General features: G+C 43.5%; 2 protein-coding genes across 2 annotated transcripts; one reads left to right on the top strand and one right to left on the bottom strand.

Annotated features, from left to right (window-relative positions):
• Positions 1 to 42836: 42836 nt before the first annotated feature.
• On the top strand, positions 42837 to 104430 carry B4galt6 (beta-1,4-galactosyltransferase 6). The gene is made up of 9 exons (XM_021150701.3): positions 42837 to 43105; positions 60500 to 60616; positions 68391 to 68504; positions 82403 to 82527; positions 88024 to 88140; positions 96417 to 96604; positions 99537 to 99659; positions 99838 to 99939; positions 100403 to 104430. Exons 1-9 carry the CDS (start codon positions 42991 to 42993, stop codon positions 100548 to 100550), a joined length of 1149 nt encoding a protein of 382 aa, XP_021006360.1. The 5' UTR covers positions 42837 to 42990; the 3' UTR covers positions 100551 to 104430.
• Positions 104431 to 113735: 9305 nt separating this feature from the next.
• Ttr (transthyretin) lies at positions 113736 to 122099 on the bottom strand. Its single transcript, XM_021150550.2, has 4 exons — positions 121952 to 122099; positions 120882 to 121012; positions 117516 to 117651; positions 113736 to 113990 (listed from the first exon to the last, which is right to left on the bottom strand). Exons 1-4 carry the CDS (start codon positions 122018 to 122020, stop codon positions 113883 to 113885), a joined length of 444 nt encoding a protein of 147 aa, XP_021006209.1. The 5' UTR covers positions 122021 to 122099; the 3' UTR covers positions 113736 to 113882.
• Between the last annotated feature and the right edge of the window lie 22080 nt (positions 122100 to 144179).

Raw genomic sequence — 144179 nt, 5'->3', positions numbered from 1 at the left:
TTTCTGAGCTTGAGGCCAGCCTGGTCTACAGAGTGAGTTCCAGGACAGCCAGGGCTATACAGAAAAACCCAGTCTTGAAAAACCAAAATAAATAAAAATTTTTAAAAGTTAGAATGCATGGGCTGGAGAGATGTCTGAGCTATTAAGAGCAAGTGCTGTGGGCTGGAGAGATGGCTCCACAGTTAAGAGGACTGACTGCTTTTCCAGAGATCTCCAGTTCAATTCCCAGCAACCACATGGTGGCTCACAACTACCTATAATGGGATCCGGTGCCCTCTTCTGGTGTGTCTGAAAATAGCTACAGTGTACTTACATAAACTTAACAACAACAACAACAACAACAACAGAGCAAGTGCTGCTCCTCAGAGGGCCTGAGTTCAGTTCTCAGTAGCCAGGTCTGGTGGCTCACATTCACCTGTAACTCTTTCTAGCTTTAGCAGGAAACTGGTGTAAGGACATTATCTTCACCTGCATATTCATCCATGCCCATATACACTTAAATAAAGATAACAAAAGGAAATCTTTAAAGTTAGACTATAAAGCAACGACTTTAAGACTTTTTTTTTTTTTTTTTTTTTTTTGGTTTTTCGAGAGAGGGTTTCTCTGTGTAGCCCTGGCTATCCTGGAACTCACTCTGTAGACCAGGCTGGCCTCGAACTCAGAAATCCGCCTGCCTCTGCCTCCGGAGTGCTGGGATTAAAGGCGTGCGCCACCACACCGGGCTGACTTTAAGACTTTTGCATTGCATTTATTTAGCGTTTGTGCGTGTGCATGTATCACGGTGTGTAGGTGGAGGTCAGAGGGTAACTTGCAGGAGTCAGTTCCCTCCTTCCATCATGTGGGTTCCAGGGATCCAACTTAGGTCAGAAAGCTTGTGGCCAAGTCCCTTTACCCACTGAGCCGTCTTGCCATGCCGGGTGATGAGTTTCAGCATGGCACTTTCTTTTTTTTTTTTTTTAAGATTTATTTATTTATTATATGTAAGTACACTGTAGCTGTCCTCAGACACTCCAGAAGAGGGCGCCAGATCTCGTTACAGATGGTTGTGAGCCACCATGTGGTTGCTGGGATTTGAACTCTGGACCTCTGGAAGAGCAGTCGGGTGCTCTTACCCACTGAGCCATCTCACCAGCCCAGCATGGCACTTTCTTATTAGAAATGTGTTGTACCTTGTTCTTGATGTAACCCCCAAATTACTGATTCTAGAGAGACTTCAGTGTTGTGTACAGACAGTTTGCCTCTGTGTTCTCCCCCCAATCCTCCCCCACCCCCGCCATAAGCTCCCATCCTCCCTCAGCCCAGGCAAGCACAATACTCAGACAGCTGGTTTCTGTGCTGTGTCCCCTGCAGCAAGCCCATCGTTCCCTCCCCCTCCCCTAGCGTTAGAATGGCACTACCCCCCTTAATGAGAACATTCTGAGGAGACAGCATGAGACATCCTCCCCACCTTTGTGTCTCCAAAAAGCCAACACTCCTGATAAGCAGCAGAATTCTCCAGGTGCCTGTCCTTGAGACCTTAGAGAAATAACAAGCTCAAGGGAAATCAGAGGTCAGGTCACAGATAGTTACAACTGGCCTTAAAGTTAGTCCCTGATCAGACCCATTAACCCCCCTCCCACTTCAGTACCGCTCCACCAAGTGAGTACAGCCCTCTACTCCCCTTTTCTGTGAACATTCATGGGATTCCTAACTATACCCAGTGTTTTCTGGACTCAGGGTCGTTTGCCAGCATTATACTCCATGAGTGTGAGGCAGGTGATCTGAGTTTAAACTTGAAACAATAAAAAGACTCTTTTGCTAGTTGCAGCGGACTTCACAGTTCTTGGGCTCATCTGGGTTTCTAGTGGACTCAGGACACAACAGTCTCCCTCCCTACTGCCCTTCCTGACCCCCCCCCCCCCCCCCGCGGGCTCGCACCCTTCTCCCAGAATCCCTCTCTGCTCTCCTGTTCTCTTCCTTTTTACCCTTTCTTAACATCTCTTTGTCTCTGTCAGCATTCTGTCTAAACTCCACCCCACAGTTATTTAACATCTCTTTGTCTCTGTCAGCATTCTGTCTAAACTCCACCCCACAGTTATTTGGCAGCAGCCAGGTAGGCCTGGCCCACTATAAAGGGGGCTGCTATATGATTTTGAATGTGTCTTGATTTGATTCCCTACTTGAGGAAAAATGTTAACCTGTATTCTCAAGGTAAAGTGATGTTCAGTTGTACTTTACATAGTCTTTGCATTTTGTTTATCCTTCTCCTATATTATAAACAGGTGGACAAATAAAACAGATGGATTTATGGATATTTTAATATATACATGTCACAAAATTATTGAATCAAGTTAATTAAAATATCAACAAACAACCCGCCTTCTTATTATTTTGTGATGGAAAAAATACCCTCTATCTCCTTAGTAATTTTCAGTATATAACACATAACTATAGTTATCATACTGTCTTAGTCAGGGTTTCTATTCCTGCACAAACATCATGACCAAGAAGCAAGTTGGAGAGGAAAGGGTTTATTCAGCTTACACTTCCATACTGCTGTTCATCACCAAAGGAAGTCAGGACTGGAACTCAAGCAGGTCAGAAAGCAGGAGCTGATGCAGAGGCCACGGAGGGATGTTCTTTACTGGCTTGCCTCCCCTGCCTTGCTCAGCCTGCTCTCTTATAGAACCAAGACTACCAGCCCAGAGATGGTTCCACCCACAAGGGGCCTTTCCCCCTTGATCACTAATTGAGAAAATGCCTTACAGTTGGATCTCATGGAGGCATTTCCTCAACTGAAGCTCCTTTTTCTGTGATAATTCCAGCTGTGTCAAGTTGACACAAAATTAGCCAGTACACATACTATTAGTAGAACTCCAGAATTCCTAAGTTAAGCTTTGTGCACTTGACCCCTGTTAGGTCCAAAGTGGGCCCTCAACTCAGCCAAGCTGGTGACAATGTCCTAAGCAGGACTCTGACCAGATAAACTGGAGGATTGTTCTTAGCCCATAGTTCCTCAGAATCTTGTAAGGTGGGTTTTTGTTTTTCAGGAAAGCCACTATGTTACCCTCCCCTACAGCATGGCCACTACCTGGTTTCTGAACAGCCTGCTACAGATCAAAGCCCCCATGCTAAATCTTAGGCTGTTCTCACCCAAACCACTCCTCCTGCTGCTACACTACCTGTTTCCCTAAAACTTACTTCTCCTATCATGAACAGCTGTTCTCTGCCCCTACTCCATCCCCGATCCAGAGACAGCCTGGCAGTGTCTGATAGAGACAAACTTTTCTTTCTACCCAGGAGTAGTCACTGGACCCTCACTTACAACCGTATTCCAAACCCTTGTCACCACCGTGCTCTCACAATGTAGAGCTCCTGGTCATTGTCATTCCAAAATGCTTTAGTTTTTTGTGTTTGAGGTAGCATCGATATTAGCAGCAGTGAACTCTGTGGAGTTCATGTGATACCAAGGGGAACCCGAAACAGTTACAGAGGCCCAAGTGGCCAGAGAAAAATCATACAAGAGTTCTTCAAGTGTCAGGAGGGGGCAGATTCCAATTGTCCTGGGTGTGACAGGAAATGGAAATAGGGTTCAACAGCTGGGGAAGTTCCAGCACACAGAGGGCTGAATGGTCAGCATTACCATTGCCAGCTGTAAGGGGCGTTATTCCCTTTGTGGAGTGGCTGCTCCCACAGATCCGAGTATCTCAGGAGTTATAAAATGGGGAGTCACATATTTAGCAGGATGTTGGCAGAGCTAATATTAAGTGAGACACCCACACAAACTGACATTCATGTGCCAGACATTTTTCAAACCTAAATAACCTCCTAAACAAATAACCTGCTAAACGTTTATTTACAGATTTTAAACCTTTTCATAATATATATGTGCATATATATACATATTATGTATACATATATCATATATATGTATATATGATGTATGTATATGTACACACACACACACTCCAAAGCATCAGAAGACATCATAGTGTCATTTGGCTTCATGTTTTTTTCATAGCTCAAACTTAAGCACTACCTAAACTGTTTCCTTCTAGGCTTGAGTGTTAAGTGCACCATCTTGGTTGCACTATGAATGAGAGTAGAGGTGGGAAACATTGGGCATAAGCAGAATAACTGTGGCAAGGAGCTGTCTAGATCCTGATATAAACTGGAGACTTTCACACTGCTTAGGTAGTAAGATTTTACCTTCAGGGACTGGAGAGATGTCTCAGTGGTTAAGAGCACTGACTGCTCTTCTGAAGGTCCTGAGTTCAAATCCCAGCAACCACACGGTGGCTCACAACCATCTGTAATGAGATCTGATACTACTTCTGGGGTGTCTGAAGACAGCTACAGTGTACTTACATATAATAAATAAGTAAATCTTAACAAAAAAAAAAAAAAGGTTTTACCTTCGGGCAGAGATGGAAGAGCCTAGGATTTTTCTTGCTTCCTGGCTGACTAAGTAGGTGATAATGAACTCTGGCAAAGAAACAGTTTCAGGGGTCCAATGGTGAGCTCATTTTAGACACTCCGAGTTTGATGCACCCAGGAGCAATCCCATGGAAAGAATCAGCCAGCCTGCAGCCTGGCCAGCCAAAGGTTAAGGTCTGGTTACCTGCACACAGGTGAATACAAAGACAAGACAAGACAAGGACTCTGAGCCATGGTCTTGTCGAGGTACAGCATCCAGGAAGCACAAGAAAGCAGCCTGGAGAGCACAAATGATGTTCTCATAGACTTGCCAAGGAATTTATAGCCAAGGAACTCAGAATATGCCTTTAACTTGATTAATAGTGAAGCATCTGAATGCTAGGAATTTAGCATCAATTAAAATAATATTAAATCAACTTATAGAAGACTCAAAAGTTATGGATGTTGGTATTGACTTAAGAGTTTTTATTGTGAGTCGATAAAAATTATTTTAACCAATTTTGTACTATTTTTGCCAACCTTGACAACATTATTAAAATTTTCATTGTTTTGGAATTGTCAATAATATGTCATAATTGCTTAACCAGGAAAACCTAAAGCATCTTTTTTTTTTTCCTTCTAAAAGTAGCAGTTAGCCTTGATTTATTTTCACAATTATTTCTATTCTCGGATGGTTTCAGAAAAACATGTGTCACACTCTGATTTTTTTCTTTAATGTTAGCATAGTATGCCTTTTTTTAAACATTTATTTATTTTATATATGTGAGTACACTGTTGCTATCTTCAGACACACCAGAAAATCCCATTACAGATGGTTGTGAGCCACCATGAGGTTGCTGGGAACTGAAATCAGGACCTCTGGAAGAGCAGTCAGTGCTCTTAACCACTGAGCCATCTCTCCAGCTCCCTGATTTTAAAAAAAGAGATTGGTTGGAAGTAAATTCAGAAAATGCTAACCATGAATGGGCAATGGTGGAAATGTGATAGCCATGTCGTTAAATTCTAGTACTTACATTTCAAGAAGTTACCTAGTTAACCCTCACCCCCTTCATTACTCACCTGTGGCCTACACACAGAACCTGAGAGCCCAAAGTCCTTTGTAATCCACAGCACGTCAGGGTTTATAGCCGGTCATCACTACTGCTTAGTCATTCAACGGGTGGACCAACTCTTAAGTATGGATGAATAATCACTTCCCAACATTGTATTTTTTTTTTTTTTACCACAGTTGAGTAACAAAGAAATATGGGTGTTTCATTCCTGACTGAAGAACGTCTGGGTTCTGTTTAAACATGTTTAAACAGGTGACTGGAACAGCCCCACTGCGGGCCTTTGGGGGTGGGGGCAGGGGTCGGGCAACTGGGTGCTGGCCGGTGGATGAGCTTCTTCCGGGAAGCTGTAGAGGACAGAGCACCACCCGGCTCAGCCTGGCAAGAGGAGATAGCCTTCAGTACCACAAGCACTCTCAACACAGGCTCTGTACTCCCCCTGCCCCCTACTTGGTTTTTCAAGACAGGGTTTCTCTGCAAAGCTCTGGTTGTCCAGAAACTCTGTAGACCAGGCTGGCCTCAAACTTGGAAGTCTGCCTGCCTCTGCCTCCAGAGTGCTGCGATTTAAAGGAGAGTGCCAACACTCCCAGCCAGGCACTGTGCTTTTAAATATTTTCTGCATAATGATTTATTTATTTATTTATTTATTTATTTATTTATTTGAGATGGGGTACCACATTCCAAAGTTAGAGTTGTAGTCTCCAGAATCAATTAATAGTGCTTGGTTTGACCAATTATCTACATGTCCTTTCATGTCATGTATGCATATGTTATGTGTAATTATATAAAACAAACTATAGGACATATATGCCTTCAGCACTGTGTGTTTTCTTGTGACTAAAGCCATAGTGCTCCTCCTGATAGCGCTCAGGCAGAAACATAAGCTTCTCCCCCTGGCTGAGTTCCTGTGTGGGGAACTGCTCAGATGTGCCAGAAAGTCCAGCCTTTCCCACTATCCCCTGTGTGACTCAAGCAGGGATGTGCATACACACTCACATATGCATGCACACACGCACATACATTCTTATTAGTTCACACAATCTTATTCAGGTAACTGGTCCAATTTAAAATTTCTTCCCTCATTTTCTTGGATTGATTTGATATTGGGGAAGGTTTTCAAAGAACCTGTAGAACCAAGGGACTGGACAGTCCGTGTGAACGTGGACAATCATCTTAGGTCTCACTGCTTCCTGCCCTGGATCCTGTCTTCTGAAGTATTGCTGACAGGTCAAACTGAATGTGACAACACAGTGAAATCCATTTGTGCTTACTCACTACCCATCTCATGCCTCAGATGGTCACTGCTCATCTTGGTACCTCTCTGCTCCTTCCAATGACACACATCAAGCTCGGGACACATGGATATTCTGCTCCCCCTAAACTTCCCCAAACAGCACCACCAACCAGTGTTAAAATAGTTGGGCCTATGGGACACATTCTCCATCTTTAATTAGAGCTTTAAAAAATATAGGGCCTAGTTCATTGGTCAAAGCTATGCTTAGCAGGTACACCACACACACAAAGAGTAGAGAATAATTTCTCTCAGCAATGCACAATGAAATCAACAGAACAAAATATATCTTGGTGATACTATGCTCAATATCCACAAAGAGCCCTTTTTGTTATCCAAAGCCCAATGTCTGTACTTTACTTCAGGTATCATTGGCTATAAGAGCCCATGAGGAGGCTGCTGAGATGGATGGAGGAGGCTGCTGAGATGGAGGAGGAGGCTGGAGAGATGGATGGAGGAGGCTGGTGAGATGGTGGAGGAGGCTGGAGAGATGGATGGAGGAGGCTGGTGAGATGGATGAAGGAGGCTTGTGAGATAGATGGAGGAAGCTGGTGAGATGGATGGAGGAGGCTGATGAGAGAGGAGAAATAGGATGCAGGGTCACAACCACTGTCCTCTTAAATGACTTCTGCCTTTCCAGGCATCCCATCACCATGGAGTCAGGGTTGGACCTTGGTGGTCTTAAAGAACTGGCTCAGACACCATCTTCTCAGACATTTGCAGATAGTTGTGCAAAGTATGGTAGGCAGCTGACTGCCACTGGTATTTATAGCATCTGAACACCTAGCAGCTTCTAAGCTTTGCCGTTAATATTTTCTTTTAAAAATGGAGTATAACCCACTATTTAAATAGCACTTGCATTGCATCAGGTGTTAGAAGTAACCTGGAGAGGTCTTAAAGTTTACAGAAACCTGCACACAGAAGAGGTGCAAATACAAGGCTGTGCTGGATGGCTTTGTGTTAACTTGACACAAGCTAAAGTCATCTGAGAGTAGGGAACCTCAGTTAAGAAAATGCTTCCGTAAGATTAGGCTGTACTCAGGGCTGTGAGGCATTTTCTCAATGGCTTCAGTATCAGCTCCTGCCTCCAGGTTACTGCCTTGTTTGAGTTCCTGTCCTGACTTCCTTCTATTATTAAAGAGTGATGTGAAAGTGTAAGCTGAACAAACCCTTTCCTCTCCAACTTGCTCTTTGGTCATGGTGTTTCATCACAGCAATAGAAACCCTGACTAAGACATGTGCTACATAAGGGACGAGGTGTAGATTTTGGAGTCTGTAGGGAACCTGGAGTCAGTTCTGGGAGGTCCCAGGGGTGACTTTGGTTCCTTGAAAGATGGCTCATCTGCCCCACTGACTGTACAGTGTCCTTTGAGTCACCCTTACTCTGGGAAGACTCCTGCTGTCCCCTTGCTCCCTTCCCTTCACCTGCATCCATTCCTTTCACTTGTTGCTTACAAAGGCTTCAGCTTTTGATGCAGTGAGGGGCCCTCATCTTAGAGGAATGTATTCTTGCTGCACATGCTGGCATCCTGCTTCTCTTCCTCCACCTGGGACTCTGGCCAGGCTTTGCTGGGAAGACTGTATATGTCTCAGAGCGGCATTGTACATCTGTCTCCTAGTTTTACTAAAAATACTTTGTGGACTTTAATTCACTTTCCTTTCTGCTTTTCTTTGATTTCCATAGTAGCAGGGAAACACCCCAACTTAGTCATGCTGGTCCCAGAAGTCCTAACTATTGATTTCTAACATTTTAGCTACTGGCACTAAAACGAATAATCTGCTATGCAGTCTAACAGTTGTTAGTTCTGGGAATTTGGGGGAGACATATGACTGGGGACACAGCTCAGTGTTTGTCCTCTCTAGAGTCACAGAACTTATGGAATGAATATATATATATATATATATATATATATATATATGCATATATATTCATTTCATATATACATACACTATATATACATATATACACACATATACATATATATGTACACACACACACACACACACATAGTCTTAGGGTTTTACTGCTGTGAGCAAACACCATGACCAAGGCAACTCTTTTTTTTTTTTTTTTTTTTTTTTTTTGGTATTTTGAGACAGGGTTTCTCTATGTAGCCCTGGCTGTCCTGGAACTCACTCTGTAGACCAGGTTGGCCTTGAACTCAGAAACCCTCCTGCCTCTGCCTCCCAAGTGCTGGGATTAAAGGCATGCTCCACCACTGCCCAGCAAGGCAACTCTTATAAGGACATTTAATTGGGGCTGCCTTACAGGTTCAGAGGTTCAGTCCATTATCATCAAGGCAGAAACATGGCAGTGTCCAGGCACGCATGGTGCAGGAGGAGTTGAGAATTTTATATCTTTATCTGAAGGCCACTAGGGGAAGACTGGCTTTCACGTGGTTAAGAGGAGGATCTCATTGCCCACCTCCACAGTGACACACTTCCTCCAACAAGGCCACACCTACTCCAATAAGGCCACATCTCCTAATAATGCCACTATTTGGGCCAAGCATATCAAACCACCACATATATTTATATATATACATACATACACATATACACACACACATATATATGTGTATACACACACACACATGTATACATATGGGTTTTATTGAAATGAAATGACTTGCAAGCTGCAATCGAGCTAAGCAACAACAGCTGGCTGTGAATGGAATGTCTAAGAATCCAGTAGCTGCTCAGTCCCACAAGGCTGGATGTCTCAGCTGGTCTTCTGTCCATGCTGGAATCCCAAAGGACTAGGCTCCAGTGCCAGGGAAGTGATGAATATGCTGGTAAGGTGAGGGAAAGCAGGCCAAGAACAGCAGCTTCCTTCTTCTATGCCTTATATAGGCTTCCAGTAGAAGGTGTGGCCCAGCTTAAAGGTATATTGTCCTACTGTCACGAGATACAGATTAAAGATGTGTTTTTCCTAGTTCAAATGATCGAGATTAAAGGTGTCTTTGTCTACCTCAAAGATCCAGCTTCAAAGCACATCTTTCTACTTCACATTAAGCAAAAATATCTCACAGGTGTGCCCTCCATTTCTGGATTGTAGTTAAGTTGACAATCAAAGATAGCTAATGCATGGGGTACCAGGGTATTTTTCTGTTGCTGAGATGAAACACCATAACCAAGGCAACACATAGAAGGAAGGGTTATTTGGGCTTATTGTTCCAGAGGCTCAGCATCTGTCATGACATGGCAAGCAGCAGGCATGGAAGCAGATGGAGAAAGCTGAGAGCTGGAATCCTTTCCAGGAAACAGACGATAGAGATATTGAACAGGAAGTGGGGCAAGACTATAAGTACTCAAATCCTGCCCCCGGTAATATACCTTCTCCAGCAAAAGCGCTCTTCCTAAGCCTCCCCAAACCACACCAACAACTCGGGACCAAGTGCTCAAATGTCTGAGCCTATGGGGAACGCCCACTGACATCAGCACAGCCACCATGTCTTCCAAAAATAAAGGTGACTTGTCATTGCCTGGTTAATTTTCTGTAAACACACAATTCTTTTCCATTCTTATTGCTTGTCTAAAACTTTTCAGAAAGTATTTAATATTGTTGGTGATAATTTGTTTCATTTTCTTTAACCTGTGAGAAGAGCATCCCATCCTAAGAAATGTGTTCTATGTTTGATGACACTTCCATTTATGAAAGTGAATGCCCTGGCATTCACCAGAAAGTCCACTGTTATGTACTAAATGTCTTATTAGCTTTAGATCTGACATCATTTATGTTCTAATTACAATTTGTTTATTACTTAACTAATTCACCTAATGTGTATGTGTGTGGTCATGCATGTGCCAGGGTCCATGTGTGAAAGTTAAAAAATGGTTTGCCGGAGAGAGTTCTTTTCTTCCGTTTTATGGGGCTTAGAGATGACACTCAGGTCATCAGGCTTCGTTGGTGGCAGACACCTTTATCTTCTGAGCCATCTTGAGGCCCCTGACCTATTCATTTTAAAACCAATGACAGCGAATACCTGGGCTCTATTCTGGCTCTTGCCCCTCCCTGACCCGTGTCAGATTACCCATCCCAGCCCTGGATCCTCACAGAGATTTATGTGTGAGATAAAAATCTGTCTGCCATCCTTCAAATGATAAAGAATTCACCTCTAATTTGAAGTGTCAAGGTAGGTAGTCCACCTGAGTGGACCTAGACGCTCACTTGAGTGAACAGAGGGGATTCAGAAAGCAGAAAACTAACCATCTTGTCCTTGGCTCACACATGAGGACAACCACAGGAGCACATGGGATCACCCAGCGGAGCAATTCTCATGAAAACAGGGATCCGTCCTAAAGCTGCAGAGAGACAGAGAGACAGCAGGCCTGGACTGTGCCAGCATAATACTGGGTTTCTAAAAAGCCCCCCTCTCCTTTCCTTACTGCCTCAGTCCTCTGTGTGTGTGAGTGTGTGTGTGTGTGTGTGTGTGAGAGAGAGAGAGATAGAGAGAGAGAGAGAGAGTGGGGTGCTTAGCGCAGGACCTTGTGCACACCAGGCAAACATGCAGCCAGGAGCTACAGCTTCAATATATCTTCTCCTTGGTTCCTAATACCTTGCTTCGCAAGGCAGGCTATTCCCCTGTAGTCCTGAATGCCGAATCACTCACTGACTTTACACACACAATTTGTTACTTAGCAACTTCTGCCAAGCCTGAGACCCTCTCACCAAGCTTTCTTGCTATTCTTGGCAAAATGATAGAAAATAGATGAAGAGAGACTTTTACTTCTAAAGAGATAGCAGACTTACAGTTCTTTCAATGATAGGTTTTAGGGACTTAGGAGTTAGAGCGGATACTTACTTAAATGTTTTAGTTTGAGAAGTACTCACTCACTACTATAATACTGGTCTGGAAATAACTCATGAGGTCACCTGACCACCAGCCCCTTACCTTCCACGTAAGATGACTATTTTAGGCAAGTGTGTGAGCTCATGGCTTCTGTTTCTGTTAAAGTAACAACAAAGACTGTAATCTTGGTTTTTGGCTGCTTTATTGGGTTCTTATGTTTACCACCTTTCTCCATCCCAATCCCTTTCAAGGCCCCAACACTAGGTAGGCGAGAATGGTGAGAGAGGAAAGGGGCATTGCATCTCTTTAGATTACTTCCTGCTGATTAGGGGTAAGTCCAATCTTCCTGGTCAGGATAGTTCTCCAACCAGGGGCCAGAGAATGCACGAAAGCAACAGAAGTAGCAAAGCAGCAAATGCCACAGCAGGGGCCAGCAGCAGCCGGGGTGGGGGTGGGAGGGGGGTAGGCGGGCCGGGGTGGGGGTGGGAGGGGGGTAGGCGGGCCGGGGTGGGGGTGGGAGGGGGGTAGGCGGGCCAGCAGCAGCAGCAGCAGCAGCAGCAGCAGCAGCAGCGGGGTGTGTGTGTGTGTCTGTGTGTGTGTGGCGGCAGTAGCGGGGATGGGAGGGTGGGGTAGGGGGGTGGGGGGGTGGGTGAAGCAGCAGCAGCCACAGCCTCTCTGAACTCTGCCATTTCTAAATCCTTTCACAAATCTCCCAGGATTCCAAACATAAACTATCTTCAGCTGGCAGAATCACACCCCTGCCAGAGCATGAGACAAATCAGTTAGCTGCTGTGGACAGTCTGAAGCAGCCGCACATCCCATACCAGGGATTAAAATGAAAACGTATTCTCAAAACATAACTGGGTTTTAAAATAAACCAAAATTCTCACTACAAACGACCATTAAGGAAACACTTCTTGTGGTCAGGAGAATAGAGTCTCTAGTCTGGGAAAGCAGGCTCACCTTAAGGCCTGCCAAAGAGGTAGGCAGACTCGGTTTTCTTTTCATGAGATACTACACTATACTTCCCAGCGATCACACCCTCCCCTGGTAGTCCCCAGCAGCCACCATGAGGTTTCAGGTTTGGCTGGGTCTTCCCATCTTTCTGAGGCTGCTGGTCCCTACCCACTTATCTTCTGTCTAGGAAGCAGAGAGCTTAGCTACAAGCTCCTTCCATGAGATCTTTCTATCCTCAGAGAGCTAGAAGAGATGTCCACTTGTGCCACATGGGCCCTGATTCACTTTAGAGACCCCTACCATTCTGTCTGTCTTTGCTGGGGTCTGAGCTCTCCTGGGGGCACCCATATGATGCTCTCTGTCTGTCTGTCTGTCCACGGCATTAATAACTCTTCCAATCAGCCCCTTGGTTCTCAGCAATCCCATCTCTGTGTCCTCCTGAGCCATCTGACCCACCCAAACATAACAGTCCTCTGACCTCCACACACAGGCCTTGATACATGTACCAAAACATGTGCATGCACACATAGACAAGATAAAAATAAATAAATAAACTTCAATTGTATTGGGACAAAAGAGAAAATGAAGAAAGCTGAGTGCTAGGGGTATTTTGCTACGCAACACAATGGTATTGTGTTATTTGGGGGCAACTGTTCAAGTATTTTGGAGGCCAGTAAAGTCTGTCTTAGTCAGGGTTTCTATGGCTGTGATGGATCACCATGACCAAAGAGCAAGGTAGGGAAAGAAGGGTTCATTTGGCTTACACTTCTGTGTTGTTCTTCATCACTGAAGTATGCCAGGACAGGATCTCAAACAGGACAGAAACCTGAAGGCAGGAGCTGATGTAGAGAGGCCACAGAGGGGTGCTGCTTACTGGCTTGCTTGCCCTGGCTTGCTCAGCCTGCTTTCTTATAGAAACATGAACCAGCAGTCCAGGGATGGCCCCACCCACCATAGGCTGTGCCCTTTCCCATTGATCACTGGGAAAATAAAATACCAGCCTCATAGTGGTGGCGCACGCCATTAATCCCAGCACTTGGGAGGCAGAGGCAGGCAGATTTCTGAGTTCAAGGCCAACCTAGTCTGCAGAGTGAGTTCCAGGACAGCCAGGGCTACAGAGAACCCTGTCTCAAAAACAAACAAAACAAAACAACAACAACACCTCAAAAAACAAAACAAAAGCCAAAAAGAAAAAAAAAGAAAAGACCTCATAATTGGATCTCATGGAGGCATTTTCTCAACTGAGGCTCCCTTCTCTCTGATGACTCTAGCTTGTGTCAAGTGGATGCAAAACCAGCCAATACAAAGCCCAACGTAATTCTGCTCACAGGTTCTAATAGAGTCAAATGTTCATATTCGTACTAATTCGTTCACCTTGCTGCAGAGTAATAAAGATTGTTGAGGTGTAGGAGACCCTGCAGAGCTACAGCCTGGTGTCATATCTATGCTCAGTCCATGGCTCCTGTGGAGTTGTACCTGGTAAACCCCTCTGCACCGTCCACCACCCACGGGTGCACAATTGAGGCAGGTTAGTCATCTCAACCCTGGAGCCTGGGAGCCTGAGAGCCCGGGTTTACAGCTTTTCCCTACTTCCTCTCCCTTTATATAGATAACCTCTTGCTGACCCTGTTCACTGAAGGGAGCTCCTGGGGCAGAACAGGCCCAGGGCTACTCATTACCTGACTGTGAGGAAATTCCAGGGTTTAAGCAAGGTGACTGAGGTAAATGAGAGGTTGAGTATCTCATGACTGTGTTTAAAAACAGTTCTGGACATAAAACATTCTTTTGGGCATGCTCGGCCTGCACGGCTGTTACCAGTCCAGAGGCAGGTTTGTACGTTCTTTTGATTTTATTACTCGGTATGAACCCTGTCTTGGATTCCTAGATGTCTGGAAATGACCTTGGGTTTTTCAATTCTCCTCAATCCTTTTCCTTCAGCCTTATAAATGGCTGGTAGGTTGAGGTGTGATCAGCGAAAATGTCATTCTCTCACTGAGTCTCTGTCTCTGCGTTCTTCTAATTCTCATATTGTGAGTTAGGAGTTGAAACTGGAGCCAGAAGACCCTCACTGGGGTCTTAGGCTTACTCACGTACTAAGAGCATCAGCTTTTTCATTAACAAAATGGAGTAACTCTGCTTTTATTAGTTACTGTGGTGATCAAATACTGTAATGAAAGTGGCAGCCAAGGGTTGCCTCAGGTTCCCCCTAGGAGCCTGCAATTCCCCAGAATGAGACAACTTTTAAAAAGGAAGAAGTTTGCCTGGGAAATGAAATACATTCCAGACACAGGCAACTTAAAGATGGCCAGAGCTCATAACCCTGAGTGAGCTCACAAGCACTAGAACTAATTAGTGGGAGGAAAAACAAACAAGCTTAAAAGTGTGTATGTGTGTGCTCGAACATGCGTGTGCACATGTGCATGCACGGACTTGAGAGTGTACATTCATGTATGCACATTCATATGTTAATGTATGGAGTATGTGTATGTGGTTTTGGAGGGGAGGGTATAGACCAGATGTGCTTGTCAGATATCTGCTTTGATTATTCTTCACCTTATTTTTTAGCCCGGTTTTAAGGTTTATTTACTGTACTTTATTTGTGTGAGTGTTTTACCCACATGTATGTATGCAATGCTACATGTGTGCTTAGTGCCTGAGGAAGTCAGAAGAGCGCACTGGACTTCCCAGAACTGGAGTTATCACGGTTACTTCTTATCTTTTGTGACAGGGTCTTTCACTGAATCTAGAGTCCAGGGATTCAGCTAGGTAAGCTGGTGAGCAACCCCCAGGGGAGCCACTGGTCTCTACTCCTCTGGCACTGATAGGCTAGGCACATCTGTCTTTTATGTGGGTTCTGGGGATCAGGTCTTTGAGCTTGCAAGGTAAGCAGTTTATTGAGTCATGTCTCCAATCCTCAAAGCCACATTTGGATACAAGAGATATTAGTATAGATTTCTGTTACATAATGCATGGAAAATCACACATTAAGTACTATTAATTGTTCATCTGGAAATCAAAGTTGGCTGGGTGTCCTGTGACCTTCCCTATGACAGCTGGCAATCTTCCTCAGCTGATGTTCTGAAGTACCCTGCTTTGCAGCTACTGATACAGCCCCTGAACATCAAACCAGAGAAAGGAACTGGTGACCTCTATGGGCTCTTCCTATAAGAGTGAAAGTCACTGCTTCAACCTCCCGTCTAAGCTTGACATTCTACTCTTAGCTTTCTATATACTATATATGCACAGTATATGTATATACAAACACTGACAGTATAGATACTTCAGTGGTATCTATGATGGCTGTTCTTAACTGTCAAGGTGACTACATCTGGAATGAACTACAATCCAGAAATGGAGGGCAAACCTGTCACACACACACACACACACACACACACACACACACACACACACTCATGGGTTTTTTGCTTTGTTTGAAGTGGGTGAATCCACTTCTAGTCCTGACCTTTGAGGAAAGAAGACACACATCTTTGATCTGGATCTCTAGGGAGGAGAGAAGCATCTTTAATCCAGGCCACACCTTCTGCCAGAAGCCTATATAAGGGCATGGAAAGGGAAGCTTTTGTTCTTTGCCTGCTCACCCTTGCTTTGCTAGCAAGTCCAGCTCTTCACTGGTGTTAGAACCCACTTTCTGTGCCCTTCCCAGCCTTGAGCAGACTGAACAGACCATGAGTGCTTGACACCATGGGCTTAATGACCTAGTGGAGTCATCTGCCTTGGTTACATCTGCAACATCCTACAGGAACTTAGAATAATACAGCAACATGGTCCAGCTGAAACAGAGGATGGTTCTGTAGGATGCTCTATATAAATGCAGTGCTTAAAATTAAACTTGGAACCTTGACCGGAACCTTGTCTTGGTTCCATCCTTCTCTCTTGCACACCCCCCCTCCCCGTCTCTTTTTCATTTCCAGTCCCCCTTTCAGGTAAACCCAGTTTGTCCGTGGCTGCAGGACAGCTACACTGTCTTCCGAATTCTATCCTCTGCTGAAGACCAACTCAGACGTCTAGCCTTGTGGAGGACTGAGCAACTGGATTCTTGGGACTTCTGTTCATAGGCAGTCATTATTGGCTTAGTTGGTCCATCATCTGTAAATCTTCTAATAAATAAATAAGTAAATAAATAAATAAATAATAACATATAAATAAATAATATATGGGGATTTATTATATATAATTACATCATTGTACTATCTACTATTATACTATTATATGAATATAACATATATGGCATATCATTTTACTATCTACTATTGTGGGGATTATACACACACACACACACACACACACACACGTGGGGATTTATTAGACTGACAAGCTATGGTTCAACTAAGCCAATAATGGCTGCCTATAAATGGAAGGTCCAAGAATGTGTGTGTATGTGTGTGTGTGTATGTGTGTGTGTGTGTATGAGAGATTCATTCTATAAGCTCTTCTATCCTAAGGAACCCTGACTAATACAGTATACATCATTTATACTTTACTGGGGGTGGGGTGGGGTGGGGGTCACATCCTGCCTTGGTATCACTGACTACATGCTTTCCTGTTTCCTAGGCATACGCCATTCTACTGTATTCGTAGTGACAGCCAGGCTCAGCCTGGTATGTTATTTGGGTGTCTGCTCCCTGTTTAGAGGAAGAGAAATGTCAGGAAGAACCTGAGGACAACAGCAACTTCCACACTGTAGTGAGAGGTGGCCGATCTTCTGAGGACAGCAAAGCAGCTCAGGTCCGCTCTGGGAATTCTTCTGCTCAGTGCTGCCTGATGGAACTTACTACTGTTAATTCCATCAGGACAGACAAAGACCACTACCACAATTCTGGCGTCTAACTTGAAGCCAGGATGATGGACACTGGCCAGGTCCATACCCAGGATTCTCAGAGAATGGCCATGAATTATGTTCATCTGGTTCTTCCAAAGGCAAACCCCACAAGACCACGTACTTCCACACCTTCATCCAATCAGAGGCAAACATACTTTCTGATGTACTTCCTGCCTTCACACCTCCCACCTGCGTGTGATCAAGCACAGCCTGTGTAGTTGGGGCAGCCAAGGCTGTTTTCAGAAGGAAGAACCTGTGGCTTGTTCTCTTCCATGAACAACAGCCTCAGTGCTGCAGGAAGCTCTGTCCTTGGGTAAGTGGGGCTCACAGGTTAGAAATGTCTTTGTAACATAGGTCTCTTACACACAATAGTTTAAACGTATAACATAACTTTATCCCTAACATTCTCCCCTTGAGTGGTATTCCAAGTCAAATACTTGACTCTGGTGAGTACCTGTTCATATTAGGATCTTAATGGCTTCCAGAATGGGAATTTATGCATCTAGTTAAGGCATCAATCATTCTAGTGCTAATAGTAATTAGCAGAAACAGGGGGACCAAAAGCCCTGTGGTGGTGACACCAGAATTAGGTGTCTAGGAGGAGCCCAAAAATGAGAATGGGAGCCAGTCATTTATTTCATCCCCCCCTTTTTTTGCATTTTTAAAATGAAATACAGCCAAATTATTTCTAATGATTCCCAAGTGGTGTGCACTGACTCAACAATGTTCTCTTAATAACATAATAACCTTGCTTTACATAGAACAAGATGAGTGTCCTATCCGATTGTAGAACTGTTTCAGCTAAGGAATCTACTGTTGATAGTTCTAGGTCTATTTGGTTTGAACAGGTATTTTTCTGATAGTGAGAGAATCTGGAGGCTGTTATGAGTCCTAGTATGCCAGTAGGCACTAGAAGAGCCATTTTGTTCCTTTGACAGGGAATTTCCTGGGTTTAGCATTCCAGTCTTTTGTTGAACATTCAGGATGACATACTCTTTTTTTGTAACTACTTCTTGCTGAAATTAGGATGCTGTTGTCAGGGCCCGAGAAGGCTGGATTGCCAGTCAAAGGACAGGAAGAGATTCAGGCAATGGGGCACTCATCGGAAGCATCTGGTTGATTGACCCAGCTGAAGAGACAGGGAGTGTAAGACTCCTCGGAGCCTTAGCTTACTGGGGAACCCATGAGTGAACCACATGGAGCAGGGATTGATGCAAATAGCAAGAGGAATTTATTGTTCCAGTGTACTGGGGTTGTCCAAGACCCAAAGAAGAGGCAGTGACCCCTGGCACCTGGTTGGCGAGTTTTTATATTGTTTCCAGGGGCAGAATAGAGCATCAGCAACTAGGCACACTATAATTGGCAGAACAGTGCACCCTTTAAACTGGTCTTTAGGGAATGAGGTGATAAGGACTTCCCTTGTCTGAAGATGGGCAACAGTCTGTCCTGTTGGTTCCCACCCTGTGGTCTGAGGAATGTCAATTAGCCTCTCCCTTCTGGAAGGTCAAGTGTTCCATGACCTTCCCCAAGTTCCTGAGCTGACCTTTTCAGGAGCAATATGGACTGGTTCACACCAGCTTTCAACAAGCCCAGACATTTGAAGAGTTTCTTGTCCACAGCTGATTTCTAGAAAGGGTCTGTCAGCTGAGTAGAAATCTCCTGGAATAGATATAGACTAGGGGGCAGGAATGAAAGTGAAGAAACTTAAAGGAAAATCTTACATTTTGAACTTCCTTCTTAGGAATAAGCATTGGTGAAGGAGGCCAGGCTGTTGATTAACAAGAGTACTCCCAGAGTCCATTGAATGGTGACTGGTGACAGGTAGATTCAAGTGTGACTACCAAATTCTTTAGTTTGCAAAAAGAGATAGAAGCTTTACAAACATTAGCATTGCCATGGTTTATAATTGGTACTGAAATCCATGTTGTAGAAAAAGCAGCTAACAGGTAGTCTGTGAACGGCTGGAGTACACTTATACCTTTGAATATTAGCAAAAGTTTTAATTTCAGTTTAAAAGCATGAACACTCTTTCCTCTGTCTGGAGGGCTGGATATACTGATTTTTTTTTTCTCCCAATGATGTTTTTAACCCAATGAAAAGCTCTTTTAAGTCTATATTTAGAAGAGAACCAAAAGGAAATTTAAAATCTTTTGAACCATAAGAGTAGTCAGTGCTTTAACACTTTATCAGATCAATGTTAAAACTCTGAACTTTAAAAGGTTATAGGGTTTTTAATTTAATTATTTATTTATTTTTCGAGACAGGGTTTCTCTGTATAGTCCTGGCTGTCCTGGAACTCACTTTGTAGACCAGACTGGCCTGGAACTCAGAAATCTGCCTGCCTCTGCCTCCCGAGTGCTGGGATTAAAGGCCTGTGCCACCACGCCCGGCTTGGAGGAAAGCAATCTGAAGTGTGAGCGCCAGCAAGAAAGACGCCACAACAGGATCCTGCTGAACACGTTTATTGGGAGAGCTTGATTGCAGAGGCGAAAAGACCCCAGCCCCAGAACTGGCGCTGCTTATATAGGCCTAGGAGAGGCATGTCTATACCCCATTGGTTATGCTTTCAGTACCTCATTTGCATGCCTCGGGCCAGGCAGTGACAAAAAACTCTACTGCACATAATGGTGTATGTGGCTTCCCACACTGAAGCATTTTTTCTTATCCTAAATTGTGTTCTTATACCTTTATAGTTTGTATTTATATACCTTAAATCACCTTTTTTTTTTAGCTTTCATATCCTCAAATGTTTACAGCATGCATTCATACACCTTAAGTGTGTTTTTTTAGACCTTTATAATTTATATAAACCTTAAACTTTTTTCTATTTAATCACTTGTCACAAGGCACAAATGGTTAATCATTGAAAACAGTCATTGCAAAGTGAGTGTCTTTAGGTGTGGGATGTGGAACAGAGGAAGGGTGGATGGGGGTGGGAAGATAAAATATTGAGTGTAAAAAAATTAATTAATTAAAAAAAAAGAAGTTACACCTGAACCATGTTTATCTTTTAATACGAAGCCTGCTAGCAAGGCAAACCTGTCTGCTTGTCTCAGCAGGAGATCTAGAAAGGAAGGCCTGATGTTTACATATGAAACCAATTTACAGGGTTCGGGAAGACACTATGAAAAAGCACCCAGTAGTCTGGGCAAAACCACATCCTCCAGGGATGTCAGCTTAAAAGGCAGAGTAGGCCAGGCAGTGGTAGTGCACGCCTTTAATCCCAGCATTTGGGAGACAGAGGCAGGCAGATTTCTGAGTTCAAGGCCAGCCTGGTCAACAGAGTGAGTTCCAGGACAGTCAGGGATACACAGAGAAACCCTGTCTCGAAAAATCAAAACAACAAACAAACAAACAAACAAACAAAAAAACAAAAAACCAAAACAAACAAAAGGCAGAGTAGATAGCTCTGACCAAAGCCTTGTTCCGGTGTGTGTGTGTGTGTATGTGTGTGTGTGTGTGTGTGTGTGTAGGCAAAAAGATCAGCATCTACATGACTAGCATCTACATGGGCCTTTGCCATGGTCCACTTCCAAGAGGCTACATACCAGGAGAGAGGACTGCTCACATCAGAGGGAGTAGGAAAAAACAAGCAGGAAATCTTGGATCTGACGAAGCTGGCAACTGTGAGTATTATTCATTGCCCAGAACAACAGAAGGGAAGAGACTCAGTGTCCCAGGTCAATAACCAGGCAGATCAAGTGGCTCAAGAAGTGGCTATGCAGGAGCCTATCCTGGTTATGGGCCTGCAAGAGACACCTGCTGGGAAATGGGACTGGACTAAGAGATGGCTTCACTTAAAATATATAGAAGAAGAAAGGTAGTCGGGCATGGTGGCATACACCTTTAATCCCAGCACTCGGGAGGCAAAGGCAGGCAGATTTCTGAGTTCGAGACCAGCCTGGTCTACAGAGTGAGTTCCAGGACAGTCAGGACTATACAGAGAAACCCTGTCTCAAAAAAACCAAAAACCCCTACCAACTATTACCAAGAGAAGGTAGGACAATGGTTCACACAAGAAGAAAGAACTATACTCCCCAGAAAGCAGGCAAAAGACTTACTAGGCCAAATGCACAGATGGACTCACTTAGGGGATAAAACACTTGTCCAAATAACTAAGGGACCTAAAGTATATGTAATAGACCTCAGGTTCTGGTCCAGAGAGATAGTAGAACAGTGTAAGGAATGCCAGCAAGTAAATGCTTATGCAGCCAAGAGTAAACAGGGCAAAAGACCTAGGGGAGAACAGCCTGGGGATTATTGGTAAGTCGATTTAACAGAAGTTAAACCTGGAATATATGGTTACAAATACCTTCTAGTGTTTGTAGATGTTTTCCTTGGATGGGTTGAGACATTCTTCACCAAGCAGGAAACAGCTGCTGTGGTAGCTAAGAAGATAATAGAAGAAAAATTTCCAGAGGTAATTGGATTGAACAATGGTCCTGCTTTTGTCTCTTAAGGTACCCCAGAATTTCCACACAAGTACCAAGTTGGAGAATGGGTATATGTTAAGAGACATTGTGCTCAACACTTGGAAGCAAAGTGGAGAGTGCTATTCCTGGTGTTGTTGACCACCCCGGCCTCCATTAAAGTGGACAGAGTAACTGCCTGGGTTCACATCAGATCAGCACCTGTGCCTGACGCCAACTAGATGGCAGTCAGACACCCAAGCAACCCCCTTCTGCCAGGCCAGGGAAACCACGAGGCAGCCATGGTATATCTTCTGGCACTGAGCCTCAGCAGCCCCCACAACCCTACCAGGGTGACTTGGCAGGTGCTCTCAGCCACTGGTGATGTTTGGTCCATTACCTGAGTTGTATCTGATGGCTGGACCCTGTCTTTGATCTCTGTGATTTGGTGGTGGGCCTTGACTCCTGGGGTGTCACTGCCCTGGAGACACAGAGGAAGGGATTGCCTAAATGTGGGGGACAAGGGACTTGTAAATCTAGACCCCAACCCAGAATTGACTTTGGAGGGTGGGGCTTAGGGTGTGGACACCCAAAGTTGAAAAGTGTCCTGTGAGAAACCTCCAAGATGGAAGACACCAACAGGAGGCCCAGCTTCCTATAGAGTGAGAAGTCATCTACCCCTACATAAGACAGGTAAGCAGAGAATTCAGGTTAAAGTCACTGATGTTGTATTTGGAATGTTATTTTTTCTTCTTTTAGTTGAACGTTTGAACCATTTGTAAAAAAAAAAAAAAAAACCTCTTAAACGAATATACTTTCAAGGTTTTACATGTGTCTTAAGGTTTCTATTGCTGTAAAGAGACACCATGACCAAGGCAACTCTTATAAAGGATAGCATTTAACTAGGGCTAGCTTATTGGTTCTGAAGTTCAGTCCATTATCAATGGCCAGGGTAAGAGAAGGGTTAGCCAAACAAGAGAGAGAGAACAGAGTCAGGGCTGGTTTGAGTCTTAGTTTAACTCCACTTTTTTTGTTTGTTTGTTTGTTTTGTTTGTTTGGACCCTGGGTTTCTCTGTGTAGCCCTGGTTGTATTGGAACTCACTTTGTAGACCAGGCTGGCCTTGAACTCAGAAATCCACCTGCCTCTGCCTCCCAAGTGCTGGCATTAAAGGCATGTGCCACCACTGCCCAGCTAACTCCTCCTCTTGATTAACTACCCTCATATCCATCTTGTTAGGACCCCTAATTGTTTTTCTGCTATTGTCACTGTCACTGATAGTGGTAAGATCCCAGTAACAACCAGTTAACACAGACAAGCCTATAAAGAGTCCAAGATTGGCCTCTAGAATCACCAAAAGAAAGGGGGAATGTTGTAACCCTTGAATTACTGATACCAGAGAGACTTCAGTGTTGTACAGTTTGCCTCTGTGTCTCCGCCAGAGGCTCTCATACTCCCTCCCCACAACCCCTTGGCAAGCAGGACATGCAGACAGCTGGTTTCTGTGCTGTGTCCTCCTGCAGTAGCCTGGGGGCTCCCTCCCTCTCCCTTAGCAGGAGACACTCTGTGTCTCCAAAAACCAACACCCAACACTCCTCCAGATAACTCTCCAAGTGCCTGTCCTTGAGACCTTAGAGAAATAACAAGTTAGAGGGAGACCATGGAAAAAGTAAAAGGTAAACAGAGGTCAGGTCACAGACAGTTAGGACTGGCCATGAAATTGAACAGATGCCCATTAACCCCCACCTTCCTCTTCAGTACTATTCCATCCTCTACTCCCTTTTTCTGTAAATATCCACACCATTCCTATACTGTATATAAACCCAGTGTTTTCTGGATGCAGGGTCGCTTGCCAGCACTCACTGGTGGGCGAACTGAGTTCGAACTTGAAAATAAAAGGCTCATTTATGAGTTTCAGCAGACTTTGCAATTCTTGGGCTTGGCTGGGTTTCCTGTGAACTTAGGGCACAACAATTGTTTAGCTACATTATAAGACAGGAATATCCTAGTTTCTGATGGTTAGTGTTTGGTGTTCATATCTGTGGCGCTTAGTCTTTTTAAAAATTTATTTAATAAGAGACATTGTGCTGAACACTTGGAAGCAAAGTGGAGAGGTAGAATTTCAAAACTTTCTTTTAAAAAAAGTTTAAAAATCTCTCAATTGTGAAATCCTGTTGTTGAATTTTATAAAATGTCAGCAGTATAATGCGGTGGGAGGGAGCACTTCAGTGGCAGGCCAAGTTGTCCCCCTGAACAACCAAGACATCTGACAGGCCTAATATAAAGGTTTATTGGAAGGACCCGGAGAAGGGAGTAGAGGCAGAGAAAGGAGGGGAACAGAGAGGAAGACAGAAAGAGAGAGAGAGGATGAGGCAGGGAACGTGTGTGTGTGTGTGTGTGTGTGTGTGTGTGTGTGTGTGTGTAATGGAAGGGGAAGGGGAGGGTGGGAGAGAGGGAGGGAGAGGGAAAGGGAGGGGAGAGAGAGAGAGAGAGAGAGAGAGAGAGAGAGAGAGAGAGAGAGAGAGAGAGAGAGGAGAGAGAGGACCAAGCCTAGAGGAATGGCTAACACCTACAGTATCAAAAAATAATTTAAGAACTTTTTCCACTTCAAGAGGGAAGAAATGGTACAACCACAATCTGGAGAAAGCAACACAAACTCCAGCAGCAGCAACAACTCAATGTTCAATATTCAGGATTCACTCACCATCCTCTGGGCTCCTCTGTGGGTCAGCGCTCAGCTCTCAGCTCTGCTCCTGGCAGCACATACAACCTGTTGTCTAGACTCCAGCCAATGACTCCAGTCATTTCACTGAGGCTGTTGTTTCTGGTGGCTAGCACTCGGCACCAGCGTCTCCAGAACAGCAGGGATCCCTTTCCATTCCCAGGCTCTCCTTCAGACCTCAAGAGGCAAATTAGCCAGGCGGTGATGGCCTGGTGGCGCGCGCCTTTAATCCCAGCACTTAGGAGGGAGAGGCAGGCAGATTTCTGAGTTCGAGGCCAGCCTGGTCTACAGAGTGAGTTCCAGGACAGCCAGAGCTACACAGAGAAACCCTGTCTCAAAGAACCAAAACCAAAAAACAAACAAACAAACAAACAAGACCTCAAGGCCTGCCACACTGCCAAGCCTCAGCTGCTCTCCAGGACTCCTTAATGCTATTAAAAAACAACAAACCCCAGGTGACTCTGACATTACAAAGTTCGGCTCTCAGCATGAGATACATGCTACATATGAACATACAGAGTAGCTTTAATACCTTATTTTAAAAGCACTGCGATGGAATGGATAAAGCCCTGTGGTTGGTACTACATGTAAAATTCAGGAAGCAGCTTATTTTAGGTTATTGTAACTTTATTTATTTTTTTAAAAGATGTATTTACTTATTTTATGTATATGAGTACAATTATAGCTGTCTTCAGACACACCAGAAGAGGATGTCAGATCCCATTACAGATGGTTCTGAGCCACCATGTGATTGCTGGGAATTGAACTCAGAACCTCTGGAAGAGCAGTCAGTGCTCTTAACTGCTGAGCCATCTGTCCAGCCCCTATTGTAACTTTATTTACAGTTTTTGTTTTTGAGACAGGATCTCACTGTGTAGCCCTGACCGGCTTGGAACCTGCTATGTAGCTCAGGCTGACTTCAAACTCGAGATTCTACCTGAATGTGCCACCACAGCTGGCTAACATACAATTTTTATACAGGATATGAATTTGGGGGGAAAATGGATGAGAATTAAAATAGTGTAAATAATAGAGTGGCTTTCTTGTTAATAAATAAAAAGTAAAGTACAGGGGCTTGTATATAGGAAATAATGTTCTCATATACATTATAGGTTAATTATACATGAAACTGTATATTGAGGCTACCAGTATGACAAACTCAATAGCATTCCACTTCTTGCTTTGTGGCATTCTTTTTTTTTTGATTTTTAATATTTTTATTACATATTTTCCTCAATGCTATCCCAAAAGTCCCCCATAGCGCCCCCCACTTCCCTACCCACCCATTCCCATTCTTTTGGCCCTGGCATCCCCCTATATTGGGGCATATAAAGTTTGCAAGTCCAATGGGCCTCTCTTTCCAGTGATGGCCGACTAGGCCATCTTTTGATACATATGCAGCTAGAGACAAGAGCTCCGGGGTTCTGTTTAGTACATCATGTTGTTCCAACAATAGGGTTGCAGATCCCTTTAGCTCCTTGGGTACTTTCTCTAGCTTCTCCATTGGGAGCCCTGTGATACATCCAATAGCTGACTGTGAACATCCACTCCTGTGTTTGCTAGGCCCCGGCATCGTCTCACAAGAGACAGCTATATTTGGGTCCTTTCAGCAAAATCTTGCTAGTGTATGCAATGGTGTCAGCGTTTAGAAGCTGATTATGGGATGGATCCCTGGATACGGCAGTCTCTAAATGGTCCATCCTTTCATCACAGCTACGAACTTTGTCTCTGTAACTCCTTCCCTGGGTGTTTTGTTCCCAATTCTAAGAAGGTGCACAGTGTCCACACTTTGGTCTTCATTCTTCTTGAGTTTCATGCGTTTAGCAAATTGTATCTTATATCTTGGGTATCCTAAGTTTTGGGCTAATATCCACTTATCAGTGAATACATATTGTGTGAGTTCTTTTGTGATTGTGTTACTTCACTCAAGATGATGCCCTCCAGGTCCATCCATTTGGCTAGGAATTTCATAAATTCATTCTTTTTAATAGCTGAGTAGTACTCCATTGTGTAAATGTACCATAATTTCTGTATCCATTCCTCTGTTGAGGGACATCTGGGTTCTTTCCAGCTTCTGGCTATTATAAATAGGGCTGCTATGAACATAGTGGAGCATGTGTCCTTTTTACCGGTTGGGACATCTTCTGGATATATGCCCAGGAGAGGTATTGCTGGAACCTCCGGTAGTACTATGTCCAATTTTCTGAGGAACCGCCAGACTGATTTCCAGAGTGGTTGTACAAGCTTGCAATCCCACCAACAATGGAGGAGTGTTCCTCTTTCTCCACATCCTCGCCAGCATCTGCTGTCACCTGAATTTTTGATCTTAGCCATTCTGACTGGTGTGAGGTGGAATCTCAGGGTTGTTTTGATTTGCATTTCCCTGATGATTAAGGATGTTGAACATTTTTTCAGGTGTTTCTCTGCCATTCGGTATTCCTCAGGTGAGAATTCTTTGTTCAATTCTGAGCCCCATTTTTTAATGGGGTTATTTGACTTTCTGGAGTCCACCTTCTTGAGTTCTTTATATATATTGGATATTAGTCCCTTATCTGATTTAGGATAGGTAAAGATCCTTTCCCAATTTGTTGGTGGTTTTTTTGTCTTATTGATGGTGTCTTTAGCCTTGCAGAAGCTTTGTAGTTTCATGAGGTCCCACTTGTCAATTCTCGATCTTACAGCACAAGCCATTACTGTTCTATTCAGGAATTTTTCCCCTGTGCCCATATCTTCAAGGCTTTTCCCCACTTTCTCCTCTATAAGTTTCAGTGTCTCTGGTTTTATGTGAAGTTCCTTGATCCACTTAGACTTGACCTTAGTACAAGGAGATAGGAATGGATCGATTCGCATTCTTCTACATGTTAACAACCAGTTGTGCCAGCACCATTTGTTGAAAATGCTGTCTTTCTTCCACTGGATGTTTTTAGCTCCCTTGTTGAAGATCAAGTGACCGTAGCTGGGTCTTCAATTCTATTCCATTGGTCTATTTGTCTGTCACTATACCAGTACCATGCAGTTTTTATCACAATTGCTCTGTAGTAGAGCTTTAGGTCCGGCATGGTGATTCCACCAGAGGTTCTTTTATCCTTGAGAAGAGTTTTTGCTATCCTAGGTTTTTTGTTATTCCAGAGCTTTGTGGCATTCTTAATCTAGAACTGGAAAGGAACCAAATTTTAAAAAGAAATCAAATTTGGAGCATAGCATAAAATAGAACAGTGAATATTAATATGAGTACAATAAGAAGAATTGTGGAGAAAGACATGGAAGTGGCCTTTAAAACGGATACTGTAATAGGAAAGCTAAAGGGAGATGAGCAGCCAATGGGAGTCACACACTTGCTGAAATCCAGCGGTAAATAAGAAACGACCTCTATCACAGCCTGGCTCTAAGTTGTTAGAAGTGGTTAAAGCAGAATGTCTCAGATTTTAGTGTAATTAATTTTTGTAAAACAGCAGTTTAAACTTTTTAATTAAATCTTTTAAAGATGTTTGATTTAAAAAATTAACATTTGAGTAAGCTTTAAATGCAGAGCAGCGGGAATAAGTAAAGGACTCTGTTTTTTGTAAAAGAAGTGGAATTATTCCTATCCCCCTCTAGTTCACAAATGCACGAGACTCAGACTATGGTTTATTTGTTTGGTTTTGGCAATTACTGGGGGGTAACCCCAAAGCTACTTTTCTAACTGCTGGACTGGCTACTTCCCCAGCTGTGGACTCCAAATACTTGCTGTTTGAATCTTTCTGGGTTATTTCTGCTCCAGCAGTCTGGTGTCCTGGGTGGGCATTTCATGTGGGCACATGCTGCTGGTCCATCGTGTTTAATGGAGATCTCCTGTTCTCCCAATCTTCTCCTCTGCTCTCTTCTTTTCATCTGTCCTATCTCCATCTTTCTTGTCCCTACCTTAGACCCTAGCTAGCCCAGTAACTCAAACTCCACCTCTCTCTATTCTCCCCAGTAATTCATTGTAGCCATTTTTATTTAACCAATAGTTTTAAAGTTGGGAGCAAGATTTACACAATAAAGGCTGGTGTACATGGGAACTTGCTTGTCTGGCGAAACCAAATTTTGAGGTACAGAATTTAGTATTTGAATACATAGCAGCATCAGACCATCCCTCCACAGTTTTTAAGTTATTATAAAAATGCAATTAAAAATTATTAATTTTATTTAATTTACTTATTTTTTTTGAGACATTGTGACACTTCATCACTCAGACCAACTTGGAACTCAGTACGTGGAAGTAAAAGAATAGAGAGCTAACATGGAGACATGACACAAGAAAACAGATGCATATTTCATATTGCTGAAGAAGAAAGAAAAATGAACTTAATGGGAAAAGTTTTAAGTTCAAAAATATAATTGAGCTAAAAAGAGAACAAAGACCTCTATGTAGTATAGATTTTGCTGGTTCTTTTATTCTTATCAAATCTTGACTGACCAAGTTTTATTTTATTGCTATTTCTTCTTTGCTATTCTCTACATTTTATCCGTAATAGTGTATTGATTATGCTCACATTTTAAAGCACATAGCTAATTTGTTTATGTGCGTGTAGTGCAAGCACACATGTCAGAGTCTAATGATAAAGTCCAAGCTAGCCTGGAAGATGTGATTATCTTACTTCTGCTTCTGAATACTGGAAATTTAGGTATATACAACCATAGCCAGCTTTTAAATTGCTACACGAGCAGATGAAGAAATGCTTTCTATGGAGGACTTCTTTTTTTTTTTAAGATTTATTTATTATTATACATAAGTACACTGGAACTGACTTCAGACACACTAGAAGAGGGCATCAAATCTCATTACAGGTGGTTGTAAGCCACCATGTGGTTGCTGGGATTTGAACTCAGGACCTTTGGAAGAACAGTCAGTTCTCTTACCCACTGAGCCATTTTGCCAGCCCTCTATGGAGGACTTATCTGTAGATAAATACCAAGTCTTCAGGAGGGATGAGACCACAGGATCTGTTAGAGTCAGATATCCATGAAGAACATTACTGGTGATGCATTATTTTGGTAAAAACTCTTAAAAGATGGTTAGGAAAGGATTATAACTTTGTGTAAAACAAACAAACAAACAAATAACCCCCTCAAACTAAACCAGACAAACACAAAACAAGGCTAGCTTCCTGTCAGGATGCGTGGCTTTCAGGGTAGAGTATCTGTGATTGTAGATTGTGTGTTGTATAAGCTCTTCAATCACACAGTCTACACAGCAAACATACTGTGGCATCCTAACCATAAGGTGGATCTAGGAACACACACATGCATTTGTTCCCTCTGTGAACTGTACTGAATTTTAAAACTCTAACGTTGAAGGTGAAGGTATTATGTCATGAAATTTAATAAAGCTTAATATTTACTGAGGATTTACTATGCTCTAAGTACATTGCCTGGATATACTTTATAAAGTATTTCCAAGATCTGGATATATCCTTTCTGAATATACTTTATAAAAATCCCCAAACATAATTCTCACCTGATATGGAATGAATGTATCATTTAACTCTCAAATAACTAGATCAGCAAGCTGATAAAGCTGTTAGAAGAGTTTTTTTGTTTGTTTGGTTTTTGGTTTTTGGAGACAGGGTTTCTCTGTATAGCCCTGGCTGTCCTGGAACTCACTTTGTAGACCAGACTGGCCTAGAACTCAGAAATCTGCCTACCTCTGCCTCCTGAGTGCTGGGATTAAAGGCGTGCGCCACCACTGCCCGGCTTAAGTTTTTTTTAAAAGTGATTTATTTATTATTATATCTAAGTACACTGTAGCTGTCTTCATACACACCAGAAGAGGACGTCAGATCTCATTACGGATGGTTGTGAGCCACCATGTGGTTGCTGGGCTTTAAACTCAGGACCTTCTGAAGAGCAGTCAGTGCTCTTAACCGCTGAACCATCTCTCCAGCCCCTAGAAGAGTATTTTGAAGAAACAAATATGTGGGGGTTTAAGAAGAGTGTTAGAATAGATTGTACTTGGTAACCATAAGACAATATAACTCTGAGCACATCTTTTCAATCCTACTGAAATTAGGTTTATTGGTCTACCTGCAAGTTAATATGTAATTCCACTAAGTCTAAGCTCTTAGTTCCTGTGTGAGTCATACAAAAAGCTCTGTACAAAAGTCAAAGGAATTGTGCCCTGATCGTTTAGTGATACATGAGTGAGCGGAGTTAAATAATGACCCTGTGTGTCACCAAAGGCACACACCCTTGCCTTAGATCCAGACTTTCCATATCTTTTAAGGAACTTACACTGGTGTTCTCTAGAGGAATATATCCTGTGGAATATATCATTATAAAGGGATTTTCTAGATTGGTTTATGCAGTCTAAGATTAAATAGTGCCAAACAAACAAAACCCAAGAGCTGCTTAATCCAAGCTGGAAGCCTCAAAAAGTCAGCGTTTTAGTTCTTTTTTAAAGACAAAATAGCACAACCAGGGCAACTTATAAAAATTGTGAAATTGTGGCAGGATGGCATGATGCTGCTTGTATTCTAATTAATGCTAATTTGGGCCCCCCACCCCCCAGACTGGTTGCCCCAAAGAGAGTCTGTATGTAAGACACTGAGTGACCCTGCCCCAGTTAATTGTGATTGGTAAATAAAGATGCTAACAGTCACTATTTGAGCAGAAAAGACATAGTCGGGGTTGAGGTTTCTCTGGCTTGGTGAGAGAAGACCAAGGAGAGGAGGGAAGGAGAGGAAAAAGAGCCACCATGTAAAAAAGGAAGAACATGCAGGAGGGAGAATGGGAACCATCATAGTAAATAGTAAGTGATAGCCCAGGACTATCGATAGGGAAATAGATTCTTTTAGCATGGAGCATAGGCAACTGTCTAGCAATTGTGCTGCGTAAGGCTATTTAAAAATATAAAGACTGTGTGTGTGTTTCTTCAGGGAACTCAATAACCTAAGGCAGGGTTGAAATCCCATGACTGGGTATTTAATATTTATTACTACAGAAAATATTTATTGGGGCTCACAGCTCCAGAGAGTTAAGAGTCTATGATCATATGGCATCACAGAAGTCAGGCAGGCATGGAGCTATGGCGTGAACTTTTGAAATCTCAAATCCCATCCCCCCCCCCCCCCCGCCCCCCAGCGACACACCTCCTCCAGCAAGGCCACACCTAATCCTTGCCAACCACTTCCACCAACTGGGAACAAGTACTCAAATATATGAGTCTATGGGGGCCTGTTATGATTTAAACCACCACAGGCGGGAGTAAGAACACAGCCCCAGATGCACATTGAGGGCCTGGGCTCCCTGAAGAGTGTCTGGTGTGAGTTAAAAGGCCGAAATCTATGGATGATGTAACAGCAATAGCCTCACTGCTGTATGAAAACTGAGCTCAATGATCTGCTAGATCCTTCTCCTTCAGTGCTCTCAGGACTATTGGATGGTGCTTTTGGGAGGGTAGTCGACAGAGCTGTTTTTATTTCACAAATGTAAACTGGAAAGTACATTCAGCAGTTTAGCCTTTTTAGCCAGCTTCCTTCTTACTGCACGAATGATACGTGTTTGATCCCTTTTTCTACGGCAATGGAGAAAGACTGGCAGAACAATTATCCCAACTTTATTTATTTATTTATTTATTTATTTATTTATTTATTGGTTTTTCGAGACAGGGTTTCTCTGTGTAGCCCTGGCTGTCCTGAAACTCACTCTGTAGACCTGGCTGGCCTCAAACTCAAAAATCTGCCTGCCTCTGATTCCCAAGTGCTGGGATTAAAGGCGTGCGCTGCCACTGCCTGGCCCCAGCCTTATTTTAATGACCTACTTAAGAGCCTTAATAGTCTCTCTCTACATCATAGCATAGTTTAAGAATTAAGGTATGGTGGTGCTTGTCTTAATCCAGATCCTTAGGAGGCAGAGCCAGGAGGCTCTCTGTGAATTCTCACTAGATCCTGTCTTAAAAAACTGAGCCTGAGCCGGGCAGTGGTGGTGCATGCCTTTAATCCCAGCACTTGGGAGGCAGTGGCAGGTGGATTTTTGAGTTCGAGGCCAGCCTGGTCTACAGAGTGAGTTCCAGGACAGCCAGGGCTATACAGAGAAACTCTGTCTCAAAACAAAAGCAAAAACAAAATAAAAAAAACAAAAAACAAAACAAAACAAAAAAACCTGAGCTTGGTGTGGTGGTGAATGCCTTTAATCTCAGCACTAGAGAGGCAGAGGCAGGCAGATCTCTATGAGTTCAAGGCCAGCCAGGGCTACACAGAGGAGTCACCCTGTCTAAGACCAAAACCAACCAAAACCAAAAAGCATTGTGGTTCTTGATAAAGGCTCCTAGAAGATCTTCAAGCTATTTTACTAGCAGGGGTCAGGAAGCTGGGCATAGTGGATCTAGCTTGTAAGCAGGCAAGAGGGTGGCTGTAATTTGGAGGCTAGCTTGGGCTATATAATTCATTTACCCAGACCTGCTTGGGTTGGGCTATATAGTAAGGCCCTGTCAAACCAAACCAAACCAAACCAAACAACACCCAAACAATCTTGGAATTTACAGGTCTGTTTCTTAGTCACTATGTGACACATGTTGCTAAAATTATCCTCATATGTGCTTTGCTGGATTAAAATGTATTTGTTGTTTTTGCTTTTGATTTTATAGTTACACATGTTATTTTGACATTTAATATTGGTCAAGTGACATTTTAGTAAGACAAGGTTTTGTGGTGTATTTGTGTGTGTATGTGTGTGTGAGCGTGTGCTTGCATGTGTGCATATATGCTAAGTGTGTATACATCTATACTACAGTGTTGAGGACTGAACCCAGGGTCTTGTGTGTGTGTGTCAGGTGACCCTCTGCTACTGAGCTGTATACCTTTCCTTAGTAGCATTTTATCACATATAGGAAAAATGTTTATCAAAGTAAGTTATTTGAGGATTGTTTCTGTCAAGAAGACAAGGTAGGCTACTAGTTAAAAATTGGCTTTTTCTTCAAGTATCCATGTGAATAGAAACCCTGCTGATGCTTTTCATTCTGGTCTTTTGATGACAACTGGCGTGCGTTTGTGTAATTACTTACCTTAAAATGCTAGGGTGGCCCTGAAGGTTTTAGAGTTGTTCAGCAGTTTAAGGACTTGTGCAATGGTGAGGCCTGAAGTCTGCATCTCCAGAAGGCATTCGAATGCTGCATAGGGATGTCTGCCAGATGGAATACCAAGCTCAGAAGGCAAGTCGGTGTGGGGGTGGGACATGGTCTCCGGAGCAAGCTGGTTGGCAAGACTAGCCTTCCCCACAGTCCTGTGCTCTACTGGGAGACTCTGCTCAGTGAATAAGGTAAGAAAGTGATGGTGGATTTTTCTTTCTTTCTTTTTTTTTTTTCTGGTTTTTCGAGACAGGGTTTCTCTGTGTAGCCCTGGCTGTCCTGGAACTCACCCTATAGACCAGGCTGGCCTCGAACTCAGAAATCCACCTGCCTCTGCCTCCCAAGTGCTGGGATTAAAGGCGTGCACGGCTTGGATTTTTTTTTCTTTTCTCCCTTTTGCTTTTTTATTTGTTTATGATAAATATTCCCCTACCTTCTCTCTGAGACAGCAGTGCTAGCCTTAGCCAAGCCAAGAATAGAGTCATCTGACCAACCAACCCATTCTTCATTAAAATTGCCTGTGACCTTGCCAGCCTTGGTCCCATTCATCTGGACGGACATGTGGTCCTAGTCCCCAGTGATGCTTTTGCTTTCAGAGCATTTTCACAGCACATACATGAACGCTCGGCTGTCGGTCTGCTTGTCAGCCACGCCTTCTCCTTCCATTATTTTTTATGAGCCTGGTTGCTCTGCCTTTTTGTACATCTGTGTACCCACTTGCATGTCTGATGCCCACGGAGGCCAGAAGGGGGTGTTGCATCTCTGGAGCCACAGTTGTGAGATGCCATGTGGGTGCTGGGAGTCGAACCCAGGTCCTTTGGATGAGCAGGCAGTGCTCTTTATAAATGAATCTAGCCTGAGGATGATTCGTGATGTCTCCATACATGCCTTAATATCAAGCTCTATTCTCTAAACATGTGCATCCACACACCCGAACAAGCATCCACATACATATGTACAAGCCACACACAAGAAAATAGGAAAAATTATTGTATTTTCGACTTGCTATATCACATTACCTAGTAATTTGCCTAGTGTAGCAGGATGCTTGCACATCTGGCCAAGGCTGCCTGGCCATGGTTACCTGGTGTTATTCTTACTTTGCAGGTAAAAGGTCTTTGCTTCTTTCTGTCTTGGAGGTACCTGTCACATATCTACTGTTCTTGCCTTTTACAGTAACTTATTACCGTTTCCAGTAACATTGTCCTTTCTGTGACTGTGCACTGAGGATTTTAGTTTACCGGAACCCCAGTGTTTTAGGATTCTCCTTTAGCTGCAGAAGCACAGAAGTCCTGCATCTGGTGTAACTGAATCCCATTTCTCACTTAGTGTTAGTACGCTTAGCATGACTGTCACTCAGGCACCCAGACCAGTTCCATGCACAAGATCTGCACAAGATCAGTTCAGCCCCAGAGAGAACTAGCTGGAGAAAAAAGGCTTTTATTAGCGATATGGACCCTCCCATACCCCAATACATACACAGTAAGACACACCTAAGGAAGCCCTGCAGAGCAGAAGGAGACTTGGGAGACAGAGTCCAGTTTCTCTTTAAGGGCTGGAGTTTTATGGGTCTTTGCAGGATCTTCTTCTAATTGAGGGTTCATCAGCTAAACAAAGATGGGTAGGCTCACCACCTTGGGGTAAATATGTCCTGATCTGACCCTGAACATGCTGGAGAGGCCCACCATCAGAGTGCCGACTGGCAGGAGAAAAGGCCCACCTGGCCTTTGATTTCGCTGCCAGGCTGTTGTGTCAGGTCAGGAGGGTGAGGGAAGAGTCAGATGTTTGACATCTTTATTGCCTGTTTGTAATTCCAGTTAAGGGTCTGTATAAATCATAGTCCCTTGTACCTTCAGTTCTCATGCTTCAGTGGATGACCCCACACTCAAATATACCTGGGAAGTACTAATGGGACTTAGTAGGATATAGCCATGCAACCTGTTGGGCAGGATTTGGATGGAGATGGAGGAGAATGGGGTTAGATATGAGCATGTTTTCTTGTATATGTGTACAAAATTCTCAAGGGTAAAGAAAATTAACAAAAATTATAAATACATTAAAGCTCCAGAAGTATTTTCCTTTAAAGTCACTAAAAGAATGGCCTGGCAAAATCCCATGAGCTTTGTGACAATGGTAAATATAGTAATAAACGGATTTTAAAAATGGCCTTTAAAAAATCCCACATTAACAGTTACTCTGTATTACAATTGTACTTCTTGGCTTGTCTTCATAGCTGCATATATATATATATTCATAACACACACATACACACACACAGAGGAATGTGTATTCGTGTGCTCGTGTGTGTGTGTGTGTGTGTGAACATTGTTTTTTGGTTGGGTTTTTTTCAGAGGCAGAGTTTCTCTCTGTAGCTCTGGCTGCCCTGGAACTTGATGGCCTTAAACAGAGGCCTGCCTACCTCTGCCTCTGGAGTACTGAGATCAAAGGTGTGTGCCACCACTGTCTGGCTTTAACATCCTTCTTGCAGTAAAACATCGATTTCATAATACATTACCTTTCTTCCTTTCTTCCTTTCTTCCTTTCTTCCTTTCTTCCTTTCTTCCTTTCTTCCTTTCTTCCTTCCTTCCTTCCTTCCTTCCTTCCTTCCTTCCTTCCTTCCTTTCTTTCTTTCTTTCTTTCTTTCTTTCTTTCTTTCTTTCTTTCTTTCTTTCTTTCTTTCTCTCTCTCTCTTTTTTGGTTTTTTCAAGACAGGGTTTCTCTGTGCAGCCCTGGCTGTCCTGGAACTCACTTTGTAGACCAGGCTGGCCTTGAACTCAGAAATCTGCCTGCCTCTGCCTCCCGAGTGCTGGGATTAAAGGCGTGTGACACCACCGCCTGGCTAGTACATTACCTTTCATCTAAACCCGTGGGTCTCGACCCTTCACAGGGTTTGTCTAAGACCATCACCATCAGAAAACATAGATATTTACATTACAATTCATAACAGTAGCCAAATCACAGTTATGAAGTAGCAATGAAAATAATGTTATGGCTGAGATCACTAGCACATGGTGACAAGAATCTCTCAGTACAGGGCATCCCTAAGCAAATTGAGAGGCTTGTCAGAAACAAATGTCCTAAATGACAGAGAAGAGGCATATCTGTTTCCATGTGATAGGGGTCCAATAGGGTGACAGAAGCAGTCTGGCACATTGGTATGGCTTCTGTAGTAATAGTGGACAAAGAAGGCAACTCGGGTGTGACACTTCCCCAGGAGATGAGGAAAGAAAGAGAAAACTGCTGCAAAGGTGGGAGAGGCTTTTGGGAAAGGAGAGGGTTTCAACAGAGGCAGGGGAGTGTCTTTAGTAGAGAGAGATGCTCCTCTGTTCTTTTGCTCTCAGCTCCTTCCTGGAGCTTCCCCACCTCTCTTAGGAGCTGCAGTCTCCAGCTTCCTTAAGCCCTTCTTGGCCTCCGCAACCCTGTCCCTTCTGTCTCTCAGCTTTCTCCTGAAAGTCTCAAAGCTTCCATAGCCCTCCTGGGCCTTTGACCCTTTCCTTGTCTCCTCCCTATGAAGCTACCTGCTCTCTCTCTTCACCCTCCAAGACCTTTCTTCTCCTCATCTTCTCCTAGGAGCAGATGGCTGAGTTCCACAGCTTCCACTGGAGTCTGGCTTTTCCCTATATAATGCAGGCATTTTGGGCTCTCTCTCTCTCTACCTCTCTTCTTCTTCCCTTCTCTCTCTGTGCACATGTCCTTTCTCTCTTTCTTCCCATCCCCTTCTTCCTCATGGTGACTTCCCTGACCTTGGTCTTTTAGGTCATTGAACTCTCTGGAGAGCAGGTTCCCAATAAATCTACCTTTAATATATCCTAATCTGGCTTGAATTGGCTCATTTTACTGGCAGAGAAATAACCTACAGCCAGGAGCTGTTGGTCACTTCTCTGAAGCAGGAGAGAGAGAGAGAGAGAGAGAGAGAGAGAGAGAGAGAGAGAGAGAGAGAGAGAGAGAAAGAAAGACTGTCTGCCAGGCAGAGTCAAGGCAGGTCGGTCAGGGTCAGTCTGTAGTCTTCCTGGCTTGCTAAGGCATAGGGAACCATAAGAGGAGGTGTGCTTGAGGCTCAAGGCAAGGGCTAAAGACTATTGATCTTGATGGAAGGAACAAGAACATTTTTGGGTCTTGTGTACATTTCAGCAAAATTGTTTCTGTAAGTTCGTGGCTTTGCTTCCTACAGTGCTCTAGTATAAGAAGGCTATGAGAAAGCCGGGTGTGGTGGCACACACCTCTAATCCCAGCACTTGGGAGGCAGAGGCAGTCAGATTTCTGAGTTCAAGGCCAGCCTGGTCTACAAAGTGAGTTCCAGGACAGCCAGGGCTGCACAGAGAAACCCTGGCTCGAAAAAACAAAACAAACAAACAAAAAAAAAAATAAAAAAATAAAAAATAAAAAGAAGGCTGTGAGAAATACACTTGGGGCTGGTGTGGTAATGACCTGCAGCCCTCCCATGTCTGCCTCTTGCATCCTTGCATCTTTTCCCATCTTTCCTAAAATCATCCTCACTCCCCCTCAGAAGACTGTTTGACTCTGTACCAGCCTTACCGGTACAATTTTATTGCTTATTATATATACAGCTTGAATTGAACTCTTGTTTAGGAAAATACATTTTTAAATAGCAACCATATGCTTTGGCTCCATTGTGGCAAGTGTGGTTAGTCACTTACATATGTGTCAGCACTGGTGACTCCAGTCAGTCTTTCTGGGTTGCACAAGCCCCATGTATCTAGAGCCTCAAAGGAGCAAAGGCAGCCTTTTCTATTCAACCTGAGCGTCTAAGACTACCCCTTCCTACAAAGGACAAGGGACTTGGCTTTCTACCTGATAAGGCGGCACTTTGATCCTTCTATCTTCATTCTTCAGCTGGGTGTGTCAGTGAATGTAATCTCTAAAGGGTGGAGGCTGGAGGATCAGAATTCAGGGTCATTTTCAGTTACCCCTTGAGCTTGAGGTTAGCCTGGGCTATCCGAGATCATGTTCAAAGTCAAACCTAAAACTGAAAAATGAAAACAAAAATCCCTGGGTCACTCCTCATGTCTGTCTGCTCAGTGTCCAGTCCCTGAGTGTTCTGAATGACTCGCCATTTCCTCTGGGCAAGCTTCTTACTCCAGTCAGCCTCGGATTTGCTGGCCCTGGGCTGGGGCCAGTTGGTGACTATCAGGTGGTTCAGATTCTCTGTGAGGCAATCTGCTGAATGAATGTAGCATAAGTCAATCTGAGAAGAAGAATGGATCAAGCTACCACACTTTACTATTTTTTTCAGTTTAGATTATGAGCTAGGTGGAAGTTTTCTAACCCCGACAAGGGGCCTGGACTTCATGCACTAGCCTTCCTTCCCAGCATCAAGTCTATGTGTTTCTTTTAGAACAGAATCCTGACACAGACCCTATGACAAAACTGCTAAAGAATGCTGGAGTCACAGATCATCTCTATCAACTTCAACAAAGACAATAAATGCACACTAGCTAGAAAGCTTTACCCTGACGAGTGAAGGAGCCCACGTGAAGATGGTGCTGGTGGGGCAAACAGGAAGGGCATGAGGTCTACTTGGCTGATAACATCTGGCTGAGCGCCCAGCTCTGTGCCTCATTCATGCTTGACCTGAGGCCAGTTGTTTTTGTTCACCTGCCTAGCTCCTGTTTCCTTATTCCCAAATGTCCTATAATGCTCGCCAACGGGGTGTTGTGAAATGACACACAAGTGGTCTGAATCCTTAAAAATCCAGCAGGATGTTCCAACAATATGAAAGTATGGCCTCGTGGAAGGTGAAAGACAGAAGCTTGTGAAGATCAGCACAAAAATTGGGTCAAATGTTGAACTAGGGATTTTCTATAAATTTTTGTTAGACATTATTTCATAAATACTATATATGAACATTAAGGTATGGCTTTAATATGATCAAATTTGCATGTTAATATGACATTTATTTTAAAATTTCTTCAATATAACCTAAATACTGAAGAAATCGATATCCTTTTTACTCAGCAGAATTCTGACCATATTTATAAGGGAAAATTTTAAGAGAAGGTTCTGCACTACAACATATGTATAAAGAATTTTATGTCTTATGCAGTGTCCAACTTTCATATGATTTACATTTAATTATATAAAAATTTTGTGAAATATTCAGTTGTTTAAGCACAATTTATTAATTAACCCAATAATATTCCTGAGTCTCAGATAAAAGCATCTATTAAGAAAGGTATAATATGATATATTAATATGCTTATCAAGTTAAATTTGATTTTCTGTGTAGGGTATATGCATGTGTGTCCATTGGTGGGAATGTGCAGGTGTGAGCACTTGTGTGTGTAGGTAAAGTGTCTTTCTGTCTACCTCTTGGCTTTATTTTTTATTTATTTATTTATTTTTTGGTTTTTTGAGACAGGGTTTCTCTGTGTAGCCCTGGCTGTCCTGGCACTCACTTTGTAGACCAGGCTGGCCTCGAACTCAGAAATCCGCCTGCCTCTGCCTCCCGAGTGCTGGGATTAAAGGCGTGTGCCACCACGCCCGGCTTTTTTGGCTTTATTTTTTGAGGCAGGGTCTCTCTTTCTGAACTTCAAGCTCCCTGATTCAGCTAGTCTAGCTGTCCAGTAAGGTCTGCCTGTCCTCACTCTCCCAGAAGTAAGATTATAGATTAGTCTCACCATGTACAACTTTTTACCTGGGTCTGGGGATCAGAACTCAGGTCCTCATGTTTGACTAAACACTTCAACAATTTCAACCATAGCCTTAGCCCCATAATTACCTATTTAACGACTGATTACAATATGGAGGATTAAAGCCTTAGCAACAATAAAAATGGGATGCTATCTTTATGTTTGAAGAGATAAGATCTTGTTAGGTTAGTTTGTTGGGACAGATATTTGCTACGTAGCACAGCTGGTCTCAAACCTGCCGCATTTCCTGTCTCAGCCTTCAACATATTGGTATCACAGTTGTGTCCCACCACGCCTGGCCAAAGAGAGACTCTGTATGTTGTTTTAGTTCTCTCTCCCTCTTCTATCACATAAAATAATTTTTACCAAGCTCATAAACTTGGATACTTGTTCATTCTTACTTAGCATACATCACTTAAAATGTCTTTTATCTCCAGAAACAATTTCTCCATCTTTCTACATTCTTCACATTCTCTCCTTCCCCTTTCTCTCCCCCTCCCCACCTCCTCTTCGGCTTTTTGAGACAGGGTTTCTCTGTGTAGCCCTGGCTGTCCTGAAACTCATTCTGTAGACCAGGCTGGGCTCAAACTCAGGGAACCACCTGCCTCTGCTTCCTGAGTGCTGAGATCAAAAGCATGTGTCACTACATCTGGCTAAAAGAAAAAAAAAAAAAGGAGTAAATTAAATAAGGATTCCACTAATGCTCACTCACCATGTACCAGGCTCTCCCATGTTCTTTTAAAGGCATCAACTCATTTAATACTCATTTAATAAAGTCATCACATACACTTGTGCAGGTGGAGGGCAGAGGCTGGCATTGAACGGTGCCCCACTCCACCCTGGTGTTTGAGATGTGGAGTTGGGAAGTCTCTCACTGAAGTCACAGCTCACTAATTGCCTACTCCATGGCTGGCCAGGGAGCTCCTGGAATCCACCTGTGCCTGACCTGCCCAGTGATGGGGTTAAAGCAAACAGTGCTAAGAGTGCACACAACTGTTGTTGGAGTTTTTAAGATCAGAGACTGGACCCTGACTGCCTAAGCCCCTGTCCTCAACAGGACATTTATTCAATGTAGCCACATTAGGAGAAGAAACAAAGAGATCCAGTGACCCCATCCTACCCCAAATTTAGCTTCAGAGTTCTGACATGAGGTTTAGTTTTTAATGCAGGGCAAGAGATACACCTAATTAAACAGTTCTGGTCAGACTTGTGGTCCCTTCCATCATTGACCTAGTTCCTTCTCCAGCATGATACTATGGAGAAATTCCATTTTTTTTGAAGACCGTTATTTTTAATAGTTTGACGGCTAAAGGAAGGAACACATGCCTCTTTGGAATCTATCTTTAGCCCTGCTAGGATGGTTTATGCAGTCATGATCAGCTAAAAGGAAACACCTGCACACAATATGCTGGGAACATGTGCTGTAGGTAAGGAAGGAGCCGGGTAATGTAGCTAGCAGCAAGAAGCATTTGAACAAAGAGTAGCCTTGCGCCTAGAAGATGCATCAATTTAGTGATCAGCTCCGGGTTAGCTAGGGATTGGGACTGCGGTGCTCATGGGCCTATTGGTTGTATTCACCTTCATTGAGAAGGCTGGTCAAGGCATAATGGATACACTTAGGCCCACATTACAACTGACAGTCCATAAATCCAGGAGGGAAACGTGTCTCTTTCGTCCCCCTCCAAAAGGTCCTTGTTTCCAACGAACATCATCCCTGGTACAGAGCGCTTCCCATGCTGAGGACGCGGTCCTTGCTTAGTGCCAGGTCCACCAGGGATGGTGACCGGGAGGGCGGGGCGAGGTGGGGGATGCTGGCGCGGAGTACCAGGACCAATCAGGACCCGCGGCGCTCCAGGGGCTAGGGCTCTTGGTTCCTCTTCTCCGGGCGCAGCGCCGCCTGGCGAGTTGTGGACCGGCGGGCGGAGCCTGCAGGGGTCTCGGGGCACACAGGGCTGTCGGGATTGTCCTCGTGGGTGTGCGCGGTCCGAGATCGCCTTGCGTCTGTCATCTCTTTCCTTCGCCCTCCGGGCCCCGGCCGTGCGCATCCGCCGGGTAGTCCGGGGTCTGTGCGGGGGCGCCGCCGCCTCTCCCTCAGGCTCCGCGGCGGGAATGCGGCTGCTGTGGCCGGCTGGGCAGCGGGCGGCGGCAGCAAGCGGAACCCGGGCGCACTCGCCGCTGGCCGGAACGCCGCCCTGGCCTGCGCTCCGCTCCCGAGGCCGCCGTTGCGCTCCGGGGCCCGGCGCGGAATGAGGTGCAGGCCGCGCGACGGCGAGCGCCCCGCTCCGCGGCCCCCAGGTTCCCCGCGACCGCCCGTGCCTCGAGTGCCCCGGTGCCCACTTTAGAGCCCCGCACTAGCAGCGTTCTCCGAGGCACAGGCCCGCAGAGCGCACGCGACCCGGACCGGGTCCCGATCGCGGGGACTCGCCTCTTGGACGCCGCCCCGAGTGCGGGGACCCCGGCACGCTGCAGCGCGCGGGCCGCACTCCGCATCGCCGAACTCCGCCAGCCTGGCCCGTGGCTTTGGCCTCCACGGAGCCCGGTCTCCCGGCCTCCCTTCACGTTTCTCCGCATCCTTCCAACACCCTTCCCGCTGCTCCACCGCCTCCCATTCATTGCATCCGTTTCTCCTTCCCGGCTCGGTTCTTCTCCCCACAGCCTCCCCGGCCGGACCCCGCCACCTTCTTGGGGTTCTCTGTACATTCATGGAAGTTTAGGGCCTGGACCGTGGCCCGGAGTCTGGCCTGAGAGCGCAGCCCGCGCTGCTGGCAGGGCAGAGGAAGATGTCTGCGCTCAAGCGGATGATGCGGGTCTCCAATCGCTCTCTGATTGCCTTCATCTTCTTCTTCTCCCTCTCCACGTCCTGTCTCTACTTCATCTATGTGGCTCCAGGCATCGGTAAGCACCCAGACACACCCTCACCTCCTATGGTCAGAAGGAAGGTAACTGGGGTGTTGAGGGGTTTGGAAGTTGAACCAAAGCATCTGATTTGATTTATTTATTTTAAAACTGTTGAAGAAACTGCTTGGGCATGCTAGCTTGGTTAAAACCGTTTAGATGAACTTAAAAGGTCGCACTCAGGGGATGTAGGGAAATGAGGGCCTGGTGGCTGGGGAGTGGGGGTGGGGTAGAGTGCCTCTTGTCGCTTTCTTGAGCATTCATGACTACCTTATCTATTGGGGTAGTGTTGAATTGTAGTTTTACCTAGTCACCTTTATTTTCGTATAAAATGGCAGGTCGTGATAATATGAGGTAACAGTAGCAACTGCGAGGAAGGTCAAGAGCATGCATGCTGGTATTGCAGGTCAACAGACATTTGCAGCGTACTTGAGACATTGTAGCTGTTGAACCCCAGCTCTGTTAATCAGCTTGAGACTTCTTGTTAAAGTCAGTCTACCTAAGCTATGAAGATGCCTGCTCAGACAAATACTGATTAAAACAATACACAGGGCAATTTGTGGGTTTAAAGTTTTAACTTTCTGTGAGTGACTGTTGACTTTTGGTTCCAAATAGACTTTTGATCTTGGCTTCTTGATTGAAATATTCTAATTCATTATTTCTCCTGCTGCTGGCCTTGTGAATGAAAATTTCTATGGATTTATATGGCTATTAGAAAACTTCCTATTCACTAAGTTTGGCTGAGTCTTCTTGTCATTGGGTATTTATTTAATGCTGGGTGACTTGGTAACAGTGCATACTTTGTCATTTCATAGTAGACATTCAGTTGTCTTCTTTTGACTCAGTGTTTCTGACAGGAAAAACACCTGCAGAATTTTGAGGTGAAATTCTTGTTCTTGCAGAGGGCTGTGTGTGATGTGGTGTGGTGTGTGATTGTGTGTGTATGGTATGTGGTGTGTGTGTATATGGTGTGTGGTGTGTTAGACAATGGCAATGAATTACAGAAGTCTCTCTCTCTCTCTTCGAGACAGGATTTCTCTGTCCTGGAACTCACTTTGTAGACCAGGCTCGCCTCGAACTCAGAAATCCTCCTGCCTCTGCCTCCCAAGTGCTGGGATTAAAGGTGTGCGCCACCACGCCTGGCTCAAAAACCCATTCTCTTGAAACTTTTGATACTTATGACAGCAGCTCACATTTTAGCCTGAATTATGAATTGGGCAAAATTTTCATAGAGATGGTACATGGACTATATAAAAATGGTTTTTATTGGCCCTAACTTAGATGTTTTGAATCTCTATTATTAGGAAATCTTTATTAATTCTGCCACACCAGCTAGTTTGTAGATGTCAGATGTATTTTAATATCTTATTTATCATTTAGAAGGTTGGCTATTGCTTAGGACATTTAGGAAAAGGTTTTAAACAATTTTTTTTCTTTCTTGCTATTTTAGACATCATAAATGTCATTAAATTCTATAGAAACTTCTTACCTTTTCATGTATGTAACGCTTTAAAAGTTGGACTTCTTTGGAGAATATTATTTTACCAGATATTTAACTGTGAGAGATTCTGCATAAGACTATTTTAAGTATTTTTATAGGGTTTGTGCGTGTGTGCACAGGTGTGAGTGTGTGTGTGTGTGAAGGTCAGAGTACAGCTGTGGTCATCTCTCCTTCCACCACGTGGGTTCTGGAGATGAAGTGCATGTGGCCAGGCATGGCAACATGCAGCCTTCCCTACCTGTGTAGCGGTCCTGCTAGTCCCTGATAAGATTTCTCTTTTTAGGCTAGATCACTTTGTGTAGCCCTGGCTAGCCTGGAACTCTCTATGCAGATGAGAGTACTGAGATTAAAGGCATGTGCCACTACTGCCTGGCGGGAAGATGTTTTCTAATTCAGAGTTTCACTAGGAAATTTACAGTTTGTGATTGGTTACAAGGGCGGTCTTTTTTTTTTTTTTTTAAATTTTTGGTATGTCAGGTCACTTTCTTAAATAAGGTCAGATACCAACCACAGTCTGTCAGCTGTTCTGAAGTGAAAATGATGTGGAAACTATGGTCAGTTGAGTTCCCAGTGTCTCAACCAATTACATGAGTGCTTTTCCTTGAAGTCACAGGTGTGGCGTGTTCTCCCAGAGCCTCAGTGCTCCTTTACAGTTCTCCATTGGATAAACGGGTACTTCTCTCAATGCTCAATATTCTCACATGAGTTATATCCTGGAGCAAAATTTCCTCTTGACTGGATTATACTACATTGAAGTTCTTTTTATTGTTTTTTTTTTTTTAAACTTCTTTCTTATTTTATGTGTCTGGGTATTTGTCTGCATGTGTGTCAGTGCACCGTATGCATGCAGAAGCCGAAAGGGATTGTTGGGTGTCATGAAGCAGAAGTTATTGGTGGTTATTAGGTGTCACGTGGGTGCTGGGAATTGAACCCAGTGTTCTGGAATAGCAAACAGTGCTCTTAACCGATGAGCCATCTCTCTAGCCAGCCAACCTTCTCCCCGCCCCCCCCCTCCAGAGTTTCTCTGTGTAGTTCTGGCTGTCCTGAAACCCACTCTGTAGACCAGGGTGGCTTGAGACTCAGACATCCACCTGCTTCTGTCTCCTGAGTGCTGGGGATTCCTTTCACTGATTTAAGAAAAGTGTTCAGATTTACTCCATTAAGTCCTTATGAGCCACATCACATGAGCTTGTTTGCTAGGTGCTATGGTATTGACTCTTCCTTGGGCTTTTCCCCTGTGTCCGTCACCTACTATCTCTCTCTTTTCTGAGCTGACGGGTCACACACTGTAGACTGCCAATCTGGTTAATTTTCTTTTTTCTTCTTGGTGCTGCTCTGTATTCTCTCGGCTCTTTGGGTCCCAGTCTATAGAGTGTTCAATAGAACTCAAACCTAATTATTTTAAGAATAAATTGAAGCATTTTCCCTGATATTTAGTGCGGGAAACACAAGAGAACATCTTTCAGTTAGGAACTTTAGTACTGAGGGGAACTGGGCTGTAGATAGTCTCTTGGAGCCGTCTGTCTATACATCCGTCCGTCTGCACAGGAAGTGTGGGAATGCTTTTCCCAGCCCCTGTCCGGGTCAGGCAGCTTGTTCTGTGCCTGCCCTTGTGCACGGCTGCCAAGGTGAGTGCAATTTCCATCCAAAGCCTTGAGCTGGCTGTGTTGAGAATAGACTTCATTTATTAAGAATTTCCAGTATAACTTCCCATGCAACACAGTCATATCCTGTCATATCAGAGGATCAATTGATTTGCCTGGAGCACCCAAGAGAAGCTGGACCATGAGGTCTAGAAGACTTCAAAGATGATAATAACACAGGCATCTGTGGAGGTTAGCCCCATGAAGGAGCTCTATTGTGCACAATAGAAATCATGTGTGTGTGTGTGTGTGTTTGCTAGGAAGGGTAGCACATGACTGGTGTATATTGAGCACTGAAAAAACTTCTAGAAAACGTCAGTCCTCTGGTTCTATATGGCTACTCCTTAGGGTGTGGAGAGAAAGATTGCAAAAGGACTTTAGAGCACCGAATGCAGCCCAGTGCAATTCCCGAGGTTACTAATGTTCACAGTAGAGTGAGCAGGTCTGGCCCACACAGTTTTATCTAAATGATGATAAGAATGAAATCTCTGTGCCTGCCTCCAGTAGGACAGCGCTGAGGGAGAGTGCATAACTTCCTCGGGAGTGGGTAGTTCTCTGTCCTTTTGACTCCAGAGTTCCTGACCTTTTCCTGGAGAGGATTTCTTGCTTGGACTTTGGGGGAGGAATCTGGTTTTTGGCATTTCGTCTGAACTCCTGTGGGCCTCTTGGTTACTTGGGCCTCCAGGGGATTTATTTGGGGCCTGCTGGAAATGGTGGAATAGATGTTCTGGTGTCTGTTGGAGGCAGCTCAGGTGTTTACTCAGAAGTCTAGCCTGGGGTCTGACTCTAGTTCTCTCCTCTTGCCTTGCAACTTTTTATTTGAGCCCTTTAGCCTCCAAGCCTTTTGAGCTGACTTTAGCCTGTTTTGTTTTGCAAAGGCCCTTTGTTTTCCCCTCTTGAGTTCCTGGTTCTCTGGGGCCTTTTCCTGCGGTTCTTCTGATTGGGTATTGGTCACATTTCGCCTCTGGGCCTCTCTTGCTGTCCTGTGTGTGCTATTTTTGTTCTGTGAGTAGCAAGACTCAGCAGGAGCTTTGCAAAGAGAAATGAGACAGCCCTTTGTTTTGGAGTAATCCTAGCATGAAGGATGGGAAATGTAGGGCAGAGACGGGGAGGCCAGGTAAGAAGCTACCGAAGTGGTTCCAGCACTGGAGATTAGATTCAGGTTAGACCTGAGCACTAGAGCAGTGTGGGGAACAAAGGGGAATGTTCTTTACGATGCTCAGATTCTAACTTAGACCCCAGGTGACCAGTCACAGATGGTGTCCAGGTGCTGGGTGGGGTTGAAGGAGCAGTTTTGGTTTTAGGATTCAGGAATTGGTTGTGCCTGGAATATCCAGGAAGCAGTTCTCAGTGGCTAGGTAGGTTAAGGTCTTGGAGCCCAAGGGACAGAGTAAGACAAAGTCCACCTACCCCAGGATTCCCCTACTGTGCTTTAAATCGGGCTTGTAAGCCCACTTGGTTGTCTCTCCATCTTGGAATGAGAGAGCCCTGCATGTTGGACTTCTGCAGAATAAAACGCTCCTTGCTTTTGCATACTATTTGAGTCTGGAGCATCAGTCTTCGGGCAACAACAGACCCTTACACATCATATAGGAGAGTTATATTTGGCTGTCTTTGGCATTACAGCTGAGCAGTAATCTCCAGTGTGCAAGTGTTTGTGACTCATCATATTGGTGACACTAAGCAGGGTCTCCTAGCGAGGGCACAAGGTTGCCCAGAAGGCCAACATCGCATTTGCAATCCTTCTCAGATCTCTCTGGGGATCATCTGCCATCTCTTCAGTCCCCGCCTTTAGACAGGAATCAGTGAAAGGTCTCAGATTTGGGCCCAAGTTGGGAACACTGGCAGATTGTCCTTTTGGGTAAGATTTATTAAAAGAGTTATTATCACCCCAAACTTACAGCAGCATGGCAGCGGCCTTGAGAGTTTGGGTGGGGAGACAAGAGTGAGGATCCCTCTTAATCACTCAAAGGAAGGGAGTGGTTTCATGTAGGCATTCGGTCCGACTGTGGAAGGAGAAGGATAAGGGCTGTCAGCCAGTAAGAAATGTCCAACTATAAGATGTGGGGGGAGAGAGGAGGAGGGACACATTTAGGTGAGGAGTACTCATTATGGAGGGGGAAAGTACCCTCATGTAGCCTTCTGAATAATGGGACAGGTCATTGTCTCTGAATGGGTACTTGGGGTGTCTGTTAAGGGGCCAGAGATTCACCCATCTGCTCTTGGTAGGAGGCTTGGTTTTCCTTTACCAGGCTGCTGTAAGGCTGTGTGGCCAGAAAGGCCGTCTGGCTTAGACTCTTAACAGTCTGTAACTGTCCCTTGATCATGACAAGCAGTCCCTCGAAAGGACTGCCTGCATCAGTGGGATGCACTCATGAGTGAGTAGTGTTTGTAACTCTGCCCTTAGTGTCAGACAGTTGATGTAAACCCTAGGACCTGGTGGGAAGCTAGCTTAATTTATTGATTCACCACAGCCCGGTGCTGTTCTCCACCTTGTTTGGTGGTGAGTGTACAGGTGATGTGTGCCGCCTACAGCCCGGCTTTTCATTTCTGCCTTGAGTGTTATTGAACATAAAAACAGCCGTGTCTGAAAGAGAAATCCTAGCCTGGGTTGGTAAGTGTCTCTGTGTGATAGATATTTCAACATTATTCAGAGGCGTGAAGAGAATGCTTTTAACTTGTGTAAATAGGGTAACTAATTGTTGAAACTACCCAAGTCATATTGAATGTAGTTTCTTGTTTTGTTTTGTTTTGATTTGTTTTGTGTTTTCTTCAAGACAAGGCAAAGTCTCTAGTTCAGGCTGGCTAGCATTATCTATGCAACTAAGGATGACTTTGAACTTCTGCCCTCTCCCACCTCCTGAGTGCTACGACTGCCTGCCGCACTTAGCCTTCCTCTGTAGTGTTGTTGAGGACTTTGCTTGGCAGGCAAACACTGTCAACTGAGCTACATCTCTACCCTAAGGTATGCTGTTTTAATAACCCCCCTTTTTACACCTTATTTTGGAAGAAGCTTAGCTCTTCTTGTTTTAAAAACATTCATCCCGTGTAAATGACTCCATGGCTTTTCAAGTCCTTGGAACTCGAGAGCGTGGTGTGAGTGACTGCTGCTGTCCTCCTCACAGTCTCCATGTTTTCTTCAAGGGTGTGGCGCTGAGAGAGCCTGGAGCATAGGTGCAGTGGAGTCCTTGATGCCACAATTAATTGTTCAGCAAAAAGTATCAGGGTCGAAATCCCAAAAAGTAGCCTACAGGCAAATCTGATAAAATGAAGACACTCAATAGAGACTTTGTTGTTTTTTTTTTTTTTTTTTTCTGGTGAGCCTAGACTGGATCAAGTTGACTGTCAGTGTTGACTAGGGCAATCACAAATTTAATCACAAATTACTAGGCATAGCTTCATCAACATATTGCTGTATCACAGCCAAAAGTCTAAGGGCTGACAGTCTTTGTGCTAACTCCTATTTCAACCAAGCAAGGTATCTGTACCAGCTCAAAACAAACGCTGCCAAACTCTGCTATCACCGAAAAAGCAGATATGCCACTGGAGTCTAGCCGTAAAACGACTGATCAAACTGGCCAAGCCACGGAGAGATAGAACACACTGAGCTCCCATGGAGGAAGCTGGTGTTTTCCAAAGCATGTGCATGGGCCTTGTGGAAGCCTGGAGGGTCTGCTTCCTTCCCGGGATCCGCTTCATCTTCACATCCAATCTGTATCGCTCACACAGAGTGCTTTTTGTTACTGTTCTGGCAGATGGGTTTTAAACTGTTAGGTCATTGTGTGTACTGGGAACAGGAGGCTCTGCAGACCCTCCGCCATGGCCTTACTCGCTGGCTATCTTTGATACTATTAAAAGTGGCTTTCAAGTGTGAATGTGTTTAAGCCTTATTGAATGAGCTTTTTTTTTTTTTTCAGGAATATTTTTTAGATATACTTTTTTTTTTTCTTTCATACCCTTTTCTTCTTTTTTGCCTTTTTAAAAAAAGATTTATTTATTTTTATTATATGTAAGTACACTGTAGCTGTCTTCAGACACCCCAGAATAGGGAGTCAGATCTCATTATGGATGGTTGTGAGCCACCATGTGGTTGCTGGGATTTGAACTTCGGACCTTCGGAAGAGCAGTTGTGTGCTCTTAACCACTGAGCCATCTCTCCAGCCCCTTTTTTGCCTTTCTTGAGGCAGGATCTTACTCCATAGCCTTGGCTTTTCTGGAACTCACTCCGTATAGATCAAGTCAGCCTTGAACTTGAACAGATCCGCTTGCCTCTATAGCCGCAATGCCCGGCCTTCCTTTTTTTTTTTTTAGCTTGCGTTTGTTGCACGAGATAATGGGCCCCTTTGTAGTAGTTGCATGTATTACATAAACATATTATGTACTTTGATCATATAACCTTCCCGGAGTCCTTTCCACTCACAGGTCGTCTGTCAGTAGAGCTGCTCATTGCAGCTCTCATTCATCTTATTCAGTACTCAGGTCATCCTGCAATGTGGTGGTGGTGGTGGTGAATTAGGTACTGGCTAAGTTTATTTTTGTTTTGTACAGTCGAAAATGACCTTGAACTTCTGATCCTCCTGCCTCTATCTAGCTCCTGAGTGCTGGGATTATGAATGTTCAAGTTGGTTTAAGCCACATTGCCGGTTGAACTCCAGGTTTGGCAGGTGCTACACTGAGTGAGCTCCAGTTCCTACCCTCTGGGTTTTCTGAATTGATCACCTGATTCCATTTGATCTGTTGCAGAATGAATCCTAGGGTTTGGAAATGAAACTAGCTCTTTTGTTTGTTTGAGACAGGGTTTCTCTGTGTAGCCCTGGCTGTCCTGGAACTCACTCTGTAGACCAGGCTGGCCTCGAACTCAGAAATCTGCCTGCGTCTGCCTCCCAAGTGCTGGGATCAAAGGCTTGCGCCACCACTGCCTGGCAAAACTAGCTTGTTTTAAGATAGAAGTGGTTAACCATTCGTGGTGAATAATGTCTTCCATCCAGAGAACTTGATAGTGAATTAAAAGATTGTGTCACATGTTCACTTATAGGTTGGCAGTGGCTAGGTCGTAAGTTGATCCTAAGTACGTTATCTATCATTTTTACTTATAAGAAGGCTGCTCACAACCATTGGTAAGTCAAGCTCACCTCTGAACTCCCAAGAACACCAGCCAACATGTTGTAGTACACATACATGCAGGCAAAACACACACACACACACACACACACACACACACACACACACTAAATTAAAAGAAAATATAAAATGTCTTTACCTTTTTTGGAGGTGTGGTGAGAGGTTGAGGCAGGTCTTACTATGTTGCCCTGGCTGTCTTGGAATTCATTCTGTAGACAAAGTTGACCTCCTATTCAGAGATCTGCCTGCCTCTGCTTCTCTAGTGCTGGGATTAAAGGTGCTTACCACCAGTGCCAGCTACAATAGTCTATTGAGTGATTGCCTAGAGTTTGTTACCTTGGTTGAAATATTCCATCCTGTTGGTCCCCAGCCCCTAACCCCCAGATAAGGATTCTCTGTGTAGACCTGGCTGGCTAAGAACTCAGAGAGCTGCCTGCCTCTGTCTCAGGAGTTCTGGGATTAAAGGCATTTGCTGCTACCACCCAGTCTGTTGTTTTTTATATTTGATAATGTGACTATAACTTGGAATAAAACCACTTGTTGAATAAAATAATGTTCCATAGATTGTCTTTGATAATCGAGGAGCTGGTGCACGCCTTGGTTCTAACTTCCCAGCATGCTGAGCCCGGAGGATTGCCCGAGGCTGGGAGTTTGAGGCCAGCCTGTACAATAAAGGACAGCATCTCTTAAAATAGAGGAAGAAGGAAAGAAAAAAGACAGAGGAAAGTGGAATTCTCAGTCTAGTGTAACATCCAGTTTGACTCACAGGAAGGAGGAGGAATCCTATGGTTTTCGCTTGAGTCAATGCGCTGAAGAGACAGAACTGAAAGCGGCCTTGCTTTTTGGTCAGAGATATCCTGTCTGTTGGAAGTTGCTAAAATTCATTTTTGTCCCATATCCTCTTCCCTGTGTCTGGCTTGAGAGTTCCTCTCTTCTCGTGAATAAGTTGAAATTCTGAAGTGTTAATCATTAGAACAGAGTTTGGAGATAGAAAACATAGCTTATACCATGTCTGTTTTGTACAGTTCTTAAGTGGGTAGAGATTTGGTTCCCATTCGTCTTGTGGATGTGGAAAACACTGTAATGCGTTCCAGGCATGTTTAGTTTCGGCTTTGCCTTTTAGTCAGCCACAGCCTTGGGTTTCCTGATTAGATTTTGCCTTCCTTTCTCTAGCCCTTCACTTCCTCCTGGTTTCATTTTGAATTAGCTCTGTTAGAGTCCCTGGGATACTTGGAAGAAGCTATGCAAATATTCTAGGTGACTAGTGCTATAAATTAGCAAGTGCAGGACATACCGTCCTTGGTTAGAGTTTTCACACTGATAGGTTGGTTTCAAGTATATTCTTGAAATATGTTGCCTTTAACCAAGGCTGAAGCCACAACTGGCCGTTTGTCTTTCTTTGAGATTTTGATTCCTTCCTTCCTTTCTTCCTTCCTCCCTTCCTCCCTCCCTCCCTTCCTCTCTCCCTCCCTTCCTCCCTCTCTCCCTCCCTTCCTCCTTTCCTTGCCCTTCCTCCCTTTCTTCCATTCTTTCAGATTTATCTTTAAACTAAATGAAGCTTAATTACTTCATTAATTTTGAGGCAGGGCCACTCTATAGATCATCATGGCCTTGAACTACTCAGAGATCCGCCAGCCTCTACTTCTCCAGTGCTGGGATTAAAGGGGTGTGCCACTATACCCTAAATTTTATTTTATTTTTAATTATGTATATGTGTCTGTCTGTGTATGGATATGTGCACGTGAGTGAGGGTACCCTTGGAGAAAAGGGGTGTCCATCAGATCTGGAGCTGTAGGCAGTTGTGAGCCATCCAACATGGAGATGACCTTGAACTTCTGATCCTCCTGCATCTATCTCTGGGCGTAGGCTCTGGTTTTATTCAGTACTGGGTATGAGACCTTTGTGCATGCTAGGCAAGTGAACCTCACAGTGAACCCCAGAGCCCAGGATCTTGGTTCTGAATCTACACGGCCCCTTAGTCTTCTGAAGTGCTTGGTAAATAGTAAACAGTGTGTATCTGCTGGGTAAATTTATCTCCGCTCGACTAGTTTTAATATATTAAGGCTGTTGGAAAAGTCAGTTTTGTTTAAAAATGAAAGCTATGACCAGTCTTAGCACACATGCTCTCTGAGCATAGAGCTGCTGCTGGCAGCATAGAAGCGATAGACACATTTGAAGGCACTCCTGTTAATTTTTAATTGTCTACATCAGCAAAGCATGAGCTGTTGAATGGTGTTGTTGATGTCGTGTTCTGCCTGTTACCAGTGTGTCTTATCAGTTGATGAAGTGGAACTCTGAACACAGGGTTCTTTCTCTCTTCATGAGTCAGTCCATGACTAACTTGGAAGATGGAGTTGAATCTACGGGTTAATGATTTTCACAGTAGATTACCTTGCTGCCACATCTGAATTTCTTCTTTGTGCAATAGCACTCTATAATACTTTGGCCCAATGGGAACTGTTTATCAGCTGGCATAGTACCACCATTTATTTTTGTTTTTAATCCTTTCCCGTAAGCAATGGTTTTCAACCTTCCTAATGCTGCAACCCTTGATGCAGTTCCTCATGTTGTAGTGACCCTCAACCATAAAATTATTTTTGTTGCTGCTACTTAACTGTAATTTTGCTACTGTTATGAATTGTAACATAAATATCTGTGTTTTCTGATGATGGTCTTAGGCTACCGCTGTGTAAAAAGATCTTTTGATCCTCGGAGCGGTAACAATCCACAGGTTGAGGCCCACTGCAAAACACAAATCCTGTTTCATGCTTGATCTGGCCTAATCCTGCTGTTACCATGATTGTTATAAATGTAGTTTTGTTTGTGAACATGAATAAGTAAGTTCCAGAGGTTTGTTGGTTATGGCACTGAATGTGGAAAGAAGATAAGTTTATGGTCCCTGAAACATATTTAGATTATTGTAATTTGTAGAAACTCTGAGGTACCTGGCTCAGGAGGTAATAATGTCAGATAAGTGGTGTGGTGTCTTCTGAGATATTGTCTCCTTGGGTGTTCTTAGGTGGTGTGGGAGGCAGCTTCTCTCCTGCCATTTTGTGCCCCTTCTGGCTTCTGGAGTTAATTGCAGTCTGTCTGTGGTGATGCTTTCTGCATGATTGTTTTCATTTAATTATGTGTGTGTGTGTGTGTGTGTGTGTGTGTGTGTGTGTGTGTGAGAGAGAGAGAGAGAGAGAGAAAGAGAGAGAGAGAGAGAGAGAGAGAGAGAGAGAGAGAGAGAGAGAGAATTGGAGAGGAAGAGGGAGAGGGAGAGAGAATATGAATACAAGAGTCTGAGTACATGGCTTGTGTGTAAGAGATGGAGAATGTGAATGCATGTATGTGTGTGAGAGTATATGTATGTGAGTGTCTGAGTGAATGGTATGCATGTGAGTGTGTGTGTGTGTGTGTGTGAGAGAGAGAGAGAGAGAGAGAGAGAGAGAGAGATAATGACAATGGGAGTGTCTGAGTGCACTGTGTGCGTGTGAGGTCAGAGAATAGTCTTTCTCCCCTACTCTGTAAGTTTTGGGGACCAAACTCATGTTGTCAGGCTTAGAGACACCCCAGAACGTTTTGTCTTGAATATTTCTCTTTTCCCCTGCTTGGCCCCCTATGTCTCTGCTGCCTTGCTTCTAAAGAGCAGACAGATCCTCAAGCCCTTCATATCTGTTCTTGAATAACAGTTTTCAAATCTACTTGTAAGGTACCTCTGGGTTTCCTTGCTTCTGTTTTTCTTGCTGATCTCATAGCAAACTTCCCTCTCCTGGCAGTGGTGGCGCACGACTTTAATCCTAGCACTTGGGAGGCAGAGGCAGGCGGATTTCTGTGTTCGAGGCCAGCCTGGTCTACAGAGTGAGTTCCAGGACAGCCAGGGCTACACAGAGAAACCCTGTCTTGAAAAAACAAAACCAAAAAAACCCAAAAATCTTCCCCTTCAGCTACTACATCAGTTTCCTAGGTCAACATACCTTCCAACAAGCATGGATACGTCCTAATACTAGGAATTAACTCTTCCCAAGGCTTGAAGCCTGAAACGAAGGCCTTGGCTCCATACTTCCTCCTGAGGGTGTGGGTGTTTGCTGGCTTCCTGGGCTGGTACAACATGAGTGTCTTCTGCCTCTGTGTTCACGTGCCTTCTGTGTGTACACCCACAACACATACCCTCTCCCTTTATCTGCTAGATGGTCCAGAATTGTCTCTTGAGATCCTTGACCCTGCTTTGCTGAATGCTGGGTGCTCCTCCTTACTGGTGTTGATGCTTGCTTAGCCCCACCCCAGTCTCCTCACTTCTTTTGGCACAGGGAGCTGTCCAGCTCATCTTTCTTTTCAACTTGGGGCTCTGGGAGAGGCACTGTTAGGAGGTGTGGTCTTTCTTGTTGGAGTAGGTGTGGCCTTGTTGGAGGAATTGTGTCACTGTGGGGGTGGGCTTTGAGACCCTCCTCCTAGCTGCCTGAAAGTCAGTCTTCTGACTGCCTTCAGGTCAGGATGTAAAACTTTTGGCTCCTTCTCTAGCACCATGTCTTCCTAGACACTGCCATGCCTCCCTCCCACCATGATGATAATGGACTGGCCTCTGAAACTGTAAACCAGCCCCAGTTAAATGTTGTCCTTTATAAGAGTTGCCTTGGTCAGTGTCTCTTTTCAACAATGAAAACCCTAAGACACTACTAAACCCTCCTGTGAATCTTTTGTGTTCCCTTCTGCCCCGAGCATGCCCGGATGCTCTGCTTCTAAGGATTCTTCTCCTCTTGCTGGCTGCCCACTTTCCTTTCATGAAAGGTACCGTCCACCGAACCACAGACTATTTGACTTTCTTTTCCGAAAGGCACCACCCTCTCAATGGTTTCAAGGGTCCGCCTCCTAGCATTGTCAGGAGGCATGGAGGTAACTGCTCCATCACTTGCAATAAGGATGTAGTTATCCCAGTGCCCTGCCTCAATTTTTAAAATTTTTTTTTATTAGGTATTTTCCTCATTTACATTTCCAGTGCTATCCCAAAAGTCTCCCCTACCCTCCCCCCCACTCCCCTACCCACCCACTCCCACTTTTTGGCCCTGGCTTTTGGTACTGGGGCGTATAAAGTTTGCAAGTCCAATGGGCCTCTCTTTCCAGTGATGGCCGACTAGGCCATCTTTTGAGACATATGCAGCTAGAGTCAAGAGCTCCGGGGTACTGGTTAGTTCAGAATGTTGTTCCACCTATAGGGTTGCAGATCCCTTTAGCTCCTTGGGTACTTTCTCTAGCTCCTCCATTGGGGGCCCTGTGATCCATCCAATAGCTGACTGTGAGCATCCACTTCTGTGTTTGCTAGGCCCCGGCATAGTCTCACAAGAGACAGCTATATCTGGGTCCTTTCAGCAAAATCTTGCTAGTGTATGCAATGGTGTCAGCGTTTGGAAGCTGATTATGGGATGGAACTCTGGATATGGCAGTCTCTAGATGGTCCATCCTTTCGTCTCAGCTCCAAACTTTTGTCTCTGTAACTCCTTCCATGGGTGTTTTGTTCCCAATTCTAAGAAGGGGCAAAGTGTCCACACTTTGGTCTTCGTTCTTCTTGAGTTTCATGCGTTTAGCAAATTGTATCTTACCTCAATTTTTAAATCTACAAATAGGAATAATGTTAGTACCCACAGAGTTGCTTGGGAGGATTAAGATGACATACATAAGGCACATCAAGGGGGACGCCTGGTAAAGCATGTGTCGTATGTTGTATGTTGGATATTTTCTTCTAAATTACCTTTTTATTTTATTGTACTTTGGTTTTTGATTTAAGACTTTTCTTTCAGCAGAGATGATGTCAGATCCACTGGAGCTGGAGTGACAGGCCATTGTGAGCATTTTGATGGCGATGGGGACCGAACCCTAGGGCTCTACAAGAACAGCAAACGCTCTTAACTACTGAGCCATCTTTTTAACTTTTAGGCTGTCATAACACTTTCTCTGCAGCATTTGCAGTGTTTAACCTAGCTGACTTCTATTTAGTCTGTAGATTCTTCTGAGATTAAATTTGGGGCCTCCCAGGTGTCATCTGCATAGTGAGCTTATCACCTCTTATACCCATTCTAGATCACTTTCTGGTAATTTACCAGTCTAGTTCCAGCGTGCGCTGGTATTGGCATGTCTTCTAGTTGTATTTCCTCTTAGCTGCAATCCTACTATTATACCTGTTGCTAGGTGCTTTAGTATCAGGTGAACAGTTGCTTCCAAAGGGACCTGGTGGGCAGGCAACCTGGCACCTGATAATAAAGCAAGGTGTGTCTCAGCAGTTAGGAACTGGTATCAGTGCTGGAGATCTCCCTGCCTGGTGGCACTTCTATGTCTCTGCACATGGCAGCTCTCCCCATCAATGTTCAACACTTGCAGTGAGCAGAGTTAGATATGGGAAGGGTGGTCAACACAGGTTATTTTTACGAATCTCTCTTTTCTTATAGTAGAGAAGGAGGCAGGTTTGTGAGGCTCCTGTCGTGAGCCCTGGTAGAGTGCCTAGTGCTTTAAACTATTGCCCTTTGAAGTTTTTTCTTTTCTTTTCCCAAGATTTTTTTTCTTCCTTCTGAGAGGATAACTGGAAAACAAGTTGGATTTATGTCTCATTATGTAGAGGAAAGTAGAAAATGAGCTAATTAAAGAATACGCAGCATGGTTTTAATTAAACAGTGTGTTTTTTAGTATATTTCTGAGTTGTCTCAAGACACAGGACAAAGCTGAGAAAGACTTCCTTATTTATTTTCTGAATTATAGTTTCTCACAAGTTGGAATGAAACTTTTAGACAAGGATTTTGTTTTTCTTTAGGTCTTACTGGAGAGAGATTGCATTTCATCTTAGTGATAATTCGCCAGGATTTAGCTGACTATGGGTCAGTGTGCCTGTCAATGTGGCTGTATGATGTTGGGGACTTTGTCCTGATGGTTGGCTAGTGTGACTTGTTGATACACTCTGTGTCCCTGTTGGCTGCTCATTGTTTAAGTATATCTTTATTTCCAAATGGGTTCCCATCTTTAGGGACCCACCCTCCAAGGACCATTTACCTAAGGAATGTAATGTCTTAGCTATAAATGATTTAGAATAAACTAATAGATTTCTTCCCACTGTTGAGGTTGGCTCCCGGCTCTTCCTCATGCCTGTTTCTCCATCCATGCAGTGAAGAGAAAATGCATTTCCTTTGGTTAAAAAAAATTCATCTACGTCATGATGATAATTTTTTTTATAAACAGTTTTGTTAACTGCAACTGGAAATATGTGGGTTTTAAAGATTATGTTTAACGCCCCTTCACTCTTGGCATCTTAGCATCCATACAGGTACAGAAATGGGGTGTAATCACGTGGTCTTTCTAACTGTACATAATAAATGCAAGTTTAAACAAGTTAAGTCTGATTATAAGACTCTTTCTAGAAAGGGCAAGGATGTCCCTTTGCATTTGTCTTAGTGTGTGTATGTGTGCACATGTCAGTGTGTGTGTGGAGGCCAGAGGACAGCTTGAAGGAGTCAGTTTTCCCCACTCTGTGGGTGTATTTTCCCTCTGAGCCATCTTCTATCCGAGACAAACACTAAGATGTGTGACTGAGGTAATGTTCTTGTGAAGCCCAGACTCCTGTTTATCTCCTTCTTATGCACTGAATGTGAAAGAGAAAAGTTATGAAGCGCTGGGATTGAACCTGGGGCTTCCTGTATGCTGTGATAGTTCTCTTTCCAGTGGCATGTCCCAGCCTGGGCCTTCATCCTGTGGGAGTGTCATTCCTCTGTACAGTGACAGCTTTTTATGAGTAGACAGTCTTGCTGGTGCTTACCTCTGCTGGAGGAGTGAACCTCCTGTCTGAAAGGAGTCTTGAAGGTTTGGCCTTGTGATGAAGCTAGTTAGCTAGGGGCTTTAGGGGGCATCTAGTGTGATGCTACCTCCTTAAAAAGACTGAGTCAAGGTGTTCTGAAATCTGTCCGTTTACTGATTTCCTCAGCAAATAGAAATTAAGGGCCTGCTTTTGAAACACCACAAAGAATTAAAGAAATCAACCTTAAACTGTATACTGATGGGTGATTTTTTTTCATACTTTACGTTTGAAAGGAATTATATAGTACCTTAACTAACTCATAGAAATGATTCAAGAGCTTTCAATTCTAGGTCATTACTCCTTTCAGACACACTGAGGCTTTGTGGGGCTCTGGGACAGTGACCCCTTCCTGGAGTTATGGTGATCTGTAGACCCCACCCTGGAGTTATGGTGATCTGTGGTGTATTAACTGTCAGATAAGAGATTCTTACCTTTGTGGATTTTTTTTGTTTGTTTTAGGGAATTAATATAGAATTTTTAAAAGTGAATTTTGAAATACAGGACTGTGACCTTATGATAAATAAATTTTTTGCAATGACTAGTTTATACATTTTGTAGAAGTTAAGGAATTTTATTATAGTTTACATATTTAGTCTTTATTCTGTTAACTAGATGGACATTACCTAGTGTAAAAAATTCTGATCTGGAGTTTCTTTCTTTCTTTCTTTCTTTCTTTCTTTCTTTCTTTCTTTCTTTCTTTCTTTCTTTCTTTCTTTCTTTTTTTATTAAAGATTTATTTATTTATTATATGTAAGTACACTGTAGCTGTCTTCAGACACACCAGAAGAGGGCATCAGATCTTGTAACAGGTGGTTGTGAGCCATCATGTGGTTGCTGGGATTTGAACTCAGGACCTCCGGAAGAGCAGTCAGTGCTCCTAACCACTGAGCCACCTCTCCAGCCCCTGATCTGGGGTTTCTATCTTGTGAAGTTTCCTTAAAGGAGGATATCTTTTGTCCCCCCACCCCCACTGAACCACGGTGGCCCAGTGGAGTGCTAGCAGCCACTTTGAGCTACAGTTAGCTAAGAGGTGATGTGGTGGGCAGATGGGGAGAGGAGAAAAGCACCGCGCAGGGGCTGTGCTTGGGACCCTCCACATTTATTGGAATTTTTAACATTGCCACATAACTGTTTTAATTTTTATTTAAAACTTTATATTTATTCCTTTGTGTGCACACATGTGTATGTGTGTGCACTCGAGTGCTACAGTGCATTTGTGGAGGTTAGAGGACAACTTTTGGGAATCACCAGGAATCAAACTCAGGTCAAACTGTGTGTGACCCTTTTTCTCTGTTGTCTTTCTTTTCTAGCCAACACGTACCTCTTTATGGTACAAGCTAGAGGTATAATGCTGAGAGAGAATGTGAAAACAATTGGACACATGATCAGGCTCTATACCAATAAAAACACTACGCTCAACGGAACAGGTAAGACTGTGTCCTTTTTTGTTTACCATGTGAGTTGCAGATCAGTAAACAAACCTTTAAATTTCTAGCTCTTTTACCTGCATAAAACTCGCCGTTAAAGAGGGTTTACTCTTCCTCCTCCTAAGTGCACTACGAGATGATTAGCATCCCCTACTAAGTGTACTGCTAAGTGGGCATCTTCTAAGGGTGCCTGTTGTTAGATAGGCATCCTGTGAGCAGTGTGTGGCCAGGTTGGGTCATTACTCAGTGTAGGGCTAGAACACTGTTTTCCTTGCTGTTCTTTGTATCTCGAGGTTGATGTCCCCTCCTAAGTGTTCTGCTAGATTAATAGGCCTGCCATTTAGCTTTGGATGTACTTCTTAGTAATTTTATGACGTCTTTAAAGAAAGCAAAGGATACATTTTTATGATATGGGACATTACTGACTGTTCTTTCCTGTGTTAACTGAGAGTGGGCTCTCCATTAGACTCACACAAGGCTAATATCAAGTTGACTCAACTAGGGATTTCCTAACGGGAGGCACTTGGTGTCAGTGGCTTTATTTCCCTGTTATGGAAATAAAGTGTCTCCCAGTATATTATGGGATGCCACATTGATAAGATCAGAGATTGTCCCTTGCAGCACTCGTTAGATCTTTGTTTTTAAATAGTTAAACGTATGAAAGCTCTTCGTGCCATGATAAACACATTAAGTTCTCATCAACTCTGTTGCCTTTCTCCCCACTAGGAAGCCTCTACCCCCAGCCATAGTGCTATTTCAGTGTATGGTAGATGGGTGGTTGTAGGATGATGCGCGTATGTGTAGAGAATTCATACTGCTCGTTTGTCTGATTTATTTATGATTTCCCCAAATCTAAGAAAGCTTTCTTTCCTTTACTCTGCAGACATTAGTCTTGCTTAGAGAGACTGTCTCAAGGGAATTGGCCCTATGGTAGTACCGCGCAGTCTCAGTCACTGATGGAGATATTCGTATGCTAGCCCATTAAGCTAGAGTGTAAAGTATTTGTCTGTGTGAGCGAGCACTAAGAACCCCCCTCTGGGATATGAATAGGTTTTATGTGTGGGTGCTGAGCTTGGCTGGAGCAGTGGTAACTTCAGCAAGCAGACGTTCCTCACAGCACCCTGCAAAAACACAAGGAAATCTTCTCCGAAATGAGCCATAGTTTTAATAGAGATGAAACAACTGGCGTGTACTCTGTCAAAGAGTTTTTTACTTTGGTGAGCCTCTTAGACCCTTCCGTAGGATTCCCTTGCTGATGGGAAACACACGAGGTGCTCCTTTCAGAGTGAAGTCTTGTAAACTGGTGGCCGGTGGCGGTAAGCTGGTGGCCGGTGGCTGTTGTGGAGGGTCCTGAGCACAAGCCCCAGCGCGGTGCTTTTCTCCTCTCCCCATCTGCCCACCACATCACCTCTTAGCTAACTGTAGCTCAAAGTGGCTGCTAGCACTCCACTGGGCCACTGTGGTTCAGTGGGGGTTGGGGGACAAATGATATCCTCCTTTAAGGAAACTTCACAAAAGTCCCAGTCTGTTCCTTCCCCACCTCACTGGCCAGGCCGATCTGATTACATGGCAGCAGGGTGCTGGGAATAAACGTTTGAGATATGCTCACTCAGGTTCTGAGTGAAGCTGGGGCTCTTGTCACTCAAGAAGACAGAAAAGTCGTAGAGTCTATTGGAAGCCCTGAGACTCTTGACGAGCTCATTTAGGCAGTGTTTATTGAGCAATTTTAGTATATGCCATGCATGAGTAGATATGGGAGATGCAGTGTTAGGGGAAAAAAAGGAGGAACCTCCAGGCTTCTGGGAGAGAGACATGATTGCTAAATTGCATCTAATTATTTCTGCAGACACTTAGATATAATTCATCAAAACAACAACAACAACAACAAAACAACAAAAAAAGAAGCCAGTAAAATATATAAAGTTGTAAGCACCCCAGGAGAACTGATTGATATATTTATAATTTAACACAAGAAGGCAAATTGATTGTCGTAATTATGAGTATATTTGGTCCCAGAAGGTTCTCAATGCTGTCTGGTATTCATCACCATCAAGTGCAAACAGACACAGAATACTTTTGTGTAGAAATTTGAAGTCCTCAGTATGGAACGATGCCTTTCTGAGTGGCCTGTGGAGTTGAGAAAAGGAGGTGTTGTTATTGACAGTGGGTGTAACAGGTGACCAGGGCTTTGCGGGGCAGTGATGATGGGTTTCTTGGAATGAACTTTGTGCACATCCTTAGTTAATGGATGGTTAGAGTGAGGCCATCGGGCCTGTCAGCAGACCAGAGGTCTAAGGAGTTCCCACTGCACCTTCTAGGGTTCCCTCGTGCAGACGGGAAGCTATTGAGGGGGGTGTCCTTCGGTCCCTTTCTTTTCTCTGTTCTTTCCATTTGAGGGTGGTGTTGGGACCTGCCTAGCCCTTTTCTGTTGGAGGCTTCCATTTCTCTGGGTGTGGTTCTGGGAGGGAGTAGGCAGGTAGGCTTCCTGGAGCTCATTTTGTTACCATCCATTCATTAGATGAAATAATGTCTGCCTTTCACAGAAGCTGCGGTGAGGCCCAAGTGTGTCTGTCGCTCGCACGTAGCTGTTGGAAACTGCAGGGCTTTGAAAGTGGTGTTGTCACCGTGGATCCTGCACGCTTGCCACCTTCGCAGGAATAATGATTGTGTGGGGTTTTCAGTGTTGTTTCCATGAGCTGAAAGCAGGCTGTTTTGTCAGCCCCGAGGTGTTTATTCGCGGTGTGTTCCTTGGATGCCTTAGGTGCCCTGTTCTGGAAGTTTAAGACAGTTTGATTTCAGTTGTGGTTCCAGTGGCGGGTATGCTGAAGTGGCCCACATGAGGGGCCTGGGCCGTGTGGAAGCATTTCTGTGAGTCTCTTAGTGTGGTGCTCTTTATGGCCATTTATTTAGCTGACACTCGATGGTCAAGTGATTAGTCAGCATTGCATGCATGCCTTTTAGGCACTTAAAAAATTATTGTTGGGTTTTATTAAAGCTAGTGGAAGTGATGACTGTGTCCTTTTATGAAATACGTAATCAGTCATCCCTAGGTTGTCCACTTGGGCCTTCTTTTTCTCCTCAGATCCCCACTAGGGAGTGATGGTTAAATTTGTTTTATAGAAATAACCAGAGAACTTGAAATTTGAGGGAGTTAGATGTGAGTCTGTAGAATCATAGAATGTGGAAGAGGAGAGGCCGAGGTATTAGTGACACCAGTTTATCAAGTATGCAGAATAAGAAAATACACACAGCACTAAGGAGTTACTTGGTGGGGCTGGAGGGCTGTCATGGTGGTTATTGAGAGCAGAGGACTCTACTTCAGTTCTCAGCACCTATGTCGGATAGCTCACAACCTCTGCTAACTCAAGCTCCAGGGGCTCTAATAGTCTCTCTGGCTGCAGATATGCACATGAGCTGTACAGTCTATCTCTCTGTCTCTCTGTCTCTTTGTCTCTGTCTCTGTTTCTCTCTGTCTCTCTCTGTCTCTCTGTCTCTGTCTCTCTGTCTCTGTCTCTCTGTCTCTCTCTCTCTCTCACACACACACACCAGTTTTATAAAGGAGAAATTGCAGTGATCTAGGCATTGTGGCTGTGCCTGTCATCCCAGTATTTGGGAAACTGGGGCAGGAATGTTAGTACAACTCTAAGGCTAGCCTGGGCTACAAAATGAATTGAGTTCCAGGCCACCCTGAGCTAGAATAAGATCTTACCACAAACCACCAAATAATCTAAAACCAGACAAAAATAGCACTTGAGAGCTGTACAAGAACCTAGTAGTTTTTTAGTCTTAGCATTATTTCAAAAAAGAGTTTGGGGAGCACACAAAGGCACTAGACCCAGGACAGCCTTGATCTTCATTTCCATCTGCTGTGCATGGACAGTGTGCAGTCGGTGTCTAAGAAAAGTAGATGAGGTTAAGAACGGTCATTGGAACGGTCATTGACATAGAGCTGGGCTGTCTGTTCTCCCTGCTTTTTGCACAGGGAAGCAGTGAGATGTGCATATGACACACACACACACACACACACACACACACACACACACACACACACAGACAGACAGACAGAGAGAGCCCATATCAAAACGCAAGCTATGTAAAATGCTTTCTTCAGTTTTCCCTTGGTGTAATCCTTTCTTATTTTAAGGTAGAGGAGGGTTATGATAAGAAGTAGGTTCTGTGGCTCGCCCACTCCTTCAGTTCTAATACTCAGAACAACCTAGAACCTCATAATTTATTCTGTACTTATGTTGACGTCTCTTCCGCCCTCCCTGCCCGCCTGGCTGAGCCCAGTGTTTCGGCACGCTGCGCATGCGCTGCGCATGACCTGAGTAGGGGCTGCCTGCCCAGCTTACTCTCCTGCTATCCCTGCAGTGGAAGAAGTGCGTTTCTAGGTCTCTTTGCTCTCACAGCCTCCACACTAGAGTAAGGATAGGGCTTAGAATCAAATCCACACAGTTCAGAATATAAATAGTGGTTTCTGTGTTCCTAGAGCCAAGTGTTTTAGTGGCATTGCTTGTCCACCCCCCACCACACCCCCCACTCCCCACCTCCTCCCATCTCCCATGCTTTTACTTAGCATTTCTGCTGTATGTCTGTCTTTGGGGTTTCCCTGGGTTATTTAGACAGACTGTGAGCCATGCTTATGAACGGTTCCAGGTGCCCCTGTGGTATTTTCTGTCCTCTATTGTTACTTTTGAGAACGAGGAAGACATTCTGATGGCAGTTATTGTATTTGGACTATTTATTCAATTCTCCCCCTTTCTGAAGCTTTGGAACCCTCTCCCTTCCTTTGCACCCTTCTCCTTTTAATCCGGTTTTGTGCTGTCAGAATTTACAGAGACCCCTCATGCTGTCTTTCTTCTCTTCCGGGTTGACCGAAGCCTTGGCTGTGGGCCCTCTGTCCTTTGCTTCTGTTAGGTACCCTCTGGTACTGATTTCTTGGCTCATTTGTCGTCTTCTTACATTTCTGGTTCTCAATTATTTTTGTTTTCTTTTATTTTTAGTGTTGTTGTTGTCACTTGGTTGTTCTTGAGTCGGTGACTCTCTTTGTAACTCTGGCTGTCCGGGAATTCACTGTATAAACCAGGCTGGCCTTGAGCGCCGAGATGTGCCTGCCTCTGCCCTTTGAGCCCTGCGATTAAAGGCGTGCACCACCACTGCCCCGCTATTTTTCAAAACTATGTATTTGAAATAAGAATCCCTTTCCTGTCAAATGACAAAGGAAGCTTTAGTTATATTTTAATAAGCAGGAAAGTTTATTTTTTGGTTAAATAATTATAAGTAATTATAAGCAACTAAGGTATTAATTTAAGAATTTGACAAAGATCTGCTGACACCTACAGAAGTAGTAATAATCAAGTATTTTTAGTGGAGAGGGAAAATCTTTTTATTATTATTATTTTTTGAGACAGGGTTTCTCTGAATGGTCCTGGCTGTCCAGGAACTTGCTCTGTAGACCAGATTGGCCTCGAGCTTAGAGATCCAACTGCCTCCAGAGTGCTGGGTTTAAATGCATGTGCAGTAAGAATCTTTTTTAAAAAAATAGCTATTTTTATTTTTGAATTATGAGTCTGTGTATGTCTCCGTGTGGACAGATGTGCATGTGAGGGAGATGCCCGAGGAAGGCGAGAGAAAAGGAGGAAAGGAGCTGGAGTTACAGGTGGTTTTGAGTTCCTCTGTGTGGACGCTAGAAACAGAACTGCGGTCCTCTTAGCTCATGTTTAGAACACCAATTCCTCCCACTGGCAGAGCAGACTTCCCTATGAAAGGAGAAAGGGTTTTAAAAATCCCTGCATTTGATATATCCAGATATGTTTTTATAAAGCTCCTTGAAGGAGCTCTGCCCCTGGGGACATTAAATGCAGACTGTTCTGTCTTCCCTGGCCCCATTGGCTTAGAGCAGTTCCCTGCCAGCTGCTTTCCAGGGCTCCTGAGAGCAACATGGGAAAACTCTAATAAGGGCTTCCGGTAACCTGGTGAGATAAACCGCAGTGTTCGCCGATCTGTCCATCATGTTCCGGTTTCCTGGCAGTTCAGCTAACGCCTCATTGACAGACTTCCATGGTGGCCTTTGGGACTGAACCTTTTTCGTTGGGCTTCTGTCTCTTCTTTGGGTTTGGACCCAGAGCTTTGCCTATCTCATTGACTTGTTAGGCGGAGCCTTGGCAGTACCTTTTCCTGGAAGTGGAGTATAGCTCTGCTCAGAAATGTCTACCTGGTTCTCAGGCTGCAGCCCCACCAACTTCATTGATGGTGACAATTTCCGGTCTAGGGTGGCACTTAATCTGCAATGGCTCTTCTCACACATGTTATAACCACCACAGTACTGCTTTCCCATGAGTCACAGGGTGTAGCTTTTACTGAGACTGCAGGAGTATGTTCCATTTTCTGTGTCCGTGGTTAGATGTAGCAGGCACAGCAGTTGTTTCTGTCTCTTACCTCTATTTACTACTCTAGGCCAGCTTTCTCCACACAGTAGGAAATGGGCACATCCTGTTCCTCAGATTTGCATTTTGCATCTGTGCCCTAGAGAGTAAACTAAATTTCCATCCTGGATTTCATGTTCAAAATCCCATGTTTGTTACTGTCTCATCTTAGGTTTCTACTCTGTCACTCACAACTTGATCTACTGAATAATTTCACAAGATTACTCGTGTGTCTCTCTGTGTGTGTGTTTGTGTGTATGTATGTATATGTGTGTGTGTGTGTGTGTGTGAGAGAGAGAGAGAGAGAGAGAGAGAGAGAGAGAGAGAGAGAGAAAGCGCACCTGCTATGCATATGTGTACACCCTTACTCTTTTGTGTACATTTGGAGGCCACAGGCTGACATTGGATATCTTCCTCTATGCCTTCCACCTTCAGTTTCTGAGACAGGCTCTGTCACTGAACCCGGTTGTTTCAGCTAGACCAGCCCTCTGGAACCTTACGATCCCAGCGCCAGTTCTGTAGACGTTTACATGGTTGTTTGGGATCTGAACTCAGGTTCTCATGTGTGCTCAGCAAGCATTTTATCCACGGGGCCATCTCTCCAGTCCTCTTAGTAATTTCATCTTACTGAAATCCGAAAATGCCAGCAGCAGGCACCAGGATGAGAAACTAACTGTTGCGCTCTGAAGGCGAGCATTTGCTAGCACTCTAGACCTTTGCTCTGAGTGTGGACGAACCTGATGACCCTAAGGAGAATGGGCCTAATGTAACACTTCCAGGCTCCTCAGGGGCTGCAGCCTGGAGGTTAGCTCAGTGATAGAGCACTTGCCTAGCAAGTGCAAGGCTCTGGGTTCGGTCCTCAGCTCTGGGAAAAAAAAAAAAAAGAATGTGACTGACGTAAAGGCTGTGTCCCAGAAGTAAGTTCAATGGATAAATCTGGGATTTCCCTGAGTGAGGTGGCAAGGAATCAGTCCCTGTACCCTTCTGCTCTGTGCTCAAGCAGCAGTGTGCGGATGCTGTGGCGTTTGGAAGGTTGAAGGGGTCCTTGTTGCTTCAGGTTGGGCCCAGCCATTGGGGTAATGGAGCAGTGGCGTCTGGCTGCAAAAGGTGTTTTTGTGTTGTGTCTGTGTGTAAGGGGCCTGTAGTTTCCTATCCTCTCTCGGGAAGTCCTGCAGAGTGTCTGGCCTAGCTGTGGTATGCTTTATTCATATTCTTTCCAGGTCTTTGCTTGTAAATAACTGCTGCTGTGCATACTGTAGCCCACTCTGTACTGTGACATACTTCACACTAGAGGCAAAGAAAATGGCAGTATTGAGTTGTAAATTTCTCCTTCTCTCTCTTTTCCCAAGATTATCCTGAAGGCAATAATACAAGTGACTATCTTGTTCAAACAACAACGTATCTTCCGCAAAACTTCACGTATTTACCACACCTCCCCTGTCCAGAGAAGCTGCCTTACATGCGTAAGTGTGACCGCGTTTCTTACAGCTGAACTGTTCTGTCGTCATTATAAAAGATTGCAAATGACGTGGTGTGCATCTTATCAGATGGTTTATTATTGTGGGTGCTAACATTCTTAATATACTGAATGGCCTTCCTTTTTTTAATTTTAAGTTTTGGAAGGGCAGTGAGCACTGTTTTTGAAGCTGGATGATTGAGAAACTAAAAAGTACAAAAGAAAAAGGAAGATAATGAGAAACACTGGTGTTTCTCCCATTCAGATCTGAAAAGGAATACCTTGACTTAACCCTTAAATTCTCTTAAAACAGATTTCAAAAGAATAACTAATGTGTTTTCTTTCTGGGTTTATTAGAACATTGTAAATAAATAAATAAAGTCTCTCTTCCTCTCCCAAATGTTAGTTCCTTATCCCTCCTTCAGAAATGACCTAGTTTATGTTTGATGTGTGTACATATAGATTTTTTTTTTATAAACTTGGTTTTGCATAGATAAATGGAGAGAGCAAATGCATAGTTTCAAAAGCTTCAGGAATATTCCTACCCAAGAAACTATCTCCAATTGACAATCACCTACAAAGGAAAAATCAGTTTTCTCCAGTGGAGTGTCAGAAGGTACACAAACCACTCTTAAGGGCAGGTCCCATGTCCGGCACTAATGGCCAACACAAAACTGAACTTAATAGTATTTTTGGATATTTTTTATTTTCATTTTATTTTATAATGATTTGTCTGGGCTTTTTCTTCTTTTTTAATCTTATAGTTTTTTCTTTTCAATATTATGGTTTTTGATTTTGTGAGTTTTTTTTTTTTAGTGGAATTTTTATATGCAAATGTGTGTGTTTTGTTCTGGGTGTTAGTATTTTATTTTTATTTATTTATTATTTTATTTATTTATTTTTATTTTGGTTTTTAAATTAGATTCCTATTTGTTTGATGAGAGAGGGTGTGGATTTGGGTGAGTGGGGAGGGTCTGAGTGGAGATGGGGAGGGTAACCATGACCAGAATATAGTCTGTGAAGAAAAATCTATTTTCAATTAAAAAATGAGATAAAGAAGCCCCACTCCCAATTAGATGGTTGTAGAAATGACTGGTCACCCTGTGATCTGGGTTTTTTAGCTGGTGTTTTGAGAGTTATTCATGGTCTCTGAACTACTGTGGAAAATGTCTTTGCGTTCATTTTCCAGTTCTCACCTGATGGGCAGCTAGGTGGTTTCCACTCTAACTGAAAAAAGAGAAACAAATCCTCTTATCTTCCTTATCTAAAGAGCAGGATACCCCGGCCCTTCCTGTTCCCGAGAGCGAGCGAGCGAGCGAGCGAGCGAGCGAGCGTGCGTGTGTGTGTGTGTGTGTGTGTGTGTGAGTGTGTGTGTGTGTGGACTTGGGAATTGATAACATGGGGTTGGCTGCTGTACCAGGTTTCCAGGTTCTCTTAAGTTATTGTAGTAAGCAGGGCTGGTTTATATCACTTTGATGTTAATGGACTTTGTGGTCTTTCTAAAACATTATTTATTTCAGCTGCATTTCATGGAGGGCTTTATGTACATGTCAGTGCATATGTTCTCGGGGGTCAGAAGATGGTATTCAATTCCGTGGAGCTGGAGTTATGAAGGTGGTTGGGAGTTTCCCAGATATGGGTGTTGGGAACCAAACTCCAGTCCTCTGGCAGAGCGGAGAGAGCATTCCTAACCTGTGAGCTGCCTCCTCTCTTTTAAACTAATCAAACAGTAAAACCAGTGTCCCATTATGTAAGTTTTTACTAGTTACTATGGCTTTAGCTCCCTGCGGTTCTCAGGGCTCTACCCTTGGTGACTGTTGGGTGTGTGTTTATCTGTGGCAGGTGTTGATACTAATGGAATGACAGTTGCCACTTGTGTGTGTTCTGAGTATCTTTCACAGTCCTGGGCTTGCCTTCTAATCCTTCTTAAAATGTCTTTTATGAAGATCAAATCATGTTTTTTTTAAAATCAATCTCCTTAAGACTTGCTTTTTTTTTTTTCTGTAACACATTCTTTTTTTTTATTTTTTTTATTTTTAATATTTTTATTACATATTTTCCTCAATTACATTTCCAATGCTATCCCAAAAGTCCCCCATAGCGCCCCCCACTTCCCTACCCACCCATTCCCATTCTTTTGGCCCTGGCATTCCCCTATATTGGGGCATATAAAGTTTGCAAGTCCAATGGGCCTCTCTTTCCATTGATGGCCGACTAGGTCATCTTTCAATACATATGCAGCTAGAGACAAGAGCTCCGGGGTTCTGGTTAGTACATCATGTTGTTCCAACAATAGGGTTGCAGATCCCTTTAGCTCCTTGGGTACTTTCTCTAGCTTCTCCATTGGGAGCCCTGTGATACATCCAATAGCTGACTGTGAACATCCACTCCTGTGTTTGCTAGGCCCCGGCATCTTCTCACAAGAGACAGCTATATTTGGGTCCTTTCAGCAAAATCTTGCTAGTGTATGCAATGGTGTCAGCGTTTAGAAGCTGATTATGGGATGGATCCCTGGATACGGCAGTCTCTAAATGGTCCATCCTTTCATCACAGCTACGAACTTTGTCTCTTTTTAAAGAAAGCTTTCTTACCTTGATACTACACAAATATATTTATTTCCTGTTAATTTTAAAATTTTTGTTCTTATGCTTTGCACCCAAAGTATAATAGTGACCTAGGTACTGGAACTTAAATATATTTTTTCAAGCATCTATTTTTCTCCTACATGTGAAGATAAGCTCTGTATCCCAGCCATCAGGAACTGCTCCTTTTGGCCTGCCCTTGGACCCCCGCTCCACAGCTTCAGGAACACTTTAAACATGTTAGTTTCTATCTTGATTTTATGTACTTAAATATTTAAATAAATCTTTTTGATTAAGCAGTTATTACCCGTTTTCTATTGTTTTTAGCATCTAAGTATGCCTCTGATGTTTGTATCAAGGAAATTGCTGTCTGCCTACCACAGTTATGGGTTGTTTTTTAGTTAATTGTTGATGGATGTTGTAACTGTGTAATACACAGGGAGACTGACCCCCCCCCCTTTTTTTTTTTTTTTTTTTTTTCCAGACAGGGTTTCTCTGTATAGTTCTGGCTGTCCTGGGACTCACTCTGTAGACCAGGCTGGCCTTGAACTCAGAAATCCACCTGCCTCTGCCTCCCAAGTGCTGGGACTAAAGTCACTGCATGGCTCAGGAGACTGACTTTGTCATATGGCATTAGGGTAAGGTTTTCTCCATGGAGACTGCATCAGAATCGTCGGAAGGTTCTGTAGCTCACATGGCCCCTCGCACTCTGAGTTTCTCTTTCAGTAGGGGTGAAGTGGCACTGGGAAGTTCCTTCTATGTTCCAGGGCCCTGCCAATGCTCTGATGCTGGGGCCACACTTGAGTTCTGCACCAGGCTGTACAGTAGAACTGCCAAGGGAGTCTTTATCCTGTTAGGGCACAGCCCGGGAGGTTTGGGTTTTATTGATCTAAACTGTACCCTGGAATTAGCAAAACAAAGGAAAGAGCAAGTGTTCTGATTGTGCAGGCTCTGTGTGTCCCATGACAAAAAAGGACACAAAATGACTTCCATGGCCTCATTTGTCATTTGTCATGACAGCTTTGTTTTTCCAAAATAAGTGTTTTTGTCTGTGTAATACTGAAGCCACTGGGAAATGTTTCATTGGAGTATTGATTACAGTAATTTTATCTCCATCATTTGCATATTCAGGGAATTATAGTTGTAGGAAGTCTTTGTCCTTGGTTTAGTGACTATTTTCTTCATTAGTGGTTTATGGATACTAATTAAACAGTTTGGAAGTATCTGCCTGCCAGGCATCGTGGGTCCTTCTGCTACCATCCGTCTCCTACAGTTCTACAGTTTCTTGTTGAGAGTGTGGCTTGACTGCTGTGGGCTTCCTGGCTGCCCCTCCACTGGGGCCTTAGAGCTGCTGTTCCTGTTTTCTGTCCCCCCCCCCCCCCCCACACACACACTTAGAGTCCTGTATTGGTTTAGAGAACAGGTGAGCCCTGCGTTGACACCCTTTTCACAGTAGGCTTCTTCACGGTTCCTAGCTTAAGACTGAACACCAGTCTCATGTCCAGGGAGCCAGGGCAGTCTTGACAGAAAATGTGACTATGTACAGGTGATATTTCAGAAGGTGATTTGGAGTATAACCAACATAGTGAGGCTCCTGGAGAGGGTGGGAGGATGGGGAGGGAGGGAGAGAGAGAGCGAGCACACTCAAGCCCTTCTCTGATGATACAACTGCCCAGGGCATCTCTACACCCAGGATTGCAGTACCACCTTCGTTGTGAATGAAGCGAAGCACAGTATGGAGTGTGAAGGTGCATACTTGGATTCCTTCCTTCCTTCTCCTACTTGTTTGATAGACCCAGACTTTCCAGTGATCAAAGGGACGAGAAGTGCATGTTATCCTGAAGCTTCAGACCTAGTTGTGCACTTAAAACAATCTCCCCTCTGACTACAGAGAGCAGCATTATGTGATGTCTGAACGTAAACTATTATAGCGTTCAAAATAATTGAATAGAATACCTTTCCAAGCTGTGGTTGGATGCAACACATTCAATGATGGCAATATTTAAGCTATCTGTGTCTACCAGATGTGATGTGAACTAATATTGTGTGCTTGATCATAGGAGTGTAAATTTTTCTGGATTCTTCTCTAGTGTAGCTGAAGGATAGCCAGTCCCAGATTTCCATAATGTTGAGTTTGCATTTTGACAGTGTTTGGTATTCAATAGTGGCCAATCATACTATAAAATCCTTTTTAAAAAATTATTTATTATATACATGAGCGCTCTATCTGCATATACACCTGCATGCCAGAAGAGGGCATCAGATGCCATTACAGATAGTTATGAGCTACCATGTGGTTGCTGGGAATTGAACTCAGGACCTCAGGAAGAGCAGACAGTGCTCTTAACCACTGAGCCATCTCTCTAGCTCCTAGAATCTATCTTAATGTGTATTACCTGTTTGAAGAGGATGAGTGACTATTTCATTGCTATTGATATTTATAGACTCTCCAGAGGGAAAAATCTATGCTCAAATTTGTTGAATCTATGATGATAACCAAGCAAAATAGCAACCTGTCCTCATCTAGGGGATAAACACATGCTTGGCATGTTTGTTTTGATTTTGATTTTTCTGAGTGAGATAGAAAAGGGAAATGCTAGTTGTGTATGGCACATAACAAGGAAGACAGACTTTCCACTTGATTGTCTTCTTGTTATCCAAATAGAATACAGTTGAAGTGACTTTCTTACCTTGTCCTTGCCTTGATAGTTCCCATAGTTACAAACCTTATGAATGTAGGAACTTTCTAAGGTGAATTTAATAAGTGGATTGAAAGTCAGTAAAGAGGGAAAAGCAGATAAACTTTAGAAGAGCTCACATACTGCCAACTGTAACAAACTGTCATGGTTTGTGGATGTCAGCTGTAGAGAGAAGTGGGAGACTTTGAGTGTGAATGAGAGCAGTCAGTCAGTGGCTGGGCTGCAGGTCTGGTGTACGTACGTACACAGGGGCTCTCAGTTAGTGTGTTCCTGTAAAACAGGCCAGCAGCAGGCAGCACCTCAGTACTCTGCTTTCAGAGGGAGGCATGAGGCAGAAGGGATAGTCACTGAGGGAACTCTGAAGCTCAGTCTTCAAGACAGTCCAGCATAAGGCTAAAGGAGAAACCACCATGGGGCTGCCAGGGAGCTTATGTGCTCTGTAGTGGGGAGGGCAGGTCCAGCTGGAGGGGCTGAAAGTGGGTCATACTGAAGGTGAGCCTGGAGTAGAAGGGTCTGTGTATAGTGCTGGGGAATTCTCAGGCATCGGTGAGATGAGTTTGGAGGGAATCAGGCCTGGTCCTCACATGGAAAAGGGTTGATCAGGTCTGTTCTGCTTTCTTTCAATCAGAGCACATATTTCGCATAGAATGGGGGTGGGGGAGTTGGGAGCATTGCTGTGGGTTGGCGGAATGAGGCCATTCAAGGTGGGCAGATGAATGATGGACTAGGTGTGTTCTTCACAATAAGGGTGTTCCCTTAGGGATTTCAAAGAGATTTGGGAGAGGCTAGAGTCAGGGTCACTGATGAGGAAAAACCCCTTGGCCAGATGTCACATCTGCCTAAAGGATGTCTGACGTGGTGACCCTTTACCGAAGCAAACAGCTTACAGAACCATCCCAAATAGAGAATGGGGATATTTATGAGATTAGTTGCAGATGTTTTATTGGAAGTTCAGGAAACTTAGCTTGGGGTCTGCATTTTGTGAGAGAAACAGAGCTGGAAATAAGAGGAAGTAAGACAGAAAGAAGGCTGAGGATGGGCTGTGAGAGGCCCTGAAGTGATGGGGGAGAGCTGACTGAGAGAAGAGGATACGGGCAAGGACACAGAAGTCAGGATGGAGTCCCAGGCAGAATGAGGAACTGTGGACTCACTGCTGTGGAAGATGTGTGCAGTGACTGGGAGTCTGTAGAAAAAGGGAAGGGACACTGGGATGTCCTTAGGTGGATAAGCTAGCTGTTCCCCAGGCCACATGGTGGACTGTCCCTATGGGGATGAGTCCCAAAAGTTAAGGCCTTCCTTCCACGGTGTTTGATACAACTAAGAGGTCTGTATATGTGTGAGACAGAGGGGTAGAGTAGTAGGAAGAGAAAGAGGGGGCAAGGAGGGAGGGATGTAGAGAGGGAGAGGGAGAGGAGGAGGAAGAAGTGGGGTAGAGCAGGGGGGACACAAAGAAAACCAGCAACGTAGGACCAAGTGCCTTGAAAGGGGGGAACAGAGTGGAAAGAGGAATCAGCTAATCACTTACAGAAGGGTGACTCACCAGATAACCAGGGAAGCCTGCCAGGGCACTCACAACCTGACTCTTGGCCGGATCTGTTGGAGGCAGTAGATGAGGGACTGTCACGTCATGGCAGGATCACTCTGTGCTTTTCTTCAGTGCTTTGTGTTAGCTGGAGAATGCAGGCACGGCCGTTGCTTCAGGGTCAGATTTGAGTCCAGCTTGGCAAGTTCAGAAAGGGAGTAGAGACAGGTGTCGGAGAGGGTGTGGCTGGGCACTGTGCTAGGATGAAGGCCATTCGGCTGTGTTTTCCTGAATGTGGCAGGTACTGAAATCAGCTGGGGTATTTATTCAAACCAAGGCCTCCAACAGACCAAACCACTCAGACCCCCAACCAAAAGTTTGCATGCTTTGTTGCAAACCACACTGTATATGGCTTAAGAAGATAGATAGACTCTGGGAAACCCAGATGGACAGTTAGGTTGAGAGATTGAGTAGCACGCGAGGCCAGCCTGTGCTGTGAATAAGCTCTTGGTTGCCTTTTGGCAGAGCTTTCAGTTCCCTTCACAGTCACACTCAGGTCTGGAGATGGAATTGCCATTGCTTGATGGCCCCAAGCTACCACGTTTATAGCAAGCTACTTTGCAGAATGCCCTGTCTTTATACTGTTTATTGTTTTTCAGTCTTTTGTGGTCATGTGACTGTCCTTTCCTGCTTGAGATGCTGAGGGTTGGTTGAATTCTACATTCTTCCTTTGAGAAGTCAGACTTAGCAGCTGAAAATACACCCAGGAGAGTTGGCCGCCACAGACTTGCCTCATGGGCCTCTATTGACACAGAGGTGTTGAAAGTAGACCCAAAACTCACATTTTAAACAAGAGCACCCCCTAAGCTAGCAAACCTTTTTTATGAGGCTAGATATGGAGGTGATACTGAAACAGAACAAAGAAGACATTACTACCAAGATGCCATGGAAGGAACTTCCAGGAAGGGAAGAGTCGGTGAGAAGAGAGGAGCTGCATTGATGGCACAGTGGATGTCTGCATCAGAGGACCGTTTTTTCCCAGGATGAGCAAGGCAGGAGGCACCTGTCACGGAATGGAGCTGTGTGGAGTAGCTGGTGTGGCTATTGGCAGAAACTGTAAAGTGTTGAATGTGTGGCACAAGGAAGCAGACAGTTTGGAGGAGGCAGGGAGAAGTGGGCAGACACCTTTGTGTTTGGCTTTAGGGTTACAGATTTGGTAATGTGGCCTAGCGTTTTGGACACTTGGGAAGTAGGAAAAGGGTTTCTGTAAGACGAGGAGCTTGTAGTGGTGATAATTTATACAGAGCATTGAGACGTGGTACATGGGGAGTTCTTGGCATGCCACTGTCTCTGGGAAACACATTTGAAAAGGCAGAAGGCGATGATGTATTTTCTTGAATTCATTTGCATAGTGGCTTTTGGGGACAAGAAAGAAGCATTGCATTTAATGCACACATTGTACTGTGTCAAAAGCAAAAAGGAAAGAACAAGTGAGTATCTCAGAAGCAAGGAAAGAGGTAAATGGTGGCAGGTTATGTCTTGTAAGGGGTCTGTCAGATGCTATTATTGTTGGGGATGGGAAAGGCATCTGATGAAAGATGTGAGTTCCACTAGGAATTCCCAGTTCACAGGGTGGGTTACAAGGCAGAGTTGGGAACAGAAGCAAGGAAATTGATTGGAGACTCAGCTTTTTATTGTTTGTAACTTGTTCAGAACAAATCAAGGAAAACCACAAGTGGGTGTGTGTTGGGGGCAGGGTGAGTGCTAAGAACTGTGTACTGTTTAAATTAAGAGACAAGGGCCTGGGAAGTTATCTGATGTGTTAGATTGTTCATTTTCACGTGGGATATCTTTGGTACAAGTGTTTTCAAAGACGTGTTAGCACCTGGTGGAATCAGAATTCAAAATGCAGGTAAGAAAGGAAGTGGAGGGCAATACTGTACCGCCACCATACATACGCACATCCGTGCGTGCAGACGCACATCCGTGCGTGCAGACGCACATCCGTGCGTGCAGACGCACATCCGTGCGTGCAGACGCACATCCGTGCGTACGTACATCCATCCACCCACACATCTACCCACACATCCACCCACACACTCACTTATCCACACATTTATCTTATCCATCCATGTACCCCTACCCATCTACTCATCCATCCATCCACCATCCACCCATCTATCTATCCATCTATCTTTCTACCCACCTATCTACACATTCACCTGCCAATTTATCTGTGCTGAAGGCATTGCACTTAGTGTTGGGATTTATAACTGAAAACCACTGTTTTATGCTTAGAAAGCTCTGGTTTGGTCATTTCAAAAAATAGCTGAGTAAGAAAACATTTTGAAGTTATGGAAATTGAAGGAGTGCTGGTGTTAGCTTCAGAGAGGACAGTAGGTAAATGATGCCAGGGTGAGTCATATTCACCACAGAGCTAGACTGAGCAGCTGGAGGGTGGGGGAGCCAACGTCCTTCTCATGAGAGCAGTATTCCCGGGAGTCTTTCACACTGTCACCAGAGGTCTGGACAGTGTATATTTAAGTCCCTGGGGGCAACACGGGCAAGCAAAGAATCAGGAATTCGACTTTTTCTACTTAAGACTGATAGAGCCCCCGATCCCCACCCCCAGCCTCTGTGTGAGTGATGAAATCATTTCAAACTGTTGATTTATAGGGAAAGAGCCCTCTGCCTACAGATTAGAAGTCTTATACTTGAGTTGTAAGGAGAATATAAGCTCAAGTAATTCACACGGATTGAATGTGTGCAATTCTGAGGCCTGCATTTAATAGAATAAAAAAACAAAGCCTCGAATCCTGCCTAGATATATGTTATAATCCACCTTGCCATCACCCACTTAGAGATGTGTTATAATCCACCTTGCCATTACCTGTCTTTGGCCTCTGAAAGCCCAACAGAGCCCAGACCAGCAGGTCCAGCTTCAAGCCAGGAGGCATTGCTTCTCGTGTGCACATTCAGGAGGCTCAAGTCTTGGGTCAACTTTGGTGCAGTATTCTCATTCACAACAGCAGTCTGTGGGTGTGGCTGTAAGATTGACACGTGGCTTGTCTTGGCTCAGGTTCCACCCTTCCCCTTTGCCCTTCTAGGTAACCGGCAGAGCCTCATATACATCTGGCTCCTTTGAAGATGACTGTAAAATGCTTTTGTAAAGCATTGGGACTTGTAGGGACTTGGAAGTGGCTTTCCTTAGGGACCAGAAGACCCACACCTGGAATGAAGGTGCTGCTGCTGGCAGGCTTTCTGTCACTGGGTCATCTCTGTCCTTCAGAGCAAGGCGTTAGGTTTACAGAGCCAAGAGCAATGGCTACACAGGGAAGCCGATAACAGACGGGGTGGGTTGCAAATGAGGAAAGCAATCACAGGGAAGCTGAAGACACGGTGCCTTGGGTGCAGGCATCTTTCAGCCAGCAGCCACCCATAGGCCTGACTCCTGATTTAGTGGAACATATATATATGCATTGGAGATGGAAATGAAACTGCCAAGGATGCTGGGAAACCTTACGATAATAATTATGGCTGCTGAGCTGAGAAAGCTGGAGAAAAGGTAAACTTGTTTAACAGTGCAAGAACACAAAGATCTATTACTTAGGTAAGCTGCTTATGATGTAGCCTGATCACCAGCTAGCATTTTACTTTAAAATGCATCTGATATATTTGTGTGACTTATTTATTTATTTATTTATTTATTTATTTATTTATTTATTGTATATGAGTACACTGTCATTGTCTTCAGATATACCAGAAAAGGACATTGGATCCCATTACAGATGATTGTGAGCCACCATGTGGTTGCTGGGAATTGAACTCCGGACCTCTGTAAGAGCAGTCAGTGCTTGCCCTTAACTGCTGAGCCATCTTTCCAGCCACTATTGTTGTGATTTTTATTTGATGAGTGCTACATTCTCTTTGTGCTTTGTGACCAATTCTCTGTAGTTTATGCCTGATGTCAAGGGTTTCTCTTACATTTGACTTGCCTTCCTCTCTTAAGTTTGTAGGCCTCATTCTGTTTTACATCCATAAATCTGACCATTTTAAGATCAGCTACTTTGTGTATCTTGTCTCTTGAAAGGAGGGTGGGTATTTGTTTATATTTTGTCAGTAGAACAGGCTGGTGTTAGAAGATAGATTTTCCTCTTAGTTCACTCTGGCAAGCATAGGCATTTATATCTACAAATATGGCTCTGTAGCGTGCGTGCGTGCGGGAGTGCGTGAGCACGTGAGCACTGCGTGCAGCCTCTGCCAGGCCTGCCTCATCAGATGAGGTGGGATGTGAGGGGAGACCATGTCTAGACTTGAGCATACAGACTAGAGGAGGAAGGGGAGGGGACACCTGGAGAGGAGGGACCAAGTGATTCCCGAGTGCAGCTGTAGCTGCATGATTCTCTGAAGACTCAGGAACAACATGGCCAGTTGGTTTAACCTTATGAGATGAGGAAGTTAAAAGAAAGACTTGACTGGAGAGCATTAGACTGATTTTTTTTAAACCTATTTTGGACTTTAGCAGGTATCAGGTTAGTAAACCGCTAGAAGATGACATGTGATTCTATGTTCCTGGCTTTCACTGAGGTCAGGAGGACAGCATGTCTTTGAGGGACATTGGTGAGGGATGTTAGTGAGCTCTTGGTTCAGGATTCACCTAGATTAAGAGTGATTCATTCTCACTGCAGAGATAGAGCTGGGAGTGTTCTGTTGCAGAGCTGGTGCTTGTTAGACCAAGAACATCTTGGAAATCCTTAGCTGTTCAGCTTTGTATAATCAGGGGCCTGATGCATGGCAGGCACTCGGAATAAATATGCTGTCTTGTATATACGAATTCTTTCCTAACAACTGCTGGTGGTAGGGGGCTAAAAGATAGGTTAGCAGTAATATTATCACTCTTCCTTTGAACCCAAGTTTGGTTCCCAGCACCTTCTTAAGGTAACCACAGCAGGGGGATCTGTGAGGTGTGCACACTCACATGCAATTTTATAAAAGGCAGATGTATCAGGGGTTGGTTATGATGGTGCATACCTGTAAGCCTGTACCAGAAGCTGAAGCAGGAGATTTGAGAGTTCAAGGCCAGAGCTGCATCTGGAGGTTTGGGTCTGAATCCCAGCTTTCTGGGAGACCAAGACTGAAAGATGGCAACTAAAAGCTCAGCTTGGTCAACTTTGAAAGACTTTGTTTTTTAATTAAAACAAAAAACAAACAAATGGGGTATCGCACAAAGAGATAGAATTGGAGGATAGAACACTTGCCTAACATGTGTAATGTCTTAGGTTCAGACACCAACCCTGTACAACCCAACCAACCAACTCATGGGAGTTCAAGGCTAGCTTGGGCTACTACTTAGACTCCATCTTTATCATCACATACAGACAAGTCAGTAACTGAGGACTTAGAACAAGGAGGTGCCACAGAAACTTCTCAGGTGAGCTGGATCCTTGACTACACTATAGAAAAGAGTCTCAGGACCAGCCAGAGTGAGGCAAAGATATTTAGACAGAGTCATACAAGAAATGTCACATACCAAAGACAGGGGTGTTTGAGGCCCTTTCAAGAGCAAGAGTCCCTGGAAGTGTGTTTAAGTGACTGGATACACGATCATGTTGCTTTGCACATTACATTATTTAGAGGATGTAATTTACAATAAGGGTTAAATGGTGTACAAGTTAAGTAAAGCTTTAAAACATAGATGAGCTGGTTTGCCTATTTATTTATCTTAAGGAATCATTTTGGTTTTGTTTTTTGTTTTGTCTTTTGAGGTGCAGTGTTTATTTGGGTGGTCTAGCTCAAGCCCACAAACATTCTGGCCCCAAGGAAGCTTCATCTACTGTTTTCAGAGCCCTTGGGGAACTGAGTACTGCCTTTGCAGCTATTGTAATGTGATCAGTTGGGTTGCAGAGTTAATTTTTTCATCTGTCTCTCTTGCCTCAGTACCTTGTGTGGGACCTGTGTTTACTTCTGGGGGCTGGAGGGTGGGGTGGAAGGCCTGTAATTAAGAGTGATAGCAGCCAATATGTATGAGTATGTCCCCCATCCTTCTATAGGTGACAATCCTCTCTCTGGGAGTGGGGAATTGACTTCAGGATCTCAGAGTCCCCAAGTCCGTGGACCTCTGTCTCTTAGATAAAATGTTGTCATATTTGCATGTAACCTGTGCATGGCCTCATGCACACTTTCAGTTATTTCCAGATTGGCTATATATACTGTCTAATAAATAAAGGTACCATGTATGTTGTTTGTTTAGGGAAGAAAAAAATTTACATGACATTCTTTTTTCTTCCAAATGTTTTTGATCTGAGCTCCATTATATCTGTGGCTATGGAGCCTGCTGATACTGCGGGCTTTTGAATCGAATGGATCCAACCTCTTTGGATGGCACCTTTTTACAGAAGAGTCAGAGAAAAAGCAATGTCCCCCAGCAGGTTCTCGGGTTCATGTTCCTGGGCTAGGGACACTGATGATCTGGAGAGGTTTTGCCTCTTAAACACAAGGACCTGAATTCAAGTCAGCAGAAGACACATAAAAGCCCAGCTGTGTTGGTGCACGATTGTAGTCCTGTGATGGAGAGATGAGGGTCAGAGACAGGTGAATTCCTGTAAGCTGGCTGGTCATCTAGTCTATTTGGCAAAGTTCTAGGCCAATGAGAGACCCGGACTCAAAAGGTGGAAGATACCTGAGTACTGAGACTAGAAGAAGTTAACTAATGTCTGCCCTCTATATATTACACACACACACACACACACACACACACACACACACACACTTACACACACACTTTAAAATACTTGATTATTTGTTAAATTGTAAGAGTGTGCTGTTTACAGTTTCCAAATATATTTCCTTTTTAAAAAGCAAAGCTAACAATTTTCATTTTCTTAAGCCAGTGTACTAAATGTAGTGTGGTGATCATAAAAGTTACCATCTAGAAGTGAAAGGAGGTGCTATTCCTTAACTACGTGGTGACAACAGGAGTACCCCATACTGTCCATCACTCTGTGACTGATGCTGTTCCTTCATGCAGTTTGAGGCAAATAAATAAATAAATAAGAAAAGAGGAAAAAAAAGTAAAACAATTCTTTATGTGTTTTGACTGCAGGGGGATTCCTCACTGTCAATGTGAGTGAGATCAGTTTTGATGAAGTCCATCAGCTCTTCTCCAAGGACTCAGAGATTGGGCCAGGAGGCCACTGGAGGCCCAAGGACTGCAAGCCCAGATGGAAGGTGAGGCAGTTTTCCTCACAGGCTATGTGGCAGTGACTAAACATTTGGGGGCAAGAAGGTGCTTGGTTCAAAGTGAAAGCATCAAAATGTATGCATTTATTGCACTGTAGCTGGTGCTGTTATTTTGAAGGCTGTAAATGTACCTGTGCATGCACAGAGTGCGCATGCGCGCATGTGTGCTCAGGGCCGTGGGGCTTTTGGTAAAGAAAGAAGACAGAGAATGGATTTCTTTTTGGAGCCATCTGTCTCCTGCAGGTGTCTCCAATGACTGTTGACACCTGAAGGCATATCCCACCAGTTTCTGGAACTGAGAGGTCACAGGAGGAATTCTAATGTCCTTGTTTTCAGTTGGGTCCAGCACTGGGCCACCAGAGGCTTCACAGAGGCCACAGTCAAGCTTGAAAGAGCTTTGAGCTCTTTGCTTGTCTTAAGGCAGAGCACAGGTGCTTCACATGTCCGAATTCTATTTAATGTTTTGTTTGAAAAACTGTAAGGGAGTAGGTCAGCCTTTTGTGCACTAGACCAGCCAACCAACCACCACCACCACCACCAACAACAACAACAAAGAAAACAGGCTGGACGCTGTTCTCAATACTATGAAACTGATCCTGAACGAACATTTGTGTAATGGTGCTATGTTTGAGTCCAGCATGGCACTATGCACTCGCAATGAAATCCAGGAGTCATTAAATCAGGTGACTTCAACCTGGAAGTAGTCCTTCTAACATGTGTGTGTGTGTGTGTGTGTGTGTGTGTGTGATACAGAGGAGATTTATATGCTGTTCAACTTCTCATTTATTAGAATGGCGTATAGGCTGTGGTCCAGCTAGTCCAACCATCGCTATATACCAGTGGAAAGTCCAAGACTCTAGTAGTTGTTCAGTCCACAAGGCTGGATGTCTCAGCTGGTCTTCAGTCTATGCCAGAATCTCAAAGATGTAAGGCTCTGATGCCAGCAAAGGAAGGGACTTTCTGGTGAGAGTGAGAGCAAGCAGGCAAAGAGAGCAAGCTTTCTTATTCCTTGTCCTTTTTATAGACTGCCAGCAAATGATGAGGCTCAGAGTAAAGGTGGATCTTCCTACCTCAAAAGCTCCAGATTAAAAGTAGATATTCCCAGTTAAAATGATTTAATTAAGGAAAGAAAAATCTTTCCCACAAGTACCCAGCCACTTGGGTTTTAGATAATTCCAGATGTAGTCAAGTTGACAACCAAGAATAGCCATCACAATGAAATGTATGTAGTTTTTAGTTTTAAGCTGAACTAAGTAAAATTGCAGGAGGAAATTTGAAGATCCTTTAGAGGTGAGCTATGCTTGCCAAGTTCAATCCCTCCCCAACCGCCGCCTTTGCTTGCTTGTAATCCTACAGAGCTGAGGGAAAGAAGAAAGCAGTTACTGAACACATGTTCTTTGAGGCTCCCTCTCTCTGTTTTCTAAGTTCTAAGTCAGTTTGTGCTGCAGTCTTGCAGTATTAGAGATTCTAGAACTCTGTGGGTATTCCTGATACCACAGGCTTGAGAGGAAGGTTCTCCATAGGTCTGGCATCTTTGGGGGCAGGCTCTCTTCCACAGGGGAATTACAGGGGGCAGATTGGTGCTTTTCAGGTGGTTACCTGCAATGTTGGCTTTCCATGCAGGGTTCACGTGAGGTCTTGAGTAATTGCTCTGACATTTGCAGTCTCTGGCTTGATGATGTCTTGATTAGAGGCTCGGACTTCCTCATGTCACCCAAGGTCTCCCAGGAATGGGTCTTAACCACCTATGTCAGCTCAGCTCTGGATGTTAAGAGATGTTAAAGCCGGGCGTGGTGGCGCATGCCTTTAATCCCAGCACTCGGGAGTCAGAGGCAGGCGGATTTCTGAGTTTGAGGCCAGCCTGGTCTACAAAGTGAGTTCCAGGACAGCCAGGGCTATACAGAGAGACCCTGTTTCGAAAAACCAGAGATGTTAAGGGACACATGCCATTCTTGAGCAGTCATCAGACATTATGACTTTAGTAGAGGGAACAGATAAGAACTGCCTCCGCCCTTCTTTATCAATCTGAAATTTGTTCCTATAGGCACTGGAAATGAGGAAGAAGATGAAGGGCAAGCTACAGCACCCCAGGAGAATGAGAGCTCAGTAGCTCACGCCTGCTTCCTTCTAATTCAGTGGCAACAGCTAGCTGGGCTCTAAACTAGCCTAGTCTAAAGCTCTGCCATGCTGGGGCGTAGGAGGCGTGTGCTTCAGAGTGTGAGAGGGGAGTATATACACATCATACACACAAAAATAAATACATTTTTAAAAACCAAATTATAGGGGCTGGAGCGGTGGCTCAGTGATTAAGAATGGTTGCTGCTCATGCAGAAGACTGAGTTCCATTCCTAATACCCAGTTTCAGTGGCACACAGCCACCTGTGACAGAGCGTGCTTGCTGGGCAAAGTCTGTGTGGTAGACACTTTCACAGTGTACTTAAGAGGCAGTGAGCAAGGGCAGAAGGTACACAACCGGTTCTGAAGTGGGAAGTAACTGAGTGGCATAAATATTCTTGAATAAGGCGGGTGATGAGAAAGGATTTGGGAAGATAAAAGCATTGTTCCTGAATGTAGTAACCAAAAGTCCTCTATGGTACATCCAGAAGAGAGGGGCTCCGTCTGGCAAGTCCACACATGCGGAAGAAGTGCTGATGGCTCCATGAGACATTGTGCTTTTCTTCTTTCTGGGCAGTAAATTACACACTATTAAGAATATTGTTTTATAGATACAGAGGGAATGCCAAGTGAATTTTAAAGATATTATTTAGCTTTATTACACACACACACACACACACACACACACACACACACACACACACACGAGAGCTTTAGGCCTGTCACTTAAGATGTGGATTGTAGTTGTGTGTTTTTCTGTATACTCATGTTTTTCCTTCTGGCCCGGCTCCTGATATAAGGACTCTGAGACTCAAATATATTTACAGATACCTAGGCCATAAGCGTTGGCTGTTCCCCGGCTGGTTCATAAGTTAATCATCCAGTTATTCTATTCTAAGGCCTGCCATGTGGCTGGGTACCTGCTCCTCAGATTTTTGGTGCTGAATCCACCAGTGTTCTGGGGCCAATCTCCACCTGTCTCTGTCCCAGCATCCTTCTCTCTCTTTGCTGGATGTCCCACCTCATAATTTCCTGTCTTAAATTCATTGGTCAATCACTTTTTTATTGACAGGTGAATGCTTTTTATTCAACACACAAGAGATTATCTCTACATGTGATACCATCTCATTGTAATTTGGACATGCATTTGCTATTAAAATGTCATGGCCAGAATGCTTTCTCAGTTTCTTACTAAGACAAAAAAAACCAAACAAACAGCAGGAGGCTGGGGAGATGGCTCAGCAGTTAAGAGCACTGATTGCTCTTCCAGAGGTCCTGAGTTCAATTCCTAGCAACGTACTATAGCCATTTTTAATGGAATCCGATGCCTCTTCTGCTGTGTCTGAGGACAGCGACGATGTACTCACATACACAACATAAAAATAAAGTCTAAAGAAAAACCAAACCAAACCAAAACTAAAACAAAAACCAAACAAACAGCAGCAAACTAACCATGCCAAAACCTCGCTCTCGGTGTTGTAGACACTTCTGAGGGTCTCATGGCATTAAGGGCTGTGACCTTGGCATTTGCCGTCCTTGCATGGTCAACTTCTCACCCTAATTGTATTTAATTCATGGGGGCAGTCTTTAGTCCAGACTGGCTTCTTTGCTTAAATATCTATAATCTGTTTGTTTGTCTGTTTTTAAGATTTCTTTTCATCTGTATGTATGTATCTACCTGTCTGTGTGTTTGTATGTCCAGATGCCCTTGGAGGCCAGAAAAGGAAGTCAGATCCCTTGGAGCTGGAGTTACAGGTGGCTGTGGATAAACTAGATATTGGGAATGGAACTCAGGGCCTCTGAATGAGCAGGAAGCATCCTTGACCACCAAGCTATCTCTACAACCCCTAGAACTTGGATTTGGAAGTTTTTATTTATTTTTGTGTGTATAGTGAGCATAGAGTGTGTGCTGTGACTCGGGGAGGGGTCAGGGGAACTTTCGGCTGCTCGTTTGTCAGGCACTCTTCCTTGACGAGTATCTCCCCTGCTTGGTACCTGTAACTTGTCTTTACTGCTTTGGAGCTTGTTTGTATTATGTCATAGGTAGGCAACTTGTAGCCAGAGGCAAAGCCAAGAGGGGCAGAGTTTTCTACAGTTCCACTGCTAGACTCTGGGCATGGATGTAACACTCGCTAACTGTCTTGCCATCCTCATAACTGACCCCAGGCCCTTTGAGCTGCTGATTGAGTTAGGAAATCCTCCGCTGTGCCAACCATCAGAAGCCCACATCAAGTTCCTGCTTAGCACCTTCAGTGAGCAGCAAGTGGTGAGGGAGCAGGGTAGGAGTCTTAGATACTTCTGTAGCATCATGCAGATCCCCAAGAGCTCTTCTGGGTACCTAAGAGATATCTTCTGGGGCAAGTCAAATGGGAGCGCGGTCCTTAGGGGGAGTGAATCATGGTAGTACCCATGACTTACCAAATGGAAAATCACCAATGGGAATGCCAGCCTCTTAGCATTGTCTCTGTCCTAGCTGTCACATCAGTAAAGGGAGACAAGTGGTCTTTCTAGCCTCAGAAACTTCAAGCTTGATCTTCTCTTCTAAAGTAAACCCTTGATAGCTCAGTTTGTCCCTTTTGCAATTCTGACAATATGAATAATATACATGTTTTTTTTTTTCTTGGTGTTGAGGACTGAATCCAGGACCTACACATGCTAATCATGTATTTCACTTTTAATTACACCCCTAGCTCCATTGATGGTTTTTGTTGTTGTTGTTTTGGCAATATCTAATGTCATGTCCTGATTTCACAAGTAAAATGAGTTCCAGAACTTCTATTCTCAATCAATGTATATTGGTCTAGATTAAAAAATTCAACAAACCCCAGGTTTATGGTTCTTTTAAAGTCCAAAATATGGAGTGATACAGACATTTTAGTAACCTTTTTATTTGTTAAATTGTTTGAAAATTCAGTGATTTTTTTTTTTTTGAATTCATGTATAGCTAATTCTCTGTGTTGGTTTCAAATTATATTAGCAAGTTAACAATGTGATCAATTGAACTCAAATTCAGGAAGTAAATGAGAAGACACTTGAGGTTTGTGAAGGTCAGAACCAGAGGTCTGGCAAAGTTTGGATCCTAGAAGTTAAGGATGGGGTGGTGGGTCTAGGGATGATGAGGGGTGGAGGATGGGATGGGGTGGGGAGGGTAGCTTCGTAAGTGATGTTTAAGAAGTGTTCAGAGCTCATCTGTCCTTCCTAGTTTCACGAGACCTTAATGGGCATTCAGGCACGGGCTGAGCCTGTGAGCCTCTGGTGAGACTATAACAAGGTTAATGGCGTAAAGGCTAGTTTTCAAGGCTCAGCTCATGTGAGCTTGGTTGCTACGCTGCCTCGCCCGTGCTGCAGGAGTTCTGTTCTGTTTTGAAGGTGGCAGTTCTCATCCCCTTCCGAAACCGCCATGAACATCTTCCGATTTTTTTCCTGCACCTGATTCCGATGCTCCAGAAACAGCGGCTGGAATTTGCCTTTTATGTCATCGAACAGGTGAGGACAGTTTCAAAATGGCAGTAAATAGTTAGAATTTCAGCTGTAGGATCAAATGAAATCATATTTGGAATTGAATTTGCTTTTTGTTTGGTAATAATTGCAATTTGGTCAAACGAATTGAGCAATGGTTTTGCTTGACTTTGATATGTAGTATTGGTATATTTATGCCTTTATATCTTTGCCTTAGTTTGTGTTCTTATTGCTGTGAAGTGACCCCCATGCCTACAGCAACTCTTATAAAGGAAAATATTCAGCTGGGGCTGGCTTACAGTTTCAGAGGTAATCTATTGTTGAGAAGCATGGAGGCATGCAGGCAGACATGGCGCTGGAGAAGGAGCTGAGAGTTCTCCGTGTCGATCCAGAAGCAGCAGGAGATTGTGCCACACGGCACTTAGCTTGAGCATAGAACTCAAAGCCCACTCCCACAGGGACACACTTGCTCCAGTGCGGCCATACCTCCTAATAGTAGTATTCAAACACATGAATCTATGGGGTCCCTTCCTATTGAACCCACCACACCTACATATTAGATTGGCAAGCTGGTTTGTAAGTACCTGTGACTGATTCTTACTCAGCAGAATTAAGTGCTGGGCTTGTAGTATTGATCCATTTCTGCTCTCCTTACATATGTGAGCTTGTTTTGTTTTTAACCTCTACTAAAGGCAGTTTACTTGGGGGTATTGCTTCTTATTAACATCGGCCACTCGGGAGTATTTAGTCCTGTGCAGCTGTGTGGAACTCACGATGGTGCAAGTTGGAATGCCATCAGTGTCCTATCTTATTCTGAATTATGGATGCACTCATTATATGAATGACCTCAGACACACCCTCTGTGATTTTATTTCTGACCTATGAATTTCAATGCAGAAAGCAAAGGATAAAGATTTCATATTGGTTTTTTCAGTCTAAGTGTTGATACTCTTGATGGGGATTTTCTTTGTCTGGAAGGACTGCTGACTAGCCTTGAAAGTTACTATTGCCTTGACATCATTAGGTAATTAAGGGTCTGGAAGAGAGCCAGGGAGTAATCCTTAAAAAGAGGAATGATGGTATGTAATGAACATCTTCTATTCTGATTTTATAGTTTGCTACTTTCATGTTTCTTGGGAGCAGAGCCTTGGCTGCTTCTCTTGTAGACTTACATAGCTTGTCAGCCACGTGAGCTGATTCCGGTGCTAGAACACTATCCATTTCACAGTAGGGGCCAGCTCGGTAAGTAAATGCTCATCCAGGGCCTGACAGACAGGTCAGCATAAATCACGAAGAGAATCAATCTGTAAAGGCCAGGATCCCTTCCAGATGGGAGCCTAGAGTTCTTTCAGAACAAGAGATAAACAGGAAGAGAATACAATTAGTAAATAAATATTGTTCAAGCAAAACAAACTTCATTCCATTTGCCTTGAATGGTTACTAAGCAAGCTGGCATCATCTATACAGAATTGAAGTGACCTTGCCTTATTTTTGTGGCCTGTGCCTTTGTTTAAAGACCATGATAATAAGTGTAATGAAATAATGTACTTACTTTATTGTATCCTTTAAAGTGTAAAGTGCTGTGTCAGAAACCTAACATACTGTAATAACCCTGGAAGAGAGAGCTCTCTTTCCTACTCTGACCTCAGCTGTAGGCACAGTATTTTGTCCTAATGCACACCGACTCTTTCATTTCTGTTGCTGTGATAAAATACCTTGACAAAAGGCAGCTGAGGGAAGAGGACTCACGACCCCAGGTTCTATTATGGCAGGGACTTAGAATAGTCGTCATGCCCTCAGTGAAGAGCAGAGAAGCAAGGACTAGCGTGCTCACCTGCTTGCTGGCTTGGCTGCTTCCCTTCACTCACATAGTTCCAGACTGGCAGGAAACAGGACCACACACAGTGAGCTGGCTCCACTCACATCCATTAACTTAATCATGATCCCCAGGGACAGTTGAGACTCTCAGGTGACGCCAGGTTGTGCCAAGGTGTCCATCAAACCTGACTGTCATCCTGGCCTTTCCAATCACATTGCACCTTACCTGCACGTGTCCTGGTTGATGGGTCTGTAGAGTCTCATTGAATCTTTCATTTCTTTTACTGATTAATGGTGTTGGTCATTTTTAAAAAAAATGTCTTTGCTGTTCATTTGATTTGGAAGTCTCTGTTTAGTCTCTTTATGATATTTTAATTGAAGTGTCTTTTTGGTTGGGTTGAAGAATTCTTTGTGTCCGCTCACTGTAGGTGGCTCATGCGTGGCAAGTGTTTATCTGTACACTGTGCTCTGCGCTTTCATTTTGACAGTGTTTGTTTTCCTCCCTTCAGTGCTGGGACTAAACCCAGAGCCTTGTCCCTGCTATTGAAGTATTCTGCCGGTCAGACACAGTCTCAACTCCAGACAGGGTTTTATTAAAAAGCAAAGGTTTCATTTTGATAAAGTCCAACTTGTTCATCTTTTTTTTTTTTTTAGTTCCTGCTTCTTGTTTTGCGGTTGAGAATGGTTTTCTGACACTTTCAGAGTATCCCCCCCCCCCCCAGAACATTTGAGGTTTACTCTCATATTTCGGCTAGTGCCTCTGAGTCAGTCTTTAACGTGCTGTGAGGTAAGGAGGAAGGGCTATTGTTGTGTTGTTTTGATTTTGATCTTAGCTATGGATTTTAGTTATTTCATCATTTATAAAGCAGAGAATCTTTTCTAATTGACCCCTTAGATGGAACATGTGTGTAAATCTATTTCTGGTCTTTCTGTACTGTTCCATTAAATTTACTTGCCTGTTTTGATAAGCATTTTTTTTTGTTGGTTTTTGTTTTGTTTTGTTTTGCAATGTCACCCTCCATTTTTAGTAGAATATGCAACAATTTTTTTTTTCCCCAGAGACGGGTTTCTCTGTGTAGCCCTGGCTGTCCTGGAACTCACTCTGTAGACCAGGCAGGCCTCGAACTCAGAAATCCACCTGCCTCTGCCTCCCAAGTGCTGGGATTAAAGGCGTGTGCCACCACTGCCCAGTGCAACAAAATTAATAATGGACCAAGTGTGGCCTAAGGTAGCAATTACTCTGATTTTTTACTGAAGACTGAAGGATATCCAATCGAAGTTTTTCTTCTGTAGTTTATTCTGAATTAAAATCTTTTTCAGCATTTTTGTATATGCTTTAATTCCACCCCCCTTGAACTATGCCCACTCACCCCGCATTGGGACAGCATCTCACTGTGTAGCCCTGATTGGTGTTCAATAGATAGCCCAGACTGGTCTTGAATTCACAGAGATCACCTGCCTTTACTTCCCTCTTAAGAGCCAGCAAGCATTAAAGGTGTGTGCAATGATGCATGACCTAAGTGTGTACAATTTTCAACATAGTAACTTATCCTATAAACGAATTGACTTTTTAAAAAACATGGCCGGGCGTGGTGGTGCACGCCTTTAATCCCAGCACTCGGGAGGCAGAGGCAGGCGGATTTCTGAGTTTGAGGCCAGCCTGGTCTACAAAGTGAGTGCCAGGACAGCCAGGGCTACACAGAGAAACCCTGTCTCGAAAAACCAAAAAAAAAAAAAAAACCAAAAAAACATGATAAGTCAGAATTTTGAAGGCATGCACTCTGTGGAGTTCAGTTCGTTGAATGATTTTTTGTATGTGATGAAGCTATTGGAGCAGCTGAGATCTGCATTTTAGCTCTCAAGTCTGTTAGGTCTGAATCTCAGCCTTGATTGATACTAAATCAGCAACAAACATTTGATAGCTTGTAGCTTTGAACCAGAAATATTTTCACCTTCATGAAGTAAAGGAATCACTTCTGCTGGTTGAGTGCCAGGAAGTACAGCACAGCTGAAGAGCACCCAGAAAGCTGGGGTGTCGAGGAGTAGGCATGACTGAGAGAGAAAGTTCTGTTCAGTTGTTACCTCATAAGGACAGAGATGGAGCTAACAGCTGCCCAGCAGAGCAGATGCTGTTTAGATCTTTCATGTATATAGAACACAGTTGAGACAAGAAAGGAGTTCAATTCCCAATAGTCATCACTGCTGAAATAGAGCACAGAGCCAGGCTTGAGCATTGAGCTGCTCATGTTCAATACAGAACAGCCCAAGTGCCTCATCTATGTTTGTATTGCTAGATGATTGAGATGCATATCCTAGAGTTTAGCCTCCAGAGAAACCATAGGGAAAGCTCTGGGCTGTCATGGGGTCTAAAGACAGCAGGGTAAAGTCAGCTTAGGATCCCTCAGGCCTTTACTCTGTCTGTCTTTTTAAGGACAGCAAGGGATCCCTCTACTTCAATTATGGCAAGGCAAACTCGGTGACTTCACTAGAGAGACACTTTAGACCCAGAAGGAAGAGTCGACCCTAGGCATCTACAAAGGCAAGGACAGGCCTCTGCTTTTTCACTTGTGTGCATCCCACTTCCCTTCACTCAACAAAGGGTTTCTGTAGTGAATAAGCCAGGGTCATCGTTTGTTGCTGTGGTAAAATACGTCGGTAATAAGAAACTTAGGAAAGAAAGGATTTGTTTTGGCTAACAGCTCAAAATCAGTCCATCATCTCAAAGAAGTTAAGGCAGGAACTCAGAGCACTGGTTATGGATGGCCCACCCACAATCAAGAGGAGAGAGATTCAACACTCACGCTTACCTCGCCTTTCACCTTCTTTTTGTTGTTGTTTTTGTTTTGTTTTTTTTCAAGACAGGGTTTCTCTGTATAGCCCTGGCTATCCTGGAACTCACTTTGTAGACCAGGCTGGCCTCAAACTCAGAAATCCACCTGCCTCTGCCTCCCAAGTGCTGGGATTAAAGGTGTGCACCACTACGCCTGGCTTTCACCTTCTATACCCTCATATAGTTGAGGACCCAAAGCCAGGGAATGATGCTGCTCACAGTGGGCTTGCTCTTACCATGTTAATCAATAGCCCAAAGCCAGGGAATGATACTGCTCACAGTGGGCTTGGTCTTAACCATGTTAATCAATAGAATCGAGGAAGATCTTTCACAGGCATGCTGACAGACCAGCCTGACCTCTAGACTACCCCCCATTGACACTCCCCATCACACCAGCTAAAGCCCATTACTCTTCTGGAAGGGAACGGTAGTAAATTTTCATGTGACATGAAGGCTCAGTTTAGAATACACAGTAGTCTCTATGTAGAGAAGGAGACATGGGTGAGACCAGCATGAGAGAGAGCACTTAGCTTCTGTAATCATCCTCAAAGGAGATGATAGTGGCTTGGGTTCTAGTGGCTCGGTTGGGTTTTAATTAGAGTGACATTATTTATTCACACAGTGATAAGTAGCTTGTGCTCTCCTTGGCTTTTAGTACTTTATTCTCAAACTTGAATAGACAGTCACAGAGCTCCAGGTTTTAAAGAAAATGCCCAAAAAGGAGATACAGTCAAGCCAGGTAACAGAGAGAAGAAAGAAGACAGAGTCAACAAAACTCACAGAGTCCATGGAGCTAACGGAAAAAGGAAAGAGTATTTCTGAAAGGAGAATGGTTAAGAAAGAGCGATCAGAGCAGAACATCAGTGCACGTGAAAATGTGGTAGTTGAAAGCTTTTGGAAGAATAGCTGGGAGGTGAAGTACCAGCTAACGCGGAACCAAATTGTAAGGAAGCAAAGGCCAAGAGCACCGCTGTCCTCCAAGATAGCACCTCATAGCATTACGCCATCCTGTATGAGAGCCACTCTGAAACTGGACCTCTCACCTGCCCTGGTGAGGCTCTGCTCTGCTCCAAGAAGAGTTCTGTTTCTGTCGATGACATGGTCAGCGTCATAAATGCTGACTGGCATTTTAATTTCTGTTCCTTTTTCCTAGTACTAGGGATCTAGCATGGCCACTGAGTTACATGCCCCATCTATGGCGCTCACTGAGTTTTGCTGTGATTTTTAATATATTAATATGTAATTAATGCACTCACTCACCAGAGTTCTAGAAGAACCACAGCAGAAAAGTTTTTAGGAGTATAGAAGGAAGGGGCTAAAGAACAAAATATAAGGAAAATTTCCAAAGCTTGGTATGGTAGTGTATGCCTTTAATCCTAGCACTTTGAAGGCAGAGGCAAGTGGAATTTTGAGTCCAAGGACAGCCTGGTCTATAGAATGAGTTCCAGGTCAGCCAGGGCTATACAGGGGAAACCCTGCCTCAGACAAAGCATGTGTCTTTAGGAGAGAGATACTCTCCCCAGATGCCCATGTGAATAAGGCACACATCCATTATAAAGTGTCATATTTGTCAATTTTAGAATAAAAGTGAAAAAGAAAAGATATTTTAAAGGGCTATAGAAAAAATGGCAGGAATCAGGAATGTATGAACTCTATTGTCACTGCAAGTAGCTAGAAGCCTGACTTCCAGATTCTTAAGGAAAGTAAAGGCACTGTACCCCAGAATTTTCTACTCAGAATGTCAGTTCCAGGGTAGACGGTGACATTTTCAGTCATTTGTTGGGGAAACACAGACACACACACATAGAGACACACGGACACACAGTCACATGCATGCACACAGACACATACTCACATATACTCATGCAGACACACACAGACATAGACACACACACACACACACACACACACTTTTCAAAGGACCTTCTGAAAGTTAGACCTGAGCAAATTAAGAGAGCCACATAAAAGACCTGAGTGTGAAGGGCATGGAGCAGAAGCCTGTATGATGGTCACATGGCTGGCCCATGAGGACAGTGGTAATCGAGTTGAGGAGAAAAGGAACCGATAGATAATTTGAAATTTCTATAATTACATCAGTTACTAAAGGGATAGGTTATATCAACTGGCCTATCTAGTTATACAAAAAACCAGTTATCTCATTGACAAAGAAGAAGTCAATACAGTCAGCACTGAAGAAATATTTACACAGTATCAATAATAATGTTACAATTTATCTTCCTTTCCATCTTTTCTATTTCACTACAAAAAACCCTGCTTTCGTCATCCAGCACAGCATACTGAGTGACATGTCTCGCGAGGCCACACTCTGGTGTTGGCTGCACTGCATGGCTCCTTCATTTCTACCACAGTCCTTTTCCTTGTGTTTTTGAAACTGATTTTTAAAAACTTGTTAAGGTATTTGTAAATGCCCTCAGTTTTCATTAAATGCCAAACGCAATGTTGCTGTTTCCCGTAGACAGGATCATCACTGTGAATAAAGGAAAATGGTTACAATGTAGGATCTTGGGTTTTATGTCCTAAATTCCTGTATTGTGTTGGTTTAAAGTGTTCTTGTCTTATCATAAGCAGGGACAGAGTGTAAAAAGAGAAACGGCTGTCCGTGCACTGTACTGTAGGACAGCTTCATAGGGAGGAGGCTGGGTGTGTATTATCTAAAAGGTTCTTGGCACACTGTAAACATCAAGACTCCAAAGTCCTCCAGAGTCCATCTGTCCCTCCAAGAAGATGCCCAGCTCTATTCTATTAGGGAAGTGTCTGCTTGTGAGTCACCTTCAGTTTCTTGTCTTAATTTTCTCCCCATTTGCCATGTTAGGGATCAGACCCAGGATTCCAAGGATGCTGGGCAAATGTCCTTATCACTGAGCCACACCCCTCCTTCCAGTCTTAATAAAAATTGTTATTACTCAAAGTGGGCATGTGCAGATGAGCGCAGATGCCCTAGGAGGTGGAGTCACAGAGGTTGTGAGCTGTGTGTTGTAGGTGCAGGAAATACACTTGGGTCTCTGTAAGAGCGGAAAGGGCTCTTGACTACTGAGCCATTTCTCCAGCAGCACCCCTTGTTCATTTTTAATATTGTAGAAAGAGTAGAATATACTTGCCTTTAGTTGTTCAGGGTGTTCTTTGGTATAATATTTTTATTATTTTATCTTTAGGTTTGGTTGCACATAGTCTGTGATCTGGCATATTTTAAGAAAAGCAGAAATACGAGTTGACTTGTTCATATAATGTACATTGTATCAGTATTAGTAACCACTACCTACTTTTCCTCTTTGTCACCAAACATGTCATATGTAAATGTAAACAGTATGCAGTCATGTGCCCCATAGCAACATCACCTGTCAGTGGCATCATTCATATAAAATGGTGGTACCCAAACTGTGTCACCCAATGATACGGCAGGCATAGCTTGTGTACGTAACTCTGGAATGTCTGTACGTTAATCGGTCTCTGACCTCTCAGAAATTACCCTCCACTGGGAAGTGGTGCCTGGCTGTGTTCCATATGCTGCTGACTTGTTTCTTTCACTAACGGGATATAATTATCACTTGGCCATGATACAACAAATTAAGAAGCGATAGGAAATCAGCACATGACCAAGTCTGAGTTCATTTCTGGTTTTCTCTGCTCTGTGGAGACCGGCACACAACCATTCAATCGTGCGATGCTCTTTAATGTGGGTTTCAAAGAGGCCATGAAAGACAGAGCCTGGGACTGTGTGATCTTCCATGATGTGGATCATCTGCCTGAAAATGATCGGAACTACTACGGATGTGGAGAGATGCCGAGGCACTTTGCAGCGAAGCTGGACAAGTACATGTACATGTGAGTAGCTGGGCCCCTCTTGATGCTGTACAGTGAGTGTGGGCTTGCAGCAGCATGCTGGACCTCCATCTCAGCCTGCTCAACAGACTGAGGAGCATCGTCCCCAGCTCCGACATGTCCTAGGGAGCCAGGACAAGGACTGGTTTGTCCATTTGAGATATAAGGGGGTTGAGTTGGGGAAGAGATTTAAATCTAGGTTTTCACCCTTGGGCCTTGCTTAGTCACTCGCTCCTCTCAAGGTTGTTTTCCTTTTCTTGGACAGTAGAGCCCATCTGTGGGATGGCTTTCTTGGATCCTGATCCTACCATGTGCTAGCTGTGTGACCCAATGCAAGCTCTTCCTGACTCCCCTCTCCTTAGAGATGGTTCAGGGTCCCGACTGCCCTTCCACAGATTGCCTGCTCTTTAATTATGTGAAGCAAATGTCCCCTGCTGTGTGTGTGTGTGTGTGTGTGTGTGTGCTATCAAGAGTAGGCAGGTACATAAACACATGTGAGTATGTATCTGAAGGCCAGAGTTTGTCAGCGCTTAGTCATTTTCCATTTTAGTTTTGGACTTGGAGTTAACCACATCATTTAGCCTGGATGGCCAGCAAGCCTCATGACCTGTCTCCTTCCTGGTGCTTGGGCTACTGGCGCACACACACACACACACACACACACACACACACACAGCTTTTTATGTGGGTGCTGGGAATTCAAACTCAGCTCCTTGTGTTTAGGTAGCAAGAAGGTATTCTGAGCCATCTCCCAAGACTCCTATACTGTCTTTACTATGTAAGTAGTTAATCTGTAAAATCTGAAACACTCAAGTCAAAGTTGATGACCCAGTATTGACAGGAGGCTTGAGGAAAACTCAGATGGGAACTTTTCAGTTACAGGCCTTACCACAGGTAGTGCCACCTTGCTTTACCCAAATACCAGCTTTAATTGGCTGTACGTTACAGAGGACCACTTGTGGGAGCTGTACGTATTGCACAAGGTGCTATGGGGATGCTCGAGTATGAGAGTATCCCACTGAGGGCTCAGTTACTTCCTTTCTTCCTCTTCTTTCCTGATTTTTTTCATCTCCGCTCCCTGGTGGGTCATGCTCCCACAGAGAGATAACTTTACCCAGATAGCTTAAGGGCTAGTGTTGAGAGAGAGAGAGAGAGAGAGAGAGAGAGAGAGAGAGAGAGAGAGAGAGAGAGAGAGGGAGAGAGAGGGAGAGAGAGGGAGAGAGAGGGAGAGAGAGAGAGAAAGTAGTGCAGGGTTTGTTTTTTGTTTTGTTTTGTTTTTTTCCTTCTTTTATGGCTGACAAAAAAACCAATTGTGGCCTGGCAGTGGTGGCACATACCTTTAATCCCAGCACTTGGGAGGCAGATGGAGGCGGATTTCTGAGTTCAAGGCCAGCCTGGTCTACAGAGTGAGTTCCAGGACAGCCAGGGCTATACAGAAAAACCCTGTCTTGAATACCGCCTCCCCCCCCCCCAAAAAAAACCCATTGTGTATACATATTCTAAAAAATAGCAACACATGTTGGTGGGTGTGGGTGAGGCAGGCATGTAATTAGCCCAGCCTGTGGGGATGAATGAAGGTTCTTCAAAAGCAGCAATCCCATATTCATTGGAGCAGTCCAAAGGCTCAGACAGAGGGAGGAAGCTTGTTAAGTAGTCACAAAGTTGCAGGTCAGGGTATGCGCAGGTCTATGACCAGACAGTGGTCATGAGTAGATGCTCACAGAGATGGCTTCGCTCTGACCCAGGACCTGCTGGCTTTAGTCTCCTATTACAGTGTAAGATAAGTGCTATTATTAAAATTTTGTTCTTCTTCTTCTTTTTTTAAAATGGTATTGTTTAATATATTCCTGATACTTTCATTTAACTTTTTTGTTGTTGTTGTTGTATACAGAATACAACTCCCAAAAGTTGTTCTAAATGTTTCAAAGTTTGACCAGATCCTTGGAATTTGAGTTAAAGAAAGTAGGGAAAATAATACTTAAATTAAAAATACTTTCATAAATACTAGTGTTTTAAAAATAAAAATATTTGGGGCTGGTGTGATGGCTCAGCAGATGAAAGTGTTTGCAAGCCAGCCTGACTGCCTGAGTTTGATTTCTAGAACCCATGTGGTAGAAGAGGGAACTGACTCACATAGGTGGTCCTCTGTCTCCACCCCTTGACTCCCACAAGTGGTCCTCTGACAACCCCACCACCACCACTACCACCTTGAGCTGTAGCATGGCACCACCCACAATAAGTATGTGAAAAAAATGTTTTAAAAGTATGTATTAAATATCCACGAGTATTTTGTGAGTTTAATCCAAACAGGTAAAAGTTAATTTTAGAAATAGAAATTCATTTAAAAACTAAATGTGTTTATTCCTGATTTATATTTTTGTTTGTTTGCTTTTTGTTTTTTCAAGACAGGGTTTCTCTGTGTAGTCCTGGCTGTCCTGGAACTCATTTTGTAGACCAGGCTGGCCTCGAACTCAGAAATCTGCCTGCCTCTGCCTCCCAAGTGCTGGGATTAAAGGCGTGCGCCACCACTGCCGGGCTCTGATTTATATTTTTACTTATTCTGTTCTGTGTAATACATAATATAAAGTCAGTTAATATTTTAAAATGTTTTCAGCTTAGCAAAATCTAACATTGCATCGACAGTTACTAATATGTTTAAGCATGGGGTTTTTTTGTGTGTGTGTGAGAGAGAAGATTATGCACATTTTGAAAAATGGGTCTTGAGTCATAAAATAAAAGTATTAGTGGATTTCATTTGACATGCATGTTTTGATTTTACATTTGACTTAAGTACTTGCTTTGATATCCTATAAAAGTATTTTATTTTCCAGTTCACATCCCCCAAAATCTACAAGTCTATAGTGTATGAGAGGTGGGGCAGGGCATGTGTGACCGTCCTGATGGATGGGGAACGCTGTGTCCTCTTCTCTTCCAGTCTTCCCTATAAGGAGTTTTTTGGTGGGGTGAGTGGCCTGACGGTGGAGCAATTCAGGAAGATCAACGGCTTTCCCAATGCCTTCTGGGGATGGGGAGGAGAGGACGATGACCTTTGGAACAGGTACGTCAAGGACGAGTGGCTTGGTAACTCAGGTCTGAATTTTGTCTGTATTTGGTAAATCACACCCCTCTTAAGAAAGGAGGCTGGGTTGGGAAGCTTTGGAATGTTTCAGATTTGTTTTTGTTGTTTCCTCTTTTTGTCTTGGAATTCATTTAATTCATTTTATGTTATCCTGCAGAGTTCACTACGCTGGCTACAATGTAACCCGGCCAGAAGGGAACTTGGGAAAATACATATCTATTCCTCATCACCATCGAGGGGAAGTACAGTTCTTAGGACGGTGAGTGTGATGTCATCTTGAGACTTCGGGGCTTCCAAATTAATATGCTGCATGTTGTTGTTGTTTTAAAGGAAGGAACTTTCTTTCATAATCAAAGGTCTCTGGCAAATGTTTTTGGGTTGCAGTTATAGGGTGTGTGTCTGTGTGTGTATGTGGGGGGTGGTCTATATATGTTTGTGTCTGTGTGGCATGTGTGTATGTGTGTGTATATAGAGGGAGAGACAGATGTAGACAATCATGCCTATGTTCATATCAAGTTAACTTCTTATTTTTAGAATGTTTCCCTTACTTAAAATATAATCTAACTTGTGATAGTATAAAATTCTCTCTCTTTAAGGTAACCTGTTTTTGACTAGTCTAATTTAAAATAATGGCTTAGAGAGTTTAAAGCATGCCTTTACTATAAGAATGCCTCAGAATATATTTTCCTCTTTTGAACACATTTCCCACTGTTTTCCCTTAGGTATAAATTACTTCGGTATTCCAAGGAGCGGCAGTACATCGATGGACTGAACAATTTATTATACACACCCAAAATACTGGTTGATAGGCTGTATACAAATATATCTGTAAACCTCATGCCAGAATTAGCTCCAATTGAAGACTATTAAAAGAAGTCATTCTCATGGTGGGGTAGACCACAGTGCTGGATCATGAACTTGGCTTGGAGTGCCCTCACCGTGGGAGTTAGAGATTGGGGTGTATCTCAGTGTCCCGGTCTGTAAAAAGAGCCAGCAATCTTTAATGTTTACAGCGCGGGCTCCATCCGTCACACTCTCCCACTCTCCCCCTGCTGGGAGCGTCCCCCCATGGCAAGCACTGTAGATATAAGAACCCATTGCTTGGGACTGGAAGTGAAGAAAACTCCCTACACAGAGAAGATTTTTATACTGAAATCTATAATTTAATTCAAGAGAATGCTTTTATTTCCGTTCAAACATATTTTGTACATATGTGATGTAAATTAAATGTGTTCAAATTGTTGGAAAACAAGATGTCACAATTTTGCATGTAATTGGTTATGCCTTCATTGGACTTTTATAGACATTTTTTATTCGCATGGGGAAAAATGTAAATTTATGTCGCCAAACAAAGGTTAAGCCTTGTGTGAAATGAAGGGACTGTCAGCGACAGACAAAGATAATATAGTAACCGTTCTGTCCTATTGGTGTTCAGCTTTAGACCTTCAGCCTCATGGGAGGAGGCACGGTCCTCTGAGGGCTTTGAAGGAAGGAAGGACTTGCGTAACTTTTCTTCCTGCCACGATTACCTGTTTTGTTTTGTCTATTTTTTCCCTTGCTTGCAGTCTCATCAGATCTTGCCAAGTCAACAGCCATATTGTTTATGCATACTGCATGAGTATTACCAAGAAAACCTTCAGAGTTGTAAAGTGACGTGCTGTACAGGACTTCTTCATGTTAAATGTCTCTATGTACCTCCGCGTGTCAGGGATCTTGTGCCTCAAAAAAACGTTCCCAAGGTTGTGTTTATACACGGTATATATATTTTTTTCAATCTCATAATGAAAACATTATTATTCCCACCTTAGAAGAACCAAAAGAGGGTATCTTCTTTTAAAAACTTTTTTTTTTGAAAGAATGACTTTATGGAAAATCCAGTAGTGCTTATACAGATGAATTATACTATTAGATGAGAGATTAGATGCTCTATTTTTATGAAGATAAATGCTTAGATTAAAACAAACTTCAACTTTAATTCTCAGACATACATGGTTCCCTTTCACATCAGCTAGTCACTCCTACTGCTTTTTTCACTTTTAAGAAATCTCTGGTGTTATCCAATTTTTTTTTTTTTCACTACAAGTATAATTTAATTCACACCACCACCACCATGGTGCTGGGTATTGAGCCGAGGGCCTATAGACTTACCTTACAATCATTAATTGACTGTGTGGATATTGTGACTTCTGCTCACCCTCCACACTTGGGTGAGGTTTTCAATGACCAGACAACAACAAAGCCCAAATAGTGTTCTTACTTTGAAAATTATTGATTATAAAAATTCTTGAAAAATAGCCTATATTCACATGTAAGATCTTATCTCTCATATTTAAACAAATTTAGAACAACATCGTCTGTCAAGTGAACCCTAAGAGTGAGAGAATTCTGGATGTGAGAAACTTTGCTCCCCTTGTCTAATGTTGAGAGCTTAGCTTTCAATTGTCATTGTCTGTCATAGTTTTGGTAATGCTGATGACCACAAGTCAAACCCTACAGTAATAACTAAAATTCTTGCACTGGAGAAGACAGATGCCCTGTCGTGACAGCAACCTCTCCGTGCTTATTCTTAGAACTGCTTCTAAAATATTTACTTCCCAACTTTTTTAGCTACTCAAAAGAGAGTGAAAAAAAAAATCTCAACTTCTGGAGATGAAGATTTTTGTATGTTATCAGCTTATGTTCTGTCTCCTGTGGCCAATGAAGTGTTTAATTTGACCGAATGACAGCAGAATGTAATGTTAAGGCGGGTGAGACAGGGCTCTTTGGTCCCTCCTTACAGTGCTGTGGGAGGCTGTGCCATGTGGAATCTTATTGGAGGACACACACTTCATAATGTGGCGGGCTGTCCACAGTGGGGTGCCTTTTGCATTGATACTCAGTTCACAGTTTTAGGAAATTTCAGAACTGGTCATCTGCCTTACTTTCTTAGGTTAAGTCTGGAATTAATATGGCTTCCGGAATTGGATGTAAGTAATTTTGCTATATCTTCGTGTTGCATCTGCAATGTCAGCTTGTGAGAACCACCTTTTCTAATTCAGACCTGGGTATGTTTCCATGGATGACAGTTTTGCCTAGTTACCATGACCACATGACAATAAATCTCTTTCTTACATACTAGCACAAGCAGGCAGTCTGATAGAATCAAATCTATTTGGTGGCTTTGCACTGGGTGTCTGTCTCCCATCCGCTGCCTGGCTGACTGGTATTTAAAGGCGGGTTTTGTTTTTTTGTTTTGTTTTTTCCTAAACAACTTAAATCAAGAAAGTTGAAACTTATCTGAAATTAGGAAGAACACCCTCTGGGAACTTATCTGTTAGATGGCTTAGTCTCAAATCTAGTGTGGTCCCAGCTGCTGGGAGGTCCTTGTGGCATTGGGGAAATGATATGGTGCCTTTGAACTAAAGAAAGAAATCATGGCTGATGGGGAGAAAGTTCCTACATTCATTGATTTCCCACATTCTGTCTGATTTTCAATGAAGTTAAGTATTTGCCAAATTAGGGTTTTAATGAGGTGGCTTCCACAGCCCCCTTTTTATATTTATTTTCAGTTGTAGACCCTTGAGATGGCTCAGGGTGTAAAGGTGCCTGCACCAAGCCTGACAACCTGCATTTGATCCCTGGGACCCACACTGTAGAAGGAGAGACCTCCCCTTACACAGTATTCTCAGATTTCCATATGTGTAAGCACACACATGTACACACACACACAGCAAATTAAAAAGTAAAAGTTAAATTTCTGAATTTTAAGTACAAAATTATCTATTAAAAATTCCTATCCCAGCTCTCCAGAAGCAGGGGCAGGTTCTCTGAGTTCAAGGCCAGCCTGGTCTACAGAATGAGTTTCAAGACAGTTGGGCCTACACAGAGAAACCCTGTTTCAAAAACACCAAAAACTCCTATTCCAATTGATACTGATAACCCTTGTAAAAGGAAATGGAAGAATTATCAATACAATATTGCCCCTTGGGAGATCCCTGGGGGGAATCAGATTTGTGTCATTGTATCTGTCCTGTTTCTTTATGTACCTTTCAGATAAATAACACTCTAGATTTCTTGCCTTGGATTTGCAGATTTGTTATTTGAGAAGCAAATTGTCATGGTGTTTTTGGGAAGGTGGAAGTGTACTTAAGGTTATTTATTAAGATATGGAAGTAAGTGCATTGACGTAAATGCTAGTGATTCCTTGCTGTCTTTTTTTTTTTTTTTTTTTGTCTTGTTTTGCTTCTCATGGACATGTTTGTACTTTTTTTATCATTGTCTTTTATGAAATATAATGTTCTAAAGATTTTGTGTGGTGATGTCATTGTTTTATCTCAGAATGTCTTGGGGGGTTATCTGGTTTTCTTCTCCCTAAATTTTGAGAGAATTGTTGATGCCTTAGTAGATGTTAAGAACATTCTGAAAATATGCACATGGAGATCAGAGCTTAAATACACTCAGTGCTCACCATGACTCCCTCCAAAACACACTGTCATTTAGTACTCATCCGTACACTTGGTAACCCATGATATCAAGTGTTTTCCCCACAAATGTGAAGACCTGAGGTTGTTCCTCGAAGCCATGATATTCTGGACATGGTAACTCATCGCAGATCCCGTGGTGAGATGGGAAGTGGAGACAGGAAGATGCCTGAGTCTTTAGTGCCAGCCAGCCTGATACAAACAACAACGAGCAACAAAAAAGATCCTGACTTAAGCAGAAGCAAGGGGCGGTGAAGTTGTCCTCTGACCTCCACCTGCAAGCTGTGGGATGGTGCAGATGCATATGCACATACACATCCCCACCAACAACAAACACAAGAGCTGTGTTCTCACCTGTAGCCTTCACTTTCTTTTCTAGGTGCAGCTTCTGGGAACCAAACTGAAAGTTATAGTTAACTAATTTTTCAGATATTAAGTCATCTTAAAGATATTTAAAGAAAAGCAGTCAAATTTCAAACACCTCGGGGCTAGATTTGTTTAGTACTGGCTTCATCATGCTTTTGTGGACTTACTATTTCTGTACTGAATTTCTGTACTAATAGTTAGACAACTTGTGAACTGCAGGTTATCACTGCATAGCACAAATGATGTCAGTCATTAACCACCATTTAACCAATTAGTCATAAATTTTAATTAGGTTATCTTGCCTAAGGTGCATAGCTCTGGTGTGTGTTCAGAGAACAGGGCTTTCTTAAATCAAGTGTTACTGTGGATGGAACTAAGAACCTCTAAAAGAGCACTCTACCACTGAGCTATATTCCCAGGCTATTATTTTGATTTTCTGAGATAGTTCCCAGGCTGCTCTAGGACTGACTGTGTGGCCCAGACTGGCCTCCTTATTATTCTGGTGCCTCAGTCTCTCAAGTGCTGGGATTACAAGGATATGCATCTATACTTGGAGGTTGAATTTAATAGCCATGAGTTTATTTTTGGTTCTGTCTTTAAATACATGTTGGGACCAAATGGTTTTATCTAGAGAAGGCTCTATTTGTAAGGAGTCTTATACTTTATCACTCTTGATTAAAATGACCTCAGAACAAAGTGATTTGCAACTACAGTATAATTAAGGGGAGGAAGAGGAAAGAAAGGAAAGTGTGGGGAGGGAAGAGAAAACGGTTTGGACAAGAAAACTGAACTCTTTCTCAACATGTTCTGTTTTGTTGACAAGGTCTCCTGTATCCCAGGTTGGCCTTGAGGCTCATGTGTGGCCAAAGCCAGCCTAGGACTCCTGATCCTCCTGCATCCATCTCCCAAGTGCTGGGAATGACTGGGGTGATGCCCTTCCAGAGGACTAGAGAGTTCAGTAAGCAAGCACCAGCTGCTTATCAACATGCCCAGACTTCAGACAGTCTTATAATACAGTTTGATGTGCTTGAAATATATTATTAATTTAATCTTTACTGTTTCCACTTGTGTTCTAGAGGCTCTTCGTGGTAGTTTGAATATTCAGCCCAGGGAGTGGCATGATTTGGAGGTGTGGCCTTGTTGGAGGAAGTGTGCCACCATGGTGTGGGCTTTAAGACCCTCATCCTATCTGCATGGAAGCAAGTCTTCTGTTTCCTTTCGGAACAAGATGTAGAACTCTCAGCTTCTCTAGCTCCATGCCTGCCTGGATGCTGCCATGCTCCCACCTTAATAATAATGTACTGAACCTCTGAATCTATAAGGCAACCACAATTAAATGTTGTCCTTAGAAGAGCTGCCTTGGTCATGGTGTCTTTGCACAGCAGTAAAACCCTAACCAAGATACTCTTGAAGGGGCAGCAGACACTCTGACCTTCAAGAAGTATCCGTTTTCTGAGCATAAAACCAGTAGAGTGTTAGACCTGAAGAACACGTGCCATCAATGAGGCTGCACTTGGTGATTCTCGTTCCTGAGTGTCACGTCACTGTAGGAGTGACTCTTCTCCATTTGTAGACTGCTTCCCAGCTCTAAACATGGACTCTGAAAGGGTAGTTGAAATGATTGTTCTTCTGCAATAGACTAACATGCCAGTAAACTCTATTGAGGTTTGGTCTATCACTATGTGTTATAAAGCTAAATACTGGCCCCCAAAATCTGGTTGTCTCCAGGGACAAGGAGATCATCCCACACAAGTGATATGCATGTAACCGTGCCCACCCTGCCTCCTCCAAGTTATCCTTCATTGGTAAATGAAGATGCCTACAGCCTGTAGTTGGGCCAAAGAGGTAGGCAGGGCTTCAGTTCCCGGGTTTGGGACCTGAAGCAGAGACCAGGGAGAGGAGAGAGAAATGGAAAAAGGAGAAGACACTATGGAGTAGGTGAGTCATGAAAACATGGCCATGAGAGCTGGCCAATTGGAGTAAGAGTGACCCCCAACAGAACAGGCAAGCTATAACTCAGGGTTATTGATAAGGAAGTAGACACTAATAGCTTAGAAGGTTGATATCTGCCCAGCTCTAGTGCTTTAAGGGCTTCTCATCAATATGAAGGTTTTGTGTGTTTTATCTGGGAACTAAACAAAGGTGGTGTAGAAAGCCCCGACTGAGATTAATTTTTACCACAACAGACTCCTAGGAAGGCTCTGTGGGAAGACTCAGACCAGACAGATAAAGGCCATTAGCCAGCAAACAGTAAGCTGTGAAAGCTGAATGGTTCTCAGTTCTGTGAGCTGCTGGAGAATTATGGGAAGAATTAGGTAAGCTAACACGTGGAAGACACTTGGCATTCCCAGCAAGAACTTGATTTGTATGAAACCAGTTCCTGACTTTACCTTGAAAGCCTTTCTTCCCTGCCAATGGCCTAGGTTATGTTTAAGAAATATTTGGCAGGGAGTCCTTTGACTCTCAGAAGTTTTGACAGTGGTTATACATATTGCACAAACAATTAGTAAAACTGGCAACGGTCCTTGATTGACACGTGCCAGGAGTAGTAGTAGGAGTAGAAACGTGGCCAAGTAACAGGTGTTTAGGAGTAAATATAATAGTTTCTTCACCACTAGCTAATGTCAAAGGGCCATGTAAGAAGAAAGGGAAGAAACATACCACATCTTCACCATGCCAAGTCAGTATCATTGCTCTCTCAACACTGTGTACACACACATGCACACGAATGCCGACCTGTGAAAGGTAGCCTGGTTCCTGGCTGAGCTAAAGCTTGAAACCTTGGAAACCCTGAAGGGATGGTAGGCACCAGGCCCCTGCCACTAGCTGCAGTCCCTCATAGATTTGTGGCCATCAGTCATGTAAGGGCAACACCCCAAGCCCCTCCGCAGGTAGAGGACTAGTGGACATGACCTATGGTCACATAGGCTCAGACAGATCTCCATTTTAATGAGGTACCTAAAGGCCTGCAGGGCTTAGCCAATAAGCTTTCCTTCCCAGAAACTCCTCCCTGCAAAAGGTGTTTAACTTCAGGCTCACCCTGAGAAATGGGGTATGGTTTTACTCAGCCACTTTATCCTCCATGACAATAAATGACTTAAAACCATGGACTGCCTCTTTTCACTGGGATCCACCGTGGAGAACCATGGAGAAGGCCTTTGCCTATAGAGAGTAGAAGACCTCTAATCTCCCATAGAAGACCTCTCTGTGCTCCTAGCCACGGCCCCCACCAAGTTCAATACTGCCACCCGTCAAGCCATAGACTCTCCCCTCAGGATCCTCCTCCACCCCCGCCCCTCTTCCCCGAGCCAGATCCAGCCCATGGGTCCCCACTTCATTTTCAGCTCTTCTGAGGCTTCCAGCGGAACGTGGGTGTCTGAGAGCCTGAGAACTAGATGGGCTTGTTGCAGGCCCGGGGGACCCTCAAGCCAGTTCTGGCTGTCCTGCACCTCAGACTGTGTTGCCCCACCCTAGGGGCTGGCCTACCGCCCAACACTCCCTCATCCCACCCTCTGCGACTGTGAGGGGTAAATGTGGTCGACTTCCCGTGTCTGGCCTCCCCAAGTGGCCATGCCCTGTGGCAGAGCAGACGTGGGACCCAAAACTCTATGCGCGCGCGCGCACACACACACACACACACACAAGCACACAAACACACAATCATGGTAAATGGTTGTTACAAAATGATCATGAGTTCCTTTTTGTGGTGATCCCTGTGCCTCAGACCCCTGACAGGACAACAGGCATACTCTACCACACCTGGCCTCTTTGATTTTTCTTATTTTAACGTGCTTTGACTGTCTTGTAGGACAGGGCCAGCTTACAAAATGGTTAATGAAGAGAATGTTTCACTTATTACATTCTAAGCTCTTTCACATCTATGCAGACACATGAGTAGGTTCAGAGTGAAAGTAGATTCACTTTGCATTTCCAAGAGAGGGTCCAAGCAGAGCAGGCAAACTGCAGTGCTTGGCACTCCTGCTCATTCGCACATGGCTGAAGGAATTTTGAAGATTTCCTGAAGTTCATACATCCCAGGACTTAACAACCTACAAAATCCTTGCTAGAAGTCAATTTACCACAAGATCCCCTCCTCCCTCTAGGGAAGATGTGATCAGCATTCACTCCCTCCTCAAAAGGTGCCAATCCCAACCCAACCTTATATGCCACCTTCGTCCACCCTGGAGAGCCAGTGGGTCTATTAAGGTTATTTACATAGCATGAGGGACCATAAAGCAGCCACACCGGAAAGGGTTTACCCCATGTGATGGTGACCTCCCCGTGGTCCCATAGATGGCACACCTTTTTCCTACCTTTCCCCAGTTTATATATTAGCTATGGGCCATCAAGGCAGAACCATGTACAAATGGCTAGAAGGAGTGGCCAGATACTCAGGCTGAGGGTTAGTGACTTTCTCATCTTCCTTCTGGGGGGAACATTAACAGTATTAATATTAATCAAGATGACCTCTCTCGAGTGTAGGTGCAGCTGATCTCAGGAAGATGGTGGCAGTTTGGCTCAGAGGATAACACCTTACAACACAATTTATAACTTTGGATTTTAAGTCCAAAGAAATTCAACAATCTGTGAAGGCTTTCCACATCCACGAGCATGCACACACAGTGAGTGGTCTATGTGTAGTACAAAGGGTTCCATCACCTATAAGGAGAATTTGTAAAATAAGGAAATAAAAGCTAGCCAACGGGCTATTAGGAAAAACTGGAGGAAATAATCAAGTAAATATTTGGGTTGTTTTTGGTTTTGGTTTTGGTTTTGGTTTTTCGAGACAGGGTTTCTCTGTGTAGCCCTGGCTGTCCTGGAACTCACTCTGTATACCAGGCTGGCCTCAAATTCAGAAATCTGCCTCCCAAGTTCTGGGATTAAAGGCGTGTGCCATCACTGCCCAGAAAATATTTGTTAATAATGAGCTTTTAGTAGCTACTTATCTAAAAGTTCCTTTTAGAAGTCATTAGTGTAAGTGGATGCAATTTCACTCTGTGCCCTGAAGCTAAAGCATTATAATTACAAATCCCGTTGAAGAACAAACTGAACAGAAGTCATGGAACTAAGGAGAAAACTTTCAAGCCATTCAATTTACTTCCATTACTTTTCCTTAGATATGAAATAGAGATTTAAAAAAAATCTCCTTTCTCCTTTCTTCTTCCCTTCTTTGTTTGTCTTTTTATGCAGTCCAAACTGACCTGGAACACACAATGTTCCCCCTGCCCAATATAAACAGAACTGCTGTCTCTGCACTGGGCGGTCATACTAGGCTCTCAGTGCCCACTGTCCAGTCCCTTAGCTATAGGTTGAGCTCCGGAAGGCCCTGGTTAATCACCACTCCTCTTACAAAACTCTCCAGACTTCTTGCCTCAATAGGATGTCCCACAGATTCCAATAACCAAAGTGCCATCTTTTCTGTGGATGGTGTCAGTCTCCACCGCAGGTCCTCGGTTCTTCATTACTTACTTTTCTTTTCATGACTGGGATTTTGCTATGTACTTGCCTATTGGCTCCTGGTAACTGCTACAGATTAGCAGTTTCCCCCTTCTTAGTGAGGCCCCTAGTCCTCAGGAACCCACAATACACTTTTCTATTTTGTGACTATAGGGTTTAAATATTTTTATGACAATGTTGACTGGCTATTCTATCCAGCTGGCCTGCCTTCTTATCTTCCTGCCTTTCTTCCACCCCGTGTATGTGTCTGTGTAAGGTGCATGCATGTAGATGTGTTTATATGCGTTGTACACGTGTGTCAGAGTTTCATGTTAAGTATCTTCTCTTACTACTCCCCCTTATTCTTTGAGACAGAGTCTATGAATCTGTAGCTCATGGATTTGACAAGACCAGCTAGCTTTGACAAGAGTTCCAGAAGTCCTCCTGTTTCCACATCCCTAACTCCGGGATTTAGGCATGTACTACCACAATCAGCTTTTTATGTGGATTCTTGGTATCCAATCTCAGATCCTCATGCCTACATGCCAAGGACTCTACCAGCTGGGCTGTCTCCCCACACCCTCAACCCAGCTCCATTTTTTAATAGCAATTACATCTGAATCCTTCTGTCGGACTCGATACTCCCTGGGCAGGTTTCGATGACCTCAGTGGGGCTCTGTCCCCATTAGTGTTCTGATCCTACTCTGTGGGCTCCTATCACCTGATGCTTCTCTCTTAGATAGGCTTGGGGGAGCAGAAGCTTGGCTCTGCCTTTTAAGACCCTGGCTGAAAAAAATCTTTTCATAGCCTTCTGTTGTCTTTTTGAAAGAAGAAATTTTTGTTGTTGTTGTTCTTAACCGAGTCAGAGTAAATAGACAGTTTCTACATTTATTTACACATTTTGAAATTAGTACAAGAATGTAGAAGCTGGCCTTGGCACATAAAACAGGTTGATCAGACGTAATATAAAATTTCTCCTGTTCCCCTGGTACCAATGTGTATGTTAAAGAGAAAACCCAACTGGTCAGTCACATGATGTGGAAGGCTCAGATTTGCCTACCTAGAACTAATCCTTTCCTTCATTCATCTATTGGTTCATTCATTAATCCATTCCACATACTTAGAAAGGATGCTATATGATGCTCAAACATTTAAAAGCCCTGTGTGGTAGGTGCTATTTTCTGGAGATTAGGAAACACATCTAAAGTGCTTTCCAAATGCTGGTTCCTGAGGTTGCCGGAGATGAGCAGTGCTGTTCTTTTAACTGAGCACATGTTCTCGTGGTGACAGCTGTTCTGGGTTCACCTTGTAGCATTAGCCTGGGCCTTCTCTTCCATCATACCTTGTACCTGTGTCTCTAACCACCAGCTTCCTGGGAGTAAATAAGAAGCAACAGCAAGTGGTTGACTGCTGCACTGGGGGCCGTGTGCACATCCCTAGGGTTTATTTTAGAAAGTCCAAGTGCAACCCACCTTCCTGCTCACAGAGGCTCCAGAATGGACCTTCAGTATTTACTTGGGTTTGCTAAAGATGAATTACCATCTGCTTTGGCTTAAAATTAACTGGGGCAGCTCCCACCCAGAGAAAATGGAGAGCTGGGGAAATGGAATTGCTTCTAAGCTTATTTCCATTTTGAAAGGCTGGAGGGAAAACGAACAGCACTTAGGAATCTCTATGGACTGTGAAGCAAAGGAAGGAATCGCCGGGGAAACGATGGATGGGGAGAAATAATTCTGCCTCTGCTACGAGCGCTTGGAGGCTAAAATATAGCTTGAGGCAAAGATATGCTTCATTTCCTTGTTTGACAGGTGCTATCAAATGTTGCAGGTAGGAGTTCAATATTTATGATTATGCTTTTTGAGACACGCCTCCACACCTTGGACATGTGTGTGCACACACTGCCAATTTTAGAGTTTAAAAACCGGTCTGATTATATTAAACCCAGAGTGGTTAAAATTGAATTTATTCTCTTCCATTACAAATCTATTTTGTTTTGTTTTGTTCATATTACACGTGTGTGTGTGTGTGTGTGTGTGTGTGTGTGTGTGTGAGTGTGTATTAATTAAACATGGATTTAGGATTTGACTAAGTTGTTGTTAGACAAGGTCTCACTATGTAGTTTTGGTTGGCTTGGAACTCACTAGAATGGCCTTGAACTCATGGACATCCTCCTGTCTCTGCTTCTGTCTCCTGAGAGCTGGGTTCTGATTGCCAGGTAGAATTGGTCTAAAGTGGATTAGAGGGGTAGAGAGATCTGCGGAAGTGGAATTGATTCTAAGCTTATTTCATTTTGAAAGACTGGAAGGAAAATTACCAGTTTAGGAGGAGTACATTCTATGAACTGTGAAGGGAAGGTAGGAATTGCCTGGGAAATGAAGCTGGGTTGCTGTAGGTTTATATCTTTGGAACTCACTATTCTTAAACATGGTTTAGTGATTGATTTTGTTTGCTTTTGTTTTATGCATGCACACAGCCTACGCTGATGCTCCCTTCCTTGTCATCTCTTAGCTGCCTCCCACCTCCCAATCCCTCCGCACGTTACCACCAACCCTTCTCCCAGATTCATGACATTTTGTGGCTTGTTTCCTTCATTTTGGCTTGGAACTGTCCATCAGAGCCTGGTGGAGTCACCAGTGAGCACACAACTGAAGACCATGACTCCCCTTCTACCTGAATATATCATTATAAATAGCTCAGCAGCAAGGGGTGGGGCCTGACTGCAGATAGGCCCATTCTTGTGCAAAGAAACTGTTATGGCCCTCAAATGAGTAAAGTGCTTAACAAAAAAATGCCTGAAGAATCAGTTGTAGTATTCCCAATTAAATACTTTAATAGATCCCACCTGCTGAGGCTCATTCCTCACTACTTGCCTGAATGTTCTGGGTTCCCAAATGAAACACACACACACACACACACACACACACACACACACACACAGGGCCTTATTTTGTGTATATATTTTGATATGCTTTAATCAGCTCAATGGCTGGACCACTTCCTAGCCTCCATGTGGCTAATCCACCTCCCTCCGATATTCCCGAGTTATTACTTACTAACTCCTACATTCTCTCTTGGCCACCCCAGACCCAGACATACAGCCCTCTTCGGCTGCTATCCTCCTGCTCCTACATGGTGGCTATGTTCTCTGTCCCGCACCTTTCCAGGCATGGTGTTTCTTCTCTCCTTCTCTAGGCATGGTGATTCCTCCTTCTTTCTCCCTCCCCCAGGAATCTAAAAGTCCTGCCTCCATCTACCCTACCCAGCCATTGGGTGCCGCAACTTTATTTACCAGTGTGGATGTTCATACAAACAATTTTGGGGACCGAAATTAACCTGCTATAAGCAGCCATAGTTAGTCCCTTAGATTTGTCTTTATCTAGTCACTAAAAGTTATTTAAAAAAACCCAAATATTTCATTTTCAGAACGTGTTTTGGCCAACTTTTCAGTATTGTGATTAAACCCAGGGCTTTTGAACACGCTCTGGGAAAACACTACTGTGCGTCGCTAGCCCTTCAGATTGTGTGCTTTCAATGGCTACAGACCATGCTTAGTGTATGCTTTGCTTATAAAACATTGAACGGTTGGTCCACTCTGCTTCCTGACCTATCTTCCTCAAGCAAGTTGCCAGGAGCACCCATGACCTCCCCAAGATGGAAAGGATCCCTTTAAACCATGAGTCAAAAAGTATTTTCTTGCTTTAAAAAGTTTGATCGCGTACCTTCTAGAATTCTTTAGAAGATCTGGGGTTTTAGGAGCAGGGGAGAAAAATGAGGAAATAAAAAAGAAACACAGTTTGAATGACATAGCAGGTGGTTTAATAAGAATGTTTCACGGCATCTTCCTGAGTTGCTAACACGGTTTATAGAGCAAGAACACTGTTTCGGTACAAATGGGATGCTACTGCTTTGGCAAGATCCTGGTCCTCCTGGGCTGAGTCTCTCAATTCTGGGGGTTGCTGACGACAGCCGTGGTGCTGTAGGAGTATGGGCTGAGCAGGGCTGCGATGGTGTAGTGGCGATGGCCAGAGTCATTGGCTGTGAAAACCACCTAGAAGAGAGGAGAGAGGAGAGACAGCTAGTTCTAACAGAGCCCAGAGGTAGGAGCTGCAGTCAAAGTGTTCACAGGAAGTTCAATGCTAAGCTGATAATCTTCCTTTTATTGTCTGACTGTTTTCTGGGGTGGGGTTGGGGATGAATAATTAGATTAAAATATGCTGCCTAAGTGTTTGGAGCTTCGTGGAGCTCCTAGAGAATTGCAGGTCTCCCTTTGCAAGTTTCCTTCTGTAGTGTGGGTGGCCCTGGTCAGATCATAGTCACAGAGAGCTTGAAGGCTATTGTTCCCTTTCTTGGGTTCAGATAAAAGTTGGGAGAGTAGAAACACTGACACCCACAAACAAAAGACCTGGGGCGAACAGTGGTTGTCAACAACTCCACTACAAACTTCCAGACCTGGAATGTTGGCAGAAGCCATTCTCCAGCAGACTGCATCCTAAAACCGGCCTAAGTTTCTACAGTGAGAGCCTGACCAGAAAGGAAGGCTTCGTGCGTCCCAGTCCAGGGATTTCGCTCCCACTGTCCCTTTGCATGTTCTAATGTGAAAAGATGAATATTTTAAGGGAAGAAACAAGGCTGAGATGCTGTGGGAAGACATCACAAGATTCTTTCCACAACACAAGCAGTTTGTGGCTGGCAGAAATGTAAATGAAAGTTTTGGAGCTCATTGAAGTTTCTGGACAAAGTCTGGATTTTGCAATTACTAGTCACTTCTCAAATTACTAGACTTTCTGAGACATGGGTGCAGCAACAGCCCAGGTGCTGGGAGTGAGTCAAATCTGGAACAGATGGTAAGTATAGAAGATGTATGTAATTGTACTCATTTGGTGGACAGGTTTTGGATACAGCTTTGAACACACTTTGAATAAAGATTTTTTTTAAACGTCCAAATATAGGGCAAAGAATGATTGGATGACAGAGTAAAACTAACACAAAAATAACATCCAGATAAATGAAAGGGAGAATCATCTTAGACTGTTGTATTTATTTATTATTATTTATAGCACCATGGATCAAATCCTGCGAATGCTAGGCAAGCATTCTGCCACTGAGTTACAACCCTAGCCCTTGGCCTAGGCTGTTCACTAATTCAGGAGCATTCTATTGTAGCCTCTAGGATTAGATGAGAGGCATGTGCCACCACACACACACAGACACACACACACACACGCCTAGAAGTTTCTTTTCTGTCGCATTTTCACTCAGGCTCATTTGTTTCTTCCCCAGAAGTGAAAAAAAAATATTATGTAGTTTTAAAAAAAATCCACCAAGTAAGAGAGCTCAGTCATTTAAGCTCTTGACTTGTTAGCCTGAAGACATGAATTTTAGCCCCAGAATATGTATAAAAATGTCTGGTGTGATAGAGAGTGTCTGTAATCCCAGAGCTGGGGAGATGGAGACAGCCTAGGGTCTGCTGGCAAGTCAGTCTAGCCTAACTGGTGAGCTCCAGGCTAATGAGAGACCCTGCCTCAAATTTTGTGTATGTGGGGTATGTGAAGGGGGTGAACAGAGTGCTTGAGAATGACACCTAAGGTTTTTATGTAGCCTCCACATGCATACACGCGTGTGCCTGCACACACACACACATAAAAATCCCCCAAGCAAAGAGACCTATTGGTTCCAAAAAACATCTCCTAATTTTCCGTGGTATGTATGATGGGGTCATCTTGGACCCTGGTTGTGAGGAAATACTCCACACTAAAAGGCTGTATTTAGTAGAGTGCTCAATCAGAAGGGTTTATTTTTCAAATGTTTGTTGAATGATGGGGTGGGAATGTGAATCAGTTGATAGAGTGTTTAAACTCTGGGTTCAGAGCCCCAGTATGGAGTCAAACTGCTGTGGTGGTTTATGCCTATTATCCTAACACTTGGAAGGAAGAGACGAGAAGTTACCAGCACAAGGTCATTCTCAGCTAGATTCAAGTCAGGCTGGCCTATGAGAGAGCTTGTCTCCAAAAAGCCAAAACAAAATAAAAACGTTTGTTGATTGAGTTCTAAAAGAGAATCAGACAAGTCTTCCAACAGGAATAATGTGGTTGAGGTGACAACTTACAGGTACTCCCAGCAGGCTGAGACCCAGGGTCTATGGGCAATTAATGCAGGAAACAGCAAGGGTCCTATACTGGCCCAGCTAACATGGGTGTTGGTGCCCGGTAAGGAGTAGAGTACTACCTTGGTAGGTGGCCGACTCTTGGTAAGCCCCTCTGGTTTGTCTGGTAACACCATCATCTGAGAGTGTCATCCATGGCTAAGTCACAAGGGCAGACCCTGTTTGTACTTTGTGGTTAGGTTTTGTCAACTTGACACAAACTAGAGTAACCTGCGAAGAGGGACCCTCGACTGGGGTATTGCCTCCATGAGATTGGCCTGTAGGCAAGTCTATGGAACTTTGTTTGACTAATGGTTGATGTAGGCAGGCCCAGCCTATGCTCAGCAGTACCGTCCCCTGGGCACATGGACCTAAGCTATATAAGAAAAGGAGCTAAGCAAGCCAGTAAACAGCATTCCTTTCTGATCTCTGCTTCAATTTCCACTTCCAGGTTCCCACCTGGCTTTCCTCCATGGCGAACTGTAAGCTGTAAGATGAAATAAACCCTTCTCTCCCCAGGGTTGCTTTTCGGTCATGGTGTGTATCATGGCAACAGACAGCAAACTAGGTCACATGAGGAGCTATTTTTGATGGAATTTGTTATCTCCAGGTCTGACCAACAAGCTTGGATCCTATTTGCATGACAGCTGCCTCTGTGAACTGAGGACCGAGAGGAGCCAGGGAAACTGAGCCCAGTGCCAAGCAAAGGTTACTCATGTGCCTTTGGCGGTGGCCTTGGGTTTTGATTTAGCTCCATTTCTTACAGAGACACTGGCTGAGGCATGGAAGGCACACTAACTAACCAACACAGAGGCCAACTCTGTCACTTGCTCACACATGCTAGCCTTGTGCCCTTGATGAGGAACTTAGCTTCTCTTAGCTTATTGGTAAAATGGGTGTAAGTCGAGGCTAGACCTCCATAGGTTGATCATAAGGATGAAACAGTTTTGATTCAGAAATCCCTTTGCCATGTGATGTTTGCTTGATGATTTAGATATTAAGCTGTTGCGTTTTGAACATGTTGTAATTCTCTGTGTTGCCAAGAATTGTCTACCCAAACTTCTGGGGACATGAGATGTGCTTTGGAATAAAGAAAATGCCAGAATTTAGAGAAATAGCATAGGGAACCCTTTCTTTGACTATGAAATGCCCTCCATGGTATCTGGAGGTTGCCTCAAAAGCAAATACTAACATTTCTTCAACAGAGAAATGAATATTTACATAAATGTAGTTAGCTGACTATAAGCAGCGTGAACAGGTTCAGGCCATGTTGCTAAATGAGTTTTAGAGAAACTCAGAAGGCTTGCTTTCCAAGCACTGTGGATTCTGGCTGTAGAATCTACTTTCCACTCATGCCCAACGTACATCAAGAGCAAAGGGAATTTCCTGAGACTAAAAACAAAATCCAAACAACTTGGTGTGTCCACTTACATCTGCGTATTCGTGGAACGGGGAAATGCCAAGTGTCTTCCAGTACGATTTGGTGTCCAGTTCTACTCTGTACACCCCTTCTACGAACTTCTCATCTGTGGTGAGCCCATGTAGCTCTCCAGATTCAGCGGTCTTCCTGGAGGGCACACAAATACAGAGGAATTTATGGGGAAAGAAGAGTTCAGTGGCATGGTAAATGATAGAATACACAAACGTGCGCATATGTGGTTGTGATGTGTGTGTGTTCATGTGTGTACATGTATGTATCTGTATATTTTTTTCTGTTACCTGAATCAAAAGGGAGGAAATCCTTATGTTTGAGATAAAATAGCAAGAAATTCAAGGGAACTTAATGTACATCTTTATTGTAGCATCTTGTCTTATGAGACTAAAATATAGTAAAATGTTTACGTTAAAGGTCTTAATCTAGGCGTATGGGGTCACCTGTTATTATTCTAGTGCTCTCAGGGTAGAGGCAGGAGGCTTGCTGCAAGTTTGAGGGAAATTGTGTTTAAATAGTGAGTTCTAGAGCAGATGGGACTAGGTGTTGAGATCCTGACTGAAAATAAATTAATTAAAATTTTTAAAAGAAAGAAAAGCTTTAAGGCCTACAGGTGTAGTTTAGTGGTAAAGTTCTTTCTTAACATTTGTATTCCCCTGGATTCAATCCCCAACCACGCACAAAGGCAAACACAAAAACACATACACAAATACACAAGCACAGACACACAGAGAGATACAAACACATACACATACATACATACATACATACATACTTACACACACACAAACACAGACATAAGACACACAGAGACACACACACACAGTATTGCATTCAGGATTAATGACTTGATGAAAGTTTATGATAGTCCCTGAAGGTTTCACAAGCTGCCTTGACTAACTCTGTAATCTCCTGTGACAGCAGAGTGACAGTTCAGTGTCCCAGGGCCTAAGGGTAACTTCTGGAAGTAGTGTAATTTATCATAGCAGAAAGCCTAATAAACAAAGAAAAAACTTGTAACTGACTTCTCCTTTTGGAAATTTAATCTATTCAGTAATTCTTTGCCAACAAGAAATACCAAGTGATTTCCATTTCCGCCTAGGCAGCATCAGTTCAATAATGGCAATGTTAGAAACTGCTCCCCACGTAATTAAAAGTAGCAGCTGGTTTTAGTGACTCTGACCATGCCTCATCTCCATTTTTTTTTTTTTGATGTGGGTACAAGAAAGAAGAGTCACAAGAAAGTCTGAATATTTGGGTATCCATTCCACGCCAACTAGATTCCCCTAACCACTTTGCATGCTGTGTTCAACACGTGTATAATTATGAAGACATTAACAAATAGAAACTTAAAACAGCACCAAAAGAAAATGACCTTCCCAATGATTGATGAAGAGCACTAGTAGTTCTAGGTATTCAATTAAAGCCTGATATAAAGTCTGCACCCAGGAGTCATCACTGCATAGCTGTTCTGCTAAGGGCTGAGGGAGTCTTTGCTGTTTTCCTTTTGGTTTGTTTATTTAGATTAATTAGAAATCTCTTTGAAATCACTTTGTTAAAAAACAAAACAAAACAAAACAAAACAAAACAGAACGACACAGAATTGTGGCTAGTACAGGTGGGAAGTCATGTTGACATGCTTGATAGTGGGTGACTGTGAGATTGCTCAGTCCCTAGATTTGCCTTGCAGATCTCTCACGATATGTTTCTTATTAAGATTCATGGTTGCTGCCCTTGCACAGAGCTACTCTGTTCTGAGTGTACATTTTAAAAACCCCTGAGTCTGGGTAATGCAGTAAGCTCCAGAAGGGCACTTTGTCAAGGCCTTTCCTCTCATCAATAAATTAGCACACACGAACACATTCTTCATAAGATTTTAAGACTGGAATTCAAAGTTTGTGCATCATCCATAGGTACCAGGGAATCTGAAAACTCCTAAAATTACATGTGTATGGTTTATACGTGCTTGTTTTTGAGCCTCTTTGTGGCCATGGGTCTTTAAATAATTTGTTTTTTACTTTCTCCTTTCCTCTCTGTCTCTGTCTCTCTGTATCTCTCTGTCTCTGCATTTTTTTTTTTGTGTGTGATGTGTGTGTGAGTGTGTGTACACATTTGCATGATCTAAGCTCAAAGCTAGATATTTTCAATTATCCTACACCTTGATTTTTGAGACAGGGTCTCTCACCAAACATGCACCTACCCATTCAGAGACACTGGTGAACAAGCAACTTCAGGGTATCCCTGTTTCTAAGCTTCTACCTCCAGGCTGGTGTTATAAGCATGCACTTCGATGCTGGGCATCTTACACAGAGTCTGGGAACTCACATTCAAGCCCCCATTTTCTGAGCAGGCACTTCACTGACTGCGTCATCTTCTCTGTCCCTGGAGACTATAATTTTCATTATTTGCTTAAAGTGGGCTGTGATATAAAAGGGTTGGAAACCACTATGAAACAGTGGGGTTATTGACTCCTCCCCTGTTTTCCTCCCTTCAATCTTGGACTGTGCTCTGGTTCCTGGTCATGCTCTAAGTAACACAATAAAGCAGCTTTGTTTATAAAAAAAGGCCTCTGCCGGTGGATGCTCACAGCCAATCATAGGACTGAGTTCGGGGTCCCCAGTGGAGGAGTTAAAGGACCGAAGGAGCTGAAAGGGTTTGCAATATCATAGGAAGAACAATAATATCAATCAACCAGATCCCCCAGAACTCCCAGAGACTAAACCACCATCCAAGGAGTACACATGGAGGGACCCATGGCTCCAGCCACATATGTAGCAGAGGATGACACTGTCGGGCATCAATGGGAGGAAAGGCCCTTGATTCTGTGAAGGCTTGATGTCCCAGTGTAGGGGAATTCAAGAGCGGAAAGGTGGGAGTGGGTAAATGGGGAACACCCTCATAGAAGAAGGGGAGGAGAGAATGGGGTAGAGGGTTTGGGGAGGGGGACCGAGAAAGGGGATAACATTTGAAATGTAAAGAAAACAAAACAAAACAAAATCTCTCTGCTCATACGCTTAACCTTCTAATCTTCTTTAACTACCAGGTTTGTTGGTTTTTTTTTTTGTTGTTGTTGTTGTTTATAAGATTTGATGCCTGCATGTGAATTTGTGTACCATACACATGGTGGATAGAAGAGAATGTCAGATACCCAGATCTCCTAAGACTGTGAGTTTCAGATGGTTATGAGCTGCCATTCTGGTGCTAGGAATTAAACCTGTGTCTCTTACAAGAGCAATATGTGCCCTTAGCCCCTGAGCCCTCTCTCTGGGCCCTCTAGCTGGTAAGTTGTGTGTCTGAATCTAACACGAACAAGAGTAAATGGGAACCTGAAACTGGTCCCATGGTGGGCTATTCTACAAGTTTACCCAGAGGCAAAGGGCTCCCAGGATCCCTCAGAGGTCTTTTTGAACACTTTTACGGCCACATCTACAGCAGGGCTGCCTCGGACAGCATCCAGGACTTTGACCATCAGAGGACATTTGGATTCTCCAGCACCCTGGGCATAGAGGAGACAAGAGAAATGTCAGTGAAATGGGTCAGAGTAAACTGGCTTGTTCTTTCCGGTGATAGACTCTGGAACAAAACCAAAAGTACATGCTGATCCCATTATGATAACATAAGTGTTGACAATTAATGAGCTTTTTTATCCAGTATGACATAGACAGCATTGTTTCCAAAGCAAGAACAGTTTCTGCCCCCAGATGCACTGCTGTGCACCAGGGATATGGATAATGAATGTTCAAAGGGAAAATAGGCCCTCTGAGAGGCATTGCTCTGTTTGCCTCTCCATCTGAATGGAGCCACTGAAAGGTGCATGGTGCAAAAAGACAGAATGGGCTTTTTCTTGCGATCATTCTAATCAGCTGTTGCTATAGTAATTCCCTCTGGTTGTAAAATAACCCTCACATACTTCCTGACTCATTTAATTATACTGATTAACTCTTTTAAAGGACTTTTTCAAAGACTGGAATAGAGTGTTGGCCAAAAAAAGACAAAGAAAGATCAATAATACATTTTGATTAGCTAAAGAACTAAAATATAACAACATAATAGGCATACTAAATATATTAAAGATTTTATGAGAATTCAATATTAACAGCCCCACTGAGAATATATCTTGTTTTTCTACTGTTAGAGATTGAACAGAAGGCTTTTCACACACTAGCCATACACTGGACCACTAAACTATACATCCAGCCCTTTTATTTTTTTATTTCTATGTTAATCTCATATCTTTATTATCTAAGGACAGCAGAGACTGAGCATTACAGACTCAATGCGCTAAAGCAATAGAAGGAAGAGCCAGAGGCACTCCAGCTCTTCTCTTGGAATCTAATGGTAAATATAGAGTCTGAGTACTTTAGTTCTCACATCTGGAAGAAGGCACTTCTTCTTTATCTAAGGTCTAACTGCCATGTCTCACAGGATCACTCACCGCAGGGCCAGCTTCAGACACAAATACCAGTCCAGCGAGGCAAAGGAGGAACAGTCGAAGGGAAGCCATCCTGTCAGGAGCCTGTGGATCTCTGTGATGGCTTCTCCTGGTGAAGGGGCTTTTATACCCCCTCCTTCCAAGCCAGGCTGCTGATCCCTGCCAATCTGACTCCAAAACCTGCTGATTCTGATTATTGACTTAGTCAACAAAAGGAGAATAAGTAACCTACACAAATATGAACCTTGCCTAGGGAGATTAGAGTATCGGAACACTCGCTCTACGAAATGTGGAGACAGACACCTTTGGGAAAGAGGGCAACCGTCCAAAAGCAACAATGAGAAGATACAGCCAGAGCAAGACTAATTATTGTCCTGCACCTTTGAGTCTTGACAGCGTTGGAGGCTCTGACACACCCAATCCCAGATCTGCTATTCAATGTCCTGCCTGCTTCTGGAAATGATTTCCTATCTCCGATATCAGACCACACATTTGTAAATCAGAAATATCGCATTTCTCTTTGAAGGAGATTTTCTAAGAACTTTAAATGTGACAAGATATAAAGGCATTTTATAAACTGGAAAATACAAATGTCAGATGATTCCATTCAATATCTGTGCCTAAGAAGGAGATGCTTTCTCCAGAATCTCTTGTGCATTGTCAACCAAGGTTGACATCATTACTTTCCATTGCTCAGAATGGGATAGAAAGCCCTCTCCATACAGGAATCACTACCCAGTAAAATCTCTCACCCACGCATGTCAACTCCACACTACTGAACTCCACAAACCATTGAAACCAAGAATTGCCTCCCAGGATCTCGTAAACTGGCAAAGCCACCTGACCACAGGCTCTACCATTTCTCTAGGATTTTGAACTATCTGCAAAAATTGCAAATTGAACCACGTTGCATTAAAACCTGGGCTTTGGCTTGTCTTGAGAAACTGGAAGATGACTGCAGTTGCCTTAGATTCACATGAAAATAATCTATGGGGTCCCATGCTGGGACATCTCGGTTTCCTGACTTCTCTCCCACTCTGAAGCCAGATTACATGACTACTGGTACATCTGATTGTCTGTGTGTTTTCAATGCACATCCCATATTCTGGATCCATGACAAAGCCCAGCCTCTTTATAAATTTGTTATGATTACTGGTCTTCTGACAGCATATTTTCTTTTGCTAAATAAGCATGCCCACCTCTTTGAGAGATTCCTCGTCAGATCCAGGACCTGGAATCCTCTTTTCCCAGGACTTTGTTGTCTGGCTTCCTCCCACTGGTCAATGTTTCTCTTCCAATGTGAGGCACTGAAGCAGACACAGATAATTGAACTGGACACACATTTCAGATAAGGTCATGTAAACCCTGAGGACATGGCCAGAAGGCTTTAGTCTTCCTTGACAAATGTGCTCTGCAGGCAGTGTTATACCCTGAGCATCCGTAACTGTTATCATTGTGATGCCTCACCCAACCCTGTGTCTAACACAACTAAAGAGCATTCATCATAATGAACTATGCTCATTTATCAATTTTATTTAGTTTTTGGTTTGCTGTTTTGGGACAGAATCTCATTTTGTACCTTTGGCTGGCCTGGAGCTCACTACATGTAGACCAGGCTAACCTTGAACTCACAGAGATCCTCTCCCATTCTGTCTTTTTATAAATTTTGATCTAAGTATAGGATCTCAAATTTATCTCTGACCATAACATACTGGTAGTTCTGACCAACAAGTAAATTAGAACACCCTCAGGTCTTTGATTTGCTTGTTTTTTAGACCTACATCAGCCTTAGAAACCAACTTTTTAAACTTTAATTTGAAAGAGACAAGGATGTGAAGAAAAACTGAGGTGCTTTGAAGCACTGGGAGGACGTTGAGTAAGATGGAAAACTACTGATGACCCTTGCAGAGACAGAGTATTAGGGCATGTTTGGACAGGGGCCCGGCAATCAGCAGGTAGACTGTCTGGAGTTTGAGTCAAAGGTCGGGCAGGATTTTATGTGACAGAGCAGGACAGAAAAAACAGAGTAAGAAAACATTTGTTGTCCAAAACATGGGTGTGAGATAAAGGGCAGTTGACCCCCAGAGAAGCCCAGGTGCTTTTTGCCTTTGAGTCACTTTGTGCTGTGAACAGGTCCCATGGATAATCATACTTTTCTAAAGAAAGGAAGGTGTGCTTTTGCATATTGAGTTGAAATTGTAAAAACTCTTCTCAGAGGATGGTTACAGGAATCCATGAAGAGGGATGGACTCGTGTCAAAATTCTGCTGAAGACATTGCCTGTTCTGGGGTAATATTAACAGCAACTACCTAGAGAACATAAGGGTATTGGAGGTAGTGTTTAAGTTAGAAGGTGGTGTCTTTGCTTAGCCCTTTACTGGTTTTCTTCACATCCTGTCTGCAGTGCCATAGCTTACATGTTTTATTTAGGTGAATGAGAGATTGAGTTACTGACAACATCTCTCTCCCTACTACCAAATTTATGATAGTTAATGAACAACCCTGGCTGGCTCTTGATTAGAGAGTCTTCACGGCCTTCTCCCTTAAAATGTACAACCTCGTTCAATACATCTTTTCATCTCCTAAACAATCTCTTCATTTGTTTTCTGAAGGTCCAAACAAACACCTAGCCAGCCCTGGAATGCTTGCTAATGCTATTGCAGTAAGCGGATTAGCAGGAAGAGGACTAGGTGGGCCAAATGCTTGCACTAAACCTCCTGGTGAGGGAGTTAGGAGAAGAGAAATAGCAGTGTTTGGGGCTCTGAATCTTTGCAGGTCAAAGAATTCAATTTTGTTAGCTCCCCTTGAGGTGGATAAGACCTGGAGGTTTGATTAATGCTAAGCAAATCATAAAGACTCATTTTAAAACCATAATGCTGGTTTAATTAACAGTCAGATGGTCTTCTGATAATCAAGGGATTGGAGCAAGAGGGTTTTGAGTGTTCTGGGAGTATGTTCTCTAGAAGGGAGAGCCTGGCTAAGATTGCTTACCTCATTGTTGAATATACATGTTTTCTCTTTTGTTGTTTTTGTTTTTGTTTTGTACTGGACATGCTTGAACCTGTCTTGTCTAGTGTGTCTTTCTTCCCGGGTGTTGAACACATGATGAAAAGGGCACTTTTTTCTCTTCCTTCCTCTGTTTTCTAACTGAAGAGTAACATTATCTAGGGCATCACCTTTCAGTTTCAGTCTCATGATTGATCATTGCTGGAAGCAACAATTGAGAACACCCTTACATAAGGATGTTCCCTGATTCATATCATGCATGCTGCCATATACTATAATGGGGACAACATCACCAAGAGCATTGGCCTCCGTTGTTCTGATAGCTTGAACCTACTCTGTCTCTCTCTCACGTGGGTCTTCATTTGTCTATTTTTTTTTAATGGTTTTTTGAGACAGGGTTTCTCTGTGTAGCCCTGGCTGTCCTGGAACTCACTCTGTAGACCAGGCTGGCCTCGAACTCATAAATCCACCTGCCTCTGCCTCCTGAGTGCTGGGATTAAAGGCGTGCGCCACCATGCTCGGCTTTCATTTGTCTATTGTCTGCAGTTCAAATGGTTGACTTGGTCTAGTCTGGGTTGCCATAGGTTGTTCTGTTCACACATATTTCAATGACTTTATACATAGACATTCAATGTGGCAAGAATTCTGGCTTCTAGAATCCTCCAAGGATTATTCTTCTAAATTTTATGTGGTTAGAGGGAAGGTTCCAGGCCTTCTTGTCAAGTGTACAGGTTACCTTTGGTTTCTCTTTGTTACTCTTTGCAGTTTTCAGGCAGCTAGTGAGGCTCAACAGATTTGAGAGCACTTGACACTTAGACCTGGCTACAGTCTGCGAAGGGTTCAAAGGAGCATGGTGCAGCCCAATGGAGAGATGGTTGAGACTAGATATCTTTCCAATCTATACACGTCATCGGCTATTTCTTAGCTTAGCTCAGTTTCCAAAGAGACTGCACTGGGCTTGGGTCAACAGTGTCAGCTAGAATTAAAGATCTTTATCTGCACTCACATCTTCCTTAGAATTACTTGCATTGGTCTGTGGCCATAATCTACCACAATGGACTCAGGTTTTGATTTTGGTCACTGCTGTTCTCTTCTGACATGGGAGGTATGACTGATAAGAAGATATTGTAAACTCAATTAATTAAAAAGAAATACTTTGGGGCATGTCAATGTGCAACCTTCAGGTTGCCTATAATTTGACTCTTAGGGAAAACATGTGTTCTTTAAACTGAAAGCAGTTGATGAATGGGCAAGAATTCATGGACACGAGTGGCTTTGGGTTCACAAAGAGATAAGATTTTACTTTTACTGTGAAAGATAACATATCTAAGTATATAAAAAGAAAGTGTGTATGTGATTCTGCTCTTATTCAAAAGGAGAAGTGTATGAGTCCCCAGCTGTTGACAGTGAGGAGAAAATTAATGGTGCGAGTCCTGTAGGACATGGAATGGAGGAAAACTCAAAATCTAGGCTTAGGAATTGAGCAGACTCTGACAAAAGCATTAGAGTCCCTCCCCGCTTTCTTGTCATCTTAGATGTGTGCTTTTGCTTAAGTGGTGGCCAGAGGTTAACCTCGGATGTTCTCCCTCACTCTCCATTAACTTTGTTTTAATCACAGTCTCTCACTGGGATCCGGAACTCACTAATTGGCTGAATCAGCTGGCTACTGAACCTTCTCTCCAGCTCTGGAATTACAAATACTTCCCACAATTGCCACGCTTTTTACCCGGGTGCTGGGGATTGGACTCAGGTCCTTGGGTTTATATGGCAGCACTAAACCAACTATGCTGTTTCTCTGGGGCCAAGCAATATCATTTTTAGAAGGTTAAAGAGAGACTTAGAGGAGGGGGAGACAGTAGTGTAGTAGTAGAGCAAGCAGAAAGGGAGAACTCATAGCCATTCTAGAGTCTGGAACTCGATGGGTTGTAGATACAAGGGGTTTTTAGATTCTGTGCATCTTCAACTTTCTATACACATAATAAGAGCAATTACATACTCTGAGGCACATGGGAAATCCTGCTCACTTGGAGGTGATGAGGACAAAGAACACAGCCATCCCAGGACCCATCTGAGAATTACTTTCATGGTCAAGACTTTCTCTGGAACAAGAAAACATGGAGGAAAGATTTCTCACTAATATGGCAGGAAGTGAGTCCACTGGTCTTTCTGATTCATATGCTTGGGGAATCCTCAGGGAACATTGTCATCTTGAAATTTCTATATGTGCTTTACGGTTTATGAGCTTGTGAGTTTGCTTCTGGGTTTCTGATGAAACCAGTCCTGAGCTTGCCCAGTGGACCTTGGACATTGCTCAACCTAAGGGAATTAGTAAATTCATCCAGGCCATACTTGCTAGGCAAGGTGAGCTTGGCTGAATCTGCAGATACTCTGCCTTCAGTTAACCTTACTCTTGTAAGTAACAATCTGGGCTGGTGACGAGTCTTTGACTGTAAAAGGAAAGAAGATGCCAACAGACAATGTTAATCAAGGGTCAGTGCCAGAGGGACAGGACATGAGGAGAAAAATGGAGGGGTCAGTGTAATTGCTCAGCTTAGAACCAAGGAGGATTAGGGTGTCTTTGACAGGAAGCCATGAAAAATTGAATCAAGCTGCCCTTGAGGCTGGTTACTCAAAGGGTAGCAATTAGATATTTAATTTTTTAAGTTAAATTTTATTCTATGATATTATGTTTGTGGATATTTTTGCTTGCATGTATGTTAGTGCACATCATGTATGCATCATGCCTGAACAGGCCAGAAAAGGGTGTTAGATCCCCAGGAACTGTGGTTACAGATGGTTGTGAGCTTTCATGTGGGTGCTGGGAATCACACATAGATTCTCAGGAAGAGCAGGCCCTGCTCTTGGCTGCTGAGGCATTTTTGTAATCCCAGCAATTATGTGAGTGTGGTCAGAGTATAACTTTAGATAGATGTTCCTGTTGGGATCTGATGCCTTCCTGACAAAAGGGCCCTTGAGTGTCCTGAAAGAAGTAGCATGGGACAAATGGGTGTGAAACGCAACGTGTCAGTTGATCCAGCTCTCGTCAGTTAGACATGGGAAAGCAAGTCAGAAGTTTCCAGCTGACCAGACACTAACACAGAGTGACCTGCTAGGATTGCTCTGCTAGCCAGACATGCCCCCTCATCTCTGACCTCTGGTCTTCCCACTAAGTTACTCTTAGTGCTCAGACCACCCCTCTCATGTTCCTTCCAGTGAATTCCAGACAACAGCAATGCCACCATCTGTAAACTTCATCTTCAACCAGTGTGCTGAGCCCCTCCTCTACTGCTCCCTCTTAATTGGGCCAGGCTGTCTGCCAGGAGTGGCATTTCTCTGGAGCAGTCTTCAGAGTCCCTGGTTCCCTTGTCAGAACTTTCAACCCTCCTGGTTAGGCTGTGTTGGCCTTCCAGCTTCTGCCACACTGTCAGGTGTTTGGGTGACTCTCTCCCTGGCATTCTTTTTTCTCCATTCTTTCCCTATCTTGGCCATTTGTTCTACTATCTGATTTTGGAATATCCATGAAAGGAGACAATATCTAAGATTATCTAAGGGAAAAAAATGACAAAATCACCTTGATCCTGCCCTAAGATAACTGGCTTACTCATTTTGTAGTCTCAGTACAGCGTTGCAATTTGTGTGTCTACAGGTATACTGTGTTTACTATTCCCTGCTCCTACAACCTGTCCTTAAAGGCTTGCATATTAACCTTGATTTCTTTTATAGACGTTTCCTTAGTGTTTTCCTTTAGCTTTGTTCTCCTTTTAGAAGACAGTCCATTGTTTTTTCCAGGTTACCATCTGCAGTGCTTAATGATCATTGTCAACTTAAATGAATTTAGATTCACCATAGAAACACACACCTGGGTGTGTCTTAGTATGTTTCCAGAAATTTTTTTAACAAAGAAGAAATGACCCACTATGATTTGCTGCTGTTCATTAAATCTTCACCCTCTATGCCTATAATGTAGCCATCATTTCCCTTTCCAAGGTGACATGTCTCACTCAGTCTTTCTATGGTTTTGCCTATGATCTCATCACCATCAAAGGCTGGTCTGTCTTGTTCTGCTTCGAGCTCACCACAGTCTACTTTCCAGTTCTTGTCACTAACGCCAAAGTATTCTATCAGTTTCTCACCTTGACCATTTCCTCCCTGGGCTGTTGTTTTCGAGGTGAATCAGTGTGCTCCTCCTGGCTCTGCCTTGCCGCACCATTTGCCTTGTGCTGGTGGCACCATGATGGTCCTCAAACTGAACCTGTTGGAACTTGGCATTTCCCCATTCCATAAACTCCTCTTGGCCTACTGCTCTTCAGATGGACTCATCATTGCTCTGGGTAGTGAGGACTTGGAACCTCAGGAGTCAGTCTGGAAGTCTCTTTCAATCATCACCAGACTTCTACAAATAGTGAAAAGCTACGTGTGTTAGTGCATGCTTGTAATCCCAGCACATGCAAGGCAGATGCAGGAAGATCAAGAGTTCAAGGTAAGCTTGGGCTGAGTATAGAGACTTTGTCTCAAAACTAAAATGGTTCTTGCTTCCAACATATTCCTCCCGTTCCTTGACTTCCTTTTCCAGAGCTGTCAGTTGAGTTCCAGTCTTCATTACTAATCACACAGGCTTTTTCAATTATGCCACATCTGATCTCCTTACTGTTAATCTATTTTCCATATAATCTTTTCCTATAAGCTGTTGCCAAAGTAATCTTCTTAATGCATACCTCTGACTACATTACATTTCTTTACAAAGCTTTTTTTCTCATTTCCCTGTGGCCAGGCAAATCAAGGCCAATGTCCTTTGCTTGACATTCAGACAGAATCCTGACTTGATTGTGTTCTATCCTTGTTTATTGCTATGGTTCTTCAAACACTAACTGAAAGGCTGGTGAGGTAGGTGGCTTATTGTGTACAGGCATCTGCCACCAAGCTTGATAACTGAGTTTGATCCTTGAGACCTACATGATAGAGTATAGACTCACATAGTTGTTCTCTGACCTCCATATATGCACAGTAGCTAGTGCACACTCACACAGGAAATATAATGTAATAAAAACAAAACTCAATTAAACTCTGGTAGATTGGCTACATAACCTTTCTTAATCACCTTTACTCACACTGTAATTGTCAAAAGAAACAAGCATTGTTGAAGTGTTCAGATCAGAAGCAGTAATCACTGAGAGAAAAGACCAGAGAAGAGACTGTCTCAGAGGTAAAAAACCAAGTGAATTGGGGCTGGAGAGATGATGCCACAGCAGAAAAGAGCATATACTAGTCTTGCAGAAGTTCCAAGTTTGATCTTCAGGTCACTCACTCACAGCTATATGTAACACTAGCTTCCAGGGTGATCCAAGGCCTTCTGCTGGCCTCTGTGTGCACGATCATTTATATGCAACCCCCCCCACATTCAGACATACACACATATACATAATTAAAGATGCAAATAAATTAAAAGAACAAGTCTAGTGACATCAGGACCAAAAATTGAGAAGGAAGAGGAAAGATGACTTAGATGTTTTATTTGGCTTGGGTGAGGGGTGGTCAGATAGTTTACAGTTAGAAAAACATTAAGAATGAATCTAGTTTTGAAAATTCTGATGTTGCACATTTGTTCCGCCGGCACTCATGTCTAGACAGCAGCTGGAAATGGCAGCTTGGTGGAAACCAGGCTGTGGGTTCACATTTAGTGTCCTGAGCATGTGGCCTGGATGCCAGTATTCGGAGGTCACCAGTGCATGTTCACAGTAAGGAGACATTCATTTCCCCAGCAATCAAGAGACAATCAAGAGAAAAATGTCTGTCTGACATTTTTCCCAGACAGAGGTTGGCTATCCGGAAATACTCCGTGTCTCTCCTAAGCAGCCATGCCATTCCTGAGAGTTGGTCTGACTCTTGGGTGTTGCATCTCTGTATTCCACTGCACCTGGGCTAGACCAGGACACATGATGTAAGTGCTTACTGAGCAACGTCCTGCTTGAGTGGTGATGCCTCAGGCCTAGCACTGGACAAGGTCTTGGGTCACAGGGAGAGTGAGGTCAACCTGTGTTATGTGAGACCCCGAATCAGAAGAAAGAAAGTTAAATGGTTGTCAAGTTAACCTCTATGTCTGTGAATAATGCTGAAGATTTTCGCTTCCATTGTGTTAGCAGGGCAGTGTTTGAGGGTGAGTGAGGCACATTGTAAAGGCTGGGCTGAGTGGTGGCCATACACAGATACCAATCTTTCTTTCTTTTTAAAATGTACTGTTTATTTGGTGTGTGTGTGTGTGTGTGTGTGTGTGTGTGTGTGTGTGTGTGTGTGTGTGTGTGATGGTTTGTATATGGTTGGTCCAGGGCATGGAGCCATTAGGAGGTATGGCACAGTCATAGCTTTGCAGACCAAAACTTTGCAGTCTCTTAACCCCCTTCTTCCCGCAGAGGGCTGAGGGTAGAAGCCAGCTCCCAGAATAGGTAAGCTGCTTGTTTTACATCATGCCATCCCCAGGGGTCCTTAACTATCTTAGTTTCCATCTGGAGACCTCAAGAGCAGTGCGTGCATCTGTGCTTGGAGCAATACACAGTGGCTCTTGCATCTGCAGCTGGAGCTCCAGGTGTTGATTCTTGACCCAGTTTTTTTTTTTTTTATGTTTTTTTTTTGGTGTACACATGTGTATGTGCATTTGCAGGTGTGTGTGTGGGCTGCCACATTTGATGCCAAGTAACTTTATTTCCCACGTTGTTTATTGAGGCAGAGTTTCTCCCTGAACTTGGATTTTGCCAGTCTTGGCTATTTTTGCTAGCAAGCTTGTCCTTGGGATTCCATGCATCCACCTCCTAAGTCCTGGGATTACAGGCTTCTGCTCTACCTGTCTGGCTTTTTTTTTATTGTATTTTTTTATTATTTTTTTAATTTTTAATATTTTTTATTACATATTTTCCTCAATTACATTTCCAATGCTATCCCAAAAGTCCCCCATACCGCCCCCCACTTCCCTACCCACCCATTCCCATTCTTTTGGCCCTGGCATTCCCCTATATTGGGGCATATAAAGTTTGCAAGTCCAATGGGTCTCTCTTTCCAGTGATGGCCTACTAGGCCATCTTTCGATACATATGCAGCTAGAGACAAGAGCTCCGGGGTACTGGTTAGTTCATCATGTTGTTCCAACTATAGGGTTGCAGATCCCTTTAGCTCCTTGGGTACTTTCTCTAGCTTCTCCATTGGGAGCCCTGTGATACATCCAATAGCTGACTGTGAGCATCCACTCCTGTGTTTGCTAGGCCCCGGCATAGTCTCACAAGAGACAGCTATATCTGGGTCCTTTCAGCAAAATCTTGCTGGTGTATGCAATGGTGTCAGCGTTTAGAAGCTGATTATGGGATGGATCCCTGGATACGGCAGTCTCTAGATGGTCCATCCTTTCATCACAGCTCGAAACTTTGTCTCTGTAACTCCTTCCCTGGGTGTTTTGTTCCCAATTCTAAGAAGGGGCATATTGTCCACATTTTGGTCTTCATTCTTCTTGAGTTTCATGCGTTTAGCAAATTGTATCTTATATATTGGGTATCCTAAGTTTTGGGCTAATATCCACTTATCAGTGAATACATATTGTGTGAGTTCCTTTGTGATTGTGTTACCTCACTCAAGATGATGCCCTCCAGGTCCATCCATTTGGCTAGGAATTTCATAAATTCATTCTTTTTAATAGCTGAGTAGTACTCCATTGTGTAAATGTACCATAATTTCTGTATCCATTCCTCTGTTGAGGGACATCTGGGTTTTTTCCAGCTTCTGGCTATTATAAATAAGGCTGCTATGAACATAGTGGAGCATGTGTCCTTCTTACCGGTTGGGACATCTTCTGGATTTATGCCCAGGAGAGGTATTGCTGGATCCTCCGGTAGTACTATGTCCAATTTTCTGAGGAACCGCCAGACTGATTTCCAGAGTGGTTGTACAAGCTTGCAATCCCACCAACAATGGAGGAGTGTTCCTCTTTCTCCACATCCTCGCCAGCATCTGCTGTCACCTGAATTTTTGATCTTAGCCATTCTGACTGGTGTGAGGTGGAATCTCAGGGTTGTTTTGATTTGCATTTCCCTGATGATTAAGGATGTTGAACATTTTTTCAGGTGCTTCTCTGCCATTCGGTATTCCTCGGGTGAGAATTCTTTGTTCAGTTCTGAGCCCCATTTTTTAATGGGGTTATTTGACTTTCTGGAGTCCACCTTCTTGAGTTCTTTATATATATTGGATATTAGTCCCTTATCTGATTTAGGATAGGTGAAGATCCTTTCCCAATCTGTTGGTGGTTTTTTTGTCTTATTGATGGTGTCTTTTGCCTTGCAGAAGCTTTGCAGTTTCATGAGGTCCCACTTGTCAATTCTCGATCTTACAGCACAAGCCATTGCTGTTCTATTCAGGAATTTTTCCCCTGTGCCCATATCTTCAAGGCCTTTCCCCACTTTCTCCTCTATAAGTTTCAGTGTCTCTGGCTTTATGTGAAGTTCCTTGATCCACTTAGACTTGACCTTAGTACAAGGAGATAGGAATGGATCGATTCGCATTCTTCTACATGTTAACAACCAGTTGTGCCAGCACCATTTGTTGAAAATGCTGTCTTTCTTCCACTGGATGTTTTTAGCTCCCTTGTCGAAGATCAAGTGACCTTAGGTGTGTGGGTTCATTTCTGGGTCTTCAATTCTATTCCATTGGTCTACTTGTCTGTCACTATACCAGTACCACACAGTTTTTATCACAATTGCTCTGTAGTAAAACTTTAGGTCCGGCATGGTGATTCCACCAGAGGTTCTTTTATCCTTGAGAAGAGTTTTTGCTATCCTAGGTTTTTTGTTATTCCAGATGAATTTGCAGATTGCACTTTCTAATTCGTTGAAGAATTGAGTTGGAATTTTGATGGGGATTGCATTGAATCTGTAGATTGCTTTTGGCAAGATAGCCATTTTTACAATGTTGATCCTGCCAATCCATGAGCATGGGAGACCTTTCCATCTTCTGAGATCTTCCATAATTTCTTTCTTCAGAGACTTGAAGTTTTTATTATACAGATCTTTCACTTCCTTAATTAGAGTCACGCCAAGATATTTTATATTATTTGTGACTATTGAGAAGGGTGTTGTTTCCCTAATTTCTTTCTCAGCCTGTTTATTCTTTGTGTAGAGAAAGGCCATTGATTTGTTTGAGTTAATTTTATATCCAGCTACTTCACCGAAGCTGTTTATCAGGTTTAGGAGTTCTCTGGTGGAATTTTTAGGGTCACTTATATATACTATCATATCATCTGCAAAAAGTGATATTTTGACTTCATCTTTTCCAATTTGTATCCCTTTGATCTCCTTTTGTTGTCGAATTGCTCTGGCTAGGACTTCAAGTACAATGTTGAATAGGTATGGAGAAAGTGGACAGCCTTGTCTAGTCCCTGATTTTAGAGGGATTGCTTCAAGCTTCTCACCATTTACTTTGATGTTGGCTACTGGTTTGCTGTAGATTGCTTTTATCATGTTTAGGTATGGGCCTTGAATTCCTGATCTTTCCAAGACTTTTATCATGAATGGGTGTTGGATCTTGTCAAATGCTTTTTCTGCATCTAACGAGATGACCATGTGGTTTTTGTCTTTGAGTTTGTTTATATACTGGATTACGTTGATGGATTTCCGTATATTGAACCATCCCTGCATCCCTGAGATGAAACCTACTTGGTCAGGATGGATGATTGTTTTGATGTGTTCTTGGATTCGGTTAGCAAGAACTTTATTGAGGATTTTTGCATCAATATTCATAAGGGATATTGGTCTGAAGTTTTCTATCTTTGTTGGGTCTTTTTGTGGTTTAGGTATCAGAGTAATTGTGGCTTCATAGAATGAGTTGGGTAGAGTACCTTCTGTTTCTATTTTGTGGAATAGTTTGTGAAGAACTGGGATTAGATCTTCTTTGAAGGTCTGATAGAACTCTGCACTAAACCCATCTGGTTCTGGGCTTTTTTTGGTTGGGAGACTATTAATGACTGCTTCTATTTCTTTGGGGGATATAGGGCTGTTTAGATCATTAACCTGATCTTGATTCAACTTTGGTACCTGGTATCTGTCTAGGAACTTCTCCATTTCATCCAGGTTCTCCAGTTTTGTTGAGTATAGCCTTTGGTAGAAGGATCTTATGGTGTTTTGGATGTCTTCAGGACCTGTTGTTATGTCTCCTTTTTCATTTCTGATTTTGTTAATTAGAATGCTTTCCCTGTGCCCTCTATTGAGTCTGGCTAAGGGTTTATCTATCTTGTTGATTTTCTCAAAGAACCAGCTCCTTGATTGGTTGATTCTTTGAATAGTTCTTCTTGTTTCCACTTGGTTGATTTCACCCCTGAGTTTGATTATTTCCTGCCGTCTACTCCTCTTGGGTGAATTTGCTTCCTTTTGTTCTAGTGCTTTTAGGTGTGTTGTCAAGCTGCTAATGTGTGCTCTCTCTAGTTTCTTTTTGGAGGCACTCAGAGCTATGAGTTTTCCTCTTAGAAATGCTTTCATTGCATCCCATAAGTTTGGGTATGTTGTGGCTTCATTTTCATTGAACTCTAAAAAGTCCTTAATTTCTTTCTTTATTCCTTCCTTGACCAAGGTATCATTGAGAAGAGTGTTGTTTAGTTTCCACGTGAATGTTGGCTTTCTATTATTTATTTTGTTATTGAAGATCAGCCTTAGTCCATGGTGATCTGATAGGATGCATGGGACAATTTCAATATTTTTGTATCTGCTGAGGCCTGTTTTGTGACCAATTATGTGGTCAATTTTGGAGAAGGTACCATGAGGTGCTGAGAAGAAGGTATATCCTTTTGTTTTAGGATAGAATGTTCTGTAGATATCTGCCAGATCCATTTGATTCATAACTTCTGTTAGTTTCACTGTGTCCCTGTTTAGTTTCTGTTTCCATGATCTGTCCATTGGTGAAAGTGGTGTGTTGAAGTCTCCCACTATTATTGTATGAGGTGCAATGTGTGCTTTGAGATTTACTAAAGTTTCTTTAATGAATGTGGCTGCCTTTGTATTTGGAGCATAGATATTCAGGATTGATAGTTCCTCTTGGAGGATTTTACCTTTGATGAGTATGAAGTGCCCCTCCCTGTCTTTTTTGATGACTTTGGGTTGGAAGTCAATCTTATCAGATATTAGAATGGCTACTCCAGCTTGTTTCTTCATACCATTTGCTTGGAAAATTGTTTTCCAGCCTTTCATTCTGAGGTAGTGTCTATCTTTTTCTCTGAGATGAGTTTCCTGTAAGCAGCAAAATGTTGGGTCTTGTTTGTGTAGCCAGTTTGTTAGTCTATATCTTTTTATCGGGGAGTTGAGTCCATTGATATTAAGAGATATTAAGGAAAAGTAATTGTTGTTTCCTGTTACTTTTGTTGTTAAAGTTGGCATTCTGTTCTTGTGGCTGTCTTCTTTTAGGTTTGTTGAGGGATTACCTTCTTGTTTTTTCTAGGACGTGGTTCCTGTCCTTGTATTGGTTTTTTTCTGTTATTATCCTTTGAAGGGCTGGATTCGTGGAGAGATAATGTGTGAATTTGGTTTTGTCGTGGAATACTTTGGTTTCTCCATCTATGTTAATTGAGAGTTTGGCTGGGTATAGTAGCCTGGGCTGGAATTTGTGTTCTTTTAGTGTCTGTATAACATCTGTCCAGGCCCTTCTGGCTTTCATAGTCTCTGGTGAAAAATCTGGTGTAATTCTGATAGGCTTGCCTTTATATGTTACTTGACCTTTTTCCCTTACTGCTTTTAGTATTCTATCTTTATTTAGTGCATTTGTTGTTCTGATTATTATGTGTCGGGAGGTATTTCTTTTCTGGTCCAGTCTATTTGGAGTTCTGTAGGCTTCTTGTATGTTCATGGGCATCTCTTTCTTTAGATTTGGGAAGTTTTCTTCTATAATTTTGTTGAAGATGTTTGCTGGTCCTTTGAGTTGAAAATCTTCATTCTCATCCACTCCTATTATCCGTAGGTTTGGTCTTCTCATTGTGTCCTGTATTTCTTGGATATTTTGAGTTAGGATCTTTTTGCGTTTTACATTTTCCTTGATTGTTGTGCCGATGTTCTCTATGGAATCTTCTGCACCTGAGATTCTCTCTTCCATCTCTTGTATTCTGTTGCTGATGCTCATATCTATGGTTCCAGATTTCTTTCCTAGGGTTTCTATCTCCAGTGTTGCCTCATTTTGAGTTTTCTTTATTGTGTCTACTTCCCTTTTTAGGTCTAGTATGGTTTTGTTCATTTCCATCATCTGTTTGGATGTGTTTTCCTGTTTTTCTTTAAGGACTTCTACCTGTTTGATTGTGTTATCCTGTTTTTCTTTAAGGACTTGTAACTCTTTAGCCATGTTCTCCTGTAATTCTTTAAGTGAGTTATTAAAGTTCTTCTTGATGTCTTCTACCATCATCATGAGATATGCTTTTAGATCCGAGTCTAGCTTTTCCGGTGTGTTGGGGTGCCCTGGACTGGGCGAAGTGGGAGTGCTGGGTTCTGATGATGGTGAGTGGTCTTGGTTTCTGTTAGTAAGATTATTACGTTTACCTTTCACCATCTGGTAATCTCTGGGGTTAGTTGTTATCGATGTCACTGTTTAAAGATTGGAGCAGACTCTGTGTTCCACTCACCCGAAGTCTCAAAATCCTGTGGCGGGTGTCTTGGGTAGCTGGCGGGTGTCAGCCGACCCTGCGCTCTAGCTACCCCTGTGCTGGTCAGACCGGATGAGGCTTGTGGCCCTACCTAGGCCGGATTTCTGCCTCCCCAACCAAAGTGGTCTCAGTTCCCGCGCTATTGGACTGGAGCAGAAGCTGTGTTCCACTCACCAGAAGTCTCAAGATCCTGTGGCGGGTGTCGTGGGTAGCTGGCGGGTGTCAGCTGACCCTGTGTTCTAGCTACCCTTGTGCTGGTCAGACCGGAAGAGGCTTGTGGCCCTACTCAGGTCGGTTTTCTGCTTACCTAACTAATGCAGTCTCAGGTCCCGCGCGCAATTGGATTGGAGCAGAAGCTGTGTTCCACTCACCAGAAGTCTTAAGATCCTGTGGCGGGTGTTGTGGGTAGCTGGCGAGTGTCAGCCGACCCTGCGCCCTAGCTACTCCGGTGCTCGTCTGCCTGTCTGGCTTTTATGTGGTTTCTGAATTCTGGTTCTCATGTTGGAGCAATGGGTGCTTTTTCATTAAAACTTCTTCTCAGCCCAGTGGCGCAATTTTTTTTTTTTTTTTTCTGAGACGGAATCTCATGTCCCCCAGACAGGCCTCAAAATTACCATACACCAAAGAATGAAATTCCTGAATAAAAAAATATTAAAAATTAAAAAATACAATAAAAATATTAAAAATTAAAAAAAGAAATTCCTGATCTTCTGCCTCCAGAGTTCTCCAGATTATAGACACATGCCACTATACATTTTAAACTATTTATTTATTGAATTTATGTATGTTCACATGTGTCATGGCATGGGCATGGAGATCAGAGGACAACATGCATACCTTTGTTCTCTCCCCACACCATGAACATCGTGGAGCTCTAGCTCAAATGGCTGGGCATGGCAGCCAATGCCCTTTAACCTCTGAGCCATCATCTTGCCTAAGCAAGATGCCTAAGCTGCATCTTGATTGCTCAACATGGCACATTTTAATAAGGAGATTATATGAGTTGTTGGGACATATATGGATGGATTTTGTTTGTCTTGTAGACGTGGTTGAGCAATATTGATCTAGAAACTTATCTGGGACTCTTGTGTAAGGGCACAGTTTGAATATTTGGTAGCAATGCTTTTTAAGCCTTCAAAACATCTCCCTACTTTTTAATGTGAGGACCATAGCTGAATCTGTCCCACACTATCTTGACTGGAGGAAGGGTTGCTAGGCAACAAAACAATGCCTTACCTGAAAGGATTACCCACTTACCTGAAAGGAAATGTCCACTGGTAGAAAACACAGACTCTGGACCTTTGAAAAATCTTGGTTTAGCTATAAGCTTGTCCGGTAGTAGCTCTTTATCTGTGCTATCTTACACAGGCTATAAGACGAGAGTCGTCTCTTAAAGAATGCTGAGAACAGTTTCTGCTTAAAGGCAGAAATAGAGAAGCACAGCCCAGATGATTGTCCAAAGTGAGTTGTAAATGTTAACCTAGCCAGGGAGAAGCAAACTTGGAGCCTGACACAGCCACCACCATTTCCACTTAAGCCTTTTTCCCTTTGGTTGTTTCTTAATAAAAAAAAAAAGTTGGGGCTGGTGAGATGGCTCAGTGGGTAAGAGCACCCGACTGCTCTTCCGAAGGTCCAGAGTTCAAATCCCAGCAACCACATGGTGGCTCACAACCATCTATAAGGAGATCTAGAGTGTCTGAAGACAGCTACAGTGTACTTACATATAATAAATAAATAAATCTTTAAAAAAAAAAGTTGAAGCCCCCTGGTAGCCTAGTGCCAGGTCTCAAATTTTTTGGACATCAGTCATCACCTGAGATCTATTTTATTTCTGCTCTGACTGCAATTCTTATCAAAGTAAATTATGTAAGCTCATTAGAGTTTGCACCTACTTTTACTTGACCAGTAATTACTGCTCAAGTTTCTAAAGTGTCTAGAAATATAAGGAATTTTTATGACATGTGAATGATATATATATATATATATATATATAAAGACTCACCTATACAGTAGATAATTTGTGTGACTAAAGGTATCAAATTAGGTTAAGAGAAAAAGGAGTTTTGGGCTTTCTATTAATGTGAAACATGACTTTCCTCCAGTCACCAGCCACACAAAAGAAGAATTCAGAATAATTTGTACCTGGGAAGAACAATTGGAGCTGGGTCTTTCTGTTTGCTGTCAGTCAAAAAAGAAGTCATTAAACCACATCTCCAGTGGGTGTGGTTGCATCAGTAACATTTAAACTTTGACTCAAGCACTGAGCTTTGAGGACTTCAGAAACATTTTGTAGACTAGGTGAGTCTGTAAATCGGGAGCTGGACTCCGGGTGTGGGGACCAGCCATCCATTTGATTAAATGCAGAGAGGAGGCCAGCGTCTGTAGTATGGTTCAGTGATTCCAAACACTCTTGATAGGGTAAAATGGCTTTTTGGTGTCAACAGTTTTCTGTGGGCCGGGGTAAGTGGTTCACTCAGTAAGGTGCTTGCCACACACGGGTGTGAAGACCCGAGTCGGCTCCCCAGTACCCACTGAAAAGCTGGGGAGCAGAGACAGAGGCTCCATAGGGATTGCTGGTCCGGTAGAATCAATGAGCCCAGGTTCAGCAAAAGCCTCTTTCTCACAAGTAAGGTAAAGAAAGAATTATCTTACTTTGGGTTTCTATTAGAGTTAAAACACCAGGACCAAAGGCAACTTGGGGCAGAAGGGGTTTGTTATTCTTTCATATCACAGTCTGTCGTTGAAGAAAGTCAGGGCAGGCACTGAAGCCAGGAGCTGAAGCAGAGGCCATGGAGGAAGATGCTTACTGGCTCACCCCTTATGGCTTGCTCAGTCTGCTTTGTTACACACTGCAGGATTACCTGCCCAGGGGTGGCCTGACCATATCAATCAGTAACTAAGAAAAATCGAAACTTTACCTCTCTTTTTTGACTTGCCTAGTACCTGTGCTTAGAGTGGGAAGCAGCTTAGAGCTGTAAGTTCTTCCACAAGTGGACATATTGAGTAAGACATGATGTGTTCTTGCTTTAGCTGGGAAGCTGGTCACCATGGCCTCCTGAGCTCTTTAGAGCACCCAGGCCATGTCTTTAGATCCACTGCTTTCCTTTAGCTCTCTGGGCGCACATAGTTTTCCTGGCAACCCCTTCCAGCTCCCTCTGAAAGGTTCTTCCTGGTTTCACTTAGCACTGTTACCCTATTTCCCAAGAAGTTTTTGGAGCAGACTCGGAGATTAAGGTACAAACAATGGAAGCATCCAAACTGTGCCAGATCAGGAAGAGATATATCGGTCTGTTAATGTTACTACAAATTGGTTTGTGCTGTCTTGATATAAACTCAAGCCACTTGGGAACTGCCTCCATCAGGTTGGCTTGTAGGCAACTCTGTGTAGGCATCAACATCATCATCATCATCATCATCATCATTATTATTATTATTATTATTATTATTATTATTATTAATGATAAGTGTGGGAGGCCTAGCTGATGGTGGACAGTGCCATCTCTGGGCAATGATCTTGGATTGTAATGAAAAGCTGAACAAGCTACAGAGAGCAAGCCTGTACCCAGCACTTCTCCACAGTCTTTGCTTCAGTTCCTGCTTTTGGGTTCCCTCCTTGAGCTCCTACTTAGACTTCCCTTGAGACTGGACTAGAACTCATAGCTAAAATAAACCTTTCTTTCCCCCCAAAGTTGCTTTTTGATGATGTTTTAGGAGGAACCAAAACAGAAGACTTCCTCTGACCTCTAGAGCTGCTGGGTCAGCAGGGAAGCCCGAGGGAGGGGCTTTTAGAAGACATACCTCTCAGAATAGAACACATCCTTCACTGGAGACAGTCTCATTGGGAGCCATTGTAGCTGTGCATGTCTTGGAATGCTTGTATCTCTGTTTATCTCAGGTGTCTCTCCTCCACTGGCCGACTCATCACGCTGTTTCCTTGTAGAGAAATGTTTTTAAGTGGCCACCTCCTGTTGTTGCCACTATTTCCATACCACCCTCTTCCAACTGGAAGACCTAATAAGATCGTGAGCTAAGGGTTGTGGCTATGGCTTAGATGGCAGGGTACTTGCCTAGAATGTTGGAATTTCTCGGTTCAATCTCTATAATAGCATAAAACCAGCTGTGGCTGTTTTAAGGAATCCCAGAACCTGGGAGGTGGAGGCAGGAAGATGAAGAATTCAGGGTCATCCTCAGCTATACAGACAGGAGCTGGCATGGGATGTAGCTCAAGACCTTGTCTTAAGGAAGGAAGAAAGAAAGAGACCACATGCATTCAAGTCCCGCTCTTATGACCTTCTAGGTTTGTGGAAGAAAAGCCCATTACTCAGAATTTCTCATTTCTTTTCATCATCAGTGAGGCTGGGTAAGGAGCAGAGGAAAGATGTCTGTAAGAAGCACAGGTTTAACAAAAAGACAGCTTTCAGTGGATCCTTTTCTCCTTGTACCAGAGCAGCTTGGCTCAAAACTTCATTTTATGCCTCTGTCAGCAGTTTGACAGTGTCAGTTCAAAGAGTTGAGTTAGCTTGCATGGATTGGTGTCTGGCAGGCCCGAAAGCTTGGAATGTGTTAGCTTTTACACATGTGACCCTGGGCACGCATCTTACAGCTTGGAAACAGAGTAGCCAGGCTTGAGCAATTAACCTCTCAAAGCCTCATAGACCTGTGCTGAGGAACACAGAACACATTATCTGGGTTTACCCTTTCTTTATACTCAAGGTACCTTGCCCATGATGTGACGGGAACAGGCCACTGCCCTTCCCTTGATGTCAATAGAAGTCTTTATCTAAACTCATGGGAAAACCATCGGCAGAGAAATCATTAGAATTTTTTATTTTAAAAACGTCATCTTAGTTAGCATTATTATTGCTCTTATGAAACACCATTACCAAAAACATCATAGGGAGGAAAGAATTTATTTATCCTACAAATCCTGAATCATAACCTACTGAGGGAAGCCAAGGCGGGAACTCCAATGGGCAGGAACCTAGAGAGAGGAACTGGTTACTGGCTTGCTCCTCATCGCTTGTTCAGCCTGTTTTCTTGTAGTGCCCAGAACCATCTACCAGGGGTGGCCCCACCCACAGCAAAGTGGGTTCTCCCATATCAAATCATTAATCAAGAAAACACACCACAGGCTTGCCTAGAGGTCTATCTTATGAAGACATTCCCTCAATGGGGCTCTCCTTTCTTTAATGACTAGTTTGTGTCAAGTTGACAGGCTGGTGAGCAAGTTAAAACACTTGCTGCTAAGCTTGATGCTCTGAGCCTGGTCCCTGGATCCCACTTACGTGGTAGAACTTCTGCAAGCTCTCCTCTGACCTCCACAGACATGCTGTGGCTTATGCGCCCCTCCCCAAGGTACACAACATTTAAAATGTAATAAAAATAAAACTCAACCCCCTGCCACAGACAGAGGCCTTTGGAAACTTCTTTGGAGCTACATCTACACAATGGCACTAGAAATTCTCAGACTCTATTAGACCCTCCCTATGATCAACGGCTAGGAGGCCTCAGCCCTCAGACAAGTGTCACAAGAAGCAATCTGGAGCCATGTCAGCCACTGATGGCATTTTGGCCACCAGGAAGTTTCTTAGTGACTTTCAACCCCATTGTTCCATATCTTATCTAGACTTCTCTGCTGTTGTGTAAACACTGTCCCAAAACAAGCTGGGGGCGGGGATGGAGAAGAGGGGTGGTTATCTCACCTTACATGCTCTATCTAGATCGCAGTTATCACTGAGGAGTCAGGGCAGGAATTTCAGGAAGGAAATTTCTGTAGGTGGGACGTAAAGCAAAGCATAGAAGAATGCAGTTTAATAAAAAATTAACCACTGAGAGAACATTATCTATGGACAGGTACCAGTTCTGCTGTACCAATTAACTGAAGATGACCTACATGTGAGAAATAGGGCAAGGACGGATGGAGAAGAAGGTTCTAGCATGCTGACAGACCTGACACTGCTCTCCTCTAGACATTGATTTCTTCTTGATACATCCACGTGCTTTTCAGACCTCTTCCCTTTTGGCAAGTAGTGATGTTTTAGTTTCGTTTCTGTTACTCTGGTGACATACCTGATTAAAAAAAACAATTGTGGAGTCAGTTTATCTCAGTTCACAAATTCTGGTGACTTGGGAGAAGTCATAGATGCAGGAACTTAGGAGAGCTGGTCACATTGATTGAGTCTACAGTCATAAGCAGAGAGAGAGAGAGAGAGCAGGGCATGTGCACATGCCTTTACTTGCAGCAGAGAAGGCTGAGGGAGGCAGATCTCTGAGAGTTTGAGGTCATCCTGGTCTACAGAGTGAGTTCTAGGACATCCAGGGCTACACAGAGAAACCCTGTCTCACAAACCCAAACAAAGCAGAGAGAAAGGGTTGCACGCATGCTTATGACTCGGGTAAGTTTCTCTCCTCTTCCATAGCTTTCCTGTCCTGAGGAGGAGTGAGCTTCCAGGGAGGTCTCAACTGAAGAGGAAAGTCTGAGTCTGATATTTTCAACCGTCATCAGCCAGAAAGGAAGAAAGTCTAAGTCCTTGCCATCTTCGAGAGCAGATTACAGCATAGGCCTTGTTTGAGAAATCTT

This window comes from Mus caroli, unplaced genomic scaffold (assembly GCF_978045245.1).
Source record: "Mus caroli unplaced genomic scaffold, Mus_caroli_1 scaffold_19, whole genome shotgun sequence".
Taxonomy (NCBI): Eukaryota; Metazoa; Chordata; class Mammalia; order Rodentia; family Muridae; genus Mus; species Mus caroli.
Note: the sequence above shows the minus strand (reverse complement) of the source record. Positions and strands in the feature narration are given on the sequence as shown.

Excerpts from the sequence above, each read along its gene's own strand:
- B4galt6 (XM_021150701.3), top strand. The coding sequence starts at position 42,991 with ATGTCTGCGCTCAAGCGGATGATGCGGGTCTCCAATCGCTCTCTGATT. Across the intron at positions 68,505-82,402 it reads AGAGAAGCTGCCTTACATGC|GGGGATTCCTCACTGTCAAT; the intron begins GTAAGTGTGACC and ends TTTTGACTGCAG. Across the intron at positions 88,141-96,416 it reads CCTTTTATGTCATCGAACAG|ACCGGCACACAACCATTCAA; the intron begins GTGAGGACAGTT and ends TGCTCTGTGGAG.
- Ttr (XM_021150550.2), bottom strand. The coding sequence starts at position 122,020 with ATGGCTTCCCTTCGACTGTTCCTCCTTTGCCTCGCTGGACTGGTATTT. Across the intron at positions 121,013-121,951 it reads TGTCTGAAGCTGGCCCTGCG|GGTGCTGGAGAATCCAAATG; the intron begins GTGAGTGATCCT and ends CTCTATGCCCAG. Across the intron at positions 117,652-120,881 it reads TGGGAGCCCTTTGCCTCTGG|GAAGACCGCTGAATCTGGAG; the intron begins GTAAACTTGTAG and ends TGTGCCCTCCAG.